This window comes from Ixodes scapularis, unplaced genomic scaffold (assembly GCF_016920785.2).
Source record: "Ixodes scapularis isolate PalLabHiFi unplaced genomic scaffold, ASM1692078v2 ptg000720l_1___fragment_3__unscaffolded, whole genome shotgun sequence".
Lineage (NCBI taxonomy): Eukaryota > Metazoa > Arthropoda > Arachnida > Ixodida > Ixodidae > Ixodes > Ixodes scapularis.
The window spans coordinates 777,060-899,999 of NW_024610028.1; the positions used below are offsets into that span (position 1 = coordinate 777,060).

Here is a 122,940-nt window from a genome sequence, read left to right on the forward strand (position 1 = left end):
AAACAGCATATCGACTGCAAAACCCCTGACGTGAAATATATTATTAACTGCACGCTGTGTAAGAAGCAATACGTAGGAGAAACTAAAAATTCTTTGAAAAAGCGATTTTATGGCCATAAGTCTGACATTGTAAATAAAGGACAAACACCAGTAGCTAAACACTTTAACTCCGACGACCACGACATTCATACGCACCTAAAAATTATCATCGTGGAAAGCAGTTTCAAAAATGATATTACGCGCAAAAATAAAGAGTCCTTTTATATACCTAAATTTAAAATCCTAACCCCGCTTGGTGTGAACATTTCAAAAGGAAACTTATATAGGCTGCTGTAGGTATTTAGTTTTTAGTTTACTACAGGCAAAGTTTTTAGTTTACTACAGAATACCGAGAAGTATTTCTCGGTATTCTGTTGAGCGGTGCCACCCACGTGTGACATTTCTGGTGTCCGTTCACACACTTCGGGCTTATTTATGACCTTCGTTTGCTTCGGCGTTATACTGGCTTAGGCTCACTCGACTTGACCCCTGTATATTGTTATTTTTCTGGATCTGGAGCTCTAACTCTAACGTGACGGAGGCCATTGCCTGTGATATATTTTCTTGGTTTCGCTAACGAGTGCCGCGACCGTGTTCCCCTTAAAAGTAACACTTCTCTCTCTCTTTTTTTTGTGTGTGTGTGTGTGTTTTGTTAGAATGTAGTTTTTCATGCCCAAGTGTTTTTACTTGTACTATTATATATGACTTTTTCCTTTCGCTTTTTCCAATGTTCCTCCTCTCCTTTGGTCCCTCTAAAAGCGCTTTGCAACTGTATTTTCTGCACACTTGAAGAAGGGAAGTCTCTTCCCGAAACGTCGTGTATTAAAGCCTCTACTGCTGTTCAAACATTTTTCTACGTTTATGACTTTCTTGATGAAGACTTGTTCATTAATACAGTTAATATTGTTCTAACATCGTCGAACAAGTGCCGGTTAGACGCCGCCATGTTCTCTTACAGGCACACCTTGCCATCATCTGCTTCCGACCTTAACTTCTGCTTGTTTTGAAGCCATGCATTTCGCTCATTTCAGTTCACAAAGCGCACAATCACCATATGCGTCTTCTTTGTCTTAGTTGGAACGCGGTGGATTGCCTCCTACACTATCTTTCGTTAGGGGTGCAACTTCTATCTGATCGGCGATTTTGTTAAGCTTTTCCAGCAAATTTTCATTGATAGTTTCTACAAGACCGTGCACTTCAAGATTATTCCTTCGCCCGCATTGTTCCAATTTGTTTGGTTCTTTTTTTAGTTTCGTAGTTTCGTCTGTTTTTCGTTCTCGTTCTAGTTGGTTCACCTTTTTCCTCAGTTCTTTTATTTCGCTGTTATGTTCTTTCATTTTTCTTAAGCCTTCATCGTAGTTGTCGGACATCGTTCGCACCGATTTCTCAATGTCCATCACAATTTGTTTCATGCCTATTTATTGATAGGCGTGAAGCCTATTTAACCTTAAACTTGCAATATATATATATAGTGACTACAAAAGAGATGAAAATACATTTAGTGAGACCTACTACCCGAAGACAACGCATTATAATCTGAGAAAGGAAATCTACATGAAACCAGAAATACGAACAAATAGGGTTCCCAAGCATTAACTGATAAAATACCCGAGCTCCTAAACAACCACCTTGATATCGTTAAGTTCATAAAAAGTTTTACTCCACTTTTCACCTTCAAGAAAAATATGAAACGTTATCTCCTGCCATTTTATGAATAATGCTGTGAAACTGTTTATTTAATCATTTTCTCTCTATTTATGGGGCTGATTATCAGTCTCTTGTTTTCTGTTGTAGCAACTAGGTGTCCGCGATGGCGATGTGGCTCACAGAAAGCGAGCCACGCGCAAAGACGCGCACCAGTGCGCGGGTGAAAGAAAAAGAAAAAAGCTCCACGAGATATCACTCGGGCAGGTGGCTCGAGAAAGGCTTCTACGGCTACGCCTTCCGCTGGCTGGTTCCCGGTCCGGGTGGCATCTGTAAATATATCCAGTAAATAAATGAAGGGCTACCTTGGCCACTTCACTGTATTTATCCTTGTTAACCGATATTTTGCTTTGTAAGGGACAAATTCCTAGCAATTTATTATTTGCTTCTATGGAGTGCCTTATCATGTATATTATTTATATGTGTGAAATTTTATTATTACTGTTTTTTTTCTATTTTCTTTTGTATAAGGATATTGTTTCGTGGAAACGATATTGGCTCCATTGTTTTCTTTGCATTTACTGCTGTATGCTGCTGAGCTATGTACAGGTTGGTAAGGCCTCGTCAGGTAAGATTTGTTTACCTTTTGCGCCGCCACCCGCGACTCAAGGAGTCCAAATGAAGATTATTATATTAAGTTCCCGCGCGTTGCCGAGCACCAATGCGGCGTGAGCGCCGTTGCCAGGGGGTCTATCGTTGCTAGGGTGTCCTCCTTTTCCTCTTTTTTTGTTCTCGCCGCGTTGGGGGTGCAGGCGATCGGACATACGCTGCCCGGTGCGCTACGTGCTCGTGGTAGCTACATTTCGTTTCAAGTCCAAACTTAGCGGACGGTACGAGCTGTAAGGGACCAATCAGGCAGCGGTAAAAGCGCACCATCACGGTGTTCGTCAGGTTTCTGTACGTGCTTTATCATCGCCGAACCAATCATAAACAAAAAAGGACTAGTGACTCGCGCTTTCGGTGCTGCTTGATTGGTCCCATTGCCTCGTAGCGCAGGCTACGTCTGGACCAGTCTTGTACGCGTTAAAGAAAAAAAGTAACCGATTGCAATTGCAATTACTTTATTGAAAATTGTAACTGATCAAAGTAATCAATTACTGCATTACAAAAGCAGTTGAAAAGTTACCGGAAAGTAATTTATTACTTTTCACGTAAATTATTTTACCTTTTTATTAGCAAATCAAAAATGCATACCGTAATTACTCGAGTAATAGCCGCACTGTTCATGAAGAAAACCTAAGGGTTCGCTTTTCCGCGGAGGCCGCAGATTGTCAATCACCGCGATCGGCCGCATGATTCCAGCTGTTTAAAGGGGCGGTGCAACAATTTGCGGACTTTGGCTAATTAATTGCGGGAATTGATTCCGGCCAAATATAAAACGAAGGACCGAAAACTATTCTTTCCTGCTTGCCCTAGTTTTCATTAAAAAAAAAAAAATAAAAGAAATTGGTATCTCTGGCACCCCTCAACTCAACATTGAAGCGGCACCAGCTTCGCCTGTGACGTCATTCGGAGTGGCGTTGGTTTCCGGTTGGGTTCTTCTGGCTTCCGTTTCCCCAGCGCTCGCCGGCTCGCCAGGCTCGCCGCTCTCCCGCCGATTCCCGACCAACATGGCGGCATGGGCGGACGGCCTGAGCGACGTCGAGCGCGAGATGCTTGCGACGCAGCGGGCAGTTGAAGTCGAAGTCGAGACACCAGGAACAATAACGATACCACGATACTATGGACCACGACCAACGCACTTTGTCGAGCGAGGGAAAGACAAAACGTCCGGGTTGCTCGTGTAGCCGCCGTAGGCGCCTCGGGCGTCGACGGATGACGGCGACGGCAGGTTTTGTTGACTTGCGGTAGATGGCGCCACAAATATATCATACCCTTTTAGCGGCAATATTAGGCTTTTGAAGCGTTTCTGCGTGCCTAAACAACAAGATTTTTTAAACTTAACCTTAAATCAAGCTTAAAATTGCCTAACACTATCACTTACAAAAACCACTCCGAATGACGTCACACCACAGGTTCCATTTGCGGCCACCATCTGGCCGCAGGTTGGGAAAAAAAGTGTTCTTTATTTTAGGATTACGCAGCGAAATAGAGGTATTTTGGGCTATGGTGGCACTTTTTCTCTTACCTATGCCGAAGTAAACAATATAAAAAATACAAGCTGCACATTCGTTCAGTGTTAAAATCATTGCGCCGCCCCTTTAAAGGACAGAGATAACGTCTTCGTGCCAAGATACCAGCTGTGAAGATTGTATTTGTATGGAGAACCATGTTCTCCATCTGGTTATTCGCTATGTTTTTTATGCCCAAAGCAACGATTGGCTGTATATGTGTTCTGTGGGAAAGTATACGCAAGCGCCTTTTTCACAAATAGTTCGGCTATTTGTGAAAAAATACGGTATGGGGTCTTTGTCGTGGCTAAATGAGTTCAGTGCAGAACACAGTCGTTTATACCGCGGCAAACCCGGATCGTAGCCACCCGTACACAAAAAAGTGGGAACTCTCGACAGCAGACCGTCAAAACGACGCTAAGCACGTTGACATACTAATCCGTCTGGTATCTTGGTATACTTGACGGCTCGTGTCGCAGAAAAGCCGGCCTCGGCGTCGGTGCTGGGGGACGGGAAAATCCGGTCTTGAAATTGCGCAATTTCAAGAACGGTAGCCCTAATTAAGCATGTTTCACACGGAATTACCAGGTCAGAAATCCCCTGTTGATGCCTGCGTAATGACGTCATCGTGACGTAAAGCCTTGCGGGCATCCGGCGCCAGGCGGAGCGCGGGGTGCTGCCTTTAGGTGGCATGACGAAGTTGACGTCGGTAAGGCCTTAGCCCTCGGGACCCCCACGTGACGCATCACGTGGTACCACGTGACGTACCCTTGTTGTGACGTGATACCGCGTGACGTACTACGTGATCGTCACGTGACGTTGTAACACGTTACGCCTGTGTTGGCGCGTTGCCACCAGGTGCAGCGGCCGGCTCTATCGCCAGGTTCCGCAACCGGTTTGCCCCCGGTAGTAACATCTTCGAATGTGTTCGTCGAGATATACACAACTTGGTCCACGGCCTCTGTACTTATAATGGGAGATTTTAACGGCCACCTGGTTGAATTGGACGGAGGCGAAGATAACAGTGGCAGAATGATGAGGCAGCAGGCAGAGGGCGTTGATTTTGAGATCTTGAACTTAAGAGGAGAAGACTGTGAGGGGTAACATAATTGGACTGTGCACAGGCATCAACACGGGTTCTGCACAGGTATCAGCAGAGGCATCAACATGGGTTTTGGTGACGTCAGAACGCCGAGCTTTGATTGGCTCTGATTGAAGGATAGTGGGTATAGCTCAAAGCAAGCTGCCTTGACGTCTACCCACTATCCTTCAATCATATCCAATCCGAGCTTGGCGTTCTGACGTCCCCACAACCTTTGTGCAAAAGAAGCAGACGAAATTGCGCCCCGCATATCAAGTGACTGAAGGCGGGGTCGAGTCTCGTTCATTTTCAAGAAAGGTGGCAATAAACAACATCGGCGTGACTACTGCCCACTTACTGTCACGGCTGTGGCATGCAGAGTCTTTGCGACAATTATTAATTGGTGAATCTAATTTTGGGCCGAAGGTGCTAGTGGTCTTACGAAATTGCAAAACGGTTTCCGTAGGGATCGTCGACTAGATGACAATATAGTTGATTAATGGAAAGTAAACATGTTCGACAGATATCTGCCTGGTTGGGTGAGAGTTAAGGCTCTGTTATACTCCGACGTAACGCGTGCGCGCGTGCGAGCGCGTCACAGTGACGTCACGTCGGCGAAAACCTGACGCTCTATACTCCGGCGTCGTGGCGTAACCGGCGCGACCGGCGGCGTTGGACGCAGCCTGACCACCTCGACGCCAAAATGGAGCATGCCGTATTCCGCGCCGGCCGCGCCGGCGACGCCGGACCGGGATGCATCACGCGGTGGCTCCCGACAGGCGTCGCGCGGGAAGCGCGGCGAATGCGAGCAATAGCAGACGACAGGAGCACCACTACGTGTGGCGTCGTGTTTGAAGAATCGGACTCGGTCGTTCGAGAAGCTGATCGAGGGAATTCGTCCTCACCTGTGTGTCTACGACTCGAGGAAGCTTGAGTGCCGTAGACCGGGCGCTTGTCAAAGATGTACCGTATGCAAACTGACCGCCTACGCTGCTGCTCAGGCGGGGCACCAACAGTGCAAGCGCGCGTTTTCGTCGTGCAAGGTACGTCCACGCCATCGCTCGAACTGGACGCTCAAGAAGCGCGAGAATTTTCGTATGCTATCCGAAACGAAAAGGAACCGGAAGTGGCGCACTCTTGCAGGAAACGTGCCCCCGTAGTCAGATTCTGCGCATGCGCCGCACCGGCGGCCCACCGACGCGCGCCGCGAGCGCCGCCAGGGACGCCGGAGTATAAAGAAGCCGAATTTTTTATGCGCGCGGTGTGACTAACGTGACGTAGCCGACTTCGGCCAGCGTTCGCTTGCGCGCGCGTTACGTCGGAGTATAACAGAGCCTTTAAAGTCTGAAAATATATCTCCAACCAAAAAACGAAAGGCAACCCGACGTTTCAAAACCAACACGGTTTCTTCTTCAGGGGTGACTGAAGGCGCGCGGACACAGCAGCAGCTCCCAACCTCTTCGTCTTCAAAAAAACGAAAGAAAAGAAAGAAAAAGAAAAGGAAAAATTAAAAAAGAGAAGTTAGGAAATTGGAAAAATTGTAAAATGACTTGTTAGTCGCTGGTCGCTCTGCCCTCTGTGTACGCACATGGCCTCCGTGATCTGACGGAAAAGCTGAAGAGATGACCATCTTCATAACTAACAAGTCATTTTACAATTTTTCCAATTTCCTAACTTCTCTTTTTTAATTTTAGAGCGCAGCTCTTAGGGGCCCGTTTCCGGCTTGAGCGGCGTCGGCGTCGCCGTCGCCGTCGCCGTCGGCGTAACCGCGCGGTGCATCATGGGAAATGTCCCATAATGCACCGCGCGAGCCCCCCACCGGGGTTACGTGACTTCGTGGGGGGGCACGTGACCCCCCCCCCCGAGGTCACGTGACCCCCCGAAGTCACGTGACCCCCTCCTCGAGGTCACGTGACCCCCCGAGGTCACGTGACCCCCGGCGATGTCGCGTGACCCCCCGATGACGTCATCGACACTGATGACGTCACCGGCATCCACATCGTCATCGTCATCATCACTGATGACGTCAACATCAGTGATGATGACGATGACGATGCGGATGCCGATGTGGATGCCGGTGACGTCATCAGTGATGATGACGATGACGATGTGGATGCCGGTGACGTCATCAGTGATGATGACGATGACGATGTGGATGCCGGTGACGTTACCGACATCCGCATCGTCATCGTCATCATCACTGATGACGTCATCAGTGACGTCACTGATGTCGTCATCGGCATCCGCATCGTCATCGTCATCATCACTGATGACGTCGTCAGCGACGTCACTGATGACGTCATCGGTACCCGCATCGTCATCGTCACTGATGACATCATCAGTGACGTCAGTGATGACATCATCGGCATTGAAAACGTTCACTCGTTTTCGAGTGAACACCGCGCATGATCTTGGTTAAATTTGCTAGAGCCGTAGACTTCCGCGTGCTTATAGCACAACCATGCTCCTGGAAAGAAATATTGAAAAAGAAAAAGTGTCCAATCATTTTATTTCAGATTAAACCAAGGCACAGCTGCCTGGTCAAGCGCGCTTTTCTGCGGGGTACAGAGGCTACGAGTACGAGTGCGAAGCCAAATTCGATCACGGAGCCTCCGTCACTTGTCCCGTGGAAACGGCACCTTTTATCAGTGCTATCGCGGAATGAAATTCATGACCCTGATGTCCAGTGCATAGCGAGAACTTCGGCGATTATTTTTAGAATCGTTCGTCCGTTGGCGATGAACTGCGGGAATAGGCTTAGCGTTGAGCACATCGCAGCGTCGACACACATTCCGAGCGGCGAACATTTTCACTGTGCACACATTCAGCTGCAGGGCGATCTGATTCGACTGCGGTAGGTTCCAGAAAGAATCGCCGCGCTGAACACCACACAATATCACGTAACACAGAACTTCGAAAACACCACGTCGCCCTTGCTGCGCCAGTCGAGGCAACCGCCATCTTGAAACTGGCGCTCTCGTTGGGTCCGAGATCTCTCGAGAGCGTCCCGCAAGGCCCGCTAGCCAGGAACGCAAAATCCCCAGCGTTGCGTGCGTACGAAATACGCTAGCCCTTCTATTGCGTTGTGCGCATGCGCACTCACGACCCGCAATCTCCTTGCGTACGCAAAGCTATAGCGTACGGTTCACTAAAACTGTCTATTAGGGAGTTTTAGAATAACGCACGCAATTTTAGCGCACGCTAGCGCTAAAAGTAGCGCTTGTATTAGCGCACGCGACGCAAGAGAGTTTTAGAATAGCGTTTCTCCGCCGCGACGCAAAAGCCCAAGCAGCTCGCGCTTGCAACGCCACCAAGATACAGTCGCAATTTTTATTTCACACACGAAATGCTGTAACTTTAGAAGAAAAAAAAACAAGTTTTTGGTTCAGAGTACTATTTTAGAATTGTTTAAACATGAGAATGCGACGCGAGCGGTTGACAAGTCGTGTCCGCTTGCGTCGCCTCGGCAAGAGAGGTCTCGCGTACTGACCTTCGCCGAGAAATGTTCGCGCGTCGCAAGCATCAAGTTGCCGGGGGTCGTTGCCAAACCACGTACAATGTCGTCCCGCATTGAAAATCGCAGTCGCGAGGGTGCCGCCGACGTCGCACTCACGACGCCGCCAAAGCAGCCGCCGACATAATCCTGGAAGCCGCCATTTTTTTAACTCTGCTCGTCTTGGCTTTAGCCAACTTCTCATCACGAATCCTCCTTGGAGAAGCGCAAAGACTCTTTGCGTATGCACGCTATTTCCGAGAAATAGCGCACGCTAAAATTGCGCACGCAAAGCGCAAAACCTGGTTTGCGTTCGGAGCATGCGCAGTGGCGATGACGCTATTCTTTGCGTACGCAAAGCTTTAGCGTGCGTTATTCTAAAACTCCCTATTAGGGAGTTTTAGAATAACGTACGCAATTTTAGCGCACGCTAGCGCTACGTTTAGCGCTTGTATTAGCGCACGCGACGCGAGAGAGTTTTTGAATAGCGTCTCTCCGTCGCGACGCAAAAGCCCAAGCATCTCGCGCTTGCGACGCCACAAAGATACAGTCACAATTTTTTTTTTCACACACGAAATGCTTCAACTTGAGAAAAAAGAAGTTTTTTGGTCCAGAGTGTTATTTTAGATTTGTTTAAACGTGGGACTGCGACGCGAGCGGTTGACCGGTCGTGTCCGCTTGCGTCGCCTCGGCAAGAGAGGTCTCGTGTACTGACCTTCGCACATCGTACCTTCGCCGAGAAATGTTCGCGCGTCGCAAGCATCAAGTTGCCGGGGGTCGTTGCCAAACCACGTACAATATCGTCCCGTATTGAAAATCGCAGTCGCGAGGATGCCGCCGACGTCGCACTCACGACGCCGCCAAAGCAGCCGCCGACATAATTTTGGAAGCGGCCATTTTTTAACTGCGCTCGTCTTGGCTTTAGCCAACTTCTCATCACGAATCCTTGGAGAAGCGCAAAGACTCTTTGCGTACGCACGCTATTTCCGAGAAATAGCGAACGCTAAAATTGCGCACGCAAAGCGCAAAACCTGGTTTGTGTTCGGAGCATGCGCAGTGGCGACGACGCTATTCTTTGCGTACGCAAAGCTTTAGCGTGCGCTATTCTAAAACTCCCTATTAGGGAGTTTTAGAATAACGTGCGCAATTTTAGCGCACGCTAGCGCTAAATTTAGCGCTTGTATTAGCGCACCCGACGCGAGAGAGTTTTAGAATAGCGTTTCTCCGTCGCGACGCAAAAGCCCAAGCATCTCGCGCCTGCGACGCCACCAAGATACAGTCACAATTTTTATTTCACCCACGAAATGCTGTAACTTAAGAAAAAAAAAAAGATTTTTTGGTCCAGAAAATTATTTTAGATTTGTTTAAACGTGATAATGCGACGCGAGCGGTTGACCGGTGGTGTCCGCTTGCGTCGCCTCGGCAAGAGAGGTCTCGTGTACTGACCTTCGCACATCGTACCTTCACCGAGAAATGTTAGCGCGTCACAAGCACCAAGCTGTCGGTGATCGTTGGCAAACCGAGTACAATGCCGTCCCGTATTGAAAATCGCAGCCGCGAGGATGCCGCCGACGTCGCACTCACGACGTCGCCAAAGCAGCCGCTGACATAATCCTGGAAGCCGCCATTTTTTTTCAACTCTGCTCGTCTTGGCTTTAGCCAACTTCTCATCACGAATCCTCCTTGGAGAAGCGCAAAGAATCTTTGCGTACTCACGCTATTTCCGAGAAATAGCGCACGCTAAAATTGCGCACGCAAAGCGCAAAATCTGGTTTGCGTTCGGAGCATGCGCAGTGGCGACGACGCTATTCTTTGCGCACGCAAAGCTTTAGCGTGCGCTATTCTAAAACTCCCTATTATCTGCTGGCCTAGCTGACCGCCTTTAAGCAAAGATCTGAAGAGCGCTTGCTTGCGTGATACTACTCAGGCGTGGCATAAAGCGCGCGTAATCTCGAGTTTAATTTACTTCTTTTTTTCATTTCATGTTTGCGTTTACATTTGTGACCCCCCAAAAAAATGAAAAATATGATGACGCGACAAACTGAATGCAACGATGCATTGAACTAATACCACAGACAATGCTACGAACCATCAAAACGAATCCAGTGCTTTCACCCTGCCACGTGACATCGTGCTTCCACGTGCGGCTGCATGCGGTTGTACCCAACGTGAAAGCCACGTGACACACTTTTAGCGATGAACTGGCCAAGATGGCTCGTAGCGTCGGCTGCGGTACAACACAAAGTGAAACGCAGTATAGACAGGGTTTCCGCTTGGTGTTTTGTATTATCAACTGCGTTGTTGCTGTCGTCATCTATCTTATGTAGCCGGGTAGTCGCACTTTTCTTTGAGCAGTGGGCGCGCGCACATTTTTATGCCTCCTCGAGTGCCCAAAGAAACACGGGAACGTGCTGTGAGAAAGTCGATGGGCAGCATGACCCAAAGGGATATAGCAACAACAGTCGGGGTTACATTGGCTAACGTCAATAGGATTGTGAACTCATTCCAAGAGGAGGGCCGTATCAGCGATGCCCTTCGACATTGGAAGCGCCCTGCCCTCCTTTGCTATGGAGCAGGGGCTGTGTGTGATCAGCGGAATAGCCTAGCAGACGACGCTCCCACCAGAAAGGGCTCTCACCGCACGCCTCCGCGGCACGGCGCTGGCTAGTCCCGGCCGGCGGTCGACGCTCGCTTGATATTATTAAAAAATTGAGCCACTGTACATTTAAGCACTTCTTATGAGCTACGAATGCAAAACCATGCCTGCCGTTCTTCCGCTCCCTTACTTCCTCTGCGGCATGCTTGCGTCGACGGCTGGGCGCGCCGTCTCCTTGCCACGCTGACCTTGGGCGTGGAGCCGCTGCCTTGCTCGGCGGCCAGACGCTCCCTCTTCGTGATACCGGCGCGCTGGCGGCGTGGGCACGCAGCGCCATGGGGGGGCGGTCGTTGAAACTGACGCGCACCAGTCAGTGGGAGCGTCGTTGCTTGAAACTATGACGCGCGCAAGCCAATGGGACCCTAGCCGAAATCCATCAGGTTTCGGCTTCACAGAGTGAGGAAACTAGGTGTGGTTTGGTTAGGCTTTTCGCGCGGCTTCAAAGCTGGGAGTCATCAGATCTCGGCTTCACTTCGAGAAAGTTCATGTGCCGTATGGCGCGGCTTCAAAGCTGGTGACGTCGACTCGCTCCATAGGACAGTTAAAGGGACACTGACACCCCCCAAAAAAAATTTTTTATTTTTTGCCAGGCGCTTCATTATGGTGTCGGAGGACTACCCAATTAATATTTTGCAACAGAGTAGCGTATTTCTTTAATAAAGCCAAAAGACGCAACTGCTCGAAACCGAAACCGAAACCCGACGGAGGTCGCAGAAGTGGAGAGAAGAGACTGACTGGCGGAAGTCACGTGGCTACACCCGACCGTGCTTTTTTTTTTTGTTTTTCTCCTCTCCGGTAGCAGACGACACGACATGCGGCGTGCGGGAACTGCTTGCGGTGCCATTCTTTTGCAGTTATGTTTGTTCCGCTCGTTGTTATGTACTCCAAGATGAGTTGTTTTGTACATTGAGGAGTTAGAGATGAGTAGTGAGTGCCCGTGGTGAATTTCCATGATCGGCTCCGAAAAGAATAAACCCAAGATGTTGCGTGAAGAGCTGGCTCACATGTCCTGCATCCGAAAAAAAGTGGCATTGTCGAAAGATCAACGGGATCGGGACCAATGGCTGGCTGCAATTCCTGTAGAACATTTACGGGCACCTCGGAAAGCGGACGCTACCTGATTTATATGCTCCTTGCACTTTGTGGAAAGTGATTACATTGAGTTCGCAGGTGTCATAACGGAAATCCCATACCGTTTAATTCAGCGAAGTATCGTCCACAACATTTGTTTGTTATTTTTTTTTTGTTTGTTTCTTCAGTGATGATTGTAAAAAAAAAAAGAAAAAGATATGTAAACATCAGAAATTTTTTGCAAAAAAAAAAAAAAAAATCACGGGGGATCGATCCCGGACCTTCGGTGTGTGAAGCGGACGTCTTTCCCACTGAGCTACTGGGGCATCTCGTTTCTGGTGGATCTCTTTCCTTAGTAATAATTCAGCCGGTAAACTGTAAGTTTGAAAGTTTGCTGTCGATTTTTCTTTAGCAAAAGCACTCCCGGGTCGAAGTCGGGAAGCACCACGCTTTGGGGACATTCGCACCTAGTAAAGAAATCGTACGCGTGCATATTCAACTCGAAGTAGACACGTCGTGCTTGACGTTTGCGCGAGCGTTGTCTTCAGCCACGAGAAGGGAGCGACGGCTCGGCGACGTCTTCGTGCAAATCGGCTTGGTGGCCGGGCGTGTCGTACGGGATGAATACCAATTCTTTTGATCAGTCCCAAATTTCTCTTTTAACGGTAGACAGAATTCGCCGGTACCGCGAACGACAGTTCTGAAATAGAGGTCCCACGCCCGTCGTCCGCTGCCATCGCCGTCCCCGCGAGTCCCACGATACGCGAAACGACGAACGCACAGAATGCTTCCGGTTGTCTGTGGAACTTTTTTTTTCAATCAACGTATTTGCAGCTTTTTAGAAGCCACAAAAAATGGGTTTCATATTTTTTTCTATTTTTAATGTTGAGTGTGTGCCTTCAGTGACCCACGACTTTGATTAAATTTGGTGGTCGCATCGATACCTTAGAAAATGGCCCGTGACCGCGGAAAAGAGAGTGAGCGAGACTCGAACCGGCCAGTTCTTGATCGGCGGTTTTCGGGCGGAAAGAAACCGAATTTCGAGCCGCAAATTCTGTTCTGGGTAGTTGAGCCCTCATATGTCACGTACAACTAATAACCTCGGCGAGCATAAATACCCTGTCAGTGTCCCTTTAATGCTTTCGCGTTAGTAACCCGAAAACTTTGGAAAGTGGTCGCTGTACCAGGATTGACTTTCGCCAATGATGTTAGGTGTCCACCCAGCGAAATATGAGAATACATTGAAAGACGATAAGAGAGATTAGACGCCAGGCACAAAGGTGCCACAGCAGGGTTGCCTATCAGCTTGTTAAAGGGGTGTTGAACCGAACATTTCAGTGTCTATAACAAGCGGCGCACTATCTTTCCATGAGTCAGCAGCCGCCGGTGCGCTGGAGCACACGCAACGAAATTGACGTTATCATATCCCCATTCGAGCTTAGTAAGCGTGAATGAGGGATATGATGACGTCAATTTTATTATGTGTGCTCGCGCACACCAGGGGCTGCTGACTCATGAAAAAGATAGTGCGCCGCTTATTATAGACACTGAAATGTTCGGTTCACCATCCCTTTAAAAGAGATCTCGGATGGTCCTCTTTCGAGTCCCGTGAAGCCAGCAGCAAAATTTAATATTATGCCCGACTTCGACATATAAATTGGAGACTGCTGGGTGAGCAGAAGCCCATGACCTCATGTGGAAACCACGCGTTCCCCGTCTTCCTATCTAGGCCCAGCACATGCAGGCAGTGGGGAGCGCAATGGCGGCGGCAAATACCGTTGAGACCTATACAGGAAACTCAACCAAAAATGCATAGGATTGGCGGGAGACACAGAAGTGGTTCCATCTCTTGGCGAGGAGTGGTCAGCTCGGTGCCGAAAATTAAATTGATATCAGTCATGTGCTCCACTGTCTTCCCCCCATACACTAACGGTAAAACAATACATTGCTACCGATTAAAATTAAGAAACAATCGGTTATGGCATTTTAGTATTAATTGATGTGTTGCAGAAAGTTCATACGCAAAACAGTAAACTTTGTTTTCATATTGAGCCTGTGTAGTTAAATGCCTCTTTCAGGCTATTAGTCATTATTTCTTGACTATTTATATGTTAGGGCAACTTCAAGTCGTTATTATTAGATAAAACTGAACTATATTGGGATATTCATGTTCTTAACGGTGAGATTGGCTTCAGGTAGCTTATATTGGTTTTTGGGAACTATTCTCGACTAGATCAGTTTCATTTGGTTATACATAACTATTAGCGTCTATTATTCACACTTCTGAAGAAGCCTTACCAGCACATGCTCTTACCAGCACATGCTCGAAACTGCTCGAACATATCGTATCAAAACATCGTCTCACTTATCTAGATAGCAATGATTTCTTTTTCCAATCGCAGCACGGGTTCAGAAACGGCTTTTCTACTACAACCCAGCTGATCGAAACTGTTCACGGCCAGCCCAAACAATTAATCATCGCGGTCAGACTGACATAGTATTCTTAGACTTCGCTAATGCTTTTGATAAATTGTCTCATCAGAAGTTATTACTAAAACTGAACAAAATAATTAAAAACACAGACATAACACAGTGGTTTCGTTCTTATCTATCTTCTCGAGTGCAGTTTGTTGAGGCCGGTGGTCGTACATCAAGTGTTGCTCAAGTCCTTTCTGGGGTGGCTCAGGAAAATGTTTTGGGTCCGCTGTTATTTCTAATCTTTATAAATGACCTCCACAATGTAATTAAAGTGCCAATACGATTGTTCGCAGATGACTTCGTGATATATAATCAAATTAGAACATCAGATGATCAGGCCGAATTAAATAGTTATCTACAAGATATTAATAAATGATGTCAAGATTGGCAAATAATCTTAAATCCGGGAAAATCAGTCTTTATGACAGTTACGAGGAAAAAACTATTTCTGAGGTACGACTACTGTATCAACGAGCATAAACTCGCAAGGGTAACAGAGCACAGGTACTTAGGCTTAATATTCACTTCAGATTTACGTTGGAATGCTCATATAGACGTAGTGCCTGCGAAATCCAATAGATCGCTATGGTCCCTAAGAAGAAACTTGTCGTATGCCCCACCGGACGTAAAAAGCCTCGCCTATAAGACCCTTGTTAGGCCAGTCATATAGAGTACGCCAAACTAGCATGGGATCCACATACCATCACTAATGCATTTAAAGCAGATAAAGTTCAGCGCTTAGCTGCTAGGTTCATTTATAACAAATACTGGCGCGATCATTCTCCTACTGAGCTTTGTCAATAGGCTAATCTTCCAACCCTCGAGTCTAGGACGCATTTTGAAAGATTAGAATTTATTTTCTTAATTATTAATGATTATGTAAAGATAAACAAAGATAATTATTTCGAAGTCCTTAAAGACGAAAAACTAAGGCACCGGCATAGTTTATACATAAGAAAATATTCTGTGAAAAACGATTGCTTTAAATTTAGTTTTTTTCCCAAGAGCCGTCAGGGAATGGAATAAACTGCCGAATGAAACGGTGACATCAGCATCCGTTGCGGCCTTCCTTCACTGCATTGAAAACGTTTTGATATGTGCGAGTAACTGAGGAATATCGTGTGTATCGTCTTGTTTACGTGCTTGCACGGGAAGTTATCAATGAAGTGTCAGCATTTTTTATGAAAGCAAGCGAAATGCGAGAACTGTGTGTATTTACATCTTGAATCTTTTTGCTTTTTATCGTTTGTACCTTCCACTCTTGTAATGGCCCAGTGACAGGACTAACAGTTTCAATAAATAAATAAATAAAATAAAAAAACACCTCCCAAAGCCTAGAGTGCTTACAGGCAGCAGTCCCCCTGGTTAATCCCCCCTAAGGTTCACCACACCACTTAGACGGAAAATGGGCATGCAAATGTCCAAAAAGGAAACATCCCCCCACAGTAACAGAGCTATTCCTACTTTTGACTGAACCCCCGTAATTTCCTTCTTACTACAATCCGCTTAACATCAAACCGGAAGTAAGGGCAATGAAGAGAAATAAATGAACTTAAAATAAACTATAAGATCGAGTATGCCTCCCGTGAAGCGGGACGTACACATAAATAGCACGGTTCAATATGTTTGGTAAGGCACTTTCACCACCCAAACGTGTCTGTTTGGTCGCTTCCCCTGAAGATCGGACCACTTTTTTTTTTACGATTATTTAGACAGATTGAGTGAGCTGAGGAATTCGCCCTTCCAGATCGAGAAGATAAATATTACGTCGGTGTCATATCGTTGGAAGGGGAACGGAAGGACAAGTCCATGACTGTGCTTCAGACCGACTAACCTGGCTATTGTTAGCGGTCCCGAATAATGCAAAAACTATCTTTAATGAAAAAGCATCAACTGCTGTCTCAAAGTGTTTAAAATATATTCTGTGCAATTTTTGGCGACGATGAAGTAACTTCCACTTGGAAGGGGATACCGTTTATGGACAGCGATAAAGGATTGTGCTCGTCTTATGGAAAGCATGTAAGAAAAATTGGATCTATGCATAGCGCCCACACCGAACTCGTCAAAGTAACTTTCTGTATTTTGTAGGCAATGCACTAAAACATGCTTGTATTTACTGTGTCGTATGTGTACATAGCAATCAAACGAGCGATCATAATGCCAGCTGGCTACAGTTTGAAGTTCAATTACAAAAGCCCCCAAAGTGTTTAAAAATTAAATATTGTGCTTCTGTGTTTTTCTGGTTTCTCGCGTAAATAAAAAAAAGCTTTTGTTGCAAACTTTTTTCGGAGTGCTGCTTTTAAAACGGACTTCCGGATGATATAGATAACGCCGTTTTACTTCGAACATAAACAGAAATGTAACCAAAAATGTAAGGTTCCGTCACCGGGCTGCGTTCCGGAGTTGTCTACAAGATTCGGTATGGTCCCGACATGTTCATGTGTTATGACCGCCTCACGGAAGAAAAACGGGAATGTTAAAAATGAGACTCTTAGTTCCGAACTTGTGATCAAGGTAATTTACATTGCCCTCTTTGAAAAAAAAAAAACTTCAGCTTTCCGCGAGGCTTTTTCTTTTTTCGATGTGTTTTTACTCCTGTATTGATTTCCAGATTTAAAGGGGCCATGAAATCCAATAAAGCTTTGGTTCCGGCTAGTTGGTAAGTATAGACTAAAACGTTAAAAGGCGTGACTAAGGTGGTTTATGAGATTCCTTTTAGATGCGGCCAAGCTTATATCGGTCAGACCGGCCGGTGCTTTAAAGGGAAGCTGAAACACTTCTTGAAAAAAACGAGTTAGAGGTGAATTCTGGCGTATTTTTATCCCGTGAATCTGAATATCACTTTTGTTTTCCCCGAAGATGCAACTAAAAGCGAGAAAAAGCGAAAAAACATTCGACCAGTCGTGACGTCATACTAGGATCTTCGGGCCTCCAAGCGCGTGTCGCTCGTGTGTTCAGCGCGTGCAACGGCAAGCTTGCCAGGTATATTTCCCCGCACTGACACCAGTCGTGACGTCTCTTTCTGACCTTTCTGAAAATAGCAAGAGTGCGCGTGCATAGCTTTGACAGGCGCTGAAGATGCGCGAGAGCAGATATTCCGAACGCTCCTAGTGTGACGTCACGCCCCGGGAAGGAGGGGCTTCGGCGGTACTTTAAAAATTAATTTCTGAAGCCTCCGTGCACCAAATTGAAAAATAATCTTGATATTCCTGATCCTGGAGGTAGAATGAAGGCCATTGAAATGTTTTTTCTCAAATAGAGAACCGCTTCAGTTTCCCTTTAATGAAAGATCGCGGGAACAGAAGCTAGCTGTACGCGATAATTCGGGTTGGGGGGCATCTTGCGGAGCACTGAGAACGATGCGGGTGTGAACCTTTGTTATAGCACACAAGGTTTATTAAGAAAGGAAATGAGACGATGGAAAGAAAATTAATCGAAGTTTTCTGTATACACAACGCGGCTGACAAATGCGGAAGTAGCCATCCCTTCATCTGCTAAGCAAAAAAAAAAAATTGTGTTTCTTGAGGGCTGCGTTTGATGAGCGATAGCAACTTTTATCAGTTGCACGTGTTTAGGCAATTGGGATCGACGGTTAGACGATGATTCGTGTTTCACCAAATGAGTTGGAAGTTGGCGCTTGTCCGTGTCGTACGTGCGTTTCTTTCGTCCTGTTCTGTCCGCTCCTTTCAAGCTTTAATCTATATGAAATTAATTTTGGCCTGGGATAAATTATTCTACCATTGGGATTTTCCTGTTCGCATATCGCTTAGTGGGCTAAAAGAAAGAGGTAAAAGGTCAAAAGCCAGCTTTTCGGTACGAACATTTCAAGATATACGGGACTATCTTGTAACTCATTTCCTTTGAAAGCTCTCCGCCATTTTACTGTAATACATCCGCTGCACTCAAAGCACGTCAGCGGTACCCAAATCACGTCAGCGGCACCCAAAGCACGTCAGCCAACCCGAGCTCACGCATTGGACACGTAACTGCGTCCTTCGGACGTATGCGCTCGAAAACAAACATTTGGATCCGCGTTCGTATTCAACGATTGTCCTGCCGGAACTTATTACCATTTGCGAATGACAAGTTATATGGTGTGCTTTTAAAAACCCGGTGAAAGCTTCGAGTCATCACACGGGTCGCCAAGCATGTCATGACCACCTGATTTCTCAATCCGCATTTTGAGTTGAGGATTAAAGCTAAGGAGGAATGAAAAATAATTTCATGACTCCTTTAAGCAGATTACAATATGAATATAAATGCAAAGGAAAGTGGGCTGCTCTGTTAATCTTTGAGGATGTCACCTTCAGCCGGGCCATTGGGTGGTTAATACCTGTTTTAGCGGCACTGTACACTCTAAGAAAAAGTGAGCACCCCTCTAGTCATCATGCGTTTTGACGGCTGTAACTACCCAACAGGCTTACTTAACTACCCAATGGGCTCGAGCCATTGAGCGTTACCACCCTGTTGGCAAGTGACAAGCATGGGGTAGTCACGTTTTATAAACTCTAGAATTGAACATTCAAGTGTATGCAGTCGTTCAATAGTAAAAGCCACTTCAAAAATCTCAAAAAGTGCTTGAAGCTTGTTTTCTTTGTGCGTTGGCTACCATTTATTCAAATTTGAACCGGTCGAAACAGGCGTGAGGCTCAGTTCGCCTAAACTGGCAGAAAACAAACATGCCAAAGAGTACAGGCAACCTTGGTAGGCACCTACTAAAACCCGAGGCAGATAAAAAGTATCGCGGTTGTACGTTTTGGTTCCGTCGCAGGTTTTACCATGTACTGCTAGTAAACAGTTGGCAGCTGGCGTCGTGCTCGAGGAATTCAACCAAATCTCTAGAAAAGCACAGGAAGCTACGGACAGGCGTGAGTTGACTGGAATGTTCGCCAAACGAGATACTCTTGTCATCTTTTATTGTGCGGTTCAGTAAAGAGTGTGATCTCATTAAAGGTGAGATCGGTCAGTTCTGCGTGCAGATCAGTTGCAAATGGCCTCCTCGGTTCCGCCGGACTTGCACGCCTGTCATACCCAATTTTTTTGCTTTCAAGTGCAGTGAAGTATGAAGCATTGAACACCACGACTGAGGCCGGACAGGGCGAACGTACACAGATATCTGGGACCATGCCCGTGTATTTGAGTATTTCTCTGTCTTGGGATATATGATTCGCCTTCACTGGCTCATTTGGCTCATTTCATCGAGCATACTCGATAAAAAATGCTTCAAACAAGTGTGTGTCATCCAAGGTGGAGTACTTTGAAGGGGACTAGGATTCCAGGCCTTTCGGCACGCGTTCCTTTTACCTATATAAAAGATTCCAAGTAAATTTCCAAAAATAAGGCGTTGGCAAACATACACGTGCTATTAATACTGCAGATTGGGCGAGTTGGTAAGGCATCATCACGAACCAGTATAGTATAGTGAGGTCATGCCTTAAGAACTCTATTAGCAAGTCATGCTTACATTCAATGCAGGCGAGCTTCGATGCTCAAGTATCAAGGCTAAGGTCCGCTGGATATCCTCTACAAATATTGACGTCGGTAACCGAGGCTCTCCTCAGAGAAATCAAGCTCGGTAGCGCCGCAAAAATACCCAGAGACAGGACAACCAGACCGGTAGTCGTGCCATATATGCATAATCTATCGCATGGTCTAAAGAAAATAGCGAACAGAGTAAATGTGAATGTAGTGTTTTCAGCACCACACAAACTTCACAGCCTCTGCAAAAAAGTAAACACATCCTCAATCAGCACCGTCAGCTGCGCAAAGAAACACAGATCCAACTTTGTCCCATGTGTTGAAGGGGTAGTCTATTCGTTTCCCCTTTCCTGTGGAAAAGAGTACATTGGACAGACGGGGCGGTGTTTAAACGACCGCCTGCGAGAGCACAACAACATTGCCAATGCCAACTCCGGTCACCTAGGTATTCACTGTAGGGATTGTGGCTGTTTTGCGCGACTGGACAACTGTGCTGTGTTAGGCAGGAGTAAAAACCAGCTCACCCGAGAAATTATAGAAGCGGAGAACATTGCAAGACGAGAAGCCCAGTGCGTTAGCACTCCGTCCTTAGCTTTATCGGAGAAAGAACTACATTATTTAGACAGAAGGTGTTTAACACAGTAAGCCAGTATAACCACTGATTTTTGTTCACATCTTATATTATTTAACAACTAATTTCTGTAACTCTTGGACTTTTTGCATCACTCAAACTATTTACGCCGAGAGTGTAGTCGGCAGTAGGCCAGCATATCACCTGGTTTATACGTGTTCGTGATTAATTTTGTAATTATTTTTGTAATTTTTGTAACTCTTGGACTCTGGTGCATTAGTATTATTCACCTTTATTTTCCTTTTCTTTGTCTTCTATTCATCTGTTTTCCTTTTCTTTTTCTTTTGCCTTCCCCCATTTGCCTTTTCTTTCCCCTTTTCTTCCTTGGCAACCTATTCCTTGGGGTCGAAGAAGAGGAAGTTTGAAATACAATTCAGTTGATAGTTCAGCGCTGTGTGAGTGTATTTTTTGTGTGTTTGGATTTTGAATAACTGTCTACTTGCGCTGGTTCGTGATGATACACGTGCTATATAATTTAGTTTTTTTTTTTTAGAGAAAGTACTGCTGGAGAAGCCAGCAGGTGCAGCGCAGAGAACTATGTTCTCGGCGTTCTTTGATGCTTGAGGCCGGTTCAGACACTTGCGTTTGAATGCGTTTGACAGCGTTGCGTCGAGAACCGAAAGCGACTCACCGGCACATCTGTGCTTCGTATGAAGCGTGGAATCCAATTCAAGGAATCGTCCTGGCACGCGATAGAAGCAGCAGCGATGTCCTGGTTTCTCGCTGCCGCAACGCAGTCAAACGCAACTGTCTGAACCAGGCTTGAGATAATTTAGCATACGTATTTCGCGTTCGCTGTAGGTGAAGGCACGGGCCCGAAAACGGCAATTCTGCACTGCCCTCTTGGCGCGAGCGCGAGCGCATAGAACGCTTATTTGAAAGACACACGCTTGAGCAGAAACAATTGTAGCGAAAAGAAGAAAACTGAAACAACGCTTCGGGGAGGACCGGCGGACGGGCCAACCTTGGACGGGCTTCGCTAGAATCACCTGCGCACGCTCAGTGTACCCAACATTTACTCAACCGCCGCTGAAGTCATTCGGATAAGTAAAAAGAGAAAAGAAAATGCATCAGCGTGTTCAGAAAGTTGTGATTGCAGAAATTGGTTTCGATAATTAATACAATTGTTTAAACAGGGTTCTGTATACTTGAAGTGTAGGCAAGTGAGAAAACGAAACTGATCAAAACGTGACGTGTAGCGGCTATTCAATTTGATTTATAACCTGCAGTTCACTTTTGCAATGGATTACATTAGAAATACGAGCGCTTTCCTAAGGGCAGTGGAGGAAAATAATATATACGGATAAATCTTGCACAGTCTTTTCGTATTTATGCAAAATATGACAGTGGTCACCATCCTAATCGGGAACAGAAAATACAGCACTATATAGGCTGGTGGTGTCGACTAGTCGTGTGTATAGGAATGTAGTGTGTCAATATCTCATGTTGTACCTTGTGCTGTTTGTGAGGTCGTTCATGTATAATATTGTATGGTGTCTGTATGTCGCGTATGTGGGAAGTGAGGTGCGGAATATGTAGTACGCATGTCTGGCGAGGCGCTCATAGCAAAGACGGTTGGTTTCTTTTTTCTTAGTTTGAGCTCTGTCCGTTAGGTGGCGCGTGGCGCCGCCCAATTCAAGGAGTCGCGCGTTTATGTGTCTACTTATTTGAGTGAAAAACATGGAGGAGCTCCATGGCTCCACGGAGCAGCCACAAACGGTTCGGTTCTCGGCCTCTCGTCCCAGTGGGATCAGTCCCATAGCCAGTTGAATAGGTGTTCCGTGCGGTGAATAGTGCATGCACAGACGCGGTGGGGATTACCAGGGACTTGAAAGTGGATAACGAATGCTAAAAGGTGAGCAGGATCGTTGCACGATCGGAACCGACGCCGCTTGAATCGGTGATGCCTCGCCTCGCCGCTGTCAACCGAAAACGCCGGATCACTTGCGGCAAGCACAGCAAGCAGATTCTCTGTTCAATAAAGACATCATTTCATTTCTCGCTATACGATTCCTTCTTTGAATGTTTTCTGGCCGCGAAGTGAATGCAGACGGCCGCGCGAAAGCAGTCGCGGACAAACCCCCTCGAATGCTCACCCCCCCCCCCCCCCCCCCCCTCACATCGCGGCCCCTACTCGTTATAGGTGCGGTGCCGGTGCTTCGAGGCGCGTTTTGGAGTGCATTAGTGCGCACGGAAGGCAGCGAACGGGCGTACGCACTTGAGAATCGTATTTTAGCAAAAAGCAGTCCAGGTCGCTAGGCCTTACTTGTACTGCTCCACTGTCGCTTGCCAGCCGCCATGTTGCTTTTGGGGATGTTCACTGTGACTACATGTTGATTGCATGCCGTGTGACTACCCATGGGGTCGTTAGTATTACTAAGGTGGAGTAGTGATATCTGTGACGGCTTCTGACTATCCTGCGACTACCCTTTTGTTGAGAGTGTAGTGTGAGTTCGCTCGCAACGGCGCGGAAGGTGCTACCGCACCACTTACCTAATTAGAGAACGACAAGCAGCAGTAAAGCACGGAAATAAAAGGCAGTTTTATTATACTTTTCAAGCATATGATTTCGGAACTATTCATTTCAAAATAAATATAATTAAAACGGCGGTCGTCGCACAGAGCTTCGCACATATCAGCGGAGCGGTGCCAGCGGGGCCGGAGAACTTCAGCAGACGGCCGGCTGTGGCGCCCTCTACTAGAATCCACAGAAAGACTAACCTCTCAGGCCATGGCCTCCGAGATCCCGAAGCGCGCTCGCGAAGGCTTCTCCGGCCGTCCCATTCGTCTCGCTCCCCAGCAGAAGATAGTAATTGCGCTAACTCCGTCGCTCGCCGCGAGGCGGCGCTGTCTGCCCAGTCATAACAGAGGGGCGATCTGCAGTGGTACGGGCCAGACCGCGGGCCACGGGCCGGCCCGGCACTCGGGCCGGGCTAGCGCTTCACAACTACATTCATGAAGGGCCCGGGCCGGGTACGGGCCTTGCATTCAAGTCTACAAGGGTGGCCAAAGCGGGCCAAAAACGTCCATTATTACTATTATTTTTTTGGCGGCTTGTCCTTTGGAATTGTGTTCGGGGGTTGGGAGAGGAACCATAGTGGGGGATAAACAGATGCTGAAGCATGTGTGTGTGGTTATATGTTTTTGTATGGTTCGGTGTGTGCAGCGAATGCTCTTCCAGACGACTAGCGGCGCGACGTTCCTTTTCGTCCCCGGCGGCGCCGCCATCGTACAATCGCTTCTCACCACAAACACGCACATACACGCGCCTATACAATGCGTACCCTCGGCGGCGTAAACCATCTGTACGCACAAGTGCTTGCATCCCCAATAGGGGTAAAGAGGTTCCCCCTGAGGGGTATTTTTTCTTAACAATTTCTCAAAGACCACCGCAAAAAAACGATGACATTTCTGTTTTTTTTTATTTTATTTTTATTTATTTTTTTACGGTTGTGCGCAGCGAGAGTGGCTAATTTAGAACTTTGCCCTTCTTTTGTACGAACTCGTCGCGATGTTTCCCTTCCTTTCCAACTGTGACTCGTGGTTTTGTTTACTTCTGCTTGTCTTTTTTTTCCGACCTTTCCGGCATGTTTGGTCACAGAAAAGGAAGATCAGGTGGTTTTATTTTTAACAAGCTGCCTAGGTTTGCAGATTGGTCCAACTAATAATAGCAGCACAAAAAAAAATCTTACAGTATTTACTATTGGGTATACCGTAATCAATTTGTGTAGCAGTTGCAGGCGAGCTGCCACGCCGTGCAATTTGTGAGATGACCATGGGACAAAAAATTCTAGGATTGTTATAGAAAAGTTTGTACGGCCGTTCTTGGTCAACATAGGCACGACTATGAAAGACAGAGTAGCGTATCGAAAGAAACTGCTTGAAGTCATATTGCCTCGCAAAGTACTTCGCGTCATACCTTAAAAATCAAGGTTTGGAGTCTGTAAATATACCAGGTTGGAATACCAAATAAACCAGGCTGAAAGAAGATTGGAATATTTTAAATAAACCAGGGTTCCTTCTCTGGAGATCTCAATGTTTGTTGGCATATCAATTAAGTTACATCACAAAGTGCATTACGGGATACGGTGGTCTGTGCTACATGTGCCAAAAACTATACGTTTTCAAGATAGTGCCCAACCTTTTCAATCAGTAGCTTCAATTATCACGAAGTTTATGAAAAAAAAATATGGCGAAATCATTGCGAGGTGGTTGTACCTCTCCGCCATACGTTTTTCCCCAAAGCAGGGGTCACGCTGCTTGCACATTATACAGAAGACAGTCTGCAAACAGATTCAAACTCGAGTCACCACGAGATCTGAGCTTCGAATGCCGCAAGGCAACGAGTTCAAGGAGACACTTGGCACGCGGCATTTGAACCATGGATATCGTGGTGACTGATATGTGCAGACTGTTTTGTGTATAAGGTATGAGCAGTGTGACCCCGGCTTAAAGGTATACGTACTTCTAGTGGAAGCTGATACCGCAATACGACACGCAAAAATTGCGTAATGAATATTAAAACTATTAGAAGGACAACACGGACTTTACTATGTAGTATCAAAGCTCGTGAGGCTCAAAAAGCATTGCCAAACAACGTGCGAAGGTAAAATATAAAATAAAAAAAATATTGCAGCATGCTTATTTTTATTTAGGGAAATATGAATTCTTTTTTTTTGTGTGTACGGAGCTAATTTTTTACTTTGTTTTATACGTGTTACAGATTGCAATCAAATGCATTAAAAGGCGCGCTTGTAGCGCTAGCCGCAACATGTCCAGCTGATTATCTTAAATTAAATAATTAAATAAGCATCACAAATTGTCCATCTACATCCCCAGAGCAGCTGTTCACCGTTCTACCACAATACACAAAAATTTGTAAGTATACGTTGCAGTAACTCGACGTAACAAGACTTTTTCATGACCTCTTCTGCCTCGCGCCATGCTGTCGATGACTGGGCTGGGAGCGCCTCCCCGCGGCGACAGGCCGCCTCCTTCTCTTTTTTCGATTAGGGCCTCTCCGCACGAATGGGACGGCCGGAGAAGCGTTCGCGCGCTTCGGGATCTCGGAGGCCATGCTCCGGCCAACATCAGGACTCTGGTCACCATGAACTTTTAGAAGGCATGTTTTTTCGTAAAAACAAACAGAAAAAACTCTTTTTGCAGGAACGTTTTTTGGAGATTGGGACAAAATAGCAGGCACGTGATGTTTTCTTAAAATTTTAGTTTACAAGGTTTCGCAGCACAATTAATTTTGTTTTTATACAACCATGCCTCACCGGTGATTTCAGGTAGCGTGTCCTGACCTGGGCGCGTGCTAACTTGCATGAAATAATGAACGGTTGACCGACACAGTTGCCGCAGGGTTTTAGGAGCGGACACTTACGCAGTGTTATGACTGCTGCAACAACATCACTGCGCGATTGCAATTAAACTGTGTTTATGTTGCACGGCTTTGTTGCGCCGACTATCTCCACAACATATATTGTTTCTGGGAGGGTTACTATGAAAATTTTAAGTTGGACCTTAGCGGAAGCCGGAAACTTCAAAACAAGTATATCATGTTCCAGCAGTTGCATTTGATTTTCATGGTTTCACTTTTAAGTTTGCGAAGAAAAATTGGCAAGAGAAATTCACAGGGAATGGACATTTCTGCCGGAACCTTTACTTTTTGCACTAGTACAGAGAAGGTAGATCAGAGAACGCCGTATATTAAGGAGCCCATGCAGAACTCAAAGTCGGCATCCCTGATTTTCATCTCCACCTTGAGGAAGACGTCGTTCCCGGAAGTTCCATCGTTTTGATTGTGCCAAGTAATACCAAGGCCCTTTTTATTTTCCGGACCACTCTCTTTGAATTTACGTCCATTAAGATTCGAGTGACCACAGATATTGTCTGAGAACCACCAGCCACCACTTTGTAGTCTGTAGCAACCGGATGTCCAACTCCCGCTTTCTGTGGTAGTGAACGGGGCTTTGTTGTGGAATGACAGCGCGTCGTAACCTGCGTGTGCACAAACACAAAGTGAATGAATCAATGGCGTTGACTGCTCTAGACATAAATATAATTTTTGTTTTAAAGGAAACATCTTGAAACCTTTTGCGGCATCAGCGGAGTGAGAAGTTTGTCTCTTAACACGCCATTTATTTTTAAAGTTCCCGTTCTTATGCCAGGAATCGGGTAGTAGCTTCTATATCTAAGTCTATACAGATGTCTCTAGCCGAAATAAATGGTAAATTATATTCTCCGGAACACAACACTCAGTATTTAACATAAGAAAACATGTTTATTCCTTCTTTAAGAAGGCTGAATTTATAAGGCGTTATAAACCCAGTGGATCGTCAGAAATCAGCGGGAAATTGGGTGCCTGCATTTAACAAGCAATAATTTTAATTTTTATGGAATTTTTACTTTGTATTTTTTTATTCTATATGAGCGCAAGGGACCAACAACGCGTCACCCTGCCCCGAAAAACTGCGTAACCGTAAAGAAAAAAACGAATTATTGACCCTCTGCAGCCGCGTGAGGCGGTTCCGGGAACTACGCTGAAAACGTCTCTGGCTCTGGGGGATACGCTCGCCATCAGCCCGGTGGCGAACCGTCTTTTGTGTCGAGTCCGCAAATCGTTGCACCGCCCTGTTAAACTTTTAGCGAATGCTTTTGTGGTGAATTTGACCGTTTGAAAATGGAAGACGTCTCTTTGTTTACATATTCAATGGCGGGCGGCAACGCAGGATTATCCTTGTGATTCCATTTCCAGACAGGTGGTACAAACTGACGACGGAGTCGTCTATACTTCGTTCCACCTTACGTCCGAGCGCGGCCGATGTTATGAGCTGAAAGGCCAATCAAACAGCGCGAAACGCGCAGCGTCATGGCGTGCTCTCTGCGCTTGTTAGGATTAGCCGGCGAAGAAGCACGCACAGAGAGACGGCGAATACCGGCTGGCCCTATCAACTGCAGAGAGCACGTTATGACGTTGCGCCTCTTCCGCTGTTTGATTGGCCCTTCGGCTCATAACATTGGCCGCGCTCGGACCTAAGCTGAAGCGAAGCATAGTTTCGAGGGTGCTTGCATACTTATTGCGAGATAGCGTCACCAACACAATTCTCAGTCATGTTGGTTGTCTGCGTTGGAGCCCACCGCCGAAAAAGTCAAAATTGTTGTTCAATTTTCTTTTTTTTTTTTTTTTGCGCAGGAATGGATTTACGTTATGAAATATCACTTGGCGAACTTTTCCGCCTAAAATAAACCTCTGACTACAGTATAAGCAGATATCACACGGGCGCTGATTTTTTAGGTGGATTATAGAGCTAGCAGCGAAAGAGATAAGACCCTGATATCTACAGTGTTTCGAAACAATACATTGTTGTTGTGCATTGCTGAGCGCTCAGTCTAAACTCAGATGTGCTGCTGGCGGTTCGGACCAGATACCCTGTCTCCAAACATGGTACTGCTGCGTCATCCCAAACGCTCTCTCAATGCATAATATTAAGAGGTCTTTTTTGACGCTTGTGCATGTTCAGACGTTGTCCACATAAAGACAGCATCTAGCGGGATTGTACGTATTTACCGCTGTGGAACATGGTCTCCACCATTTTCGGTGTCACGCAAAACTCTACTCAGGCAAGTGCATTTGTCGGGAACAACCTCCTTGGCCGAGAGAGACCGACAGTAAAATATAGCTCGCGGCTATTTCTGCCGCGCGGTGGAGCTAGGGTACTAGCCACAGCCGCCAATCATGAACATCATCCTCATCACAAAAAAATAGTCAGAGTGCAGGCGAGCTGGTGTAAGTTGAACATGATTGTAAACCTGAGACTGGGGCAGAAAGAGGAACACAACAGAAGGTAGTAAAAGAGGAGGCAACGTCTCAAACTCAGCTGCAAAGTTTATTTCGAACACGCTTTATACCGGGTGAAACAAGGAGACGGTAGGCTCTTTAAATCGACCGGAAAATTCGGTTTCTTAACCTATCGCGCTACGATTTTGTGCAGCGTCGCCCACAGATGGTGCATTTTTTTGTAAAATTTGCAAAGAGCGAACTTACCTGAGGAAAAAGTAAAGAAAGAAAAAGGCTTAGCTCCTATGGAAACGCAGCGACGCCACCGGTCTGCAATCAACACGGCGCCGTTTTGCACGGTAGACAAGAGAGGGCGCAACGAACGCCGCCAACGAATGAGCATACGGCGCCGAGAGCCAGCGTTTTTAGCAGACGATCTTTTCGAATCAAAACCGGCGCGCGTTCCGCAAACGGCGACAGTTGCAGAAACAAAAACAGGCGCGGTAACAACAAGCAACTGCAGTTCCTTGTCTGCTAAAAACGCCGGTTCTCGGCGTCGTCTGCTCGTTTGTTGGCGGCAATTGGCGTCGCGACCGCTTGCGCCATCTCTTGTCTACCGTGCGAAACGGCGCCGTGTTGATTGCAGACCGGTGGCGTCGCTGCGTTTCCATAGGAGCTAAGCCTTTTTCTTTCTTTACTTTTTCCTCAGGTAAGATCGCTCTTTGCAAATTTTACGAAAAAAATGCACCATCTGTGGGCAACGCTGCACAAAGTCGTAGCGCGATAGGTTAAGAAACCGAATTTTCCGGTCGATTTAAAGAGCCTACCGTCTCCTTGTTTCACCCGGTATATCCCATCTCCAACGCCGTCTCTACAAAAAAAAAAAAAAAAACACACACACATGACAAGAGGACAATGACACTTTGGTAAACCTTCTCTTATTTCCCTTGACCTTGGCTGTGGGACGCTCACACAAAGGGTCACATTCTAGCATAACCACTCATATTATATTCATATTAAAAATAGCGCAAAAGAGACGGGACAAAAAGACGAAGAAGCACACAGGACAAACGCTAACTGGCAACTAAACTTTATTGAAAGCTTCCAACTCTGCTATCGCCATGCACGCGCTTAGTCTCGTTCAACAGAGACAGGGCGTAGCGCCAAATCCGCACAATCATACCGCCCACCGCCTGTTCCAAAAAGTCAGCAAAACAGCTACATCGCCCCGCCGCACAATCCGAACGAGAAGAGAATAGAAAAAACGCCGCGTTAATATTGTCAAGTTAGATAGTGTTAATGAAATGGTACTCTTTCTGCTGCATATACACCGATGCGACGCTTATGCAAACGTCTTTGTCACAATCACGTATTTTCGCTGCCTCCAGCAACTCACGTTCCCTCCTTCCTTTGTTTCGTCCCTCCACCTTCGCACCGTCCAGCTTGGGGGAACAACCACAAGTTCTACAATGCCCCGGTAAGTGGGAACCGTAATTGTTGCCAAGAGAAGCCGCATGCTCTCGAAGTCGATCATTTAAGCAACGTCCCGTCTGCCCTATGTAAACACGGCCACACGTTAGAGGAATCCTGTAAACCACCTCAGTGGCACAAGGTACAAACTTTGTCACGTGTTTCTTGCTACAAACAGGTTTCTTCACTTTCGGCCCGCTCACCATAGCGCACAATTTTGACAATCTGCACGGGGCAGTGAAGACAACGTCCACGTCGAACTTTGATGCTATCCTTTTCAGATTGTGCGACACCTTATGAATATAAGGTAGCACTACAAAATTCTTTGGTTTCCTCTTAGGTACAACGGAAGAGCATTTCAACTTCTTTAGAAGGGATTCCGCAACTCCCTGTATTAAAACCGAGGGAAACCCGGAGTGTTCCAAGCGAAGTGTCTGGAGGTCAAAACTTTCACTAACTACATGCGGACAGGACTTCAACAGAGCCGACCGGAGGCAGAGCGATGCGATGCCCCTCTTTATCAATTTAGAGTGGGCTGAGTCAAAGGCTAAAAGGGCCTTTTTTGTGCGTGGCCTGTACATCCAGCACACATGGTCAAGGGAGTTAAAAGACAACCGGACATCTAAAAACTGTAAAAAACCTTCCAACGGAAGTTCGTACGTGAAATGTAAATGCTTAGAAGATTTGCTAAAAACTTCCAGAGTAGTCTCGACTAAAGAGACCAGGCTTTGCTCTGCAGGAACACTAACAAAAATAATAAAATCGTCGACGTACCTACAAACCTTCACAACGGGGATGTCAACCAACTCATGCGAAACCGAGCGGTCAAACTTGGCAAGAAAAATCTCACATAGTACAGGCGCCACACTAGACCCGATACAAATGCCACGCCTCTGCACATACACCTTGTCCTCAAAGCAAACAAGCGTTGAGTTCGGGAACAGCAACTAGAAGTTGCTGTTCCCGAACAGCAACTTCTAGTTGCTGTTCGGGAACTGATTGAGACATCGGGCGTTCTTGCGTTTCAAAACGCGTGTGGGGTTACGGTTGATGCCTTCCTGGAAGTGTTGGACTGCTACCTAAACTCAACGCTTGTTTGCTTTGAGGACAAGGTGTATGTGCAGAGGCGTGGCATTTGTATCGGGTCTAGTGTGGCGCCTGTACTATGTGAGATTTTTCTTGCCAAGTTTGACCGCTCGGTTTTGCATGAGTTGGTTGACATCCCCGTTGTGAAGGTTTGTAGGTACGTCGACGATTTTATTATTTTTGTTAGTGTTCCTGCAGAGCAAAGCCTGGTCTCTTTAGTCGAGACTACTCTGGAAGTTTTTAGCAAATCTTCTAAGCATTTACATTTCACGTACGAACTTCCGTTGGAAGGTTTTTTACAGTTTTTAGATGTCCGGTTGTCTTTTAACTCCCTTGACCATGTGTGCTGGATGTACAGGCCACGCACAAAAAAGGCCCTTTTAGCCTTTGACTCAGCCCACTCTAAATTGATAAAGAGGGGCATCGCATCGCTCTGCCTCCGGTCGGCTCTGTTGAAGTCCTGTCCGCATGTAGTTAGTGAAAGTTTTGACCTCCAGACACTTCGCTTGGAACACTCCGGGTTTCCCTCGGTTTTAATACAGGGAGTTGCGGAATCCCTTCTAAAGAAGTTGAAATGCTCTTCCGTTGTACCTAAGAGGAAACCAAAGAATTTTGTAGTGCTACCTTATATTTATAAGGTGTCGCACAATCTGAAAAGGATAGCATCAAAGTTCGACGTGGACGTTGTCTTCACTGCCCCGTGCAGATTGTCAAAATTGTGCGCTATGGTGAGCGGGCCGAAAGTGAAGAAACCTGTTTGTAGCAAGAAACACGTGACAAAGTTTGTACCTTGTGCCACTGAGGTGGTTTACAGGATTCCTCTAACGTGTGGCCGTGTTTACATAGGGCAGACGGGACGTTGCTTAAATGATCGACTTCGAGAGCATGCGGCTTCTCTTGGCAACAATTACGGTTCCCACTTACCGGGGCATTGTAGAACTTGTGGTTGTTCCCCCAAGCTGGACGGTGAGAAGGTGGAGGGACGAAACAAAGGAAGGAGGGAACGTGAGTTGCTGGAGGCAGCGAAAATACGTGATTGTGACAAAGACGTTTGCATAAGCGTCGCATCGGTGTATATGCAGCAGAAAGAGTACCATTTCATTAACACTATCTAACTTGACAATATTAACGCGGCGTTTTTTCTATTCTCTTCTCGTTCGGATTGTGCGGCGGGGTGATGTAGCTGTTTTGCTGACTTTTTGGAACAGGCGGTGGGCGGTATGATTGTGCGGATTTGGCGCTACGCCCTGTCTCTGTTGAACGAGACTAAGCGCGTGCATGGCGATAGCAGAGTTGGAAGCTTTCAAGAAAGTTTAGTTGCCAGTTAGCGTTTGTCCTGTGTGCTTCTTCGTCTTTTTGTCCCGTCTCTTTTGCGCTATTTTTAATATGAATGTCCATTACCAACTTGCCCAGCAGACCAAGCTTTTACAATAGCATAACCACCGCCACCCGGCGAACGTAGGTGAAAACGCTACTGAACACAAAGAAAGGGTTTGACCTTCATAGGTGCGTTTCCTCTAACAAATCACTCAGTCCAAAGAAACAATACTATACACTGCTAACAGCCGGAACTGGGGCCATCTCCAAAAATGAGAACGACATTGCCCTCCTACCACGAACCACAAATGGATAACACAGCGACTTTCTCGAACACGTCCAAGGATACACATATAAACAACACTAATACTACTACAAAAAAAAAAAAAAAGCTTTAGAAGCGTAGAAATCGTTTACATTCATTCCCAAACTGCAATGACGCGACTTATACAGTTGCCAGACGTTTTTATACGAATCGTTTCTTGAACTACACGTTTCATATCATTGCGTTCTTTGTGAATTACTTCCGTTTCAGACCACTTGGCTTTACAATTGTTCCACTCTAGAAGGTGCCTGGCTAACTCGGAATTGGACGCGTTGTTTATCACATTCCGTTTGTGTTCCGTCAGTCTATCATTTGGACATCTCGACGTCTGACCCAGGGTTGGGCAGTATCGCGATACAAATGTATCGCGATAGTATTTCAGGAATACATTTCGTATCTGTATTTCTGTACCGCGATACATTTTTTTCAGCAGTATCTGTATTTCTGTATCGAAATACATTTTGAAAGTTTCTTTGTATCGCGATACAATCAGGGTGAAATGTATTTCGTTACATTTGTTGAAAAATACTTCCCCCCCCCCCCCCCGAAAAAAAAAAATCCGGACGCCTTTTTTTTTACTTTTGAGGGCACCAGGGTCAAGGAGATGCTGGGGCATCGATACCATGCTGACGAAGGTTCCTTCTGATTCTCCGAACTATTTTTCTATGCGTCCTCTTTTCTCTTCTGAGAACTGTTGTGCGGTCGGGGACTCGAACAAGGTGGCGTGCCAGGAGCATACCTCGGCAAACCTCACTCATGAGGGCCCTCACTCACCCTCACTCACCCTCATCTTCACAGGTGAGGTGAGGGTGAGTGAGTTTCTGAACCAGGAAAATTCATGAGTGTGAGGGTGAGTGAGGGCCGTGAGGGCCGTGAGGGCTGTGAGGGCGGTGAGGGCCGTGAGGGCGGTGAGGGCCGTGAGGGCGGTGAGGGCCGTGAGGGCCGTGAGGGCGGTGAGGGCCGTGAGGGCCGTGTGGGCCATGAGGGCGGTGAGGGCGGTAAGGGGTATGAGGGCCATGAGTGCGTGAGGGGCGTGAGGGCGGTGAGTGGCGTGAGGGCCATGAGTGCGTGAGTGGTGTGAGGGCGGTGAGTGCGTGAGGGGTGTGATGGTCATGAGTGCGTGAGGGCAGTGAGTGGCATGAGAGGCGTGAAAGCCGTGAGGGCGGTGAGTGCATGAGGTGTGTGAGGGCAATGAGTGCGTGATGGCGGTGAGTGCGTGAGGCCCTCTTCAGATCTAGCATCTTTCTCAGCAATTTTGGTGTTAATGGCGGGTTGTTCTCTAGCTTTCCCTAGATCGACACGAATTGTTGAGATCGGGTCCGGCTCGAAATAAGCAAGCAACTCGGAGCAATTCGAATGCGTTTGAAGCGGCTGCATTCAATCAGGGACGCAAAAGTTTTCTCGTGATACCTCGTGCCGGTGATGATGACACCGAAAGACTTGGTTTTGGTTTGAAATCGATCGTTTTTTTGGAAATAAACTGTTTCAGAAAGGTGCATTAGTATTCTTAACGAGATTTAAATGCATGAAAACACGTTTATAACGCGTAATTGTGTCTAAATAGTGCAAGAAAAATAACATTTTATGATGACGATGGCAAATTGCAGCAATTGATTGCTGCGTGTGATCGCGGGCGGCCCGTGTTGCTGGTGTTGCGACGTAAAGTTTCTGGGCGGAATTGCCCCATCTGAAGCTGGCCTGAGTGGCGTGAGGGCCATGCGTGCGTGAGGGGCGTGAGGGGTGTGAGGGCCGGAAGTGCGATGAGGGGCGTGAGGGCGGTGAGTGGCGTGAGGGCGGTGAGTGGCGTGAGGGCCGTGAGGGCGGTGAGTGGCGTGAGGGCTATGAGTGCGTGAGGGCCGTGAGGGCCGTGAGGGCGGTGAGGGCGGTGAGGGCCGTGAGGGCGGTGAGGACCGTGAGGGCGGTGAGTGGCGTGAGGGCCATGAGTGAGTGAGGGGCGTGAGGGCCGTGAGGGTGGTGAGGGGCGTGAGGGCCGTGAGGGCGGTGAGTGCGTGAGGGCCGTGAGGTTCAGTGAGGGTGAGTGAAGGGCTGAAGGTGAGTGTGACTGTGAGGGTGAGTGAGGGGCTGAAGGTGAGTGTAGCTGTGAGGGTGAGGGTGAGTGAGGGGCTTAGGTGAGTGTGGCTGTGAGGGTGAGGGTGAGTGAGGGCGACCTAAAATGCCGACCTCTGGCCAGGAGTGGAGTCAGAGCATCTTGTGCCGCAGGTCCTTAGGTAGCGTTTCTTGAGTCATTGTTTGCGGGCATCCAAAGCCCGCTGCTAACCGTCTCTCTTGCCTTAGCGTACACAGTACACCCATCCGGCAAAGCTAAGTCACAGTCCGTTGCAGTACGAGCCTGGCGGTGGTTGACTTAAAATAGTAGGATAACTCGCGCAGTGAAGTTCAACAGATATTAGAATGCGTCTGCGGCTGCGCCCGTAATATTGCACGGCTCAAGGGTACGTCATCAGCCGACGTGAAAGTGACCCGCTGCTCTGGTGATTCGAAACCAAGGAAGGAGGTCGGACATGGCCTCTCTGTGCCGCGCGATCATCTGGTGGGCTAGTTGGTTGATGTGCCGACCCAGACTTCGTACACCTGCGACTCGTCTCGAGCGCGCTGTTTCTCAGAGAGCTCACACCTCTGGCGGCAATATCAGGTCGCAATCCACGAGGTCTCTATTTGGAATATGCTAGGCGAAACTTGATGACTACAATCCATGCGTCGGTGGTGGAGGGTCAGTAGGAAGGATCTTCACAACAGGGATGCCACCGTATTGTTTTTCAACCGTAACAGAAGATAAGACATGTGTTCCAGGATGCTTCAGGTGGTCAACCATTCTCGAAAATCCTGCACGATCTTCAACGAGGTAACCGACAACGAAAGTATGTATTGTCCTTTCATAGAGCAGCGTGTTAAAGTTACATGTTCAAGGCCACACCTACAGATAAAGAATACTATAGTTCATTCCAGCGTGACGTCATGTGATAAATGTTGACAGGGGTGTCCTTATTTGACAGGGGCGTGATGACGTTTTGATGAGATTTAGGATGACAGAGAATTTATTTACAGGTCGAAGTCTTTTTGCATCCCTCGTCAGACAGACAGTATGTCAGGGAAGGGACCACGGTCAGTCCTTGATGGAATGTTTTTTCTGAGCCCACTAAAGACTCCTCGTCGTCCGAAATCACTACCTTCAAGGCAAAGTGCCAAGCCTACGGGAAAGTAATTTCAGAATCAAAAACTTCCATTTCCAACTCCAAGCTTCGTCTAATTTGGTCTCAAATAAATTTGAAAAATGTATTGCAGTATCAGTATTTCTGTATTTGTATTTCTGGCCTCCCTAAAATGTATTCCTGTATTTGTATTTCCAAATACTTTTTGCCTCTATTTAAAGTGTATTTCCGATACGTATCGCGATACACTTTTACATATATATTTCAGTATCAGTATTTTAGCTTCTATTTTAAAGTATCCCAGTATTTGTATTTCCAAATACATTTTTGAGTATTTCTGCCCAACCCTGGTCTGACCTACGTATTTAAATCCACACTCCAAAGGAATCTCATAAACCACCGAATTCTCACACGGTACCGACTTCTCGCGCTGTGCCTTCTGGCAAACTTCCTGTTTCGATTCAAAAGGTGTAAGCTTGCACAACTTAAAATCGGATGTGAACACTGTTTCTACGCCAAACCTTTTCGCCGACGCTTTTATGTTATGGGAAACTTCGTGAAAATACGGTATAGCAACCCGTCGGTTCCTAACAGTTGGTTCATTCCGCTTGTGTCTGATTTGAATAGAAAGTTGCCGTTTTAGAAAAGTTTCATCATACCCCGCGTCCTCCAGTCTACCCCATTGTCTTTTTAAAGCTTGACTCATGAAATGGGTACATAACCTTTTTAGCGCATTACCAATTAATGATTTCGCAACTCCCGCCTTAATAATTTTAGAGTGACAACTTTGTCTCGGGAGCACCGGTTTAGCCATCTTCTTACCATATTCCCAACATAAACCATTTTTCATCTGAATGCGCAAGTCCAAAAACTGCAACATGTTCTCCTCTGGTTTTTCTACTGTGAAATGCAACTCCGGGGCCGTTGACCTAATAAGCTTTTCAAGATACTGCACGTTTGAAGAAGGAAAATCGGAGTATCTTGAAAAGCTTATTAGGTCAACGGCCCCGGAGTTGCATTTCACAGTAGAAAAACCAGAGGAGAACATGTTGCAGTTTTTGGACTTGCGCATTCAGGTAAAAAATGGTTTATGTTGGGAATATGGTAAGAAGATGGCTAAACCGGTGCTCCCGAGACAAAGTTGTCACTCTAAAATTATTAAGGCGGGAGTTGCGAAATCATTAATTGGTAATGCGCTAAAAAGGTTATGTACCCATTTCATGAGTCAAGCTTTAAAAAGACAATGGGGTAGACTGGAGGACGCGGGGTATGATGAAACTTTTCTAAAACGGCAACTTTCTATTCAAATCAAAGACAAGCGGAATGAACCAACTGTTAGGAACCGACGGGTTGCTATACCGTATTTTCACGAAATTTCCCATAACATAAAAGCGTCGGCGAAAAGGTTTGGCGTAGAAACAGTGTTCACATCCGATTTTACGTTGTGCAAGCTTACACCTTTTGAATCGAAACAGGAAGTTTGCCAGAAGGCACATCGCGAGAAGTCGGTACCGTGTGAGAATTCGGTGGTTTATGAGATTCCTTTGGAGTGTGGATTTAAATACGTAGGTCAGACGTCGAGATGTCTAAATGATAGACTGACGGAACACAAACGGAAGGTGATAAACAACGCGTCCAATTCTGAGTTAGCCAGGCACCTTCTAGAGTGGAACAATTGTAAAGCCAATTGGTCTGAAACGGAAGTAATTCACAAAGAACGCAATGATATGAAACGTGTAGTTCAAGAAACGATTCGTATAAAAACGTCTGGCAACTGTATAATTCAGGCGTCATTGCAGTTTGGGAATGAATGTAAACGATTTCTACGCTTCTAAAGCTTTTTTTTTTTGTAGTAGTATTAGTGTTGTTTATATGTGTATCCTTGGACTTGTTCGAGAAAGTCGCTGTGTTATTCATTTGTGGTTCGTGGTAGGAGGGCAATGTCGTTCTCATTTTTGGAGATGGCCCCAGTTCCGGCTGTTAGCAGTGTATAGTATTGTTTCTTTGGACTGAGTGATTTGTTAGAGGAAACGCACCTATGAAGGTCAAACCCTTTCTTTGTGTTCAGCAGCGTTTTCACCTACGTTCGCCGGGTGGCGGTGGTTATGCTAGAATGTGACCCTTTGTGTGAGCGTCCCACAGCCAAGGTCAAGGGAGATAAGAGAAGGTTTACCGAAGTGTCATTGCCCTCTTGTCATGTGTGTGTGTGTGTGTTTTTTTTTTTTTTTTTTGTAGAGACGGCGTTGGAGATGGGATATATAAAGCGTGTTCGAAATAAACTTTGCAGCTGAGTTTAAGACGTTGCCTCCTCTTTTACTACCTTCTGTTGTGTTCTCTTTCTGCCCCAGTCTCAGGTTTACAATCCTGTTCATCCTCATCACATTGCCTGCTTGTGTAGCTTAGGGTTCTGTGACGTTTCGTGATAACCTCATGTCAGGTGACACCGTGACACCGTGACGACACATGACATCATGACGTCAAGTGACTATACTTCGTTTCAGCTTCGGTCGAGCGCGGCCGATGTTATGAGCCGAAGGGCCAATCAAACAGCGTAAAGAGCGCAATGTCATGGCGTGCTCTCTGCCCTTGATAGGACAAGCCGGCGGAGGAGCACGCACAGGGAGACGGCGAATACCGGCTGGTCCTATCAACTGAAGCTCTGTCGCACCCAATCTCCTTGGTGAATTTTATCGCTATTAGTTCGTGTAGGGCCCGCGTCTTATCCTGGCACATCAAGGTCGGTGCACCACCGGCGGATCTACAAGTTGTGTGCGGTCCCCTGCGACCGTCTGTGGGACATTCAAGAAGACTTTGCAAGATCCTGCGGTCAGAGGTGTGGCGTCAAGCCCGGTTCTTCAAGGATTGCCTGAAGTCGACCTGTTTGTCGGGTCAGGGCTCGTCCTGCGGACGCTGGAGTACATACCAGGACTTCCTCAAGGCGGCGGAGGGGGTCACGGAGTTCCTCTGGCAGAGGACTCGACCATTCCTTCCCAGGAAAGAACGACGATCTTCGGCAGACCCCTGTCCTGTGATGACTATGGGTGAGCCATCGGCGCTTCCGGCTGCTGTCGGGCAGGTGCTGGCAAAAGGGCCCAAGTTTTCACTCCAGCCTGACTTGAAGGCACCGGAGCTGGTGTCGCTGGTGAGGACTGTAGCGGACCGTGTGGGAGAGGAGGAAAAACCCAGATGTGTCAGTGAGGGTGTTGACTGTTTGGTTCGGTCACATGGAAAAAACGGAAGGACGGTAAACCTGACGTCTGTGGCTGACTCTTTGGTGAACTTGAATCTAAGTGTCCTTGTGCCGGATAAGGAGGGTTCGTTCGTTGTGCTCCCGAAGGGCGAGTTTCGATATAAGGCAAGGCTGGCTCTAGAAAAGAATTTCCGAGAGGTTAGGGGGGTGTGTCTCAAGAAAGTTAAAGAAGAAGCAAAAGTCCTATGTGACCGGCTTGACCTAAAACGTTTGGGCAGTTTGGTCAACCGGAGTAAGGGCATGAACCTCGATGCCTTTTTTACAGCCAAGACCCACAAAGCTGGCTGGCCATTCAGGGTCATAGTGACGGAAAGGGGCTCTTGGCAAAGGGCGGTGGCGGGCTTTCGTCAGAAACAGCTGTCCACGTTGTCGATCTGTGACCCTTTTGCGATACGCAGCTCTGATGCCGTCATCAGCTATCTTAAGGATGACAACCCGAAATCTTGCCGAGTCTTCTCTGTGGACGTGGAAGATTTATTTGATTCGATTCCACAAAAGGAGTTACTAGCCGCTGTCAACGACTACATTGACGCGACGGGGGAGGTCAAGTTCAGAAGCTCCTGCGGAGTTACAGTGGAGGGTTTTTTGGAATTACTCAGTTCTTATTTGAAGTCCATGTTGGTTCAGTGGGAGAAGCGAGTTTTTGTGCAAAGGAATGGGCATATGCATTGGTTCTTGTGTGGCGCCGGTTCTTAGCGACATTTTCCTTGGACAGCTCGATGTTTCTCTCGAGGGTGCACTGGAGGTTGAGGGTGTCATAAAAATGTTTAGATATGTAGACGACTACCTTGTTTTTGTTGAAGTCAACGGTAGGGCGGATGTTGTAGCCAAAGTGTCGTCAGTCTTCGAAAAACTTGGGAAAGGACTGAAGTTTACCTTCGAGACACCGTCGGAGGGTTGCCTTCAGTTTTTGGATTTGTCTCTCCGTTTGTCAAGCAACCATGTTTGTTGGGCTTTTAGTCCCCGCTCAAGAAAAGCGCTCCTGCCGTACGAGTCGGCGCACTCGAAAATAGTAAAAAGAGGCATCGCGGCGTCTTGCCTTGGTTCGGCCCTTAAGAAATCATGCTTTCACGTGGTGGAGAAAAGCTTCAATGATCAAGTGAGGAAATTGACGGAAGCAGGTATTCCTTTACGAAAAATCGGGGAAGTGTCGGCGGGGCTGATGAAGGGTTTGAAAGGTCCTGTCAGCCGGGCACCACGGGAAAGGTCGAAGAGACCGGTGGTGCTCCCATACCTACACGGTGTTTCGCACAATGTTAAGAATGTTGCGAGGCGGTACGACGTACAGGTGGTGTTTAAGGCTCCCAACAAATTACTTCAATTGTGTTGAGGGTCCGAGAGTCGGTGGAGGGGAAGAAGAGAGGTGAATTTTCCTGTGGAAAAAAACATGCGAACTGTTTTGTTCGATGTCGGGTTTGTGTGGTGTATTGCATTCCTCTATCCTGTGGCAAAGTGTACGTGGGCCAAACTGGTCGCTGTGTTTATGAAAGGCTTAGGGAGCATCGTGCCTCTCTTCGAGCGACTCCGTCGGACCACCTGGCTGTCCACTGTGACAGGTGCGGCTGCTCTTCAGCGTTCGGTGACACATATATTTTGGGCACGTATAAAGAACAGAGGGCGAGAGAGATCTTGGAGGCCTTTCAGATAGCTTCTCGGGGAGAGGGGTGCATAAGCCAACCCTTCCTTGCATTGACTGAGGCCGAGTTGGCGTTTCTAAAGACAACGACACGTGTCAACACGTAAGCATCGTGATTTTACAGTTTTTAAGATGTGTGGTTTGACAACAAGGAGCTGCGGTGCGCATGAGCGATCTGGGGGGAGGGGAAATGCTTTTTGTGTTTTCTGAGGTTCCAATAAAACCTATCAGTTGAGAGTGAGCGCTCGTCCGTCGTTTGTGTTTCTTACTCTGTCCCCGTCTTTTGTGCGCTTTTAAAACCAAGATGACCAACCTCGAATGTTGTCATGGTGTCACGTGAGGTCAAGCTGTCAGGTGGCTCACTTCTAATCACGTGATGTCATCTATCAAGACAGCTTTATATCAAAACAGTATTGCCTTTATATGGTTCGGGTTTTTTGTGGCGATCGTAGAATCAGAAAGCAAACATTCAGAAACCTGGCAGTTCCTTCGTGAGATCAGCTAAAAGCCTCAATATTTTGTTATGTAGTACTATCACTTTTTTTTTTTGCTATAGCTATAGGTCCTCGTTAACTTTCATGCAGATTGGCGATGGCTGCTCCACGTTGTTCCTCCAAGTGGCACTTTACCTAGCGCCTCCGCGCAACTAAAATAACCGCGAGCTATTTTTTTCCTCTTTCAGTTCTGGCGATTAAAGCGCCACAGATTTGGCGTTTCAGACAACATAAAGAAAGTGGCCAAGACGCGAGACGCTAGCCTCAGAGAGCGCTTTCCTCGCGTGCTAGCGTCGGAAATGGCATCCGAGGAAGGCGGAGACGAGCAAGGCACAATCCTTACAGCTAGGACAGAAGGCGGACGTTCGATTTTGTTTCTTTACAATGTTTATTGGGTTTGAAGTCCGTCCTTCCTCAGAGTTCTTTTTTTAATTCTTTTTTTATCGAATGCCATTGCCGGAGGAGGGCATTCTGCGCCAAGATTATTGGAGGCCGTGCTCTACTAAAGCATAGTGAGCTAGAGGGTAGGTGTGGCTGTCACTTGTTTCTCACAGCGGCAGAAAGAGGTCCCACGATTCATGCCTCGTGTGTCTCTATCAGCACGCTGCCATTGATAAACTGGAAGCAGGAGCACGACATCCACTACCAGTTCATCCTTTGGAACTGCTTCTAGCATACCGATTCTGCTACTCTTTATGGGCATGAATCGAGGGACCGCTCTGTCTTGTGCAATATTCACACCGCCCCTTCTAGCCCGCTATAACCCACGTGCATGAGAACTTCTGCCGCTAGGTAGAATTAGAGTACCAGTAAGCCCACAACTACTTTCTGAAAAAAAAGTTCACTGCGCTCAGCTATTCCTCCATTAATGCACAATGTGTTTATGGTCTTCACTAGGCAAGTTTTCTTGAGACGTTGCGCAACAAGGCATTACGCTTTCCCTTTTACTCTTCACCTTGAATTTATCAGGAAACAGATGAACGCTCTGTCACGTTTCACGGATACGTCTGAGTGGAACGTCAAGTATAGCCACCGACTGCTTCCGAGACGAAGGCTCTTGCATACGCTCCTCGCTACGAGAGTATTAGTTCAGCGTTCTTACGAACTGTTGCCGCAGTCTCATTGGCTGGGGAGCGATAATGAGATGCTCGAGATTCGCCATGTTTCGCGCTTCTTAAGTTGTCTGCTTTTGCAGGATGGCAGCGAAGCGAGACCGACTATGAACGCATTGCTAGAGCCACTGCCTTTACGTGGTACGAGCCAAAAGGGATATTTTTATTTTAGACTTTATTTTTAGATTACGTCGTTCCGTAGGTTTTCGTTCGCCTTCCGTGTTCTATTGAGCGCTGCCACCGGTTCAAAGGTTTTTGGCTTGCGTTTTAGTGATTTTATTTGTGCTGAGAACTGTTCACTATCAGTATGGTGCCTGGATCGCGTCTTTGACTGGTGTGTTTACCGCGGCCAAAAAAGTGGTCCCTCGATTTCCGCCTGATGACGTCATAAAAGTGTCATGCTGTCGCCGGTCGCGACCCTGGTGGCGTCTCAACAGTTATGGTGTATGTAGCAGATGCCTGTTCTGCTGCAGGTCGCTTTCCACTGTGACAGTTCACGGAATCTAGTGCAGCCGGAAGTTGGGACGCCTAAAGGGACGCCGTGACGACAGCGACACTCACGTTCGCTCGTGCTTTTTAGTCAGCATTTCTACGGCCAACCGCCAGGATCGCGACAGGCAACAGCATGACACTCGCGTCATTTGTTGCCACATCGGGACCACTTTTGATGTATGGGCGGGATAGGACGCTAAACACACCAGTCGAAGACGCGCTCCAGGCACCATACTATCAGCTATTGGAAACCAAAAATATTTGTTTCGGGATGCTCCTGCATGATTGATACAGGATTCCGCATCTATGCCGTTCTACTTCGCGCGTCATGGCAAGCACTGAGATACAAAAATTACTAATGAACTGGATATTTGATGACTGTAAAAACGAGAAATTTGCAGTTTCTGGTAAACAAAGACCGAGTAAGACCGCTTAAAAAATGGATCTTAAGTTGCGAGAACGAGGTGTCAATACCGCGTCTCGAAAAGTACAATACGCGAAAAACGCCATAGGTTAATAGCATTCATAATCCGAATGCAATTTGCACATAAAATAGACTATAGGTTATTAATAAATATTATTTGCAGAGAATCTGTTACTGAGACTAAAACTTGCGTTCGGAATGCGGAAAGGGGGGGGGGGGGGGGGCGGGACACGACACTCAAAGGGTTAAGGAAAAGCATAATGCATAATCGTGACCTGTCATTTCTAAATGTTGCGACTCTTTGTTTTCTCTAGCACGTGACAGACACGGTTTGCACCAACGCTTTAATTTGATCTAGTAACTTTGGTACACACCAGAATCCTTAAGGTTCACACATACGATCCTAAATAAAATTGGGGAGGGCAGGGGAGGGAGGAAAGTCGCTACACCTTAGTGGAAGCTTCCACGAGGCTGGAAGTTCGGCCAACTATGCACAATGTAGGGTGTAAGATAGGCAGGTGGGGAAACGTCCCATAGAAGCCTACCGCAGTGCTGTGACCGGATTGTGTACTCGTCTGCTTGCGGGTACCCCCGACTTTCGACAGATGGCGCTGCGGCGAGAGGAAAAAAATCGGAATCGGATTTGCATGAAACTCTATGGGAAAGTGCGCAAAATAAACCGAGAGCACGACGGTCCTCCATCAAAAATCCACGAGAAACCATCTCCGTCAGTTTAGTCGGTCGCCACCGGTCGCCCACCCGGAGTGAGAGTTCGCGGTGCTCCACATAGATGGCGCCACAGAAAAAGAGAAAACCGAGGGGGACACAATGCGGTCACTCATTTGGCTCTCGTTTCCCCACCTGTCTATCTTACACCCTGGTCCAATAACCATTTTTAATTTTTACCAAAAAAAATTTTTTTAAACACAATGCCCATCAGAAAAAAAAAAATGAAATCTGTTTTGCGAAAAAAACTTTTGTCCATGCGGAAAAAGTTAGAAGCACACTCTCAGTGCGAAGAGCTTTCTGTGAATTACGCGAAGTTGGTATTTGGGTCACCTCTCCCAAAAACACTGTTGTGGCTGTAGGTCTAGAAATATTTACTGAAAAACTACGTATAAGGGGGATGAACTCAAAATATTTATAATCAAGTATCGACGTTGGTAATTTCTAGAAAAAAATCGCAAACATGGCACATTCCTCAAAAATATTTATATTTATTTCTTTTCCGTAATTATAAATACCAGAACTTTCAAACTTTACCAGCGTGTTTTCCTGTATATTGTTAATATTAGCGTTAAATATGGTTGCCCTGGGCGATAAATTTATGTGAAACGCTCAAATGGGGTAGTTTTAATAATTACGAGCCATTTTGAAACTCATTTGAAAAAAAGGCCATTTTCGATTTTTTTAACTCTCCCAAATGAATGCTTCTTCTTCTTCTTCTTTTTGTGAGGTCGAGAGAAGGAAAGGGAAGGCCGGGAGAGATGTTGGCCTCCTGTACGGGGCGAGTCGCTACCCGGCTTGGAGAAGGGGGAGGAGCCTTAGGTGGTTAAAAGAGATAGTGTGGAAATTTGGAAACCAGTCCAATAATGTGATGGGGCTTTGGCACAAGTGTGAGTTTCAATGATAGGTAATAACAGAATCTGCAAAAAACATGTTGCATTATTTGTGTGCATTTGAATTTATAAAGCTAGAAGTATGACCAAATTGAGGGTACCGCAGCACCGTGAATGGGGTGTAGATACCCACAGATAACGAATTAATTAATTTTACGAAGTGCAGAAATGCTCGAGGGTTGTCAAAAAAAAATTGAAGGAACAGGGGCGGACGGTGGTTTTAGATTGAGAATTCTTAGTGCGTTTTTGTATAAGAGTCGAAGGAAATGCGTGCGGTCCGGGGCGATCGAAAGGCTCTCTGATGTCGCATGCTTCGCAGGGCCTGTTTTCAAAAGCCGGTGGGTGTACGCCACATAAAGGAAGCGGCCGTAGCGGCTCTGCTTAACACTTGTCTATCTCAGACATCGAGGCACCCTAGCGCGCTCCACCTGGCTCTCAGGCGCGCGTTGGTGTAAACAGCGGGGCGCGCCGGCCGGGCCTTGGGGTCAGGTTTCTTCCCTCCATGCGCAGTCGCCTTCAGACGGATAATAAAAGCTCAGAACCGTTTCACCCCACAAAGTTGGACTGCGTTTTCGAAAAGGTACCCACAGGTCGTAAAACGCAAAGAGAAGATAAATACTGAAAGGTACCTGGTGTGCAAAAATTGTTTTCAGAGTTCTTATAGCCATCAGATTTTTATGTGGTTAGTTTCTGCCGCTTTGCACTACACTGCTCACAGACACTGGTGGAAGCGAGTCTTATTTCCGAAGTGGCTTCTTTGCAGATGGTCGCGTTCTTGATACCAGCAATTCGTGCCGCAGTGGGTTGGCGCGTGTGCACTGCAAGAAGTGCCAGGTTTGAATTCCAGGCACGGGCCGGACGGAATCCCCATTTCTCAATTTTGAAGTTTGAATTCCAGGCACGTCCGGCCTCGGCAGGTGAATTAGTGCAACGTTCAGTACTTTTGTTTTGAGGACGTCCACCATATCTGACGCGCACTTAATAGCTGATGTGGCAGGCCCCCATAGATGGAAAAAAGTTGCATGGTGTTGACGAGGCCTCCAATCCCATCGCAGGCGTTCTTGCCATGCCCAGTAGCTTAATATAGCAATTTGACTGAAATGTACTTGGTTTTCGTGAGCTCATCAAGTTGATACCGGTTCTTAAAATGACTTGCCGTACCATCACTGTAGGGATGCCGCAAACGTTCCCCTCGATTAGCCGTGACAGCTCGTCAAGACTACCCGACTTGAGCTATCCGTGGAGGGCGCCACGACGGCTCACTTTTTTCTCTTGGCGGCACAGTCCTAGGGATTTACGGGAACGGCTGACATGACTGCGTGGGAAGCGAGTCGAGTAGCCGTTCCCAGAGCCGGGTCGGAGGCGTCTTCGTGGAGCGGGGGCGGAAAGGGTGGTAGGGAGGCCTTGGCGACCCCCCTCATATACATGGAGAGGGTGTTGGCACTGGGGACAATAGGGTTTAATATCTCTAATTGGAAAGGCCCATTGTCAGTGCGCTGGTTTTGAGGTCCTGGCGAGCCAGGACAGTGATGAGTTTGAACAATCCCGTGCGCGGAGCAAGACGTAATTTTCTCAAGGCCCCTAGGGCCCCGCGTATTCTGTCTTGCGGGACAGAAAACTTACCGTGCGCGGTAAGGCACTTGGCGTCGAGGCGCAATAATTGGCGTTGGCCTGACGTGAGCGGCAGCAGCAGCGTGACAGCCCCTGTATCATATTTGCTCTCCAGTGTAAATATATTTACCAAAACCTCCATCACGAATCCTCCGGTTCCTGACTGCCGAGAACTGCAGACCAACCACTGCTTAGCAGAGCGTTCCACGGTCCCCCGGTCCCGATCGAAACTCGAGTGAGACGACGGGGTCCGAAAAAATAACCATCCTCAGGGGAGGAAGATACATTACTGTCATTACGTACGTCACATGCGCGTACAGCAAAGCAACGTTTTCAAAGCACTCGTGAATGTTCGCAACAGCGTAGCATGCATTGGCCAAATCATGGCTAGTGTCACCACTGATGAGGGCGGAGCTACGCGTTATTTTCTTGTTGTCACCACGCAGGTGAGGATCGAAACTTGCGTCTTTTGCCAGTGATGTGACTGAACTTCTTCAGGCAGTACAACTGTCCAGTTTTCTCGAAATCAAAAGGGAGCAGGACATTACCTTTCTCTGAGAATTGTTTTGCTTCACTTATCGTTTTGCCCCCGCTCGCGTCGAATACATTTATGGTGTACCCATTTTCTCAAGCACTCTCGATGGTGCTCCAGAAACCTAACAGGACCCACTTATTTTCTTATCAGCTCCACTTTCTCTCAGGCTGCGTACAACACTTCGTCATCATCTGGGACTCTCAGGCCAGGTGCAGTAAGAGTTTCAACTTTTGGGAATGAACAGCACTGGGCGGGAAAACACTTCGTAGATGGAAGGTCGCACATAGTCAGCTCACAAAGATTTTCAGCACTTCTTATTATTCCAGTGGCCAGTGGCTTTTTCTAAGGCACATACACTTAGCTTGACGGTAGCGCAGTACGTGCCCACGCAAACTTCGGGCAGAGATGTATTCTCCACCCAAGTTGGCCTCAAGGAGTAAAACTTGGTTAGCCCAAAGGCCGTGTCAGGCTGAGCCGCCTTAAACAACCGAAAGGTTTCACGAATAGACCTAATCATAAAACGTTTTGACACATTATTTTTGTCCCTTGGAAATGAGAATAACGTCCTTCTTGTTTGGGCTTTGTTGTGAGCAGTTTAGCTCATCTTTGGTATAGCAGTTCAGTGCCGCCTGAACCTCCTCTGGGCTGAGCCACATTGTTGTGTAGGTGTCAGGAATTGACCACACTCCAAGTGTCTCTTGGTTCTTCCCTGCTTTTTGTATCAGGTGGCGAGTTGCCGAAGGAATCATCTTTTGGATCTCCTGCTGGGAGAGACTCCTGGGGAGCAAGGTCAGCAGATGGCATCGTTCTTGGTACGAATCAGAAGAGTCGAACGCATCTCTGAGGTTGCTGAAGAACTCCAGACAGATGTTGCAGCTTTCTAAGAAGGCTCCAGGCTCCTCCATGACTTCATATGGTGCAGCGAGGCTTGATTGGATTATAAAACCTGTATTGTCGGCTAGAGTTACAAGTGAGTATACTGATCTTGCAAGGTGGCCGCCAATGGAGACTGTCGGCGACCTGTTGGGCTCTAGTCACGGCCTGGACTTGGGTTTCCAGGTCGGAGCTGAGCAGCAATTTATCCCACGGGCCCGGGTGCGCGAGCCTCTGGAGCGATATTGGTGGGGGATCTGTCGGACAGTCCCAGAAGATGTGGTCTACGGTAGCTTTGCCACCGCATTTGCTGCGCTCGGTTTTAAATCTACCTGGGTATGCATGACTTAAGACCGCGGGGTTAGGGTGAGCTTTAGTTTGGAGTTGTCTCCATAGTAGCTCCTATTCTTTGGTTAAGTTCTTATGTGGAGGTGGGAAAGTTAGCCTTTCGAGCCTGTAGTGTTGAGTGATCTCGTGGTAGGTGTTCAGGCCGTCCCTTGTCAATCCGACGTCCGGGTTATCATCCACAGCTCGGCCGATAGATCCTCGAGCTTTATCGTGGGCTGCCTCGTTCTCCGGGTTCGACGAGTGAGCCGGCACCCATACCATGCAATTCCATGTTTTGCCTGTCTTTCGGGTAATTCTTGAGAATTCCCAAGGAGATGGGAGATATGCGGCCCTTGGTGAAATTGCCAATGGCCGCTTTTGAATCACTGACAATCACCCTCGCTTGCGGGTTTGTTAGTGCTAAGGCGATTGCCGCTTCTTCGGCTATTTCGGAAGAGCTTGTAGGTACAGTCGCGTTTGCTACGAGTTGGCCCTCCTCGGTCACCGCGGCTATCGCGTACGCCCTCTTGGGGGTTGGGTAAGCGTCCGCGCCCGCGTACATGAGGTAAGTTTGGCCCTCGACTTTCTTGGCTAGAGCTTGCGCCCGGGGCTTGCATCTGCCCTCGTGGTGGACGGGGTGAATGCTTTTCGGTAATGGTTTTACCGTGATTGTCTTTCTGACGTTGGACGGAATTTTGCGGGTGCCCGCGTTCAGTGGTGCCGCGCTTATTCCCAGTCTTTTTAGGACCGCTCTACCCGCATTGGTGCGAGCGAGCCTGAGCTTTTGCATTCTCTCATGGACCTCAGTCAGCTCGTCTAGCGTGTTATGTAGGCCGAGTTTCAGTAGCTTGTCGGTGGAGGTGTTGATGGGTAGACCTAGGGCTGCCTTGTTGGCCTGCCTAATGTGTCCGATTTTGAGTTTCTCGTGTTGTATAATTGTATATAGGGGAGGGCGTAGGTCATTCTACTGATAACAAAGACCCGCACCAATCGGCATAGATCGTTTTCCTTAACGCCTCTTCTCCTATTCGCTATGCGTCGGATCAGTCTAATGGTCTGGTGGACCGAAACGTTTAGCTTTTCGATGACTTGGCTATTATTTCGGTTCTCTTGGATGATCATTCCAAAAATCCGGATGGAGTTGACTTGTTTAATGACTTTGCCTTGCACATGTACGTTTATTTTGGCTGGCGGAGGGCTGGACTTTTTTTCCTTGGAATGTCTCTTTTAATTAGGAGCTCCGATTTGGGATGAGAATGTTCTAGTCCTACCGCTTTGACGTAGGCTTCTATAGTATCGACTGCCCTTTATAGCGTCCCTTCTATCTCCCCATCATTTACGGTATTGATCCAGAGGGTGATACTGTCTGCATATAAAGTGTGTCTGAGATTTGGGATGGCCTCGAGTTGCTTGGGTAATTCTATGAGTAAAAGATTAAATAGGAACGGCAAGAGTACCGAGCCCTGTGGAGTTCCCCCTACATTTCATGCGAAAGCGATCCGAGATCGTCCCGCCGATCGATATTTCTGCCGTTCTCTCGTTCAGAAACGATCTTACGTAGTTGAAGGTTCAGGATCCTGAATTTAGTCTCGATAAGTTAGTGAGGATGGCTTCATGTGACACGCTGTCAAAAGCCTTGTTTAAGTCCAATCCGAGGATGGCCTCGTGTTCGAGCTTTTGGGGATCACTTCTTCGCTAAGTTGGAACATGACGTCCTGTGTGGACAGGTGGGCTCTAAATCTCAGCATGGAGGGGGGTAGGAGGTTGTTATCCTCCTCATATCCTTGGAGTCTTTTTAGAACCACGTGCTCCTTGAGCTTCCCTAAGCAAGATGTAAGGGAGATGGGTCTTCGGTTTCCGGTTATTAGCTTCTTGCCTGGTTTAGGTATAAAGATGATTCTGGCGTGTTTCCATTCTTGGGGGATTTCACCATCCTGCCCGTACTTGTTGATTAGGTAAGAATTTCTGAAAAACTCAGGGTTCTTAAAATACATCAGGGTGATTTCAGATAAGATCGACCAAAGGGTGGCTGGTCGACATTTTTAAATCAACTGATGTTTTTATATGACATTGTCTAGTGTCTGGTATAAACGAATCCACACTTAGTTTTGACCAGAAAAAAAATTTGGAGACAAGAAAAATCGTAAGGCAGGGAGAGGTGGACAGTTGCAATAACGCGCACTGATGGAGGGGGCAAGTTTGAAAGTGAATAATTAAAACAATAAAATTAGGAGAATTTTAAAACTTTTTACAAACAAACTATGGGTACAACTTGCTTGTAATATAAAGTAATAATATTTATTAAAAATTTATTTTGTTTTCTAAAAATTGCCAAACATTCCTGCTCGAACGACAAATGGCAAACTTTGGAAATCTGTATCTCATGAAATAATTTAATCATTATTACATAACTTGCAGACATTATTTTACTAATATATGGCTATTATTGAAAAAAGAAATAAGGTATCTGAGTGACACAATAGTTACAATATATTTAGGCAAACATGGGAAAAAAATCAAACAAAAGAAAAATTCCAATGCGAATAAAAAAAAACACCACCTTCGATTTTTTTTAAATTTGGGTACCCTGTTATACTCTATTTCGGCATTCATTTCTATTAAAAACATGTTGCATCATTGCACTGTGAAAGAAGAAACAACTCCCCAAAGTAGGGTCCTTTTTCAGAGCCTACACTTAGCAGTGTCCTATACAAGAAGTGACTCTGAGTTCCAGTTTCATGAAACTTGCACAAATCTTTTATATACATTTATTCAGATGAGGTCATTGATAAAAAGAGCGATCGGTCACACAGTAAAAGGGAGGAGAAACTATATACAGCATTTTACATAAGCGTACAAAGTGGTATCATATTAGAGACTAATGATTTGAGAAAACATGATGCAGTGTGATGTTGTACCTTCCGGTATATTTTACATCTAGAGTAAAATAAATAACTTTACTTCCACACACAAAAACAAAGATATAATAGTAAGATATTTAGGTTGGCTGTGTATTTACGATTACAAACAATTTCAGGTGACGGATGCCATAGTGCCTAACTGGAGCAGCTTCGATGCTCTCGGTGTATGAATGAATCGTGGCAAGCCGATATATTTTATCCTGCTCGAGGATAACATTTTGGGATTTTTTTTTTATAGTGATCAGATAAAAATTATTAGTAACCACCAACAAAAACAGTAGGTTAAATACCCCGTGAAGAAAAATCTGATAAATAAGATGTCCCTGCATTCAAAATGAGCAGTCCTTGGGAAATCAAATTCGGCACTTTACGCTAAGGTTTTCCTCGCGGTACCCATTTAATAAAGTTGCTTCCAAGCAGATCCGACTGTCCGTGCTACATATACGTCACAGGTCCCTTCTGTTGATGACTTGCTGAGCCGCCACGCGTGCCAAGACTGAATGCCAGGGAAGGCGCGCACCGTCAGCCACTCTTCTTTTTTTTGTTCACGATACCGAACAACCTCATTTTCGTCCAGATATACAAGATGCACGCCTTTCAGTTTCTTTGATAGAACGCTCACCATTGTCCTCGCCGTCTGAATTGCGCTTACTGAACGTTCCCTCAGGTTGTTCAGCGTGGCCTGGTGCTTCACGAGTCCGCCAACTCCGTCACATGCATTTTTCCCATGTCCAGATGCAGAAAATAACCACTGGGCTTGTGGGCAATCGTCCTTTGCAAATTGGTGAAGCTGGTAGCGATTCTTGAAATGACTGGCGGCGCCGTCACTTACGTACGTCACGTACAAGTATACCGCAACGTTGTCTTCAACCCACTCCTTCACTTTTTCTAGAGCCAAGCAAGCGTGAGCGGCGTTGTGACACAGGTCCTCACTGATGATGGCAAAGCTGTTTGTAGATTTTCTTGTCGTCACTACACATGTAAATATCGAAACTTGTTTTTTTTTCCAGTGATATGCTTGCACTTCGTCAGGAAGCACGATGGTCCAGTTTTCAGCAAAGTCAAAATGAAAGACAATGCTCCCGCGTTGCATGCACTGTTTTTCATCGTAGATCGCTTTACCTTGCGTTTGCCGGATATGGTTGTGAAGTACCCAACTTCCAACCGTCACTTGGATGACTTTTAGGAAAGTCTCAGGTTCCAAAGTTTTTTTCACAAGGTCGCCGGACTCCCGTGTTGCAAGCACAATCTCTTCATCCTCCGGGATATCAAGTTCCTGGAGTGTAAGAAACTGGCCTTTTGGGCAGTGATCACAGTCTCCTTGAAGGCACAGTTCTGTTGCTGGGTCGCACAGAAATGCTGAGTTCATTTCACCAGTGTTGAATGTTGAGCCTGTAACGTTCTCTAGAGCGGCAATACAAAGATAATAATTGGCGCAGCGCACACAAACGCACACTTCCTGGTGTGGAATACATTGGACCCATCTAGGGCGCAACGAATAAAATTTCGTTAGCCCAATGCCGGAATCGGGAGGCTTGTCTTTGTATATACGGAAGGCCTCTCGTATTGAGCGTGTCATGAAGCGCTTTGGCACGAACGTTTTCTCTCCGTTGAGCATGACAGAGATGACGTCCTTCTGGTTGGGACTTTGGCGCGAACATTGTAGCTCGTCTTTCGTGAAGTACTCTAGGGCAGCAGACAGGTTCTCAGGGCTCACCTTGCACCTCGTGTAAGGATCCGGCTCATACCACACGCCATGCTTTTCCTTGAGTTTTCGGGATTTACTGATGAGGTACATTGAGGCCTGTGGAATCATCTTTTGAACCTCATTCTTCGTCAGTGTTGACGGCAGGAGTGTAAGCAGTTGACAACGTTCCCGGAGAGAGGTGGCGGTTTCAATGGCCTGCCGAAAGTTGTCCACCCACCCAGTGCATGTGGAGCATGTTGGTTCGGACGACCCCGATGGTGCGTCCCTCTCGTACGCAATACGTAGCCTTGAGCGTATATTCTTGACAGCAACCTGCTCCAGTTCTGTCTGCTTTCTCTTGACATAGGCAGGCCTGTCCCGACTTCTTACGACGCTTGGTTGTCTCAGCGGCGACACATCTGTAGGTAGTATGCTGCGATTTAGATCTTCAATTGCTTCTTCAGCTGGCACAAATATGTCAGGGCACTGCTCTGAGCTTCGCATCGAGATCTCCTTAGTGATGTGCATGAAGCAATGGTAGCACAGGTAGTCCGTCGCACTCACTTTGGTGGAACAGTCAGGCGGAAGAATTTGCTTCAACGAGTTTAGGTCGAACTCGCCAACACTTCGAAAATTCCGCTGCTTTGGTATAGTCTTTTTGTGTTTGCAAAAGTAATCTGCACAAAACACTCGTTCGCAGCTCCAGGACGTCTTCATAATGTATACATAAATAATAGAAATTAAACCCCAACTGATGGCATATAATTGCCAAGTGAAAGAACTACTGGGTGCACAAGTGACAAGTCCGAGGCTGAGGAGCTCACTCACTGCAAACGTACATTTGAAAAGAGAGGTCACAACTGAGGCTGTCGGCAAAGCTTGATCCACGTCAAAGGAAGAAAGAGGGAAAGTCTCCGGACAAAAAATTGTGGTCAGCGGCCTTCGAAAAAGACTTTCCGGAATCGCACTGTCGTCCCTCCACGCGCTGATATGAAAGCACCCGAGCTTCTACCACGTGGTCCATGACACAGCCTGAGCCATGTCGGCGACCGGTTCGCGAGGGGTTGGCGGTGGGGTTACGTTGATGGTCACTCGGATTAGCCCTTGCTGTACTGAGCTACCGCCTGCAGTGCCTTATCGCCGGCTGGTGTCAACAACGAGAACACACACACCCTGTCTACACCAAAACTACAAGCGTTCACCGCACACGCGTCGCCGCCGCTTTTAAGCTTTTGTGAAATTGCTTTCTTTTGCCGCGGAGAACCGCCTTATCTTAACTACGCGCCTGAAATCCTTCCAGGCGGGCGTACACAATATCAAGCGTTTCGAGAAATGCCCGTGGAGTAGAACTATGGGAAAATTCGGAGCCCGCGATGTCGATATCGTCGCCGTTGTGTTAGTACGCCGTCGCGTACTGCAGTCCCCCGTTGGGGGAGGGGGGGGGGGGGCGGTCTTACTACGATAACATGGCGACAGCGTTTACACTCTATGTATTTACGCGAGGCTCGAGTATTTGGGGATAATGCTGCCGGTTGGTGTGCCCCTTTGTGCCTGATATTATCGCCCGTGACGCCAGCGAGTGAGATGGCGACAGGCATGACTGCTCAGTAAACAGGCGTCGGCGGCCATGTTTTGCTGGTTGAAGCGAACCCCCTTGTCCTTGACAGCGAGCGGGGAAATGCGAAAAAAAGATTGTATCGGCCGTTTTGCCAGAACTAGCGACGAGTGTCGTCTGCGGTTTCCGGCAACTATTTTGCCATAATCGTGAGCTTAGCGAGGAAATGATTTTTGCTAGCCACAGAACACTACCACGCAGAAAGGGAGTGCTTGAACATGTTTTTGTTCTGGATATATATCAGGGATATATATGAGAGAGAGAGAGAGAGAGAGATGAAGGTAGAGCGGAAGAGGGAATAGCATATAGTGTCGCAGGAATATAAAGTAAACAAAGTTCCTAGTGGCCGATGGCTGCGTGATCTTTTCTCGGATCACTAGTCCGTAATATGATACCTCTTTGTACACAGTAGTTTCTCCTTAATTTAAGTGTGTGAACGATTTCTTTAGTTATCATTGGCCTCATCTGAATAAAAATATATAAAAGATGTGTGTTGGTTTCATGAAACTGGAACTCAGAGTCAGTTCTTGTATAAAACACTGCTAAGTGTAGGCTTTGAAAAAGGACCCTACCTTGGGGAGTTGTATCTTCTTTCTCAATAAAATGATGCAACATGTTTTTAATGGAAATGAATGCCGAAATAGAGTATAACAGGTTACCTAAATTAAAAAAAATCGAGGGTGGTGTTTTTTTTTTATTCGCATCGGATTTTTCTTTGTTTGATTTTTTTTCCATGTTTGACTAAATATATCCTAACTATTGTATCACACAGATACCTTAGTTATTTTTTAAATATTAGCTATATATTAGTAGAATAATATCTGCAAATTATATCATAATGATTAAATTATTTCATGAGATACAGACCTCCAAAGTTTGCCATTTGTCGTTCGAGCAGGCATGTTTGTCAATTTTTAGAAAAATAAATAAATTTTAAATAAATATGATTACTTTATATTACAAGCAAGCTATACCCATAGTTTGCGCCTAAAACGTATTAGAGTTCTCCTAATGTTATCGCTTTAGTTATTCACTCTCAAACGGGCCCCCTCCATCAGTGCGCGTTAATGCAACTGTCCACCACCTCATGCCTTACGATTTTGCCTGTCCCCAAGTATTTTTTCTAGTCAAAACTAAGTTTGGATTCGTTCATACCAGACACTAGACAATAACATATAAAAACATCAGTTGATTTGAAAATGTCGACTAGCCATCCTTTGGTCGATCTTATCTGAAATCACCCATCAACAACGCGAATACAGGCTTATCATGAAGTATAAACAAGAATATCCTGTGAAATATAGCTTCCTGCTAAGCTTGGCATCCCTCAGAAAAAGACAGCTTACACATTCGACTCACCACTCAGATTTATGAATGGTTGATACATCGCGGAAAGATTAAGGCCTTCTGATGATTAGAAATACACTTCCAACATTACTAAACACTTTCATAAATTCGAATGTTGATATTGTTGCGTTGTTCTGGGACCAAGCAAGGAGACGTCCGTTTGCGGTTTGACTTTTTAATTCCAAACTGACCGCCACCGGCGCGAGCCCCTCGCTCGTGCTCGTGGCGCCGAGACAGCCCGTCGTCTTCTTCCTCGTAGCAATATAATATCTTCTAGCCCTCGTGAGTTACGGGACTATCTACTTTTGATAAAATATGTTGTTGTTTATCATTTGTCTTGTTCTAATGCGGAATTTTCTTGAGCAAATTTTTTCATTGTTGATTTTATGTTTAGTTGGTGGCCTGTTAGTCATCTTCTTTTTGTTTCGCCACGATAGCGTTTTGTGGTTGTTTCCGTTGATTTTGCTGTTACTTTTTTCTCGCTTGTATGAAACTTCGCCCCCGCTGTGTACCTGTTGAGGGGGCTGGAGACGCTTCGAGCTGCTTTGTCAGCTTTTTTCTCCAGCTCCCACCATATGTGATGTGGTGAATAAAGTTGTTATTATTTGTTATTTTAAGTTAGGTCCATCACTAACGTAAGGTCTAGATTTCTCAACATCTTGTTTGTGACGCCGTCAGGTCCCGCGGCTGATGTTGTTTTGAGTTGGCTCATGGCTTACCATACTTCCGCTGTGCTAAATTCCTGGTCTAATTCTGGGTTTGGCTCACCCTCGTACCAGGGAAGTGGGTCGGTGGATCGCATGGTGTTTAGGTATCTATCCTCGAGTTTTTTTTATTAAGTCTTCTGTGTTGCCTGCATGTTGGTGTACTATATCAGCGAGTCTATTGCGTTGAGCCGTTTTGGTCTGTGTGGGGTCAAGTGAGTGTGGTAGCAGAAGCCACTTATTTTTCTTACCCAGATGCCCGTTCACGCTGTCGCATGCCTGTCCCGACTGCTGTCTTTCGAGCTCGAACGCGTACGCTTCTATTTTCCTTTCTAGCTGTGTTACCCTCTTTCTGAGGGTGTGCAGGGGCGGATTTAGAGGGGGGGTCCGGATGTCCTGACCCCCCTCTTGATTTCTGCATATGTAAAATTTAGGGCGTGAAACGAGGGAGAGGGGGAGGGGTTTCCTGAACATATGGTGCGCTGACCAACACCTGACCCCCCCTCAGGAAATTCCTGCATCCGCCCCTGAGGGTGCGAATATGTTTTTGCTTTTTCCCCCCAAGTTGTAAGCTAATGTGGGCTTCCCACATGTGTTTCAATTTAGGGTCGGTCGTGTGTCGCGAGGTTTTTGGCTCTGTTTCTTCTGTGGTGGCTGTTACGTCTTCTTTCAGGGTGGGGGTCCACTCGTTCAGGTTGCCGATATCCTTTGGAGCGGTCTTGTTCCTAATTTCTGCGGGAGTTGTCCCGATCCGTTAGTCTCGATTGTAACGGGTTGTGTTTGAACGGGGCCGTCTGGAAGATCGTTTCCACTATATAGTAGTCACTTCCCAACGTGAGGCCCGTATTTGTCCACGTGGCTTAGTCAATGGTTTTACTCAGGGCAAGATCGGGGGCCGTGTCCCTGCTGACGCTATTGCCGATCCTAGTAGGCTCTTTGACATCGTTAAGGATCGTCATGCCTTCGTCTTGTGTAGATTGCCATAGCGCCGTTCCTTTGATATGCGCTTTCTGGTAGCCCCAGGCAGGGTGGTGCGCGTTGAAATCGCCTACCACTACGAGTTGAGATTTCCCTGCAAGTTTTACGGCCTTAGGGATAATGCGGGAGGTTGCTTTTGTTCTGTCCTTGGGTAAACTGTAGACATTAAGAATGTAGACGTTTCCATCTCCTCTCTTACTCGACGGGATTTCCACTAGCGTGTATTGGACCTTTGTGTCCTCGATTTCGTGTTGTATGGCCGCGATGTTGCGTTGAACGATAGTCGAAGGTGACCGAGATTGGCTTTTTCGGGTCTGTGTTCAGGGGAATGAAAGACGTGTAACCCGTTAATTGGATCGGGTGACTGGCTTCTTGTAAAGCTATAACATACGTTTTTTTTGGATAGTTCCTGAGTATGGAGCTGCAGGTTGCCACGTTTGTTTTTGTATCCCCTGCAGTTTTTTCACTGCCTGACCTTAATCTCATGAGGTCGAGGGGCCATATTGAGTTGTTTGTGGGGGGTTACATGGTAGTTGCTGCACAAGCATTTGCACGGTCGCTTCTAGGGCCGCGAGGCGGTCAAGTGCCGTGAGGCGTTGTAGGATTTGTTGGAGGTTCTCTCCAACTAGTCTGAGACTGTCTTTGATTTCTTGGTTGTCTTTCTCAAGTGGATCGAACCTTTTGTTTTTGCGCATAGGTGCCTGACAGGTGACGGTGGTTATTGGTTTGGGCTGCGGCTCACCGTCTGGGGATGCCTTGGCTGCTTGTTTAGCGTTAGCGTCTAGGTCTGTCCAGGCCCGTCTCTTTAGAGTTCCGCGGTTAGCGTCCGCATCCATCGCATTGTTGGTTGCGATTTGCGTAGGAGTAGGTGGAGCCGATCTCGCGGCTGCCGGTTTGTTCGGGGTAGAATTGGGACCTGTTTTGACGAACTTTTCAAGCTCATCTAGTCGCCTACGGAGTGCAGCATTTTCCTCTTTCAGCTTTCTAGTTTGCTCCAGAAACTCGCGCTCCCCAACGTTCGCTTGGGAGACCCTGGATGTCCAGCTCACCTGTTTGTCGGCGTTCTGGGTGGTGCTGTTGCCTCTCGAGAAGGGAGGTTTCTTGCGCTCGTTGCTCTTGCTTCTCGAGCTATTTCTTCCGCGATCGTACAGGGGTGGGTAGGAAGTAGACCTGGCCCTCGACGGACTTTCGCTGCGGCGTAGGCGCGTCGATGGTTGTCTGGATCTTGAGCGCCACCCGGGGTTGTCGTCGTCTTCCGACGAGAGTAGGAAGCACTGAAATCCAGTCGGAGGCCTCTTGTCCTGGAGTTTTCTGGGTTTCTCGACGAAACGGTGCTTGCAGTTGCGGCTTCGTGTAACGTGCGGACGTTCGCAGATGATGCACTTTGCTTCGCAGCTTGGGGCTCAACCTCCTCCGTTGGCGGGTACTCCTTTCCGTAGCGATGGCAGCGTTGGCTTTTCGGTCGGTAGCACATGTCGGCTCGGTGTCCGACCTTGCGACAGTTGAGACATGTTCCGACATGCCGGCTTGAAATATCATTTCATTCGGCGGTTTGGTGCCCTCGAAGGTGATGACGGCCGCTCTGGGCGTCCCATGCGGCGTGCGTTGACGATGGGGAGTTCTGGATTTTCTGTGATGCAGTAATGGAGATCTCCGACGGGAGTCTCGTTGCCGAGGGCTCCGAAAATCACCACTCTTACAGATTGTTCGGACGTGGGGAAGTACGCCGTGACTGGGTAGTCTTGGTTGTCTATTGCGAACCCTGGCAGGCTCCGATAGGCGTCTGCTCGTTCTTTCACAGGAGTGCTGATCGTGAAAATGTTGTTGCAGGGGTTGACCCGCAATATGTCCTTCGCGAAGGTTTCTTGAGGCGGGAAGTTGAGCTGCTCGCAGATCGCTTTGAGCAACTGTCCCGTGGTAGTCGTGCGAAGGTTTAAGCTACTCGGCCTGACTACGACCTTGCGGTCGTCTTCCGGTAGGCGTGGGAGGGGTGGTCTTCTACGTCTGGTTCACGGTTTGTTATGATTAGTGACAAGTGAGAACCTGCCTGTCTGTTGAGCAGGCCGGGCGGTGGTCAATCCGGCCTGCGGTTGCGTTAAACATAGCCGCTCTGCTTTTTTCAGGATCCGGGTTTGGCGTGCTCTTTCATTTTTTCCGCTGATGATAATACATCCCTCTTCGGAGAGGACTGCGGGGGTGATCGTCTCGCCTTCCACGGCGTATTCCATCCTGGCAGCAGCTCTGGTAGCCCGGGGGCACGGCGGCGGTCCTCAGGCAAAATTATGGCCTCCGCCGCCGGGATGGGGTGCCTGCTTCGGAGTTTTCAGGCTCCATGGCGACGCAGAATGGGGGGCCAGGGCGTGCCTCGCGCTAGGCTAGGTGGTGGGCCTGCTGCGCCGAGCGCCGGCTCCATGGTTATGTTAGGATCACGTTCTCGTTTTCCGGAGTTCGCGGAGCTCGGGGAAGTCGACTGCACTCGTCGGGGGTTGAAACAAGACTCACCCAGTGATGCTTCACGAAATTTTCTTAACGAGAATGGTCTCAATCTCCCTCTTCTTCTGCTTTGCGTAGGGCTTCCGACAATGCGATTTCAACTCAGTCTGTGGTTTCAGATGTGATACTCAATGAATCTGTTGAGATCCTCGACGGCTGCTTCCTGAGGAACAAAATTTTTGTCAGGCTCAGATGTCTCTGGATATTCTTTGGTGAGTCGCTTGAAGCGGCAGAAGCAGTCCTGAGCCAAAACGCCGTCATCTCGAATGGAGTGAACTGCTTCTGTCATATGCTTCTTTAACACAGCGATGTCCAAATCCTTCACACTACAAAAGTTTCTTCGATATTCACTTTTTTTTCCTGTGCCTCTTGAGATAGGGCAGAACACTCGCTTTAAGCTGTACGATTCAGCCATCGAAACGCGGGGAGTGCAGTATGCAATATTCATGGACGATGCTCATGAAGCATCTGCCGGATGGTCCACGAGAGAGGCAAGTAAAAGTAAACATTATCTTTGGAGTCCATATCACTGCTATTACTTTCAAACAATCGGTACGCTTTCCTCCAGTGTTTGTCTTCTCTTCGCGTCTCACGGTCTACCGTGGCGGCGGCTCCAATGCTGTAAAGAGGCGCGCCGGTTTTCGCCACACCATATCATGTTACCGTCAGGCAAAAGTCTGAGATAAACATGTGCTAAGCGGAGCCGCCTTCCTATACGTGGCGTACAAGAGACCCTAGACGTCGGCTATTGAAAACGGGCCATACGAAGCATGCGACATGAGAGTGCCTCTCGATCGCTCTGGACCGCGCGCAGTTTCTGTGACTCTTATACAAACACGCATTAAGAATTCTCACTTTAAATCCGCCGTCCGCCTCTGTGCCGTTAATTTGTTTTTTTCTGAATAACCTCGAGTATTTTTACACTCTGTAAAGATACTGAATTTGTTTTCTATGGTTAACTACACGCCCCATTCATGGTGCTGCGGTAGCCTGAAGTGTGTCATATTTCTAGCTTTATAACTTCAAATGCACACAAATAATGCAAACATATTCTTGCGAATTTTGTTAGTATCTATCATTGGCCTTAATGTGGAAGAGTTTAAAAATATCACAGATGGCTTTTTTAAATCGAGCTTTAAAATAACTCCTAATTAATAAAATGGACCCATTTGAACACTCCTCATAACTTTCTTCCACTACCCATGACAACAATATTTAGCGCCAATATTAAAAAGACACAGGACAATACGCTGGCAAAGTTTGATGGTTCTAGTATTTATAGATGCGGAGAAAACAAACAAAAAATTCAGAATTTTTGCGGAATGTGTCGTGTTTGCGATTTATCTCTGGAAATTAACACATTTGAGTCAATCCATCTTATACGTAGTTTGTGAGTAAATATTTCTAAAGCCGTAGCAACAAAAGCTTTTTTTTTTTGTTTGGGGGGAGGGGGGGGGGGGGGGGGCGTGGGGGAGAGCTGCTCAAAAAACCAACTTCGCGGAATTCGCGGAAGCGCTTCGCAGTGAGAGTGCTTCTAATTCATTTTTCTCCAAAAAGACAAACATATTTTTTGCAAAACAAGTTTCCGTTTTGTTCTGATTGGCATTGGCTCTACAAAATATATTTTTTTAGAAAAATTTGAAGTGGTCACTGGACATGGTCGGCCGAACTTATCTGAAAACACCCAGTTCGTCTTCAATTTCGTGTAAATATCAGCTCATAAAACTTCCAGCAATCACCGACTAACGCAACGCGGTAGGCGGAGCTAAAGTTATAGTTAATGCGCCGATACCTACCATCAGGCCCCTTATACTCGCCAACAGACAGCTTGTAATTCTCCGCTTTGGAACCAACTTCAAAATGATCATACTCGGCAAGGATGTTCTTTTTATCTTTTCTCTCTAGTTCAATCCTGAGAACTTGTTTTTTCCTTGGAAAGGCCGTAAGAAGGTGAAGATTCTCGTTCCCTTTAATGGAAGGCACATAATACGTTTAGGAATAGCACACGAACACCTTTTTCAAAGTTGACACGAACTCACCAACGTGTTTTGTTATACTATTATAGGACTATAGTAGGACTGTAGTAAACTCTTTTAGGCCTCCTAAAATCGGGAGAAATGAGCATAACGTTTTAAATTTAAAAGCGTGCCATTTTTCGTAAACACTCGCCGGATTCCTTAATCTGCGTAGACCATACTTCGTTTTGTCTTAATCCAGGCGGAGCCGACGCTTGGAGCTGATGGATCAATCAAAAAGCGTCAAAAGTGCACCATTATGAAGTTCGCCATGTTTTTGTACGTCTTCTATCGTCACTTATCCAATAAAACAAAAAAGGCCCAGTGACTTGCACTTTCGACGGTGCTTGATTTGTCCCATTAGCTCATATCGTCGACTGCGTCTGGAATCAAACTGAAACCAAGTATAAAAGCACAGATTAAACCAAGCTAAATATAGTGAAATCAGATAAATAAGTGTTTCACTAGAAAAAAAGCCAGTGACTTCTTTTAATCACGAAATTATATAATCATATGTTCGAATGGCGGAGGTGAACCATTATAGCTTTATAATTGTCTATTAGATGAGCAAGATTCAATGCTTGCCAAAGAAGATAATTGTGGGAGCTTACATTTAATGGAAAGTATAATTGCTAATCGTAAATTAAGTAAGCACATATAGACGCTGTAAACATGCGCCATATTACAGCCGCCATTGCTGACCTTCTCTTCTTACCGAGATACCGAGGAACTGAAACGGGCGTTGACGAGCATCTAAAAAGGCCAATGCTGGGGAAAATGACACAATTAAATCTAAAATGGCAATAACCCGTCCTGCTAAGGTAATGATGGAATTAAGTAAATGGAATAAGAGGAAACAAAAATTGAAGGTCCGTTATGATGGGTCCTTAAAAGCGTATATAGAACAGCCACTGCTTCAGCTTACAGCATTTTTACTGTCTGTCTTTTTTTTGTGTGTTGATATGTTTTTCGTTAGTGCAAAAATACTTTTTCGTCCGTGCAAAAATACATTTTCGTGTAACGCAAAAATACGTTGTTGTTGCTGTTGTTGTTTTGTTTTGGTTATCGTTTGTTTGCTTGTTGTTGTCTTCTTTGTTTCTTTTTTGTTTTTTTGCTTTGAGGGGAGGGAGGGGAGGGGTTTAAGGTAATTCTTATTGTTTATTCATGACTGGATGGAAAGCGCCGAATACACAAGAACGAAGAAGTGGACAGAGACGAAGCGCGGTTATTCATATGAGAGAGAAATCCCTCCTTTTGCTCCCAGAGGTGCTCATCACGTGGTAATAACATCAGGCCTTTCCGCGGAGATTCCCTGACGTAAAGAGAGAGAGAGAGAGATGAAACTTTATTAGGCCCAAAGAATATAGCAGGTGGCCTCAGTCCAGGCCCCCTCTGGTGGCGTACTCCAGAGAGGGCTGGATGTACGCAGCCAGGTAAATTTGGTCCGACAATGTGGTGGCCGTAGTCAGCCACTCGGGGTTGGGGGGAAAGACAGGGAGGTGGGGTTAGGCAGGGGTGGGGTAAGGGGATGGCAAATCCATAAGATGTGATGGGTATTTGGGCGGTCGCCACAGTGGATGCAGGGGGGAGGATCCTCAGGGAGTAGACCTCGTAGAAGGTGGATGCGGGCTGGGGTGGGAAGAGTGTTACTTTGGCGTCGCCGAGGATGGTGCTTTGGTGGCGTGTGAGGTGAGGGTGAAGGGGGGGAATGACTCGACGGGCTTGTCTCTATTACTCGAGGGAAGGTAAGGCCACGGGAGACGTCTGGGCAAATCTGGGGATGTCGGGTACCCTGTGAAGCGTTTCGCGGGCGAGCAGGTGTGCTTTCTCGTTGCCCGGCATGTCCACATGACCTGTGATCCAGACAACCTCAACGGGTGATAGTAGGTCGCGTTCTATTTGTTCTGCGATGGCAAGTGGAAGCGAGTTGTGTATGAGTACCCCTGACGTAGGCATCACCGGGGAAAGTGGGAGCTTTTGCTCGGGCTGCACAAACTGCTTTGGCGGGGGATTCTACGCAATTGGGAGTATTTTGTCCGCGTGGCTGACAGCTTTACAGATCGTGCTCTGCGCAATACCGGAGGTGGCATGGGGATCGCCTAACTTGTTGTGGCTTGCGCAGCTAGTTCTTCGGCTCGTTGAACGTTATTCTGCGCTTACACGAAAAAGTTCTCGATATTCATGAATGTCGTTTTCAAGCAGCTTTTTCCACACCTAATGTTGGTCTCCACGTTCTTTGTGTTTCATCCAATTTTCCACCCAACATCTTTTCTTTTGCAGGAAGCAGGTCGTCGTCTTCAGTATCTAACAATCTGCGGCCAGAATCACCTACCGCCGCTTAATGTACGCATCCATTTTTCTACACTCGTCCGCGCACATCGAGCCTTGTTGTCGAGAGTGCACCCGCTAAATTCGCCCCCTAACACTGACATTCCTCTCGGCACCCTGCCATCTGTGTACATGCTGGAGCGGGGGAGGGATTCCCGCTAGTTCCTTCAACCGCAGACGTCAAGCACACCTCCCCCCAAAGGGGCTACCCCGTTTGAATGCCCCTTACAGAGAGGTGTAACATCACTTAGAGATGTCGCGTGACGGACCTTTAACGTTTCATACTCAATTTAGCGGGATAGCTTACCACATGACGTTACCAGATCATGTGACACCACGGTGTCATGTGACACACTGACACATCTGTAGGTGTTTTTCGTTTACAGGAGTTTGGCGGGATCCTACGCATGTTAATGCGCTTGCATTAGAACACTCGTTTTAACGAAAACTCACCGGTTTCAGTCCGTGCGTCCGTTTCTCAGCGCCATGCATGACGTCGCGAGGAGAATGGGGTGATGATGAGGTATCGTGAAAAGAGTCAAAGTACAGGCTAGCTGGTGGAAGTCAACCATTTCGTCGTTTACCCTGAGACTGGGTTTTTTTTTTTTTTTTTTTTAAGAGCAGAAGTAACAGAAAAAACAGACAGGTCTCAAACTCAGCTACACGTTTATTTCAACAACTTCCTCTTATATAGTTCGTTCTCGTCGTCAACAACCAATCACATACGACTTGTCCTTTGCACCGTGACTTTACAGGTTCCACTCTATCACAAAAGAAGCGGACACTCCCAACGTTTCCAAGTGAAAAGGTTCTAGCAGAAGATATGCCTCACAAAGCTTCAAGCAACTCTTTTGTGTCCTCACAATAAACAGGACAACAGCCCACAACAACATCCCACTCAGAACTGGTCACCTCCAAAATTGTAGAAAACAGACAATACACACCAGTACACACCACAGACAATACACACCAAAGAAGCCTTTCAGGATGACTAAAAAAAAAGAAAAACACTTAAAACCGTAAAAATTGCTTGCAGCGGTTCCCTATTTGCATAGAAGGTTGACTAATGCAATTTCCCAACGATCTAATCCTATTTGTTTCTCTTACCACCCTTTTAACATCGTTGCTTTCCTTAACAACTACATCCGTTCCAGACCAATCCGTTGTGCAGTTTCTACACTCCGCCAGATGCTTAGCCAACTCCGAATTTGCTGCATTATTTTTAACATTCCTTTTGTGTTCTGTTAAACGATCGTTCAAACACCGAGAGGTTTGGCCTACATACTTAAAACCACACGCCAAAGGAACCTCATACACCACGCCTACGCTACACGGGACCGACTTTTCCCTATGCGCCTTCTGACAGCCCCTCTGAACCGTTTCAAAAGGTGTCAATCTATCTAACCTAAAATCCGTGCTGAATACGACATCCACGCCATATTTTTTTGCACATGCTCTAAAATTGTGGGACACCTCGTGAAAATACGGAACCACAGCGTACCTATTGCTGATTTCTTGCGTCTTCCCCTTTTTCTCCCTGCACTGTAGGGCAATCTGCCTTTTGATGTACTCTTCTCCATATCCTGCCATTACCAGTCTTTCCCACTGGTTTTTTAGTGCCTCCGGTCCGAAATGCATGCATGATCTCACCAAAGCATTACTAATCAAAGATCTGACTACCCCGGCTTTTACATTTTTCGAGTGACAACTACTCTTTGACAGAACCGGTTTTGGGTTTTCCTTCCCATACTCCCAACAAAGACCTCGTTCCAAATGTAAACGCAGGTCGAGAAATTGCAGGACCTCGCCCCTTGGCCTCTCTAACGTGAATCTCAACTCTGGCGCCGCTGACCTTACTACTTGTTCTAAACCTTGGTCCAATCCTTCCTGAACAGAGCAAACTAAAATATCATCCACAAATCTTTCACAAAACACTTTGGAGACAACTCTTCTACCTTGTCATACACTTGCTGGTCCACCGTGTTTAAGTAAATTTACGCTAACAAAGGCGCTACAGACGAACCTATACAGACTCCCTCTTTTCGCACAAAATTGCGACCTTCGTATTCCAATACCGTTGACTTTATATGAAGGTCTAGCACCGAAAGAAAACTATCAACCGCTATTCAAAAAAAAAAAAAAAAATATGGCGTGGATGTTGTATTCAGCACGGATTTTAGGTTAGATAGATTCACACCTTTTGAAACGGTTCAGAGGGGCTGTCAGAAGGCGCATAGGGAAAAGTCTGTGCCGTGTAGCGTAGGCGTGGTGTATGAGGTTCCTTTGGCGTGTGGTTTTAAGTATGTAGGCCAAACCTCTCGGTGTTTGAACGATCGTTTAACAGAACACAAAAGGAATGTTAAAAATAATGCAGCAAATTCGGAGTTGGCTAAGCATCTGGCGGAGTGTAGAAACTGCACAACGGATTGGTCTGGAACGGATGTAGTTGTTAAGGAAAGCAACGATGTTAAAAGGGTGGTAAGAGAAACAATTAGGATTAGATCGTTGGGAAATTGCATTAGTCAACCTTCCATGCAAATAGGGAACCGCTGCAAGCAATTTTTATGGTTTTAAGTGTTTTTCTTTTTTTTAGTCATCCTGAAAGGCTTCTTTGTTGTGTATTGTCTGTGGTGTATACTGGTGTGTATTGTCTGTTTTCTACAATTTTGGAGGTGACCAGTTTTGAGTGGGATGTTGTTGTGGGCTGTTGTCCTGTTTTTTGTGAGGACACAAAAGAGTTGCTTGAAGCTTTGTGAGGCATATCTTCTGCTAAAACCTTTTCACTTGGAAACGTTGGGAGTGTCCGCTTCTTTTGTGATAGAGTGGAACCTGTAAAGTCACGGTGCAAAGGACAAGTCGTATGTGATTGGTTGTTGACGACGAGAACGAACTATATAAGAGGAAGTTGTTGAAATAAACGTGTAGCTGAGTTTGAGACCTGTCTGTTTTTTCTGTTACTTCTGCTCTTCAAAAAAAAACCCAGTCTCAGGGTAAACGACGAAATGGTTGAGGTATCGTCTCGGCGGCGGGGAGAGAGGAAGAGGGTGACGCGTGCTGACGTCAGCACTTCGGACCAATACGAGCGTAGCACAGCTGGCGCGGAGCCAGAGACGAGCAGGCGGCGCACCGCTTTAGAATTTGGCCCAGCTTAGCTGCCGCTTCGGCGACGGATGTGGTTCTTTCCACGAGTGATATGGCTGACCGTATCCAAGACGACGACAGAAGAAAGCCAAGGCCACGCGTCCATTAAATTGAATCTGATGGAAATGCTACCGCATTTTCATCGCATGAATCCCATTGTTCGTCAAACCAATTTTTTTCTTTATCATTTGATGCTTGCTCTTTCTGAAAATCAAAAACTCAAGAGTTCATATAATTATACTTGCCTATCCAGTATGAAGCCGAGGCATCTCCAAAATGATGCTCGTACTCATTTTTCCTTTTTTCGAATAGTTTCTTGTCGTTTTCGCGTGGGCCCCGACGTTGAATCACCTGGAAGTCGAATGAAGAGTAAGCACGAAGTAAAGCATGCTTCCGGATCCTTTAGACTCAAGAAAAAATAATTTTGAGATCTATCCCTCGAAATACTTGTTTTTCTTCGGCACAGTTTCGGAAAACGCGCAGTCATGTTGAAGTCGCCTGACAATAACGGGTTTGGTGTCCGAAAGTCCGTCTTGACATATGCTTATGGTCCCGAACGACACAGCGTGGGGCAATTAACCTGCAGGTCGAAGCGATTCAAGGCTCATGAAAAATCAGCGCGCTTGTAGCATTCGTGCCTGAACTGCATGATACTGGGTGTTTTTTTATTAATAGTTATTTATTATTGCGTGCCCGCTAAACTTTATCCATTGTCGCCCCCCCCCCCCCCTCCCCCTTGAAAGCGCCCCTCCCCCCTCTCCGAACTTTCCGAAACATCCTAGGCCTCGACGGGTTTGGGATTTATACATAGATATAATTTCAGGTTCTCCTGCCGACAAGAAATGTCGAGCGACGGAACCCTGTTCATTGTGGCATTTGTTGTTCTCGCAGAATTTTCTACTGGCCTGTGTGTTTTGCAACATGTCTTATTTTCTACGCCATTTCCGTTCATAATGCTCTTCTTTTCGCTTTTCAAAACGGCATTTTTATTGTTTAAAGGAGTCGTGCAACGATTTTGACGTTGAAAAAATTGTCATCTTCCACTTTTGATATTGTTCACCTTGTCACAAATGACAGAAAACACACCTCTTTTCATCGAAATGTTGCGATTCCGCCGCATAATAGCAAGGCAAAACTTAAAATATTCCCCGACCTACAGCCGCGAGCGGCGGCCATGAGAAACACGCGGCGTGACGTCAATGGGGAATCTTGTAGAAAGATAGCAAGTTGTGCGAATACCTGCTCGATAAAAGGTAACTTTTCTATAAATCTTGTCGTTCCAACATAAATATAAAGGCGTTAAAAACCTGTTATCATTGACAAAACTTTTATTATACGGAGTTTTAATGGCACCATCTATCCTAGGTCTACAAAACCGTCATCTCTATCTGCTACCGCTAACAGCCGCCAGAAGCCGAAGGGGGAGGGGGATAGGGCCGGACGGGTATGACCGGACCGGATGAGACTTTCCTCCTTTCACCATATTGTTCGCGCTGCGCAATGGCTGCTCCCACCAGCACGTGGTCACGGGGTCGCGAGCGGATGAGTTCTCGCTGCTCACTGATGGCTCTAGAGAGAGAGCTTCTCCGGAGCCCCGCGCCTACCCCATCGACGTCACTGCGGACGTAACCCGGAAGACGACGTACGAGTTGAGAGGTGGCAAAAACCTGGATCTTTTTTTTTTTCATCTTCTTTTAAACAAAAACTAGGGCACCCAGACAAAATCTGTTTTCAGAAGTTCACTTCAGAAGTGTCAGGCTCCTTTAACCTTCCATGGTAAAGCAGTTTCCTAACAATTTTCTTTTCTGCATACTTTACGAAGTAAACCTTTTCTTTAAATACGTATGCTGGTGGTTTCACCAGCAAATGAATTCACGTGACATTTCTCCTTCACCTGGAGAAAGAATCAGCTACCATTGCAGGATCCATCCTTTATGCAAAACGTCAACACACGCCGTGAGCACATGGCGCCGTGCCGCAACGTATTTGAAAATTACCGAAAAAGCATCACATTAGTGTCTGTGCAAGCTCCATGTCCGGGTGAACATGATAAAAAATAGCGTACTAAGAGGCCAGGAAAGGGACAGGCGAACGGAACACAGACGACAGGCAAGCGCTAACTCAGAACTCAAATGTATAGTACGTTGAAAAGAAGAAAGAAGCAGGAACGTGCGGCTTGTTTCTTTTCAACGTACAATATATTTAAGTTTAGAATTAGGGCTTGTTTGTCTTCTGTGTTCAGTTCCTGTCCCTGTCCTCGTCTTCTTGTGTGCTAATTTTCAACATGTTCAACCAGTACCATCTCGCCCAACTTACCGCTTTACTACGGTGGGATGTTTCGCACAGAATATATATTTTCAGGAGTATTATCAGTATTATGAGCAATAAATAGAGCGAAGGAGAGACAAGAGCAAGAACGAGAAGCCGGGAATGCTCTAACTCACAGCTGGCGGTTTAGTGCAGTCCATCATTTCATGTTTCTTGTGGCCTTGAAGAGATGGCAGGCCTTATAGAGTGGTGTTTGTACATGAAGCGACGGACAACAAAATTGGCTAGTAACTAATAATTTATAATACACCGTAATTAAAATCCACAAAATAACAAATCAAGTATACGTCCACGTCAGGATTTTCTACCCTTTCAAGCATAAGCTGCATGCGTTTCAAAGGAGGAACATGTTATGAGAAGGGTTTAAAAAGGGGCGTCAATGTTATGAGGGTTTGAATATACGTGTATTAAATGGGAATGAATAAGTGCAATGAGGCAATATTAAAAGCGAACCGACTGTGCTCGTTAATGTCCTTCCCGCACGAGGGCCGCTCCTCGTGTCTCTTTTTCTCCTCATAAGAATACCCCCCCCCCCCCCTCCCACGTAAAAAAGGCCGGTCAGCTGGCTCTTGTGAGTAAGTTAATTTTCTAAACGGTGATACGGTTTCATGCGGGCAATATGCACAACGTGATGTGATTTTGATCGACGGTCTTGAGGTTGTGAAACAGGAGCAATTTCGCAATGATTTGGGGAGGGCTGACGTAGGACGCGGTAGGGGCCCACAAAAAATTTCATGAGCACTTGACATCTTCCAGTTACACGATAAGGGGTTCAAATACCAGCTTCGTCCTCGACTTTGCAGACAGTAGACCGATAGAGGCCAACGTGGCGTAATCTCTGCTAAAGTTCGTCATCCCCCCCCCCCCCCCCCCCCCGTTGTTCCTCGCTCGTCTGTGTTGCCCGTTCTTCCGTAATGGGTGTCGATTTAACACCATTGTCGTCGAGGTTAGTACTTCTATCCCTCGAAATGTACGGAAGTAACAATAGGGAGTTTTAGAACAGCGCACGCTAAAGCTTTACGTACGCAAAGAATAGCGTCGTCGCCACTGCGCATGCGCCGAACGCTAACCACGTTTCGCGCTTGGCGTGCGCTACTTTAGCGCACGCTATTTGTCAGAAATTAGGTGCGTACGCAAAGGGTTTTTGCACTCCTCCAAGGAGGATTCGTGATGAGAAGTTGGCTAAAGTCTAGACGAGCACAGTTAAAAAAATGACAGACGCCAGGACCACGGCTGCGGCCGCTTTGGCGGCGTCGTAAGCGCGACGTCGGCGGCATCCTCGCGACTGCGATTTTCAATACGGGACGACGGGACGACATTGCACTTGGTTTGGAAAACCCAGTAAGGTGGGCAACGATCACTGGCAACTTGATGCTTGCGACGAGCGAACATTTATCGGCGAAGGTCAGTACACTCTTGCCGAGGTGACGCATGCGGACACAAGCGATCGACCGCTCGCGTCGCATTTTCACGTTTAAACAAATGTAAAATTGTTAGTCCGGACCAGAAATCTTGTTTTTTCTCAAGTTACAGCATTTCGTATGTGAAATAAAAAACGTGTCTATCTTGGTGGCGTTGCAAGCGCGGAGATGCTTGGGCTTTTGTGTCGCGTCGGAGAACCGATATTCTAAAACTCTCTTACATCGCGCGCGCTAACGCAAGCGCTAAATTTAGCGCTAGCGTGCGCTAAAATTGCGTAAGTTATTTTAAAACTCCTTAATATGTGTAGCGTTTGAATTAGCAGAACGGCGTTCTACACGCGTCCAAATATTGTCACGAATGACAAGGTGACGAAACAAACAGTAACCGAGGAAACTGCAATGTTTAATGAGGAGAACGTGTGCCCAAAAGAAAAAGTGAACCGACGATAACAACGGAGCGTCGCGGGCGTCAAGTCAGCGTAACAGCAGGATCGAACGCTGGAGCGAGACTGACTCCGGCTCGCTATGCGGAGTACCTTATGTACCCGTGTGGGTTTCTGGAATATTCGGCGTAGAAGGTTCGGCGACTGGAACATTCGAACCTCAAACAAGCAACAGGGTTTTCGAATTTACCAGAACATTAAACTGAAAGAATAAATAGAAGACGCGCAACTCCCAGGAATCGAACCCTGGGCCTCCGCACGAAAGTCAAGCCCGGCAACCACTCGGCCACGCACGCGGTCGCTCGCCGACGCGCGTGGCATTACACCCCCCCCCCCCCCTTTAAAAAAAGAATCGTCTCGATGCCACGTAAAAGGGGAAAATTACAAAGCAAGGAAAACAAAATAATACGAAAATACGGAGGCTCGAAAAACACAGTCATATCAAGCGTTGCACTGGATCACAGTTCACAGTCTTATCGTGCGTAGTACGGCTTGAGCCGCACGACGTGGACGGCTTCAGGTCGTGATGGGCGGCGTGATGCTGCTCTTGTGCTGTCGGGCATCATCTCGTAGTTCAACTCCCCGAGACGAAGAAGTACAATGTATGGTCCCAAGTACCGTTTCAGCAGTTTCTCACTGAGGCCGCGGCGACAGATCGGCGTCCACACCCACACCCTGTCTCCGGGCTGAAAGTGGACGTCCCTGCGACGAAGGTAGTAGCGGCCTGCGTCGACGCGTTGCTGGTCTTGAATCAGGAGTCGGGCGAGCTGGCGGACTTCTTCGACCCGTTGAGCAACCATCTGGGCGTCGTCACTCTCATCACCAGCTGGCTCATGAGGCAGCATCGCGTCGACCATAGTCGTTACTTTCCAACCATGCACCAGCTGGAAAGGTGTAAATCCAGTGGTCTCTTGAACCGCCTTGGCGAACGTGACGTAGGACCACACCTCGTCTCACGTCTTGTGCTCTACATCGACGTACATAGAGATCATGTCGGCGATTTTCTTGTTGAGTCGCCCCGTCAGCCGGTTGGTCTGCGAGTGGTACGCAGTGGTACGATGGTGGCTGGTGTGACTGAACCCGAGGATTTCTTGGGTCAGCAGTGTCATGATCCGCGGTCTGTAGTGACGACTTCAGGGGCGCCGTGCCGGAGGACAAGCGACTTGATGAACAACTTGGCTACTTCAACAGCGGTACCTGATGGAAGGGCGTTCGTCTCGACGTAACGTGTGAGATAATCGATCGTGACGATGGTCCATTTGTTTCCTTGCGTCGATATTGGGAAAGTACCAAGTACTTCCATTCCGATCTTCTTGAACGGTGCGGTCGAGGGAGCAATCGGCTGTAGGAAGCCTGCCGGCTTCGTCGCCGGTTTCTTGCGTAACTGGCACTCGTGGCATGATTGTGTGTAGAGGTGAACAGCCTTCGGGACCTTGGGCCAGTGATACCTTTCACGAATTCGGGCCAGGGCACGGCTGTAATCAAGGTGTCTGGACGTCGGGTCGTTGTGGCAGGCTTGGAAGATTTTTTCTCTAAGTTTGGTAGGTATTACCAGCAGTCATAGCGAGCTGTCCTCTCCGAAATTTTTCTTGTAAAGTACACGTTGTCATAGGACTAAGGTCGGCACGGCTCTCGAGAAGACACGGGGGATAGTACACCCTCGTCCTTCGAGGTGCTCGATTAGCGCGCGCAACTCAGAATCGTCTCTTTGACGTCGCGCCATGTCATGGGTGTTCACTTAGCCTAGGATGCCCTCGTCGTCATCGTCGTCGCTGCTACCTGGAGATGTCTCGACAGGGGCTCTAGACAGGCAGTCTGCGTCGCTGTGCTTGCGGCCTGACTTGTAGACCACAGTCATGTTGAACTCCCGCAGTCGGAGACTCCATCGAGCTAAGCGTCTTGACGAGTCCTTGAGCTTCGCAAGCCAGCAGAGCGAGTGGTGGTCCGCGACTACGCGGACCGGGCTCCGGTACAAGTACGGACGAAACTTCGCGATTGCCCAGACGACCGCAAGGCAGTCTTTCTCAGTGGTGGAACAATTTCTCTCCACCTTTGAAAGTGCCCGACTTCCGTAGTTCATGACTCGCCCGGTGCCTTCATGCCCTTGAACCAATACCGCGCCAAGTCCTGCGTTACTTGCGTCAGTGGGAATTTCGGTTTCCGCTTCCTGATCGAAATGTCCAAGAACTGGAGGGGTTTAGAGTCGTCGCTTCTGCTCGTCGACTGCCTGCTGCAGCTCCTCGGCCCATTCGAACTTCTCAGCGTCCTTCGTGAGGTTTGTGAGCGGTGCGGAAATTCTTACGAAATCCCGAACGGAGCGCCGATAGTAGGGACAGAGTCCAAGAAACCTTCGCACGGCCTTCTTTTCTGTCGGCGCTGGAAATGCTGAGACGGCGCCAGTCTTCTTTGGGTCTGAGCGAATGGCTTCGTTACTAACCACGTCACCTAGAAACTTCAGTTTGTCATAGGCGAACCGACACTTTGACGGTTTTAGGATGAGTCCGGCGGTATGTATGGCTTGGAGAACACCTCGGAGTCATCGCAAGTGCTCGTCTAAGTTTCCGGAAAACACTACGACGTCGTCGAGGTAGACGAGACAGCTTTGCGATTTCAAGCCGGAAAGGAATGTGTCCATTAGGCGCTGGAAGGTCGCCGGCGCTGTGCACAGTCCAAAAGGCATCACCTTGAACTCGTACAGTCTATCTGGCGTGACGAAAGCTGTCTTCTCTCGGTCCCGTTCGTCGACTTCAATCTGCCAGTAGCCGCTCTTCAGGTCCATCGATGAAAAGTATCGAGAGTGGCGCATCCGGCCTAACGTGTCGTCGATATGGGGGAGTGGATAGACATCTTTCTTCGTCACCGCGTTCAGCTGCCGGTAGTCCATGCACAATCTAAGCGTTCCGTCCTTCTTCTTAACCAGTACGACTGGAGAGGTCCATGGACTGCTCAAGGTTGGATTATTTCGTCGTTCAAGATCTGTTGAACTTCTTCCCGAATCACCCCCCTTTCTTTTACGGAGACTCTGTGCAGCAATCGATGCACAAGGCGCGAGTCGTCTTCGGTAATGATGCGGTCCTTCGCAACGGCGGTTTGGCCCACCTTTGACGACGCCTCAAAGCAATCGCGGTATTCGGCGAGGGGGTTATGGACTGTGACCTCATAAGGCCTGATGTCTTGGGATGGTAAGTAAACGACGGGTTTGACATAAAATGAATCCGATAGAAATGGCCAACTATACCCAATTGACTGAATTTACAAATCTTAAATATTTTTTCTTTAATTGGGAGTTAAAACAGAATGAATCGCGCATAATGAACGCAGGTTATAAGGGCATCTCTGCCTAACATTACTCTTGCAAAACAGTCAGTTTAATTTTGGAACTTTTACTATGATGTAGATACTGTAAATCCCTTAATGTTTTCGAGCCCTTAATTTGCCCGAATATCGCGAATTGAAAAATTTGCGAAATTTGAAGGCATGCGAAAATTTTGGTCCTTAAGAATTTCAATACAGGTCTCTGGAATTCGCGAAATTTAGTGGCCGCGAGTATGTCCTTTGTGACCGATTCGCGGGAAATAGGGGCCGCAAAGATAAAGGGTTTTACAGTATAGACATTCACAAAGATTCCATTTATTTTCATATAGGGAGTATTCACTGGCGGCCACAGCTGTGTGCGAGAATGCTGAGCGCGTGCTGATGGCGAGCTTCCACGGTTCTTTTGTAACGTGCATTCCGCACCATCAAGAGGGCCGGTCTTAGCAGCCTATTGATGTGAGCTCGTCTGAGCATGCGCTCTAAACAGCACCCACAAATATAGCGTCCAGTGAATACTCCCTATACAGCCGGAACGCGTGCACCATCCCGCTTTGAATGAATGTTTTTTTTTTTTTCAAGCATTCGGCGCATGCGTGACGCCGCCTTAACTTTAGTTCACAGGAGGCAGACGGCCGCGAATGCGAGAGCTCGTGCCGTCTCGTGCTAAACACGCGCAGAGCTCCAGCGGGGTTGTCACACTTGTAGAATGACTGAAGTTCCCTCGATGCATTGCGGCAGCGGTGGCGTATTCAAACTGGCTGGTGAGATCGGCCCATTGTAGTATTCCTACTTTTCCATGTGTTCATCGCGGCGGGTTACTCCGTTGAGTGCGCTTCTTACCGAGCACTGATGTAATGCGGAGAAACAACGTCCGCGAAGCTCGCTTCCGCGGGTATTGCTTCTCCGCAGTGCACTAGTGCTCGGTAAGAAGCGGACTCAACGGGGATAACCCGCCGCAACCAACACTTCGAAAAACGCGAATAGTGAAATTCCTCTCGAAGCGAATATCGAATAGTGTATTATTCGGAACTACTATCTGAAATTTAGAATATTCGCACAGCCCTATTAAAGAGGATACCTTCTCAGTACAGTGTAATTTTCTTGGTTTGTTGTTGCCGTTGGCGTTGAGATGAAGAAAGAGCAGCTTTGGACACGTCTTAGGATGGGCAAAATTAGTCGTGACAATAAATTTGAGGGATGTATTTTCGCCCACAAAATTGTATTTAATTATAGTTGTATTTAAAATACCCCCGTTTTAGTATTTAAATACACGCGTCAAATGCATTGCCCAATTTGTAATTAAATACAAATGCAAAATACACAAACGTTTTGAAATACGTATTTCAAATACTTGTATCTGAAATACTGCCCATCCCTGTGTAACAGTTATTCTATTAGACGGTACACATGTTTAAGGGTTAGAAAAGCAGCGGTTATGAGTCGCGTCAGAGGAAGCATATCAGTAAAAAATGCGCGAAGGTCTTTTACTGAGAACTTAGATTAATTAATTTTATTTGGGATAAAAAACGAAGCATATTAGGAAGTTCATTTGCTAAAATTTGTACACCATAGATTGTTTTATAACAAGGGCCCTTCCAAATATCAGTGGATCGGGGGGGGGGGGGGGGGGGTATGTTTGAGCTTTGGGTGCTAGAGAAGCCAATTCAGTGAGATTATGAACATTTTTTAAAAATCTAAAATTTATTACTAACGCATGAACCGCATTCGTATAAGCTATTTGCACGTATCAAATTTAAACTCTGAAACAGAGCTGCACTTGGGTGGTTATATGGAACACTACAAAAGTTTCTGAATATTTTTTGTGCAACAAAAATATTTTATTTAAGTTTGTATTTGTGATATTGCCCAAACTAGGTGACAGTAGTTTACGTGGGAAAGAACTAATGAATTGTAGATGAATAATTTTACCCTTTTTGGCAGGATGTGGCGGTGGCGGTACATCAAGCCAACGAAAGCTTTATTTCCGGTTGTATACACAGAATACTATATTATAAATAAATACAAAAAGCTCCATTTGAGCTCTCTGGTGATACCAAGGTAAACAAAATATCTTAAATTGCCTCACGCAAGAACTTCAAACTCTTTGCCGAAAATCACGATCGGGAGATCGTTATATGTGTTTTTCTATTATCTTAAAATACAATATGTTTTTTATTTTGATATACCATAATTAAATATATTTTGAAATCGTCAGAGAAGAGTCTGTGCATTTTATTGAAAAGTGACGAAATAGCAAGAGGCCAAGCTTGCGATCCCCGACAGGTGGGAGAGACGTCAACTCTGGCCTCGGCCGCTTCAATGGTAAATATCATGGAAATTAAAAAAAGGACTCTACCGGGCTTGCCCATTGCGTTTTCTTTCATTTCAAGAATAGACCCCAAGTTATATATTATGTTAAAAATTAAATAATCGACCTCAAAACTGTACTTAAATTGAGATAAAAAGATTAAAATAGTTTTACATCTTAATAGAAATATGGTACGCATGCGCAAAGGCGTGACGAAGTATCGAGTATAGTTATTGTATATATTAGAGCGTTCTCCTAAACTACCTAACTTCGCCGGCACCCCAGAGAGTGCAGTTTGTAGAAAAGCTTTTATATTTGCACCTTAATTTAACCAATATGGACCGCCTTTCTGTGAATTAGCATTTTTAGACAAAACCTCGAGAATGAGGGAAAAAAAAATGACCGTATCTCTACGTGGTGAATGTTGTTGATTGGGGCGAAGCTCTGGTGGGTGCTGATGATACTGATTTGATTGTTCATAGGTAGTGCTGATGGTGCTGATTTTTTTTTTTTTTTTGCCCATAGGGAGTGCTGAGTTTTGGGTTGCCTTTCGACATCATTATTACTGCTTTATGGTCGGTGAAATGCAGAGCCAGCGGTTCTTCTAACGGATCAGCTTGGATCCGATAGAAGGCGTGGGAACGCATCTCCACCGCTTAAATCAACGGTCCATGTCAGAAAGAGAATGTGTGGTATGGAACGTGGTTATATACGCATTTGAGCATTTGACCGCAGCGCCCTCTCGTCTACAAACGTTGAGCTAATGCATGCAAAGTTTAACGCGATTATATACGCATGTGACCGCAGCGCCCTCTCCTGTATAGACGTTGAGCGGCTGCATGCAACGTTTCATCCATGACATCCCCAGCTCTTGAGTTACTACCACATCTCAGAGCCCCCTACTCGTCCCGCAGTCGTGGCCGAGTGGTTAAGGCGATGGACTAGAAATCCCTTGGGGTCTCCCCGCACAGGTTCGAATCCTCTCGACGCGCAAACATTTTTTTCTCTCTTTTTTTATGTGAGCACGGACGCCGGCCGGACGGACGGACGGACGGACAAGGCTAGACCCTAAGGAGCTACGCCAATAAAAAACGAAAGACGACAAAACAGACAAACTCCCCGCTTTTTCTTTCCAGTCTCCGGGTTTTGTCTTAAAACAAGCTCAACCTCCCCACCTATAGTCTGATCCCTAACTTTTTGTTCATTGAAGCAGTGTTCTTTAACGTCCAGTCGCTTTTCAATTGTTATCGTATCGATCAGATAAGTCAATCGCCAAGCGTCGCTACCCTTCTAGCAGACGTTTCTGTCAACCTGTGTCTTGAAAAGAACGCCTGTCAAACGTTTATGCCGAGCTTTTTTTTCAATTAACAAAAAATTAACAAGTCGTGCTTTAATATATATATTTTTTTTACTTCTTGATATCTTGCACAAACGCATGTAGGATTTACTGCACCGCGGATCAGAAGCCCATATCAGACAATAAAAGCCACACAGTTTGGCATCCTCCGATATATGAGCTGGCTGAGGTAGTTTGTTTTGCTTAGCAGCCAAGCAAACTGCGCAGCGCTGGCGCTGCGTTACACGAGCGAGAGCATGCGGTGAACGTGCGACGCGCACAGGGGTCTAGCCGGAACATCGATGCCACGAGCCATTCCACAGTTTCGCGACCACGCGGATCGGTATCGCCATCTAGGGGTCAAATTGTAAGCTTCTTCAAGATGGCCGCCGGTTAAGAATAAGGTTAAGATGACCGCGGTTTACGTGAAGTTACGCCTTTGCCTGTAGAGAGCGTTACGAGTCATTGCACGATACATCCTTTATTTAAAAAGTTCAACTAATGGTAGTCGCAAGCTCATAATGCCACTTGTTTGACAAGCCCCATGGCGCAGACAGTTGGGAGTTTCGACTAAACTATATAGTTTCATAATTATAGTTTAGTACTGTGAACAATAAATGCCCGCAGGACAGAGAATAGCAATAACTAACAACTCGCGTTTTTATACAATCCATCCATTTATGTTTATTATGGCCCTCAAGAGATGACAGGCCTTAGCAGGGGTGCTCGTACATGAGGAGAGCGGCAAAGTATTGCTAGCGTCTAATAATTTTCAATACAGTCCTCTTAAACTCCACAGAATAACTAGTGAAGTAGCCCACGTTATAATTATCCATTTAATCATGCATAAGCTGCGCACGTGTCAATGGAGGGCACCATGACAGAACAGCAGACGACATAACAGCACGCGACAAAACAGCACGGTCAAAACAGCACGCGTCAAAACAGCACAGCGTCAGAACAGCACGGCGACAAAACAGCACGCGTCACAATAGCACGCGACAAAACAGCACAGCGTCAAAACGGCACAGCGACAGAAGAGCACGGGCCGAAACAGCACGGCGTCAAAACAGCACGACGTTGAAACAGCACAGCGACAAAACAGCAGAGCGCCAAAACATGACATTGACAATATAGCTAGGGTTCAGCGTTTTCGGTTTGTATTATTTGAAATTCCGCGCACTTTTTTCGGTTTTTATTCCAAACACAAGTTTTCGGTTTATTGCGGTGAATATTTCTAGACTCATAAACTTCTCAGTTGTATTAGCTAGGTCTATTGGCGAAAACCAGTATACTAACGAAAATTCAATAATTAAAAGAGTTTGTGTAAAATGTATATTGAGTTCCAGGTACTGGTCTTCTTATTTGTTGCCGTCTTTGGCAGCCGACGCGACCTGTTCTGTAAGACGCACTGGGGCCTTATCGTGATCTGACATTATCGTCGTGTGCTCGTATTTGTACACAGGACGAGCATGAGCTTCAGTATCCTTTCGGTCGGAGAGGCAAATACCAAAATGCATAAATTAGCAAGCATTGCACTCGTTGCGTTTTCCCCGATTTTCACGACTGCGAGAGGTAATAAATTCCCGGCGACGGCAGAAAACACAATAGAACACTCGTATTTATGCCCTCCTCTAGTAGACGGATCTAGGGGTGTTAAACAATGCGCGGCATTTACAGACGCTCTTCATTTCCGTTGTTTGATTTCACGATTAAACTCTCTTCTTTTAACAAAGAATTCGGCACACATCCCTATCAGGTCAAAAACCCAGATTTCGTCCTGAAAACTCCTGCGCCCCCGGGGCCTTTGTTTAAAGTTGGACGGATCTCGCAGACAAGCTGAAAACTGCGAAAGGAAGTGGTCATATGGTCAGTAATGAGTAGGGTTCCGTGTTTTCGGAGTTTAGTTTTCGTCAAGTTCGGAGGGTGTCTTTCTGAGTTTATTTTTTGCCGAAAATTCGGAGTTTATCAGAGTTTATTTTTGTTTGATTCCGAATGCTCCAAAATTTGGAGCTCAATTTCGGATTGTTTCTTATTAAAAGTAAACAAATAATATCCAAATGTAAACGTTTCCTGAACAAAAAAGAAAAAAAAAAAAAACTCGATTGAAACAATTAACTTTTTTCAGTTGGATTTGGCGTTGGTGCCATAACAACTGACAATACTAATTTGTCCTAGAACAAAAGTGGCACACAAGTGTTATTTCGATAAATGTCGATAAATGTCGATACCTACTGGAGGTAGTTTCTGGGAAGTCTGTATTCATTCCATGCTATTCCATCAACCTACCACATGGCCGCAACAGGTAGAGTGGAAAAGGATGAAGTAGAGAAGTTTCAACTGTTCTCTCCCCCGCTTTATGTAATTTCTATGGTCCATAGCTTTCACGGTTACAAAAACACAGCCTCTCCTTCCTCTCAGGCACAAATAGTATGACCCAAACCGGAAATATAAACAGTGACTTTTGTCTTGACCCGATAGTACAATGACCTGTTGTCCTGAACGAAATTTGAAAGATATGTGTGGTGGAATTTTCCCAGGACCATTTACTCTACGCGCTGAATAAACCATTAATCGTAATATATATTTGTGTGTGTCTGTGTGTGTGTGTGGGAGGGGGGGGGAAGGGGAAGGGGATTGGCACATCGAAATTCAGAATTTATCAGATAAATCTGAATAGACGAAACCTTTACCGGTTTTTTTTTTCGAATTTATCCGAAAACACGAAACCCTAGTTATGAGTCACATTCCCCCCCCCCCTCCCTCCCCACACACACACACCACTCCAAACGCCCTAAAAATACTGAACTTTTTCAGTTTAGACCAAATTTGGAAACATGAATTCGGCGTACTTTTACCCGAAAACCCTGAACCCTAAATATAGCGTTTGAAGTTAAAAAATGCACGTCTCAAATAAGGTGCTGTAAAGGAATTGAGCTTCTAGGCCAATTCGTCGAAAGCCAACTCGTCGACGGCCAATTTTTCGAATCTGTTTTTTGGAAACAAGCTCGGAGTGGGGAGTATACTCGATGCGCGCATGACGGTTTCCTGGGCAGTACCGAAGCCCCCCGCTGGTGCGTATTCTCTCTATTTTGTAGCGTGAGCTAGACTGGCCGAGGTTGAGCAGTTTCGCGTGGCTCGCCTAATGAGCCGTGCTCCGTGCTGCGCATGCGCGAGGAGCAGTGACGTCACACGGCGCACAGTTGGCGCACCGGGGCCGCCGCCGTGCCCGCTTCGCCGGTCTGCGCATTCCAGAGGAGTGACATCATAGCCGCGGCAGACGCACTGGCGCCACCGCGTGCCCAGCTGTGCGCCTCTGTTACGCAGTAGCCAAGTCTGACGCTGCACCAGAGCCGCTTGATAGCGCCTATCATTTTGTTCGCATAAGCTCATGCTACGTATATCCTGGCCCAACCGAGCTAAGCCACCGCAATTTTTTCGAGCAGTTTTGCTCATTTTGATGCGCAAGTTTGCTGGTGATATCGTCTACAATAAATATTTCAATCGCACGGCAATGTGCTGTCATTAGTTGTTAAAAGAAAATAAAAAAGCCAGAAAGCGTGTGCGGCAACGGTGTGTTCAGCCCATGCTGCAGTGTAAGGCCACAGCATTGAGGCTGCGGCATGTTACTGCTCCACCGGTTTCCACTCGATCAAGGCCCTTCGTCCGCAATAATCCGTGAATTTAACTCAAAACCTTACAACTTCTCACCTGCAAGCTCCAGCCGCGTGTTTCCAGGAGTTTTTATTCAAGGCGAATGATCCCCGCAGAATCGGTGCCCATGGTACAGCTTGAATACGCCCCACATTAAAGTCACCTTATCATACCGGTCCTATCAGTGCATCTGTAATCGGCGCATCTACCGCTTTTATTGTTGGGTATTGTTGGGGGGGGGGGGGGGGGGGGGACGTTTTACGCTTAGGTGGTAATTACGAAACGATGAGTACTGCGGAACCTGCCCGGACCGCCACAAACCAGGCAGTTCATCACTTGAACTTATGGATATTTTTTTTCCCAATAACTTTTCCTCTTTCCCTGATACTTCAAAAAAGACCAGACAACGCAGCCAACATAGACGCGAAGGTATCTCCCTCTAACTACCCAATCTCTTCAGAGATTAGCGTAGTTAAGTAGTAGTAACTACTGCTAACTTTATTTGTTTTTAGCAATCACACAGCAGCAGCAGCACTCGGGACACTGGCTTGCCTTCACCGCCAGCGTACATTTTTTTATTGTTTCTCCACTAGCTGCTAAATAATGTCATGCATTGTCCAATCTATTTTCTTTACGTTCTGTTTTGTTTTCATAAAACGTTACCTATTACAGCCTTTTTACATCCGTGCTGTTTTGTCGTTGTGCTGTTTTGACGCCGTGCTGTTTTGGCACGTGCCCTTCTGTCGCTGTGCCGTTTTGACGCCGTGCTGTTTTGTCGCGTGCTATTTTGACGCGTGCTGTTTTGTCGCCGTGCTGTTTTGACGCTGTGCTGTTTCGACGCGTGCTGTTTTGACCGTGCTGTTTTGTCGCGTGCTGTTTTGTCGTGTGCTGTTCTGTCGCGTTCCCGTCAATGGAGGGCCAGGTTCTAGGTTAGATGGGCCCAAAAAGGTCGTCGATATATTTTGTCGTTGATGAACATAAAATAAGATTCGACATTTTAACACAGAAGAATTAAAAAATGAGTTGAACACCTCACAAAGAAGCGCCATATTGCGAACTAGACGTCTATTAGAAAAATGCGAAATATTGAGAGTGGATAAAAGACGCACATATTCATAACAGAAATCTCTCCGTCTAATGGGACGATCATGCAGAAGTCTTACAAAGCGTCGTTCCACGGACTTTAGCCTAAGCTTTTGACTAACGAATAGGGAGTTCCATATACTGGAAGAAAATTTCCACCATGCTAAGACTATCGAGAGAAATAGGTACAAAATACGGGAAATTACACCTAGCAAACAAAAAGAATAATTAACAATTTTCGAAACGTGTCCACTAAAACTGAGGCGTGAATCAACCAAAACATCGAGGTCACGTACAACAGACCTTTTAATGTCGAAGCACTTAATCTTGAAGGATGAACAATGATATTAGCCTTACGCAAGAAAGAAACAACGTTAGCTTTTGCAGGATTCAAAGACACCAAGTTTGCGCGACAGCTAAGATAAATGACATCAATGTCACTTTTCAACAATTCAGTCAAGAGATGTGCGTATACCATAACAGATATTCAGGACATCATCAAACTGAAGAATCTTCTTAGAAGCAAGGTCGTTTGCAAATAAATTGAAAGCAAAGATCCCAGATTTCATCCTCATAAAACCCCAATATAACATATTCAGGAGCTTACTTGCATCCTAAGTAGGACACAATTTTCCAGCGCGAGTAAGACAATAAAAAAAAAACCTGAAGACCCATATAAAACAGCTATGTTGACAATCGACTGATATATACAAGTTAAAACGCATTTGAACAGCCAAAATAAATAACGTCAACCTAGCCGCAAGACCCAGTTATTGGCGTTGCGGACTCAAAGAAAGGTAACATGGTTTAGCATCAACAAATAATCCAGGAAAAAAAAAACACTTAAAATACGTAGGCTTAAAAAGCGTAGGCTTGAAATACAAACTGAGGTGCTTAAGCCTTACCAAATACAAAGAGCAATGTTATTGTTCTGAATTTGTCGATAGGCATGGCACTTCAAAATTTATGAGCTGGCAAAACCGCAGCATGTCTGCACGCCGAATGAAATGTATATGTCTTTAAACACAAGTTGAAATAAACTGCAACACATAAGCCCGTATATCACAGCACCCTTTAGCAATAAAGGCGTGAATCCCATCTTTCCCCCAAGGCTTTCTCGGAGTACGAGTTTTATTACCAAGACTACATCATCAGATGTCATTTCAAGAATCGACATGGGTTCAAAGTATAAAAGCGTGGGGCTGAACTAGTTGACAAGTGTACACTGGAACTTACTACAAAGAAAATGCATTTATCAAAAACATTGGAGACACCCAAACTCTCAAAGACGTAACCCATTAGAATCTTTGAAGTGATGGCCTCCGATATTCTGGATGGCCTACTGTACCTAAGATATTTCAAAACTGGGTCGGTACAGCGTTCAGAAGTCAAATTAACGGAAAATAAGATCTATTAAGCTAAGCAGATAATTGAACATCTTGATCATTCATTACAATGCATACCTCTTGAGTTAATCCTCATGAGTGACCAGTACAAGTGTAATTTTGTAAAATACTCTTTTTTTTAGCGTTGCGATTGCACAATGGAATCTTGGAAGTAATCTAGGGAGAAGCGATGTGTTTTGTTATACTTTCGCTACAATAAGTTATAAGGCTGGCGTGCCCTCCATCCGCATCAATTTCACTTCAGTCGCCTCACCCTGAAGACTTGGACCGACTGGAACACCCTTAGCGCCTCCATCGCATTCATCACCGACTTGTTCAAAACTTCAGTCGCTAATCATTTTGTGTAATCATTCCAATGTGTTTAATTTTGTTGTTACCTATTTAATACTCTCCTCTCTGTAATGCCTCGGCCTTGAAAATAAATAAAAAAAAAAACAAAAAAAACATGAGCGTGTATATCGTTGAATTAAAACGAAAGAAACACACAGGAGGACGAAACAGACGACACGAAAGCTGTGTCGTCTGTTTCGTCCTCCTGTGTGTTCCTTTCGTTTTAATTCAATGTAGATTACCAACACGCTCAAGTCTATAAATAAGTGTATACCTTCTTAGGTTGTTCCAGCACGACTCGGAAGGTAAACTGGTCTGGAACGGTTGGTAAAAACACTAACGTTTTATTTCGTTAACTGATTACTACTTGTTCAAATTTATAATAATGATGAAAGAGCAATGTCGGCGTCTGGTCACGCCACTGGTTCTATGTCGTCTTGCTGCACTCCGCCTCGTCTCCTTTTTTTAAACCCTCGTGACGAGGGCACGGTGTAGGAAGGTTACCTCACGTCTTCCTTCTCTCTCATTCCCACACCGGGCTGTTGCTCGGTCGCGCGAAGAAAAGTTCTCTCGGGAGCCGCTGTGTAGGTGGGTGCGTACGTCACCCCAAGTGAAATAAAAATAACGAGCTACAGTCTCTTTTGATGTTAAAATGATTGTACTGTCTCATTAATAATTTTTTTCTTAAAACGAAGAACAAAATTACGTTATGTTTTCGCAGTCCAGAAGGGAGCCTCAAGTGGTAACACTTACAGTCCACCCGCCGCCTTTGGTATCCATGTCACACTTCACATGAACTTGTTTTTCGTGAAGATCGAAATAATATTCACTGGTCTCGTTTTCTCCATGTCTTCTTAACTCGGCACAGTTTAATAATAGTTTTTTATCTGCAAACAAAGAAGCGTGAAGCAAGCGTTGCTTATCAGTGTTGCAAAAAAGGGGCTGTTCCTGATCAGTCAGCTGGACAGAAGCGGCGGAAAAGATGGAACGTTAGGTGCACAATCTGTGCGGTGTATCGTTATACTACTGCGGTTTTTATTGTGCACTTAAAGTTTGCTTCAAAAGAGCGTCGTTCAAAAAATGTCCTTGTCCGTCGCACATTGGAGAGGTATCGCTAGGAACGGTGTCCGCCCGTCTCGTGTGCGGGCAACAGAAAACAACCGTTTTGAACGGCGCTCTTTTGGGGAGTTTGCCACCTCATAAATCAAAGAACGTGTCTGCTGATGGCGTTAAGAGGAATAATGACATTGGGAAAGTCTGCTGAGGCTCGGATGTATTGTTTTTTAGAGCGCAGCTCTTAGGCGCTTGTTTTGGGCACTTAAGAGCTGCGTCCGAAACGGGCGCCTAAGAGCTGCACCTAAAAACGGACGCCTAAGATCCGCCGTCGACGTCGGCGTCGCCGTCGGCGTCGGTGTAACCGCGCGCGTTGCATTATGGGATGCTTCTCCGGTTAATTTAGCGGGTAATTTTTTCCGCTAGATTTGACGGGGAAATTTTTCTGCTAAATCAAGCGGGGAAATCTTTCAGCTAAATTTAGCGGGGAAATTGACGTCACGTGACCTCAACACGAATTCAGTTTCCCCGCTAAATTTAGCAGGAAAACTTCCGCGAAATTACCCCGCTAAATTTTAAGGGTAAATTTCCCCGCTAAATTTAGCGCGGAAATATTGACTCAATTTGCCGGTGAATTTAGCGAGAAAATTTTCGCTAGATTTTCCACTAAGTTTGGCGGAAATATTTCCCCGATAAACTTAGCGGGGAAACTTTCGCTAAATTTGGCGGGAACTTTAGAAAGAATTTCCCGTTAAATGGTAGGGGAGCAGGAGAGGAGGAGGGGGGCACGGAGGTGAAGGAGGGACATCCCCTCCCCTTCATGCACTCCCTTCCTTCTCCTCAAGAGCTGCGGTCTCATTTGGAATTACAGAGAAATGTAAACGTCTATAATTTTTTTTTCCAATGTCGTGCAATCTTTAGGACTTCGGGAGAGCATTTGGTCAAAAGATAAAAAAGCTTGGGTTAGCCTACGCGTCCGTCAGAAAAGTCTGCGACAGGTCATTTTCCCTCTTCCCTTATTAAAAAAAAAATAAATGTATTTTTAGACTAATTAAGTTGAACACAACTAGAAAGGCTCGAGGTATACCTAAGCACTTCGTATGAGTTGTGAATGCGAAAGGATGTACATCATTCTTCCGCTCCCTTATTTCGCCCGCAGCGTATTTGCGCAACACCTCCTAGAAACTAAGGCCGTAGTGCTCTTCTTGTGTCGTCGCAAAGGAAGGCAATCGGGGGCGCGCGTCGAAGCGAATGCAAAGCGCGTGGATCGACCGTCGTAACACGCTTTTAGTCACACACGCGTGTCATATTAGCTAAAATGAAAGCTGCACATAGCAACGGGGCTAGAAAGCATTTTATTACACGGGCAAAATATTACACTGCTAAATAATCGGTACGAAATGGCACGAGGTACGAGTATAAGACGTCTATAGAAAAATGCGATTGTGTTAAGTCGAAAACACCGAGTCACGCAATTATTGCTGCAGGAATGCATATTTTATACAGAAATACTTCGACAAAATGGCGAGACACGCAGTGATTGGACACAGCAAAACTGATCACAGTTATAAATCAAGAAGACGTAGTCAACGCGGACAAGGCAAGACAAGTGTTTCTCACGATCATGTAAGCGACGTTATCGCATGCAGTCACTGAATTCTTGCATCATACCCCGGCCACATGGCAAAATTAATGTAATTTCGATCGAATGACATTATGGGGTCGACAAATCAACTTGCAATGCTCGTATAATCACTCAAAACCGGGAGCTGGTTATATCCCATATTATTTAATAAAAATATAGTAACTTTTCCGTGTGGCAGTGGTACTAAACTTACCATTTAAAGTCAACTAATTTACTTCTCCCTATGGGCTCGAGCTGCCTTAGAACAAAATACAACTTTGTATACAATAATACTATAATCCAAGGTTCTGTCTTAGAGCCCCTACTTTTTTTAACTTACGTTAACAGTTTGTTCCCATCCACTGATGATGTCCCAATTAAGCTCAGAATGTTTGCCGACGACTGCGTCATTTACATTCTCGTTGTTGAAATACAAGACCAGATAAAAGTGAGTGACGCGCTGGCTAACATTGCGTCTTGGTGTCGTGAAAATAACATGAAGATTAATATTAGCAAAACTCAGTACATGCATATTTCAACAAAAAGAACTGTCTTAAACATTAGCTATGAGGTTGCTGGCGTAGTATTGACTGAAGTAGACAGTTACAAATATTTTGGAGTGATTTTTTTCTTCTGACCTCGAGTGGAAAAAGCATGTGGAGTATGTTAAAAAGCGGGCAACTAACAAATTGTGGTACCTGAGGAGAACGCTGGGTAAATCTCCCGCTTCCGTTAAAATTCTTGCGTAAAAGACAATTATCAGACCTGTGTTAGAATACGCGTCCGCAGTGTGGAGCCCATGGCAGCGCTCTCTGGTCAAAGAACTCGAAGATATTCAATAGCTAGCAGTGCGTATAGTTTTTTTCAGATTTTAGACGAACTACGTCTGTGACCGAACTTAAAAGGAGAGCCAATAAAAGCCTTCTGTCAAACAGAAGTGAGAGCCAACAGTTGAAGCTGTTCTTTCAGATTTTCAAGAACTGTATAAAAATTGATGGCTCGGTTTACTTAAAACCAAAACGTTTTTACTCGGAACGCTTGCATCACTCAAAGACCGTAGCCCCTATTAAAGCTCGAATAAATAGCTATAAACAATCTTTTTTGTGCATACAATTGATTTGTGTAACAGCCTTCCCGGTGATGTTGTCGATATTGATTCACTCTGTTCTTTTGAAAAAGCCGTAGATATTATTTTTCAGGGCTAAGATTGCTTTTATTGCTGTTGTGACATTATTTTTACTGTCTTTATTTTTATTACTGCTGTTACATTTACTGCTATACTGTTATTGTTCTTACTAGTATTACATTTGGTTACTGTATTGTTTCTCTTCTTTCGAATATGTCGTAGATATTATTTTTCGGTGCTAAGACTGCTTTTTGTTTAGAACTGTTGTGTTTATCATTTGCATGTGTGACACAGTATCACCCCACTCCTGCCTTCACCCTATATTGGGCTGGCAGTATTGATAAATAAATAAATAAATACAGTTAAGATTTTATTATAAACGCGGTAAAGGCAATAAAATTAAATTAGTATAAATAAACACATAAGCACGAAGAACGCACTTTCAATCCGAGACTCAAACGGTTACCGCTTCCTGTTGATAACGGTTTCGTTTCGGTTTTTTACGGTTTTAATTTTTACGGTTTCGGTTACCGGTTACACTTTCCTAAAAACCTGTTTATTTCGGTTTTTCCAATAATTTGTTTGATTGAAATGCTAGACAGTCGTTTTACAATAAACGGTTTAAAGTAATGATCCCAGATATCTAAAAACGTGAAATTCAAGGAAGTTAGAAACGTCTTAATACTTCTGATTGGTCAAAAGTTGCACACGTTTCTAGCTCCACATAGTTTGATGCCCGAGCATACATGTTACTTCCGCTACTCGGGGACAATCGCATTCTATATATAATAAAAATAAAAATAAACACCGGTGTTTATTTTCATGAACAAAGAATTTTTATTTTCATAAACAAAGAAAGTTCCCACTGGGTGCTGGAAGAACCATTCGCACTTTCTCGTTGCTATAGTTTATTTTAACCTAGTACATGCAGATGAGTCTCCGCCCACACTGAAAGAAGGAAGAGAACTATAGCCATCCTCTAGCAAAATAATGCTAAGTGGAATAAAGTAATAAAAGTGAGAGCTGGGCTAGTTGGTGAAAGTCAAACATGATGTGAATGCAATAGCCCAAAACAAGGAAGACTAAGGAGAGGAACGAACAACACAGAAAGCTGTAAGAATATGTCATGTGTTGTTCGTTCGTTTCCCTAGTCTTCGTTGTTGTGCCATGTTATAGCTACGTCATGTTTGCTATTTTCAAGGAATTCCCTATGGTTATCGAAGCGCACGTCTCTCGCTGGCCGATTCTGTGACTAGAAAAGTGATGCATTTATAAATAAGAAAAACGAAAAAAGGTGCGGACGCAAAAAAGTAAAACAAAGTGCGGACGTACCCTCATATATATATATATATATGGTTCATCTCAAATCGTGCAGGCAAAAAAGGTATAATTTCTTATTTCGCTATAAAAAAATATATGTTATGGCGTCGTCCCTAAAAACGCAGTCGCCGCAAACCTCAAGTTCGTTGGATTTTTTGCTCTCGACTTACGAATTTTAAAAAAGGCCGGGGCGGGAAATGGTGTTTTTCACATCCGTCGTGGGCCGGATGCTTCGCTCGATCTCCCGCCGTGGATTTTCAGTTCACATAATGTTTACTTTTTTCAAGCACTCTGTGAGCACAGTTAAAAGTCTATAATGCCATGAAATAATTTTAGGCGCTTTGCATTTTTCCTGTGAAATTTTCAAATCGCCCTCTCGGTTAATTGCTGATGAATTTTGATTAAATACTGGCGATCTACTTTGGTTACAAAGATATTTCTTTATGTCTATCGAGATCCCAAAACACGCTCTTTATATATATTATAAGATCACTGACCCGTATGAAATGTCCTTTGCGGTACGTTTACGTTAATGTTATGCTAAAACCAAAAAGTATCAATTCTGAAATCGATTTTTTCAAAAAACCTTTTTTTTTTTCGTTACAATGTAGATATCATAGTTGTCTACTCGAAAAACAAGTCTAAAAAGTGTGCATTTTGTTTGTATGTTTTATATTTAAGCATTAATATCATAAAAACGTGTTTTTACGGCTCGAAACGGACTTGAGAATTCCGCGTCTTCACAAACTTGGAAATATTCTTGCGTTTTTTCAACGTTCTTACATAAAAATGAAGCAGTTCCACCCTCTTATCTTTAATTCTCATTTAAATATTATTATAGGCGGCAAGCTACATTGGAGCACTTTAAGATAGAAAGCAACACTTAACAGACCAGCAGGCGTCGTAAATTTTCAATGTGTAGAAATCGTCAGACGTCGTATGCGGAGGGCAAGTTCGTCTGCTCCTTGCGCAGGGGGTAGCGGTGACGTCAGAACGCCGAGCCCTGATTGGCTGATCGCGACCCCCTATCCGAGCGTCGTCTGCTCCTTCGCAACGTCGTCTGCTCGCAACGTCGTCTGCGTCTGTCTTACCTTTCCTGCGACTTTCGGAAGGGCAGAGGCCAGATTCACGAAACGATCTTGCGCCAAAAATGTGCATAAGACAAACCTTAAGAACAAATTCGTATTCACGAAACGAAATTTTCGTAAGTTTTGCGCAGGTTACGGCGAAATCCTACGACAGCTCCGAAGCTCTCTTACGCACTTCGTACGATCAAATCAGCATGGCCGACAGCGTCGCGGTCGTGACGACCCACGGACGTTTATTTTTCTACGTGCGCTTCTCACGCGACCCGATTTCAAGCAGCAAGAAAAAAATAAAAAGTACTTGAAACAGACCACGACGAACAAGAACGCTGGATCCACAAACACCCGGGAAAAGCTCCAACGGCCGCGATTCCACCGAACGCGACCAAGCGAGCTCGGCAGTTAGGCCTAGCAGGCACTCCGCGACTCGGCGACCGTCTGCCCACGACTGGCTGGCGTGCTCAATGGAATATGCCCGCGCGACCCTTGTGAACCCTTCCCGTATTATACTTTGACCGCTGACCTCAATTTTAGATTAAGAAGTCAATTTCTTCCTCTTGTTATCTCCATGTTTCCCGAGGCAACGGTGACTCTCGCCGGTGAAAAAGCGGTGAATCTCCGACAGACGCAGAAAAGGTAAAGCAGCCGTCGCTTTGACTAGCAGACGTAAAGCAGACGGCGTTAACTGCGCCAACCCGCCGACGCCGTTAAAGAATGAGGGGTCTCGCCGCACACGAAATGAGGGAAAAAGTATTTGGGAGGGAACATGTGGACACTAACACGCTCAGCTCTCGGCTCTTAGCAAACAAACCTCGGCGCCTCGGGACACCACGCCAGTGAGGCCTTTGACTTCTCTCGTTGATGCGCGTCTGCTAGTTGTTAGACAAAAACAACGTACCGCTCGAGTTATTTCGTCTGCCCTCTCTGAAAGGCGAAGTCGAGCTCGCTCGTAAAGACCTGCACTTCCGAAAGTCGCAGGAAGGGTAAGGCAGACGCAGACGATGTTGCGAGCAGACGACGTTGGAAAGGAGCAGACGACGCTGAGATAGGGGGTCGCGATCAGCCAATCAGGGCTCGGCGTTCTGATGTCACCGCTACTTCCTTTCTCATGCGCAGAAGACGAAAACTTGCGAGGCGTATTGAGTCGGCGCCCCTCATTGGCCTATATTTCCGCGCGCAGGGTCACGGACTTCTATGCTTCGTTTCTCCTTACGATGGACGGCAGAGGACCCTGCGAGCTATCGGAGCCAATCCAATGCCGCGTGAGTGTCACATCATCTTTGGAACGAACGCAGCGAACCACGAGATGCGTAGTCACGTGATAAGTTCACATGCACTGGATTGGCTGCTACGACTTGTAGAGTCCATTGCGGTCCATCGTAAGCTGAAACGGAGTATACAAGGCTCTCGTTTATTCTTGCTTCGGACATAACTTCTATCGTTTATCTCTGCTTTTGTTGTTCTAGAAAGTGCATGTTCATTCTCGCCCCGAACACGCTACGCTGAACGTTCTCCGCCGAATCTTCGAGATAGTGACTCACTCTAGATAAGAGGCCGCCCGCGACCTTGTCGAGTCAGATTCGCCTCAGCGTTCGATCCTGCTGCTTCGCCGCCTTCGACGCCCGCGACGCTCTGCTGTTATCTTTCTTTTTCCTTTTATTTCTGGGCACAAGTTCGCCCCATTAAACGTTCAGTTTACTCAGTCATTCGCCGCCTCGTCACTTGTCATTCGTGACAATATGAACATCCCGCTGTCATGGTCGTTGCCGGACAGAGAGTGAACAGGAAAAAGGGGACGGATGGGAAGAAAAACGGAGTATGAGGGGCTCGTGAGAGAGGGCGGCACGCAGGGCTCGGGACAGTCGTTGTCGAATCGCAGACCATCCGGGGCGAGCACCATCGACCTCAGTCGGGGTTCCCAGGCTCCGAGTGGCGAAACATCGGCCGAGACTCGAGGACACAGCAACGACCTCCGTCGGGGTGCCCAGACCCCAAGAGATACGATTGCGCTGCTTCCAAGCGCTCGAGGCGCCGGCCCGTACGAGGTCGACTCAGCTGCGCGGAAAGCAACCGGCGACAACAAACGGAACCCTCAAGCCCCGGACTCCGTCCGACTCGCTGACCACCTGGCTACCCAAGTGACTGACTGCTCAACCCGAACGACTGACCGACTGCCCTCCGACTCTCTGACCACCCGACCACCTCGCTGACAGCCCGACTGCCTCCTCCCTCAACCAATCAACGACGTGTGCGTTAAGTAAAACTTTTGTGCTCGAATAACTCTAACGTAATTAGCATTGTACATATTCTTCTCATTCATTCTCCTTTTGATGCCCAGTGAGATCTTATATAACGCATCCAAATTGTCTCCGTGTGATTACTTAACCACGGCCTTACAATATCGGCGGGCAACAACACTTCTGCCGGCCAAAACAACTCCGCGTGCGCGCTAAAACCGCTAGCGCGGGACAACAATCCCGCAGACGCACACACGAAGATGCGCCGGTTCCAATAGGAATATAGGCAAATCTTGAAACCAGCCATCACCCATCACTCGGTTCCGCACAGCCACGACGGCTGTGCGGAACCGAGTGAAGAATCTTTATTAGCACAAAGAGCGCACTGTGTCCTGGGGAGGCATGCGAGGCGAAGCAGATAGGCGAAAGTCCGTATGCGAGAGCGTTTGCTGGTATACAAAGCACGTAGTCTCGGCATCTGCCAATCCCTAAAAGAAATCTTCACTGGACAAGAAAGCAGAGTTTTACGCGACACTCCGCAAAATTTCTTTTAAGATATTATCTACCTTAGTGTGCCACGCAGCTGTACAGTGGGCAGGGGGCGTGATGATGTGTCGTAATGCATTGTACCGAAGTGCGTGGACGACAAAACTTTTTCTTACATTCAGTGGAGCAAACACTCGCATATTGTACAACATGCATGCAACTTTCCTTAGCACGCTACATATACATATGAGCCATCTTCCCGTTCTAGGACATTTCATATTTGAAAATGAGACCCATATATTTTGTTGAGTCAGCCCCGGGAACGGGTGTACAACAACAGGGTTTACAGGCAGAACTGTGTTGGAAAAATGGAATACCAAGAAAAAAAAAACAGGTTTTAAGAGATTTCGGGAACAGATAAGTTTAGTTTTTAAAGGGTAAACTTTTATACGGTTGGCCGCATACCAATCCATAACCTTCAGGACAGTGGTCTGCAGAGCGTATACAGCCTCATTAAAATTGACATGGCGTGAAACAAGCAAGATGTCGTCAGCGTACTGATACACACTACATCCTGAAACAACAAATATGCCATGTCGTTCACATATATATCAAAAAGCAATGGAGATAGTACTGACCTCTGCTGGACACCAGTTTGGAGGAATTGCACTGAGCTCTGGGCTTGTCTATGGAAACCACTTGGGCCCTTTTATCCAACAGATTTGACAAGAGCAAGTAAAACGGACCACGGAAACCAAATCTCCAAAGCTTCTTTAAAGAAATCTCATGATTGACCATGTCGAAGGCTTTACTAACATTTGGGAAAACGGCGCAAGAAAACATGTTTCCCTCAAAAGCAGAGTACACGTCATCAGCTACGCCATCTAAAATCAGCTGCGTATTGGTTCCCGAAATGAAGCCGTACTGTATAGATGATAAAAGCGAACACTCCTCGATGAAACCGGGCATGATGGGAAAAACATGTTTTTCAAAAATATGTTCCAGCACAGGCAAAACATAAATCAGTCGGTAATTGTCTACCTTTCTGGAATCCCCGCCCTTCAAAATCGGCCAAGCAATATCAGTTTTAAGCTCGTTAGGAATAATGCCCAACTCAATAAAAGTGTTAAGCATAGAAGTGATTACATGTTTTAGATATTAAAAGTTTCGCTGGAGACATCCAAGAGTTATACCGTCTACACCTGGTGGCCTAGTAGGCTTAATGCTGAAGAGTGTAGAGCGCACGTCGTTTAAATTCATGGGGTAGAAAAAAACATGTAACGTTCATCTCCATTACTTTTTCGGAGTCACAAACACCCTGTGGAACGAGAGCGGGAGCAACGAAAAATTAATTAAATCACTCGGCTATATCCGCCAAGTCAGAACCGAAATTGCCTTTCATGACGTCATCCACAGAACGTTTATGGTGATAACCTCTACCGTAACGTCAGGTGTTCCCCAGGGAACCGTACTGGGCCCCCTTCTGTTCCTAATCTATATTAATGATCTCCACCTTAATATCGCTTCTTCTGTGCGCCTGTTCGCCGACGATTGTGTCATTTACCGACCCATTCTTTCATACCATGATCATCATGCTCTCCAGGAAGACCTAGAGTCTGTAATCCATTGGTGTGAAAAATGGCAGATGACATTAAACTTCAATAAATGTAGATCCCTATCAATTTCCCGCAGTTCGCGTACCTCACCATTTTCGTATTACCTCTCCAACACTCAAGTAATAGCATGCTCATCTTATAAGTACCTGGGTGTTCATCTCACCTCTAACCTATCATGGACTACTCACATAACTTCTGTTATTTCTAATACTAACCGTTCTCTCGGATACTTGCGCCGTAACCTTAAACTTGCTACACCCTCTGTAAAACGACTAGCGTATACTACTCTTATAAGATCGAAATTAGAATACGCCTCATCTATATGGTCCCCATGGCGGTCCTACCTCGCAAATAATCTAGAATCCGTCCAAAACAGAGCCCTTTGTTTTATTTATAACAACTACTCACCATATACCAGCATATCAGGATTACGCCAATCAGCTAACCTTCATTCACTTTCCCTTCGCCGCCGAGTATCACGCCTTTCTCTCCTCCATCGAATTTTTTATCACAATAGCCACCTCAAAGAATCACTGCTATCACCTCCCCATCGTATTTGCCCGCGTCTAGATCACCTATGTAAATTACGTCCAATTCGATCATCAACTGTTTCTCACCAGACTTCCACACTACCATTGGCCATCGAGGATTGGAATTCACTACCTCATAACATCGTTTCTATTAATGATACTACTAAATTTGTTTAAGCCATTACCCTCTCTTTATCTAACCTACCTAGCTAGCTTACAGTGTTATAATTGTGTTTACTGTTCTTTTTGTTTTGTTCTATTGCCACCCCCTTGTATAATGCCCCACGGGCCCTCAACGAAAATAAATGATGATGATGATGAGTGTTTACGAGCAACCATGTCTATGCTGAGCTATGTCGCGCCTTCTCAAACGTTTCTTTGAAATGCTGCTGTTTTGATGATCGAAGTATAGCATTCGCTAGATTCCTTGCCAGTCTAAACTCAGCACGAAGTCTATAATTCCCTGGTGCTCGCCGACTTCGCACCCTAAAGAGTTATTTTGTTTTTATGGCGGCAAATACCTCCTTGTCTAGCCATACATGATCCGGCCTCCGTTTGTTTATAGTAATTGTTCGTTTGAATTTGTCGATAAAGGATTGGATGATTATCACGAACTCCGTATACAGATGAGACTTCGATGTAGACTCAGACAACGAAACCCAGTCAAACGTCGAAATGAAGTGGTCTAGTGTGGAGTTATTGATAGTCTCTATTTCTTGCAGTGATTTGGCCCCTGTCTTTGTTTCCACATCGTTCACAAACTGACATTATACAAAATAATGATCTGCCAATTTTTGCTTGATGACTGATGACATGACAACGGGAATTTCTGTTCGAATGCAGATATGATCAATGCATGACGATACTAGCCGACCCGCTATTATCTCTTCTCTTGTATAATAATAGTAATAATAATATTAATAATAGTTATACTACTACTAATAATAATAATAATTAATCGATAAGGGATGGACATTTCGAACGCACAACACAGGTTCATCAAAGCCAGCAAGGGCTTGTATGACTAAACCAAATTCGCAGTGGATCAATAGCAGTAGGTATAATATAAAAAATAAGTGAGTTGTCAAAAAGTTCAGTAAATAAGGTTTTTAAGGCTGTTCTAGTCCACGCGATCGGCTGATAATAAAAAGTCAGAAGTCGGCCAGTAAAATGCCACATCGCGTAGCAGAAAAAAACAAACAAAAGACGTCGAATAAACAGTGACCTGTTCACTGACAAAGTCTTAGGCGTTACTCAAATTGGAGCCTAAGGCTCTCGAAATTGAATAAACTTGAGATGCCCAAGGTGGGTAGGAAACAATCCAAACAGATAACCGTAAGCACTCATGGGGAAAAAGACTTGTGATAAAAGAGTAATAGAGCAGTTCGTGCTAAAATACCAAAAAGAACAAAAAATCGATATCACGAGAAAGTCATTGCTAATCTCCAAAACAAAAACAAAACAAACAGGCACAACAAAAATTAAGTTTTTATGTACCACCACTCGGAGTGCACTATCATATAAAGTCACACATTCAAAATACCGACCAATCAGCAGTCTTGGGTAGTAACGCGTTACTAGTAACGCGTTACACTAACTTTGTTACTTTTCTGGTAACGTGTAACTGTAACGAGTTACTTTTCAAAAATGTAACTTGTAACTGTAGTTCTATTACTTTTTCTAAGGTAACGAAGAAGTTAACGACGGTACTTTTGTCGTTACTCTCCAGACAACGCGAGGTACTCGCGTTGTCTGGAGGTACTCGCGTCAGACAACGCGAGGTACTCGAGGCATTCCAAAAACATGTTAGAAAAAATTATTTAAAGTTAACAAACCATCGTCAGTAAATGTGAGATGACGAAGCGCATTCTTAAGCTTTTTCTTTGAAGAAAACTCACAAACATATGCGAGTAAGGTGTTACGAATTTCAGGCACATAGAACGAACGCAAGTTTTTGCTTGTCATGTCGGGTGTAACAGGCAGGAAATGGGAATCGTTAAACTGTTCTTAGATTACGCACATTTGGCCGAACTGTTTTATATTCATCGTTCCAAAAGTTACTTAGTGCGACCGTTTCCAGGAACATAGATTGAAAGTTGTGCGTATCCAAAACCTGAAAAACGTTGAGATTGGAGGACATGGGTTTGTAATGAACATTACGGAGCATTCCTCTTAAGGTGTTATTTATCTTTGTGCGCCATAAACCAGAGCATTTGCCAAAAGTAGTAATGCCGTAGCGGAGTGTGTTTTACGGTAGTGAGTGGGCTATGCGTTTTCGAAGATAAAGAGGTAGAAATGTCTCTATGTTGAACATCAAGCAGGAAACGCCCCTTCACTTGAAACAGTTGTGTTAGATGGAAATTCCATGAAAGGTCTAAGTCAAAACAATGCCAACATACTTGACAGTGTCAGAGTAAGGGATGGGGGTACATTGGCATGTGTGGCAGTTTGATGTATGGAGAAAAAGAGGGTAACTAAGCACCGTAGTTTTGAGGGGATTGCGGAAACATACCAATTTTGTTTTGGTCTCATTAATGTCAATAAGGTTATTAGAAAACCGGTCCATCATATCTAGGGAGCAGATCTGGAGCATTTCCGTTGCTCGAGAATAACAAGGATGATTTGTAAGCAAAAGAGTGTCATCTGCGTACTGAAAGAGCGTACAGTTAGAAACAGAGCTAGGTGGACATATTATTGACATAAATATTAAAAAAAATAGTTGAACCGAACCCTGAGGTACACCTGATCTTAAGGAGACTTTGGCGTTGGGAATATAATAATAATAATAATATTAATAATAATAATAATAATATAATAATATTAATATAATAATATTTATAGTATTATTAATATAATAATATTTGTAATATTAATAATAATATTAATCAATCAATAAATCAATAAACCAATGTATATTATACAGTGCCCAGGAACAACCCTGAGGTCTTGGTGCTGGTACACTGGTGGATAAAAAAAAACATTATACACATCTCCGCAGGAAATAAGATACATTTTTAAGCATAATACTAGCCAGTGCACGAGTAATTAGTAGAATGAAATAAAAACGAGGCAGTAGCAGTAGACACGGAACACAAGACCGTAGGATATCAAGTGCACCACCAGAAAGCACGCCATGGAGATGACGAAATTCAGACATAACAGAGCCATTCAGCAATGCTCATCCTGCACGGGCAAGTTTTTAATAGAAAGGACAAACGCCCTGTAGCAAGTATGAAAGGCAATCTCGGTGGAAAGTTGGGGTTTAAAGTAAACTCCAGCCGTGAAGTTTTTAACTTGAAGCAAGTCCACTACATCATCTACAAAAAGCCGTTTTCATACAGTGGAAGCGTACGTTCGCTTCAGTATCTCCTACGAGCGAAGCACCAATGTACGCTGCAGCAGCAAGGAAAGGACCATCCGCCAAGCGCTGATAACAATCACCGCCTTCTCGTCGAGACCCCTTTCCCTGAAAAAAAGGAAGAAAGCATCGCCCAAGCCCTGACTTCTTGTCTTTCTGTTGGAGAATGTGGACAAACCTCTTTGTCTTCGGAGCTGGAGCAAAAATATATGTCGTTGGATTGTTGAACTATATGTATCTTCAATTGTAAATGTCCTTTGCGCGGTATAACAGACAGTAAGATAAGTCTTCAAAGGCAAGACGAGTTCTTTCATTCTTTTTAATACATTATTTGTAAAAAATCAACGCAACCGATTAATCGATTAATTAATCGATTAAAGGGTGGCAATAATCGGGTTAAAATTTTTAATCGACGCCCAGCCCTAGTCTATAGTTACAAATATCACCTTTTTCCCCCGACTTTAAGACTGGAACAACAGCAGCGACTTTCCACGTTTCAGGAAAGGTTCCCAAGCTTAACGAGTTGTTAAATATAGAGCACAGTACCGGCGTGAATATGTCGTGATACGTTTTGAGAATCGCAGAGGGAATGCCGTCGGGCCCTACTGATAATGTTGTTCTCATTTTCTTAATACAGGATCGTACGCACTCCTCATCGACATTAATGCAACTTAACAAGTCACCAAACCCATCTAAGTGAGACAACGCAGGTGCAGAACGCTGCGTACTATCCCTGTAGACGGACCTAAAATGCTCAGCGAATAACTGAGGCACGGACTTTAAATCGCTCTCGTAATTATCCAGGACAATCTTCGACTCGATATGCCTCCCAGAACGTGAATTAATGTACCTCCAGAATTTCCTCGGATAATTGACAAGATCGGATTCCACTGAACAACGATGAGCCTTGCAGTCGCGATCTCCCTTACAAAAAACTGTGATGCTTTTCTGTTGAAAGACTGTTGAAAAAAGTCATCAAAGGATATAAAATGTCAATAGCTTTTCATCTGACTTTCTCTAGCTTTTCTGGTGACTTTCTTTTGAATATTGGCCCACTTTGTAATAAGAAAGTCAACAGACTTTTGTGTAGCCTCCAAAATGCTTTTTTGTAGCTTTTCCATTGAAATACTACAGCTTTTCAACTAAAAAGCTACAGAAGATTAAAAAAAAAAAGCTTTACAGCTTAGCTATTCATTCAACAAAGTTTCGGAAGCCTTACTGGGGCTTTCACTTTCCTCCAAATCGGCTGTCGCAAAATAAACGTAAAAAAACGGGATTTTTTTATATTATGTAAGTAATGTTAATAAATCAGTAAATGCTAGTAAATTGCGCGGTAATTGAAGGCACAACTACATATATCCACAACTACACATTAGAAGCGAACACAAACAAAAACACCATGAAGCACCTAACACCTGAATCACACTCCTATCGACTGCTCCAGAGCATTATATAGCCTACATATTGATGGTAATCATTTGGCCGGTGACCACTTTAGCACTTATTAAGGTTCAAAGTGGTTGATCTTCTTTTCGGGAGTCTGTCAAAGGGAAAACAGTGTTTCGAAGTTCATGGACGATATTTCTTACTAAAACGCATTGGTACAACTAATAATAATTCGGCGCAGTCGCTACAACAACATCAACAAAAACGGCTACTAGAAGAAATATTATCGCTTCTCCGCATAGCACGACTCGGGACGAAGCGAGTCAAGGCAGTTCCTCCACTTTCAAATAGGTATATTAATTTTATTTACTAGTTGACTATTTAATGTGGTCATTAAAGTCACTATAGTCTGGCCTTCAGGACGCGCCCCATGCCTTCCGTCGTGCTTTGACTGCACGCGCGCGCTCGAGGTGCACGAACGCCGAAGCGTTGTCGAGGGTAGTAGGCTCGCGCGTGAGGCAGGACAACTGAAGTTGCTTCCCGTTCTCACTTTGTCAGAGACTACTGAGAAACTTAGCGACTTTTGGCACCTAGTCGGGGAGTATGTTCAATAAAAAGTCAACAGAAAGTCTGTAGCTTTCCTATTTACATTGGCTACCGAGAGTAAACTGAAAATCTTCAACACAAAGTAAGCAGAACGTCTGCAGTCATTTCGATGACACTGTCAACAGAAAGTCAGCAGAAAAAAAATCAACATAAAGTTAATAGAAACTCAACAGCTTGTCTTTTGACTCAAGCTGAAGAAAGTCACAAGAAAAGTTTCAACAAAAAGACTCAAGCTGAAGAAAGTCACAAGAAAAGTTTCAACAAAAAGTCAACAAACTTTCTGTTGACCATGTCAACAGAAAGTCAGCAGAAAAAAAGTCAATATAAAGTTAATAGAAAGTCAACAGCTTTTCTTTTGACTCAGGCTGAAGAAATTCATCAGAAAAGTTTCAACATAATATCAACAAACTTTCTGTTGACCATGTCAACAGAAAGTCCAAGTCAAAAGAAAGTAATCAGAGTCAACAAGAAGTCAACACGTTTTCAATAAAAAGTCAAAAATCATTTTTGTAGGGGCTAGGACCGTCTTACATTGCTTTCTGCAGTTCTTGAATTCCACCTCTCACTTTAAAAGGCCACTTTTCTTAAACCTCCTCTGAAAGAAGTCCTTTCTTTTCAGTAGTGGTTTTAGCTCACTAGAAAACCAGTTAGGAAAGCGAGATTTAGTAACTCTCCTTAACGGAATAAAAGTATCCATGGCCTCCCGAACAGTTCGCGTGAAGAGCATGACCTGGTCATTTACATCAGGCGACTCCAAGATCAATGTCCAATGAAAACTCGTGAGGTAATGATGCATCCCGACATAGTCCCCTGCTGACAGATTATATGAGGTGTGCGGCGGGGAACCACGAGAATGAGCACGAACAGAAGAATTTTCGAAAGAAAGTACTATATCAAGTGCAGGATGATATGTATCCTGAGGAACTAATGGGAGTTCACCCCGTGCTTACACGCACACTGTTCATATTTGAGAAGCATAAATCTAGAGCATTAAACTGGTGATTCAGGACATTATTGTGTTGTGTGAGATTTAAGAAAGAAGAAAAGTTTAAGAGCTGGGTGCCTTTCTGCCTGCAATAATCAATCAATCAATCAATGTTTATTATACAGTGCCCAGGAACAACTCTGACGTCTTGGTGCTGGTACACTGGTGGATAAAAAAAAATACATTATACACATATCCGCAGGAAATAAGATACATTTTTAAGCATAATACTAGCCAGTGCACGAGTAATTAGTAGAATGAAATAAAAACGAGGCAGTAACAGTAGACACGGAACACAAGACCGAAGGATATCAAGTGCACCACCAGAAAGCACGCCATGGAGATGACGAAATTCAGACATAACAGAGCCATTCAGCAATGCTCATCCTGCACGGGCAAGTTTTTAATAGAAAGGACAAACGCCCTGTAGCAAGGGTAGAAAATATCAAGTTTTTCCGAGTAATGATTCAAACGCTGGGCCATTCTCACAATTGGGTTTACCGGACTAAACGTTCTAGAAACATAAAAAGATGCCAGGAGATGAGTAGGCATACGTGGGACCCTAAGGCACAGTTCAGATAACAGGCTCGGAGAATTGATGAGTCCATGCAGCGTTTTAAACAAAAATAGTAAGTCCGCGTTCTCCCGACGCCGGTGCAAGCTAAGCAAACCAACACGCTCTAACGCAGACTAATATGTTAAACAGTGAACATCCTCCTTTATGTAGCGATGTTTACAGATAGAAACAAACTTTTTTTGCACACGTTCGATCTCCAAGGAGTTTCTTTTAGAAATTCCATTCCAAACAACTGAGGCATATTCTAACCGCGACTTGGATAGCGAACAGTATAACGTGATAAAAGCCATCGGGTTTTCGAACTCCCTGGTTAAGCGAGAGGCAACACCCAACATTCGCAATGACGAGTTAACCAGCCTACCAACGTGATCAGAGAAACGCAACCCAGAATCAACCATGACTCCGAGATCTTTCATCACACTTACTCGAGACAAAGTCTCTCCTTGAATATTATATGCGAAAGAGATATTGTGAGTTTTCCGAGAGAGCGTCATGACCTTGGTTTTGAACGGGTTCAAGAAAGGGTCGTTATCAGAGCACCATTGGTAGAAAGAACATGCATCTTCCTGGAGCTTAGCACAATCACGTTCAGTGACTATTTCTCGATAAATTTTTATATCGTCAGCATATTGCAGGAATGAAGAATTTAAAACCGCAAAAGAGACGTCATTTACGAAAATAGTGAACAGAAGGGGTCCTACAACAGATCCCTGATAATCCCAGTTAATAATAATAATAATAATAATAATAATAATAATAATAATAATAATAATAATAATATTAAAATTACAGAACATTTACGACTTCCTACGTGTAGAAAGGCGAAAGCATTATAGTCCCGCGGGAGAAACGTTTTTGAGTAATGCTTTTACACATATTAAAGTTCAGGACGACATATAGGACGACGTCAACGACGATTTATAGGAGTAGACCGAAGACGATCTCTCGGAGGACTTCAAGGACGACGTCTAGAACGACGTTAAGGATGACGTCCTAGAGGACGGCGTCAAGAACGACATCTAGGACGACTTCTAGGACGACCTTAACGCGCGAGACATATGCGCGTCACAACTGTCCGATCTGAACTGTCGGAGCGACGTTCGGAGGCGAGGGTCTCCGCCGCACCAGAGCGTCAAACGGCCCTCCGTCCGGCACCGGCGTGCAACCAACTTGTCAAAAAAAAATTGATTTGATTTGTGTGTTTATACAGCCTCAACGGGTGATCGGTCTCTTAGCTGTATAGGCAAGAAATTTAGCCAGTGCAGTACAGCTGCTAACCCGGGGTTTTTAACGTGCATCACGCAGTAGTGATCACTCATCCAGATCGAAGCGGGCGGGGGCAGTGGGGATAAAACCCAGAAGGTTCCCAGCGCAAGCTCTCGCTCCACGCTTCGAGCTAAGACGCGTTAGTCTATGTGTAGGCGTCGTAAAAACGCGTTAGCCCCCTCGGCCACTTCCTCCCCTGACCAACTTGCCAGATATTCGCCGCACTGCTGTACGATTTTGGGAGGCCCGCAGCCAATGGCAGCACGGATGGCGCGAACGTCACGCTGTCACGTGACTTTCGGACCGCTCGGGAGAGGAGGTGCTACGTGGCCCGCGAGGTCCAAGCGCCGGACGCGCACGCCTTCCCCGTATAAAACACTCGAAGTAAATAACCAAAATAAAGCGTTGACGAACGGGCGTGAAAGATGCCATTTGTTTCAGGTATTTGCTTAAGAAAAGTTACTACGGCTCACGTCAGCACGTGTGGTGCGTGGAACACCAATCCCTGCATTATCCTTGATGCTTGGGTAATATAGCAATAGGTCTATTAAAAGGCTCATTACCCATGCATTATAGTTTTCAAAAAGTCAAAATAAAATTTTCTGTTTGCCTTTGTTAAATGTGTGATAAACGGCAAAATGTACAATTTCAGATTTTAAATCAACTTTGATGTGTATTTGAGAACAGTCGAAAGACTGCCACACTCAGAAATTATTACTTTAGCCGCAGAAGCAAACAGATTCGGTAATATTTTCCAGCAGTAGGGAACTCCTTTGATTGTTCACAATAGACCTATTGCTAAATTACCCAAACATCAAGGAAAATGCAGGGAATGGTGTTCCACGCGCCGCACGCGCACGACTTCCCCGTATAAAACACTCGAAGTAAATAACGAAAATAAAGCGTTGACGAACGCGCGTGCAAGATGCACGCGCGTTCGTCAACGTACTTATATCGTACTGCAGTGGCTAAATGTAACATTTTACAGAGTAAACTCCCTCTGTAAAAACAACTAGCTACCACTTTGTTTTTGCCTTTTGCTAAAACTTCTATTGCTTTTCCGCTACTGCGTAACATGTCACAGTGAGAGCTAGGCGCTCGTGTAATTCCCTATCATTGTGGCGTCGTTGTGGTTTCTGCGTCGCGTTCATAGCATGATTTTGAAGATTATCACTCCATTTTTTCTTCCACTTCCGACGCCATTCCCGTGAATCATCTGTATTGTGTCTACGACGAGCCTCCTGAACAGTGGTTTCCTGAGGAATCGAAATTAGGGAGGTCTCGAAATATTTAGAGGGGGGGGGGGGGGGGGGTTAACGGGGGCTTGAGCACATGCCGCTGACATTTTCCAGGGTGTGCTGGACAATATGCTGAGCCCCCGTGCTTTTGGCTCAAGGCCTACTGAAAAATGTCTCCCCTCCTCCCTTCGTGCTCCCGTTGTTGCTCAGCTCCGCCAAGTCACGTACTTGGCTAAGGGCAAGCACGTGGCTCTGTTTTTGCTACGGCTGGTTATTCACCAAATCACGGCTCAACCTTCGCCCACGAAATTCCAGAAAAAAAGTTACGAACTACAGCAAAGTGTCAGTAATCCACGGAAGAGGCTGCAGCTCCGAGAGAATGGAGAGAAAAAAAGCTTGACGAGTGCTAAAACCCCTCCCCAGTTAGCAACAGCGGCGGGTCACAAAATAAATGAATCCTTTTATAAACAAATGAACGAAACGAAAATACAGAGGACAGTAATTCAACACAGAACATTCCAATGTGGCAGATAAATTAGCTGGCGCATTTGACGCTACTTGCAAGACAAGCGCCAACACTTCGAGTGACTTTTACGCTGGCAAAGTGCTGCTTCGCGCTTAGGTAACTGAGCAAAACATTTATTTAAAGTGAGCTAGGCGATCGGGTGGATAGTGTGATTGATCGCGTCATCGGGAGTTTTCACCAAAGACAACCACAAATTTTCCCGGGGGAGGACCTTACTAACAGCTGTCGTTGTAAAAAAAAAAAAAAATTGAAGACGTTTACAAATCTCTAATGCGAAATTAGAACGCTGCTCTTGAGGAGGACGAGGGGAGGGCACGGAGCAGGGGGTATGCCCCTCCTCCTCTGTATCCTCTCCTCCTCCCCTCCTCCTCCTTCATCCCCTTCTCTCCCCTCCTCCTCCGATTCAGTTTCTCCGCTAAATTTAGCGAGGAAAATGACATCACATGACTTGGTGTCACGGCACCTATCAACAAATTCAGTTTTTCCGCTAGATTTAGCGGCAAAATTGACGTCACATGACCTCAAAACCAGTTCAATTCCCCGCTAAATTTAGCGGGGAATTCAACTGGTTTTGAGGTCACGTGACGTCAATTTTTCTGCTAAATCTAGCGGAAAAACTGAATTTGTCCGCTAAATCTCTCGGATAAAAAATATTTCCCCGATAAATTTACTGGGGAATGGAATTGGTGCTGGAGCTCACGTGACGTCAATTTTCCCGCTTAGCGTGGTTACGGCGACGCCGACGCCAACGCCACGAAACACGGAAATGGGGGCCTAAGAGCTGCGCGCTGTAAAGCCATCGAGAACAAAGTGACGCGTCATCTGTACGCTAAGGTCCCATGGCAAGCGCACAGCAAAATATGCCGTGATTGGCCGGTTGGCAGACGTGAGCGCTCGTGATTGCCATAGTCGATAAAAAGGGGGAAAAAGAAGTCAACAGACACTATTTATAAGTAATGCCAAAAGTGTACCATTTTGTCATCTCCGTCATAGATGACTAGCGAGCATGAAATATATCTCGAAAAGATAGCTAGCATAACATATATCTCAAAAGGATAGCGGACATTATATATCGAGGTAAACTGCGCGACAGTAGTGAGTTTTAATACATCATTCCGCCGATTCTGATAACGATGCCCGATAGTCCGCCGACGCCTTTGCACATTGGTTGTTTTGTTATCGGGTATCGTTATCGGAGGTATCGGAACGATCTACTAAAACTCTCTACTGTTAGCGCGAACAAACGATCACCGGTTATTTCCTCTGTTTCTCTGAAAATCTAAATGAAGTCATCAAAACTGTCGTAAGAGCTTTATTAAGTTTTAAGGCACACGGCCCTAAGCAGTAGCAAATATATGAACGAACCTTTACGTTCGATTCCCAAGTGAACATTTTCCAGCATCCTCCCCAGCAGCACTCCAACACGTGGCCAGAGGTGCGAGTTCCGGCGGAAAATCTGTCCCAATATCAGCCGAATGTCCAGTTTTGCACCACAGCCCTATTTCCCACATGTATCTGCGTACTGTCTTTTCGCCACCAGCCCAGTATCGGCGCGATATCGTGCCAGTCCTGTACGTATCGAGCTGTCGCCTGGATATCGGCCCAAGGTCACACGTGCGTCTGCTCTGTATCGGCCGTTGCACATCAATCGTTGCATCATTCGCATACACTGACCAAAAAAAATGGTTTTTCATCGCTCCCAGACAATTATTGTACCACTGTTATTACACGCAGCTTATTCTCGACACACTTAGAAGGGATGCTTCTACGCGGAACGTAAGACTAATGATAAAATGCATATACTTTGTTTTTATGCTAAGCAAACTTTATAAATCAAACACAAAGTACCGTGTATGTTGAAAGATAATCAGTTTGCAGAGTACTTACAAAAAAGCAGCAATTTTATGTAATCATTGATAGATACAGAAGCCGACACCGACAGCGCAAGTCGAAAATACATGAAGACGCTTTAGCTTCGCCTTTAAGAGTGGAACGCGTTATCTAAATATAAACCCTGCTCGTTCGCAAGCCGTGCAAGCGTATATGCGTAGCCTCGACGAAGTCCGAGTAAGTGGACGCCGCATATTTTGGTTGCCCTCACTTGTTTAGATTTTATAGGGCCCGGGTTTGTCCCGGGCCATTGTACTCGCATCGAGACGTCTATTAAAAAAGTAAGAATAGCATTATTCAGAACTTCTCGACGGCACTTGGTGGCTGGGTTTCTGAGCAGACAGCCGAAAGGTTTTAGGACTTCAGGACCGTCTTTCCTCGTCTACCCTCAGCTATGCTTGTATCTAATTCTGTTTTTCTCCATGCCGATAGTACCGCACGGCCGTATGAAGCCAGTGACTGCAAGGACGCGCTCTTTTAAATCATTGAGCTGAAGGACCACCTAGGCTTGTGCCCATGCCAAATAAACCATGTCAGAACGGCCACCTTCACCAATGGAGCAGCCAAATACAAGATCTAGTCATGCGAGGACTTTCAGGTGAAACGAAAAAATGCAGGATCATGAACCTTTGCAAGGAAGAAATCAAGCTAAAGCTTTTATGATTCCATTGTCTTTGCCAGACAGTGAAATCAGGAAGTTTCGGCACTACCAAGGACAACAAGTGAGAAAGATACTGGTTTTCGGACATTGATGAAGCGGAAACGGGGACAGAAGTTGTCACGCTAGTTCTCAAGGAACATGTTAGTCTGGACTGGGTTCCGGATAAGCTTAACATCTACGGGGTGAACACACTGCTGATCATCCCTGGACGACCTCCCCTCCGCCTACTATGAAATGCCATCGACCATATCCGAAGACAGTCCTTCACCCCACGCCGCACTAAGTTCTGCCGTTATGGGCATACAAGTGAGGAGTGCGTCGCTATGTACGCCTCGAAGTTGATGGAAAATGCACCACATGCTGCTGAGGAAAACGAGCACGTCATGGATGTGGAGAACATGCCCAACAAGGATAAGAGCTCCACTCTAGCCTCTCCTGAAGTCGTAACGACTGAGGTCAAGTTGCACTCTGAGGCTACTGAAAATAAAGTTGTCGGGCTGCTTTCTGAAACACCACTGTGCTTGATTCACACAGAGATAAGTGTGGGCGCGAAACAATTGACGCGTTTAAGATCAGATACGCCGCGAACAATGTTTCTCAGCCTTCTCTGCGGTTATCGTCAAAAGAGCTGGAGCTCCTCGCGCCAGAATAATCGTAAAAAGCTTGTTTTGATCAATTATTATTTTGCATTCTTTTCCTATCTTTTCTTTTCCTCTTCCTTTTCCCCTTTTTGGGGGTTAATTTCCTTCCTTTTTTTCTTCCTTTCCCCGAATTTTCAGGGGTAAATTTCTATAATTGTCCTATCACTTTAATTTGGTATTTTAAAACTTGTGAGTAATTTGGTATTATTTTAAATTTGAGTATTTTCGTTTTCTTTCTTTCAATTCTTTGGAGTTCACGGTCGCAGCGTCATCGGCGTCTCATAAATGTTCGTTGCTCATTGAAAAAACTGTGTGTCTGTGTTCGTCCTTCACGTGTTTTATTCTTTCTGCGTATTCTGTAGTTTTCAACACGCTCTGCTACGTGTACTTCATCTTAATTTAGAGCTTTGTCTGTGCCGTCCAAGTCCCATCTTCACATGTCGGTTTTCAATCCGGACACCTTTTTGCAAGCTGCCTGCTTCATTTCCAAGCTGAATCTGCTTCGTCTGAGACTCCGCTCGCTAAGGCTCTACATACGCAAGAAAACCGCTCACCCTGGGGTAGCATCGATGCTGGATTACTCCTCTCACAACTCGTCTTCCATCTACCGCATCATGCAAACATCTCCGAAGGAGATCTCCCATGAACTTCGGCTCATGGAGAATCTCCTCCCAGGAGTCATGACTAATCTATTTGACTTAAGGTATCGGACCCATCCTTCCTTCATCTTTCTTCAAGCCTCTTCTTCCACACTCCTGGAATCTGCTTGGAGCATGATACTCACTTCTTTGAATGCGTCTTGCCGCAAGTCCAGCCAAGCTGTGTTAGACCCTCCAGTTACACTTTGCGACCAACAACTTTTTTAAGGTACATTAGAAATGCTTTCCAAAGGCCCGAAATTTTCTCCAGATCTTTCATTCTTCAGGGTTGACCAATTGACATTGGTACACCAAGTCTCCTCACGTTTTGTCAGCGGCAGTTCGTTCTATCTGCGACCATCCCCCCCGGAACGCAGTTGAAGAGCTGGGTCGGAAGCGAGTCAAATTGCTTGAATCAGACAAGACGGGTGTTTTCGTGGTCTTGGATGAAGGTAAGTGTGAAGAGAAGGTTGCAAAAGCTTTGGAATAGAACTTTGAGGAACTAAAGACGAGACCATCAGGATCTTTGGGGGCAAGAGAAAAATAGCTTTGCACCTTGATGAATCTGCCCTCTCTCAAGAAAACACTCGGATCTCCCGCAAAGCAATATTTTTCTGTATTTCTTACAGCGAAGGCACACAAGGAAGGTACGCCCCTCAGGAGCATTGTATCTGAAAGAAGATGTTGTCAAAAACATTTAGCCTAATTTCTACGGAAGCATCTCTCCATGTTGAACCTCCGCCAGCCCTTCAGGATTACGAACTCCACATAGCTCGTGCTGCATCTCAGAGACAGAACATCGCCCAAACAAATTGAGAACCTCATTACAGACATTTTGCGAACTGTTGTTCAACACCGTAATTTAATTGATACATCGGCAACAAAAATACGCTAAGATACATGTACTTCTAAGGGTCCTCCCATGCACGCGTTGAGGCCATATATACATTTCTGAGTCAGATAAAGATGCCCTAAGCCGTTATTATGCAGGGCCAGCATTCTTATATGTCCAGTGTATGGTGAAGGTAAACGTAACCTTTAAAAAAAGTCCAGTGAAACATACGCCAAAACTATGGTCAGTCTGGAAAATAAATGAAAAGCTTCTCGACAACGATGATTTAAAAAAAGAATAGATAAACTGTTAAAAAAACTTGGACAGGCAAAGGGTGGTGCCAGGAAAGGGATGTATTCAAACTTAAAATAACAGAGGTAGCGGTCGAAACATCTTCTATCACAAGACTTGATAAACAAAAATCGGAAGAACTACGCTTGAACATTGATATGTTGTACCTTTATCATCCCGAGTGTCTGCAGCCCGGGCAGTACAAGATACCATCAAGAACCTGACAAAACAACTTGAACAGCACGACACAGGACGATACGAGGGTGTTACTGTAAAACAAAAAAAAACCTTCAAGTAATCCATACGGAACAACCAACAAAACGGTACTTACACGCTGAAAGAGAGTACGCCAATAAAAGTAGGTCTCGCTCTTAAGCCGAGATAGGACGGCATTGTCCGAGGAAAATTAAATTCATGTTGCCTTTGTATCTTATTACTATGGTATTTGTTCGAAAATCCCAGACGTCCCCGCCCAAAAACGAATAGTGTAATATCTGCAGTGTCAACCCTTTATAATGAGAGGACGGGAAGGGCTAGACGCCAGCTTCAATGCTGAGAAAATTGTAACAAATATTGTTAAAATTAAGAGCCAACAGGCAGTAGGCCGAAATGAACTACCGCCCCATTTCTACAAGAAGTGGACGAGGGAGCTTGTGCCGATTCTTCTTCATGTGTACAATGGAGCGTACAAAATTGGTCTCTTGCCACCATCCTTCCAAAGAGCACATACGGTCTTGATCCCTAAGTTAAAATACCCTAACAATTAGCTAAAGCTAAGGTCACTCTATACTGGGAAGGTATAACGCCATTCATTGTTCGAAAATTCCGGCGCCGAAACCTTCTCACCCTCTTCAAAATCCTCCTCTCCACTATGTCTCATTGGCCGAGCGGCCCTTGGGTTTCGGGTTGCGACTTCCGTCCGCCATTCGTGTCCCCACGTCTCGCGGACTTCGAGGCTGGCTCTACCATCGGCGCTTGCGATGCAACAAGTATCTGTGTCAGCGGTGTAGACTTTCCATTTTCCCGGGGGGGGGGGGGGGGGGGCAGGCTGAGAAGTTCTTAGGGGGGGGGGGGGTGCGCATTATCTTTTCGCCAGAGCTGGAGATTGAAGCTAACGAAAGCACGCTGGGATTCCATTTCCCATGTATTTTGTCAATAAAGGCAACGTGGGCGGTATTTTGTTTACATGCAACTACTAGAAGCTCGTTACATGGCACGTAAACAGCGTCTCGGTAAGGCTGATGGCCCGGGCCCGGTACCTAGGGAGGGGGGCTCTGCCCCCCCCCCCCCCCCCCCCCCGGATCTCACCAGGGGGTGCACGAGCCCCGATGCCCCGCCGAAGTCTACGCCTAGAATCTGTGTGGTTTACGTTTGCGCGCGTTAGAAAGTTTTTTGTGTGTGTGTGTGTGTGTGTGTTTACCGATATGGTGACAGCCGACATGACGTGTTGTTGCGCTGTGGGCTGCTTGAACAAGCAAGGCACTGGGAAAAAGCTGCGCGGGGTTCCACGTGGGGAACGAAACAAGAAGAGAAGAAAGATTTGGTTGTCGCGAATCCGAAAGAAGGATTTCGTATGCAAACCCACGTCCAGGCTGTGTGAGGTAAGTTGCAGCTCCTAAGAAGAGTGTTGTTTACTATATATCCCAATACTAGACTCTATTTTATCATACGTGCGAGTTTGTTTTGAAGGCCGCATTCACGTCGCGAGTATGCGCGTGCGTGCATAATAAATAAAATTCAAACTCTTTTCTGCTTTTAGTGTTGTTGTGTGTTCGTAGTTTCTTTCTCCGATTGTCGCCGCTTCTAGCTTCGAGACGGCTGCGGCATTCTTCTGAAAGAACCAGTTGAACCCCCTCATAAACACGATTTCTTTGCAAGCGCTTAAGCAGAATGTTGTGGACTTTGTGTTTTCTGTGAACTGCTCCCCCAAGTGCCATTTTATTTCTGGAAAAAATATTCCGAACGTATTTTTTATGAAAAGAATACATATTCTTGTAGTAAAGAGAAACGAGGATCTCGCCAGAAAGCTCTAAATGTCGAAGAACTGTGGAACAGAAGTGTCGGTATGCGAGTGGCAGTGAGCCAAATCAGGTGGTAGAATATTGTTTGTGTTAGATGTCCTCCTCCCCCCCCCCCCCCCCCCCCCGAGCACCCGGCGGTAGAGATACTGACCTTTTTCGGTAAAATTCGGCAAAATAAATTCGGCAGACCTTTATCGTTTTTTTTTTTTTTTTCGTTTAAACCGAAAAAACCGAACCCTATATGTATTGAATCTAAGAAGACAAAAACCTGAAGGGAAATTCAATCGCTGTCAAATGATACAATATTTGGAGTACTCGCTTCTGAATTCTATCGGTGTCGCGTTCAGTGCAGCACTTTTGGCGTCACCGCACCGGCGGATGCCATAATGCGGGGCAACGAACGTTCTCAATGACTTGAAAAACGCCATTCGCGGCACACAGAAGAGCACTTTCGCCAATGTTTTTAACCACTCAGCAAGGCCACGGAACCTGACGTACTTTAGATGGCGCTACAGTATTTAAAATGGCGCTCCCCACAATAAAACGGATCGTAGACACAGCCGCTGTGTCGTGGCGATGTATCACATGGGCTGAATTCCTCCTTTGGTTTCTTTTTGTTCGTGACAACGCATATATATATATATATATATATATATATATATATATATATATATATATATATATATATATATATATATTGCGATTTTGCGGTGAATAAACTCAGTTGTAAGTCAGCGCTGTGTGCGTGTTGCCTCTCCGGCTAGTCCTTCGTCTTTTGCGCTGTTTTTAATCCCGAATCACTGCGGAAGCCAGCGAGCTCGAGCTGAAGGCGGAGCTTCAAGTCTCAGGTTAAAGGGACACTGACATCCCCCAGAATCATGTTTTAAGTTTTTTTCCAGGCGATTCATTTTGGTACCTGAAGACTACCCAATCAATATTTTGCTACAGTGTCACGTGTGTTTTAATAAAGTCAGAAACGCAACTGCTCGAAACCGAAACCCAAACAGGTTTGGGGAGGAAGAAGAAATATTGAGGAGGAGAAGTATACCAAAAGTGAAGTGGCTGTGCAACTTTTTTTTTTTTCAGTCAACGTATTTGCAGCTTTTTAGAAGCCACAAACAATGGGTATGATATTTTCGTACATTTTTGGTATTGAATGTGTGCCTTCGATGACCCACGGCTTCGATTACCTATGGTGGTTGTGTCTAAACCATAGAAAACATCCCGTGACCACGAAGAAGAGGGAGGGTGAGTGCGACTCAAACCGGCCAGTTTCCGATCGGCGGTTTTCGGGCGGAAAGAAAACGAATTTTGACCCGCAAATTCTGTTCTGGGTTGTTGGGCTATTATATGTCATGCACAAATAAAAACCTTCGGGAGCATAAATACCCTGTCAGTGTTCCTTTAAGAGTGAACGGAATGTTTACCCCTTTCACTCTGAAGCGGAGACTGCAGCCAATTCCGCAAGCATGAGAGCACGAGACCGTGGGTTTGAAAGGTTCTTCTCGAGTCCTCGCGCTAGAAAGGCATATCTCAAAGCCAGAAGCGCGGGATAGCTTGTAATTGTAGTTTTAGATGTAGTCTCAGCCGGAGGGTAAACGGAGCACGAACACAGCACAATCCTTGACTCCGACGAAGAAAACGACCATTATTGACAAACGTTCACAGTCTCCCTTTGACACTGGCACAATATTTCCGATCTGATGCCAATATCGACGCTATAATGTGTGAAGCCAGGGACTTTACTCCCAATGTGACGCTGTAACCAACCATAGATCTGCTTATTAAACAGTGTTCATTCTACAGAGATACGTGAGAAAAAGCGGTCTCACCTTCTTCCATCAGGCAGGGGTCAAATAACGTGTAGGACTTTCTCTGCGGACTATTTCTTTCGGTTATTTTCGGAAGACGACGAAAGTCGCTCTCTAAAAAAATGTTTCCGGCTACAACCGGTATAAAAAGGACCACTACGAACATGCTGATACTTTACGTCAGCGGTTTAAAGGTTCTCATAAGTCGTAACCAACGCTTTTAGCCAGCTTCTTCACGTCTTATATAGCTTGAGAAATTAACAAGGGCAAAATAAAATGCACACCTCTGACATATAACAACGAAAAAATCTGCTTGAAGAATAACGTGCAATGGTGTACGTACGCCCTGTTGAAACACAATGGAAAGTTGTAGAAAATCACTGACGTTTGCTATGGCAGACAAGGCACTGCTCCTGGTGCGCGCCAACTGTGATTTTAAAACATGCCGCTCAAAACACGTTCGACAGCCCATTAGACAAAGATGGCAACGCCCAGAAGGCGAGTATTGGAAAGGTCTATAGACCGCTTTTTCGTGACGGACGCCATGTTGAATTTGATGTAGCTGATTTGGGTCAAAATAGGAGATCACTGTATTTCAACGTTACTAAAACGCTCAGTTGGGAAACTCGCCGTCGAAACCTGGGCCGCTGGCGTCCACCGAGACCGAGCTAAATGCGACAGCAGCGCCACTCTTTATCATTTGTCTGTACTGTGGTCACCTTGAGCTTTTAGAAAGCATGTTTTTTGGGTAAAAACAAATGGAAAAGACTCTTTTTGTATGAAATTTATTGGAGTTTAGTACCAAATGATGGGCGCGTGATGTTTTTAAAATCTTTAGGTTGCAGGGTTTTGCGGCACAATTAATATTGCTTTTATACAACCATGCCTCAGCGGGCCTTTCAGGTAGCTCGTCCCGCCCTAGGTGCATTTTAACTTCGGTAGCTGAACGCGGCGAGTCCGCCGAGGAGACGGGGGTGGCACCCCTGTAACCTCTACCGCTGTATCTGTTCTTAGAGCTTCTTAGAGCCAAAATAGAAATCACGTGCAGTTCCTCGAGTGGCCGCTGCGGGAGAAATGGTGGTGTTGTGTTCGTCATCAGCTCGGTGTTCGGAAACAGAGGACTTTCTCGAGACGTCGAGCAGTGCGGACGCGTCTCCCTTGCGCTCCTGGATTTTCGGCGTTTCGCCGCGGAACCTGGGCCCTTGGGGGTGAGTCTTAACTCTTTTCGATCAGCTGACGACATAGCGAAGCCACGGAATCGTCGTTTTACACGAAACTTCCGCAAGAAAGGCCTATTTCGGACGAAATTTCAAGTCGGGCGGCTAGGCCTAGCGCTAGGCCTAACGCTCCGTCCCTCACGAGGCGCCATGGCGGTCGCAACGAGGGAGCAGCGAGGGAGCACACTCATGAACTACATCAAGCGCGATGAAGAAAAGGAGAAGCAAGCCAGCTCACCCGAAACAGACGCGGCGAGAGAGAAGTCGCAATGGAGGACTGTGGGTGGAAAGAAGCTTCGAGTCAAATTGTCGAGGAAGTTCCGGACCACCATAAAGGACGAGGACAGAGCATACGGAATCATCATTCGTACGAAAGGACTGGACCTGAAGACTATCGTCATCGGTGAAATCACGGCCGCGATCGCCACCGCGACCGGAGTATCGCCTCGAGACAAGATCGGTACGGACCTCGTGACGAAGAACACCATGAACAACACGATCACTATCAGGACAAAGGACAAGCAAAGGGCGCAGAAGTACCTGGGTATCACCACACTCAAGTACCAGGGAGCAGAAGTAGAAACCCAAGCGTACACGGCCAACCGAAAGGAGTCTGTAAGAAAAGTTGGTTTCCAAATGCCTCCCAATTTCTATCCCGTTCACGGACCAGGAGATCTACGAGCAACTCAAACTGGAGAACCCCAAGATACCTATATCCGACGCGAAGAGGATGGGCCGGACCACCTCGATTCTCGTCACCCTCGACACCACGGAACTTCCTGGATTTATAGTATTCTACTGCTGTGCCAATAGGTACCACCTATACCAAGAGAAAAAGCAAGCGTGCACATCGTGCCGAGAGATGGGACACCGAGCAGACTCCTGCCCGTACGGGCTCAGCCAAATTTGTCCCAACTGCGGCGAGGAGCACGACTTCCCCAGGAAAATTCCAGGCATGCGCACGGAGTATACGTGCAAACCCAGATGCGTCATCTGCGGCGGCAGCCACTACACCGGAGGAAAGGAATGTAAGGACAGATACAAGCCTTTGCCCGAGCCGAGGTCTCCGAAAAAGAGCACTCCAGAACAAGATCGGGAGACGGTGAAAATAGACATGGGAAAGAAGAATTTTCCAGAACTGAGTAACGTCACTACAGCGGGAGAAGACTCGGAAGAGGAGCTGAGCTACGCTCAAACCCTCCGCAAGAAGAAAGGCGCAAGCAAGAAGAAGCAAGACTCCAATCCTAGAATTAAGGAGCTCGAAAAGAAATACGAAGACCTCGTACGCAAGCACGAGGAGAGCCTGCGAAAACAGGAAGAGCTCAGAAGACTCAACCAGCAACTCCTACGGGAGCTACAGAAGGAGAGGCGCGGCTCAAACCCACTGGTTACGGAACCGCCTAATGAACAGACGACAGTCCAAGAAGTGGAAATGGCACCGCCTCCGTCTCTGCCCAGTGTACGTCCGCGTAAGCGCACAGACTCAGAGAGCACCGTCAATTCTGTGCAGACAAGTGACGAAACCAAGACCAGCAGGCCCGGGAAGGTTCGAAGAAAAGAAGAGCCCAACCAGAACGCCATTCTGGTGGGACTAGCTAGGCTTGAGGCTATGCTCAACGAAATGAAACAGAGAATGGACAACCACGACAAGGCATTCCAGAACGTATTCGAACGGCTCGAGCGGCTCGAACAGCGCGCCAATGGAGAAGAGTAATAACATCGTCGTGTGGCAGTGGAATAGCGGAGGACTTTGCGCCCGGATCAACTCGCTCAAGATGTTGATCATGGATACGGAAACTCCTCCGGACATTATAGCGGTACAAGAATCTGGAGACAAATGTAACCTGCCAGGGTACGCAAGATTCGATGCAGAAGTTCAGCCAACCGGAAAAACGATTCATACTTTCGTCAGACGACATCTCCCAGTCAAGCAACACGAAGTTGACCTGGATGAATCGGTGAAAGCAATAGTCACGGAAATTATACCGAAGAAAAAGAAGCACAAAGGCTTATTCATCTGTAACGTTTACTCGAACCCCAAAGACACCACGAGCGCATGCGCCAAGGTCTTTGCGGAGACGAGCCGCGTAGCGGGTGAAAATCCGACACTGGTGCTGGGCGATTTCAATGCGCACAACACCATATGGGGCTACGGCAGAGACACACCCAAGGGGAGGGAAATCGCCAACCAAGCCGAGTTACACGAAGCTTTTCTCCTCAACGAAGTTGCGGACTACACCAGGATCGGAAACAGTGCTCAGAAAGACACGAACCCGGACCTCACATTTGGTATCAACATCGATGACTACACGTGGCTGAACACGCGTGAAAATCTCGGCAGCGATCACTACGTCATCGAGACGAGGGTCCCCCTGCCCGGATACAAGAGCGCAAAATTCCCAACGCAGAAATGCACGGACTGGGACAAGTTCAGGCAGAAGCGGAAAGACAGGCCGTCGCACACGATCGAAGAATGGTGCGCTCAGCTAGTCGAAGATCACGAGTCTGTTACGACCGAAGTAGAAAATCCTACCCAAGCCCGGACTATGGATAGTAAACTCCAGCATATGCTAGAAGCTTACCGCTCCATATACAGACGATGGAGGAACACCGGAAAGCGGTACCGTAAATTGAGGAAAAAAGCGGCCAAGCTCAGTAAGGAGATAGAAGAACACGCTCAGAAATTAAATCAACAACAGTGGCAGCAAATATGTGACGAACTGCAAGGAAGGCTTCACACCAAGAGTCCATGGACCCTATTCAGGCGCATGTTGGCGCCGGAAGATACCAAACTCGAGAAGCGCAAACTCCTAGCGAAACTCGTCAGAGACCTCAAGGATGACGAAATCTATAACAAACTCAGGACGCAATACTTAGAATCTCCGCCATCTACTACTGAGATTCCAACGGAATACGAAGGGGCCATAAACGACAAGCTGGACGCGCCCATCACCGAAAGCGAAGTCAGAAAGGCCATGGCTGGAGTCAAAACAACTTCCGCACAAGACCAAGACAAGATTACGAACCGCATGCTACGAAACCTTGACGACAATTCCGTGGAGCGAATCACGGAATACTTTAACGAGCTATGGACTAGCGAAAACCTTCCAAGCAGTTTCCGACACGCCACGGTCTGCTTTATACCGAAACCGGGCAAGCCACTCATGTTGGAGAACTTGCGCCCGATTTACCTTACATCTTGCGTGGGCAAGCTACTTGAACGCATTATTCAAGTACGTGTTCCAGAGTACATGGAGGAGAACAACCTGTTTACGCACCAGATGTTCGGATTTCGAAGACACCTGTCGACGCAGGACGTGTTTATACAGCTCAGAGAGGAAGAAGACAATAAGAAATGGACCGCCCTAGCAGCACTTGATCTGAAGAAAGCCTTTGATCGCATATCACACGCGGCTATACTCAGGCAAATCTCGGAGCTAGGACTAGGGAAGCGAACGTACAACTATGTTCGCTCGTTCCTATCAGATAGGACGGCAAGCATTCAGCTAGAAGGAGACACGTCCGAAACCTTCCCAGTAAATGTTGGCAGCGGAACTCCTCAAGGAGCAGTAATATCTCCGCTCCTCTTCAACATTGCCATGCTGCCAATGTCGCGGAAACTTGAGCAAGTCGCGGGGCTGCAGCACGCAATCTACGCTGACGACATTACGATTTGGACAGCGCACCACTCACCATACAAGGGGAAAGTGATGAAAGCCGGCGTAGAAATTGTCAAAGAAGTAGCTGCAAAGATGGGTCTGGAGCTTGCAACTGAAAAATCGGCGCTCCTAGTCAGACCACCGTCGCAGAGAGCTCTAAGAGAAGAGATGGAATTCTACCTCAAGCTGCAAAAAATCGACGTACCGAGAGCCGAAAAAGTTCGAATTCTCGGCATGACGGTAACCATCAAGAGGGAGCAGAGCAGTCTCATCGCTGACATCAAGAGAAACGCCGACAACGTAGCGAGACTCGTGAGAAGAGTATCACGAAAGAGCTACGGATTGAAGGAGAATGGAGCATGCCGACTAGTCCAAGCCTTCGTCCTCAGCAGGATGATGTACGCGGCGCCGTACATGGATCTGACCGAGGCTTCGATCAAGCAACTCAACTTAATTGTGAGGAAAGCTTTCAAGATAGCACTGAGCATACCAGTATCCACGTCTACAGAAGCGATGGAACAACTAGGAATATACAACAGCTTCGAGGAAATGAGATCTGCACAGAAGCAGTCGCAAGTACTACGGCTCTCTAGAACGGAAACGGGACGCAGGACTCTCCAGAGAATCAAGGAATGTGAACAACACGTCCTCACAAGCAGAAATGCAATATCCCACGAATGGAAAGATTCGGTACGAGTTCCGCCCCTACCGAAAAACATGGACACCGAGAGAAATAAGGACAGGAGAGAAGCCAGAGCCAAAGCAATGGACAAGCTCCACGGCGACCGGGAACATGTTTACCACGCAGACGCAGGCCCGTGCCCAGGAACATGGAACAAGTACGTGATAGCAGTCTGCAGCACCAACGACAAGACTACGGCCTCTGTCTGTGCGGAGAATATTGACGAGGCAGAAGAAGTAGCCGTCGCCTTGGCCTTAACCATGGCGGCATCCAGAACCAAACAAGCCACAATCACCTCAGACTCGAGAACGGCCATCTCGAACTTTGGTGATGGAAAGGTTGGCAAGGCAGCCCGCATGATCCTTCAGAAGAAGACACCGCAGACAGGATCCAGATTCTCGTTAACCTGGGTGCCCGGACACTTTGGACACTCGGGAAACGAAGAGGCCCACGCACTCGTAACCCGTGCACAACAAATCCGGGCGACGAGCTGCCGAGCCACAACGGACGGAGACCACTGCTACGGGGCCGCGCCATCCGACAGAGGCCCTCGAGCGTACAACGATATTCTAAGAAGTATCCGAATGCAGCGCAAGTTCATGGGCGCCCCTCATAAGCGACTCTCGCGAACCCAAGAATCGACGTGGAGAAGACTTCAGCTACATAACACCCTAACTCCCCGCATGCTGAGCAGAATCTGGCCGGATCTCTTCAGCGACAAGTGCGAGGAATGTGGTAGTGTTGACGGTGGCTGGGCGCACACGTATTGTATGTGCCCGAGCAACCCGATACCAGCCACGCTCCAAAGCAGACTGGACGATCAAGACGAAGATCTTCCCCTGGTGTGTGCTCCTGGCCTCAGAGGACTACGAAACACAGTTGGCAGTGATTCTAAGGACACTAGAAATAGAGCATCGGTTAAAGACTCGGTCGTCGGAAAGAAGATCCCTCCCCTACTCCCCTCCCTAACGAACCCTCGTTTTGGGCATAAGCCCACTTAATAAGGTTCAATAAAGTTGCTGACTGACTGACTGACTGTTCGGGGACAGATTGGGGCCACTTTTTCAAAGCTGTCTCTATGGGAGTTTCCCAACTGAGTGTTTTAGTAACGTTGCTTTATTTGTTGACTGGAAGTTGCTAGAACTCATGATGTTCGTGCCGATAGTTCTGATATTCGTTTTCATGGCTTTACTTATTTATGATATGTCTGCTGAAACTCTTCTTTTCTTTTTTGTCGCCTATCCGAATACGTCATATGGCAACCGTAACACAAAAACGGTCTATACTCCGTTTCTCTTTAAGTCCGAGCGCAGTCAACGCTAGGATCCAAAGAAACCAATTAAGCCACGTTAAGGTGCATCGTCACGGTGATCGTTGTCCTCGTGGTCTTTTTTTATGAAAGTCTATACCAAGTACGCACAAAACAAAGGTGCAAGATTGAAGTGAGATTTCTGTGCGTAATATACTTTTTCCGATATTCAGTCTGGCCACTTTGATCACTATCATCGTCTGGAGAATGGCATATGTGCCGTCCAAATGGCGGTCTTGTGTCTACCCATGTTCGAAGAAGCTGAAGCTGCTCCGTGCGGTCGGAGTGAGGCCTATATATTCGAGACTTTAGTGCGATGCGACGCGGGAATTGAATAAAAGATCCGCTTAAGCGTTTATTTAAAACTCGGGTCAGTTCAATTCGTTGGCGGCAGGTAATCGGCCCTAAAGCCGCCTGATCTGTAAAATATTATCACGGCGTCAATGTGGTTTAGGGATACGTTCATCTCGCTGTATATTTGTCACAGTCAAAACTGAAAAACATCCTAAACAAATATAAGGTAAAAAAAAAAGAACATTCGTTTCTTGTTGACTTGCGAAACGTGATGGTGTCCCGCAAAATACTTCAGAGTGGGGGTGCATTATAACCTATTCACACGACGGACCGAATCGCAATTTTCGTACGCGGACCGTGTGCCACGTCACCGGAATATCACAGATTCCTGCAAACCCCGCCTCGGCGGCGGACGCGCGGACTGATAAAGGCGAGCGCCTTTTCACTAGCGGAATTTTGGAGGGGAGATTGACGTCAAAAGTGATTAATCTTCAATGTTTTTTTTTTGTGTGTGTTTTAGCTAGAGCCCAGTGTTGCCAGATAATAAAATTCTTGACAATTTGTGTTTTCAACTAGGTGGCATTCTGGAGACGTTCGTTTCCTGGTTAGTGGGCCATGTCACCTGGCGAAATCTGCTGAGATCTGGGGGGAAATGCCGCTAGACATCAAGCAACTGAAAACACTACCGGCACCGACTTAAAGTAGGCATCACTCAATGGAGCAAGCTGCCGATTGATTGTGGTAGAACCGTGGAGCCAGACATCAAAAGAGGCCAGATTAAGAAATATAGTTTTCATAAAACCAATCTGCGAGGGAGCATGCATATCGCACCATTGTTAATTCATCGAAACATACA

General features: G+C 46.0%; 1 protein-coding gene across 1 annotated transcript; it reads right to left on the minus strand.

The window, feature by feature from the left end:
• Positions 1 to 26,398: 26,398 nt before the first annotated feature.
• On the minus strand, positions 26,399 to 115,141 carry LOC120843768 (techylectin-5B-like). Its single transcript, XM_040215216.1, has 5 exons — positions 114,945 to 115,141; positions 85,873 to 86,006; positions 67,741 to 67,846; positions 61,808 to 61,978; positions 26,399 to 26,745 (listed from the first exon to the last, which is right to left on the minus strand). Exons 1-5 carry the CDS (start codon positions 115,087 to 115,089, stop codon positions 26,438 to 26,440), a joined length of 864 nt encoding a protein of 287 aa, XP_040071150.1. The 5' UTR covers positions 115,090 to 115,141; the 3' UTR covers positions 26,399 to 26,437.
• Between the last annotated feature and the right edge of the window lie 7,799 nt (positions 115,142 to 122,940).

What these genes read in the sequence shown, in the direction of transcription:
- LOC120843768 (XM_040215216.1), bottom strand. Translation starts at nt 115,089, where the DNA reads ATGTTCGTAGTGGTCCTTTTTATACCGGTTGTAGCCGGAAACATTTTT. An exon ending in CCAAAGGCGGCGGGTGGACT is followed by an intron (nt 67,847 to 85,872) that starts GTAAGTGTTACC and finishes TTCGACTTCCAG; the next exon opens with GTGATTCAACGTCGGGGCCC. An exon ending in CGAGTATAAGGGGCCTGATG is followed by an intron (nt 26,746 to 61,807) that starts GTAGGTATCGGC and finishes GTGCACACGCAG; the next exon opens with GTTACGACGCGCTGTCATTC.